The sequence below is a fragment of the Halichoerus grypus genome, chromosome 3, assembly GCF_964656455.1.
Source record: "Halichoerus grypus chromosome 3, mHalGry1.hap1.1, whole genome shotgun sequence".
NCBI classification, from domain to species: domain Eukaryota; kingdom Metazoa; phylum Chordata; class Mammalia; order Carnivora; family Phocidae; genus Halichoerus; species Halichoerus grypus.
In genome coordinates, this window is record NC_135714.1 from 269661 (window position 1) to 407035 (window position 137375).

General features: G+C 57.2%; 6 protein-coding genes across 24 annotated transcripts in view; 3 read left to right on the plus strand and 3 right to left on the minus strand.

Annotated features, from left to right (window-relative positions):
• Positions 1-1898: 1898 nt before the first annotated feature.
• Positions 1899-56325, minus strand: GAK (cyclin G associated kinase). 8 transcript variants are annotated; one of them, XM_078068275.1, is made up of 30 exons: positions 56039-56165; positions 55248-55324; positions 44932-44993; positions 44195-44254; positions 43503-43641; positions 43154-43302; positions 39655-39797; positions 37122-37247; positions 33694-33783; positions 32099-32234; positions 31661-31773; positions 29742-29832; positions 27915-28038; positions 20549-20598; positions 19816-19964; positions 19122-19244; positions 18133-18266; positions 15317-15511; positions 14570-14687; positions 14149-14228; positions 10931-11124; positions 10063-10209; positions 9466-9933; positions 8844-9017; positions 8238-8381; positions 7523-7639; positions 3794-4021; positions 3181-3329; positions 2511-2687; positions 1899-2413 (listed from the first exon to the last, which is right to left on the minus strand). In XM_078068275.1, exons 7-30 carry the CDS (start codon positions 39769-39771, stop codon positions 2312-2314), a joined length of 3546 nt encoding a protein of 1181 aa, XP_077924401.1. In that variant the 5' UTR covers positions 39772-39797; positions 43154-43302; positions 43503-43641; positions 44195-44254; positions 44932-44993; positions 55248-55324; positions 56039-56165; the 3' UTR covers positions 1899-2311. The 8 variants fall into 8 exon arrangements, with proteins under 8 accessions (XP_077924401.1, XP_035950218.2, XP_035950220.2 ...); XM_036094325.2 differs by lacking the exon at positions 43503-43641 and having other exon boundaries at positions 43154-43268; XM_036094327.2 differs by lacking the exon at positions 43503-43641.
• A 78-nt stretch (positions 56326-56403) lies between these two features.
• On the plus strand, positions 56404-82957 carry TMEM175 (transmembrane protein 175). Of its 5 annotated transcripts, none has more exons than XM_036094335.2 (11): positions 56404-56662; positions 69656-69862; positions 70341-70379; positions 72337-72431; positions 74399-74450; positions 74789-74824; positions 75422-75505; positions 75967-76131; positions 79706-79784; positions 79933-80068; positions 81546-82957. In XM_036094335.2, exons 4-11 carry the CDS (start codon positions 72388-72390, stop codon positions 82201-82203), a joined length of 1254 nt encoding a protein of 417 aa, XP_035950228.1. In that variant the 5' UTR covers positions 56404-56662; positions 69656-69862; positions 70341-70379; positions 72337-72387; the 3' UTR covers positions 82204-82957. The 5 variants fall into 5 exon arrangements, with proteins under 5 accessions (XP_035950228.1, XP_035950225.1, XP_035950227.1 ...); XM_036094332.2 differs by lacking the exon at positions 69656-69862 and adding an exon at positions 69912-70072; XM_036094334.2 differs by lacking the exon at positions 69656-69862.
• Positions 82443-95084, minus strand: DGKQ (diacylglycerol kinase theta). Its single transcript, XM_036094330.2, has 23 exons — positions 94676-95084; positions 91970-92049; positions 91234-91333; positions 90770-90855; positions 90552-90677; positions 90001-90154; positions 89844-89915; positions 89589-89689; positions 89244-89482; positions 89061-89151; positions 88914-88968; positions 88732-88793; positions 88210-88360; positions 87828-87866; positions 87143-87258; positions 85690-85841; positions 85371-85519; positions 85096-85274; positions 84669-84769; positions 84346-84492; positions 84135-84246; positions 83901-84053; positions 82443-83713 (listed from the first exon to the last, which is right to left on the minus strand). The coding sequence occupies exons 1-23, from the start codon at positions 94959-94961 to the stop codon at positions 83612-83614; spliced, it is 2853 nt and encodes a 950-aa protein (XP_035950223.2). The 5' UTR covers positions 94962-95084; the 3' UTR covers positions 82443-83611.
• Positions 95085-104239: 9155 nt separating this feature from the next.
• IDUA (alpha-L-iduronidase) lies at positions 104240-119340 on the plus strand. Of its 6 annotated transcripts, none has more exons than XR_004917926.2 (14): positions 104241-104495; positions 105307-105447; positions 115640-115725; positions 115914-116021; positions 116285-116380; positions 116475-116677; positions 116807-116986; positions 117096-117312; positions 117678-117890; positions 117971-118092; positions 118169-118294; positions 118368-118448; positions 118833-118933; positions 119080-119216. XR_004917926.2 is itself a non-coding variant. In XM_036094341.2 (14 exons), the coding sequence occupies exons 1-14, from the start codon at positions 104341-104343 to the stop codon at positions 119184-119186; spliced, it is 1932 nt and encodes a 643-aa protein (XP_035950234.1). In that variant the 5' UTR covers positions 104241-104340; the 3' UTR covers positions 119187-119340. The 6 variants fall into 6 exon arrangements, 5 of the variants coding, with proteins under 5 accessions (XP_035950232.1, XP_035950234.1, XP_077924405.1 ...); XM_036094341.2 differs by having other exon boundaries at positions 118368-118444; positions 119080-119340; XM_036094339.2 differs by having other exon boundaries at positions 104240-104495; positions 117971-118294; positions 119080-119340.
• SLC26A1 (solute carrier family 26 member 1) lies at positions 106284-109126 on the minus strand. Its single transcript, XM_036094345.2, has 2 exons — positions 108539-109126; positions 106284-107813 (listed from the first exon to the last, which is right to left on the minus strand). The coding sequence occupies exons 1-2, from the start codon at positions 109124-109126 to the stop codon at positions 106284-106286; spliced, it is 2118 nt and encodes a 705-aa protein (XP_035950238.2).
• A 15714-nt stretch (positions 119341-135054) lies between the features above and the next one.
• Positions 135055-137375, plus strand: part of FGFRL1 (fibroblast growth factor receptor like 1) — a 15513-nt gene continuing 13192 nt past the window's right edge. The window contains exons 1-2 of one of the 3 annotated variants that reach the window (XM_078068281.1): positions 135055-135110; positions 136462-136556. In XM_078068281.1, coding sequence (XP_077924407.1) covers positions 135070-135110; positions 136462-136556 — 136 coding nt within the window. In that variant the 5' untranslated portion in view covers positions 135055-135069. Of the gene's footprint in view, positions 135111-135541; positions 135905-136167; positions 136272-136461; positions 136557-137375 lie in introns of those variants that run through there. The other 2 variants (XM_078068282.1, XM_078068283.1) reach the window with 2 other exon arrangements.

Sequence of the window (137375 nt, forward strand, 5' to 3'; positions counted from 1 at the left end):
CTTCTCAGACCATCCTACACGGGAACCACAGAGACCACCCCCAAGTTGCCGCAAGAAACACACAGCAGTTGCTGGAAGGAACGAGGACGAGTCACTAGGGCACAAAGACAAATCCACTAACACCGCGGCCAGGACCCCAGGCTCGGGGAGCAGGCAACGCCCACAGTCTGGGAGCAGGAAGGGAGGGGGGCATGGGCCACACACCCAGCAGAGCGGTGTCCCTCCGTGGCCGAGGACGCCAGTCACCGGGGGTGGGGGCATCCTCTGCAGACCCGGGGTGGACACGGGGTCCTGGGTTTATAGAAGGGGGCAGCCTGGGGAGGCAGCTCCTCTGCTGGGTCCCTTATCTGAGTCCGTCGCCCCCCGCCCCCAGGACCCATGACGGGCTGGCTGTACTCATCACTGCAGCCCCACAGTCAGGGGACAGGCCAGGGCACCGCAACAGCCCCACACTGGGTCCATGGCCTGGAGGCTAAGAGCTCTGTGGGCTGGGCAGGTGGAAACCTCTGGAATGTCACTCTAAGACAGTAAATTAGGGCCGGTGCCAAAAGCAGAAACTAAGGGGGCGGGTGGGCTGCTGCAGCTCCCCTCTCCCAGGGCAGCACGGGCTGGGGAGGGGCTCCTGGAGGGTCTGGCCCTGGTGCTGGATCCAGAGCAGCTTTGATGTGAAATCTCTGAAGCTATTTAGGCCGCTCATTATCTGTTAAAAGAGCTGGAGACTAAAAATAGCAGCGAACGCATAACAAACACAGGGAGCCTGCCCGCACCGGCCTGAGTCACTCAGCACACCGTGGGGCCCCGGACCACCATGGGAACCCGTCACCTCTGCAAAGGGATGGCGCCGAGGCCCAGACCCACCTTCTCCCCCCCCCCCGCCCTCCGTCCAGACTCAGAGCTGCAGGGGTGCCAGGAGGGGAGCGGAGGGGGCCAAGCCCAAGGGCCAGAGGGCAGGCGGGGTCCCAGCCTCTGGTTTGGTCCTGCGGCCACGGGACCCCAGGGCAAAAAGCCAGAGCCTCTCCTTCCTCCGAGCCCCGGGCCTCGCGCGCTGCGCACCCACAGGGCTGGCGAGTCTCGGGCCAATGTGGTCACTGGCAGGGGAAGGTGGGATCTGAGCTTCTGGTCAGTGTCCAACTCTAGGTGAGGCCTCTACCTGGGGGCATTGGTGCTGGGCTCGCGGCGGCCCGGACACGAGCCGTCCACTTGGTGTTTACGGGCTGACACCCAGGCCTTACTGACCGATGGTTCAAGTCCACGTCAACTCCTACATCCCACCCATGCAACGGGACGCAGGGCAGAGGCTGCCCCTCTCCAGTCCACGGAATCCTCCTTCTCTCCGGTATCACACTGGACTCCGCAAAAAGGGACCACACACGAGCTCCCCGAGGCCTACAGCGCTGACCAGACTGTGTGGCAGCTTCGGCCCAGGCCAGCCCAGGACAGGAGCAGGATGACCCTGGGAGCTTGTAATGTCCCTTCTGACCAAAGCGTCGTGCTGACAGGTGCCCCCCCAAGCCCGCATACAGAGTGACCATGCAGGACCGGATACCCGGCACCTCCTCAACAGGCTTCTCGTCAAAGAAAGCTCTTGCTTTGAATTTCCTCAACAGCAGCATCCGAAGAGCCCGTGTCCGCCTCCCTCTGCGGAGGAGGGACCCAGTGGGACATGGACTTGGGCCAGCATCGTTCTGTTCTGGCCATGCGCAGTGACCGTGGGGCCTGTCCAGTGCTCACGGTGAGGGCCGACCCCTAGACTGAGAGCCACGCTGCCCGGAGGCCCACAGAGGCCCGAGTCCGCTGCTCGCCGGCGGGTTCCTGTGCTCATCTCCGTGGTCAGGGCTGAGACGAGCCTGATGATGGCACCACTGCCCAGAGAAGGTCACACGGCGCCAAGACAAGCGTCATCAGAAAATAGTTTAATTATGTACAGGCGGCCGCCAGGCTGATCACACACAAAAGGAGTGTTCGCGCACGGGGTTCAGGGCAGGACAGCTGAGCAGTGCACTCTACCGCGGGCAGAGCCCTTGGCCACTGGACAAAATGAAAGGAATCACAAACCGTGACAGTTATGGGGGGCGCGTAATCAACATTTCCTTTGGGACCAGAAAAAGAAAAGGAAAATCAGAGGCTTTGGAATGCTCTTTCTTCTCATGCCGGGGAGCGGCGTCTGTCGAGTCCACCGAGGACAGTGGGCACAGCGATCCGGGGTGGCCACACTAGCCCACGCCATGACGGCCACGGACGGGCCCCCGGTGGTTGAGCTCAGCAGCTTCGGGCTCCGTGAGCCACACACATGGCCTCGACCACAACAGGCTCAGAAGAGGGGCCGGGAGCCCTGGCTCTCGAACTCGGCCCACGCGTCATTCAGCTCCATGAAGATCATCTTGGCGTACTGCTCATAGGGCTGCCCTGCGGCCTGGGGGCCGGACCAGGGGGAGGAGCCCTTAGTCCTGCTCCCGGCACCCCGCCGCCGCCCCCGATCCTGCCCCGCCCCGCCCCCGCCCAGCACTCACCTTGTCCGGGTGCACCACCAGCACGGCGCGGCGGTAATGTTTCTTCACCTGCCCAGGGGTCACCAGGTCGGCCATGCCCACGGGCGTCCAGCGGCTCTCACCATCCCACAGCACAGTGTGCAGGGTGGACAGCAGTGCACGGATGTTCCTCTCCTTGCCCTCGGTCCACTCCAGGAGCTGCGGGACGCACAGGTGCTGCGGAGAGCAGATCGGGGCCTCTGCCCCCTCTGCCCCCTCTACCCGCCAAGCCGCTGGCCATCCTTCCGATGGCTCCACAAACCACCCACCACACGGAGCAAGGCTCTGACCGTGAGACGCTCGGCCTAGACCCAGACCCGATGCCCCGGTTTCTGTGCTGACCCCACCCAGGCATGGTCGACACCGCTCCCTGGGCCTAGCCACACACCGCACAGGACAAGGCGGCCCCGCAGAGCTGCATCGCGAAGCCGTGTCCAGAGCAGCGAGATGTAATCACCCCAAAACATGTCCAAAAACACACGTAAGCGTAAACACAAGTGCTGTCTGTCTCTGCAAACACGTTGGACCGAGACCCTTTCGTGTCCGGGAGTCGGGAGCCTCACGAGGCGGCTGCTGGCTGGCTCAGGGTGAAGGCCAATCACGTCCGCAGGAGACCCCCCCATGCAGACTCGGGGCGCCCAGCCCCCCTCACCTTCAGCTTGAGGGGGTCCGCGTCCCTCGCCTGCTCCTGCCTCCGCATCTCGGCCATGGTCCTCGGCCCCTTCCTGTCGGCCTTGGAGGAGAAGCCCTGGTCGGACAGCAGATCCTCAAAGTCGCTCTCCGACACTCTCGGCTTCTGACCTACGAGCGAACGGAGGCTTGGCCGACAGACAATGCGCCGGGGGCTGTGCCCATGGGTGCACACTGGGCGAGACCCACCGCTGCCCCAACGCTTCGGAAGAAAAGTTCGTCAGAAACGGGCGGCCTGCCAATCGGCGTACATCCCAGCCTGCAGCCTGCAGAACAGTGTCTAGCTCAACAACCCTTTGGGATCCAAGGAAAGCCTCGTCCGTCACCTCCTGGGGTCAACGCGGATGTGCCGTCCCCGTGACAGACATGGCTGTGGGCTCCCGGACAGCGTGGGCCTGGCCGCAGCATTCCCTGCCACCCCGCGGGAGCCCCCGCCGAGCGAACAGACGTGGGCCTCGCTGAGCACTCCTTCCCAGGTCGGGCCAGGAGTGGGAGCAACAGCAGGACGCCGCTTTACGAACCGCTTCACAGGAAAGTTGAAAAAGCCACACACAGGAGACCGAGGCAGGACTTACCGAAGCTGGGGGCGCGGACCCCCCTCTCCTCTCGGCTGCCGATCACACTCAGGTTGGCGGCATAGTTAGGCCTTGGCTGTGCGCAGGCCTTGGGGGGTGGCTTGGACTGGGGGGGCCGCGCGGTGCCCTGGGCCGGGGGCCGATTCGTCTGCTGCCAGGAACTGCCACCCGTGGGAGGAGGGGCTGTTTTGGGGCCGAAACCCCCAGGAGCAAATCCAGCAGGTGAGCCTGGGGAGACAGTTCACAGCGGGTTGAGTGTCCGAACGCGTGATGGCTGCCGCGCCCTGTGAAGCCGCTACGGACGGGGGCACTGCTGTCTCCAGGACTTCACGTCCACAGGGGCTGGGGGCAGCGGGTACGCGCGGGGACAAGCGCGGGCACCGCCTCCCCACTCACCCTCAGAATGCACGGCTGCTTCTTTGACGCACAGCAAGCCGTACAACCAGCTCCGGGCCCCCAGGTCCCGGCTGCACCAGCTGCCACGTGCACACCAGCGTGAGCGTGCACGGCGACCACACGCACACGCGCGTGTAAGCACCAGACCACGATATTCATGTTCCCCGTCCTAGGGGAAGAATGTTCTAGAGACGGAATCAGAGAGTAAGCTTTGCAGTTGGTGCTTCTCACGCAGGACCTGCTCCTTTTTATTGCTGAGCAGCATTTTGTGGTGAAGACAACGCGGTTTGTTCAATCCCTGACCCCTGGGAGGACCTCAGGGCTGGTTCCAGTTTTGGGCAGTTACAGACAAAGCCGCTATGAACACCGCGTAGGAAGTTTTGCCGTGAGTCTGGGATAAGTGGTTGCTGCACTTAGTTTTGTTGGAAACCGCCCAGCTCTGTGGTGGAGCGGCCGAGCCGTCTCGCACCCCCACCGGCACCCGGGGCCACACTCCTTCCACTGTGGCCACGCCACGCCCTGGGGGTGGCCCCCAGCCAGGTGGCCCCCACGCTGGGCACAGGCACTCGCCTCCCGTGTTCTGAGTGGATGGCTTTTTGCTCACTGCCGTGCTCATGTATCCCAGGTGTCAGCTCCAGGGCAAACACGGGGCTCAAAAACATGTTTTCTGCATCCACAGCTTGTCTTCCCACCCTTCAGTCTTTAGCGAAGCAAACCGTGATGACGACGTGCATCATTTTCTCCGTTGTGGTTCGTGTGACACGCAAACCACGCCCTGGGTTCCAGAGACCTGCTCCTCCATGCTCTCCTCCCCCAAGTGAAGTGTCTCATGTTTGCACCTCAATGTGGAGCCGATGCCGAGCCACCCGGTGTGAGGCCGAGCTTTAGGCTGCCTGTGCTGCCCGTCGCTCCCGCGCCATCGTGGTGGGTCTGCACCTCCGTCACAAGCCCGCTGGCGCGTGTGGGCCCACTCGGGGGTGCCCTGCTCTGCTCGACTCCCGACACCAGGCGGTGCTGGTTCAGCACCCACAGCCTAAGCCCAGAGCCGGGGGTGGGGGCGGGCGACGCTCCCACGTTCCTGTTCCGTTAGAAATGCTTCAGCCACTCGAGGTCCTCTCACTTCCCAAATAAACGTTACCACGAGCTTGTCCGTGTCGACCGAAACCCTCGCTGGGCTTCCCGGTAGGAACCCTGCTGAACCTACAGACCCGTGAGCACGGTCTGCCCCTCCATCTGCCGCGGCCTGGGCGGCCTCACCGGCTCCGTGCCGGCAGCCCCAGCACGCAAGTCCACGCTGCTGACCACCAACAGCCCCCCCTGCACTGCTGACGGGGTGCTGACCGCTCTGCTGGGCCCGTGGTGGGGCACCCCGTTACCCGGCTGTGGGACGGCGAACCAGCCTCGTTCCCGGTTGTGGTGCACGACTCTGTGTGCGGACAGTTCTCTAGGCTAGTGTTTTGTTCAGAGTCTGCGTCTGTATTTATGAGGGACGTTGCCCTGCAGTTTTTTTTGTTTTTTTTTTTTGTACAGATTCTGGTTTTGGTATCAGGGTCACGCTAGCTTCCTAAAATCAACTGGAAAACTTTCCCTCCTCTTCCCATATCTTGGAAGACCCTGGGGAATCAGTAGGAATTCTTGAAACATTTGGTAAAATTTTCCAATGAAATTCTCCATCTAGGACTGGAGGTTCCCTTTTTGGGAGACTTTCAAGTGTGAATTCGTTTTCCTCACAGTTACAAGGATATTCCCACAACAGCCTCTGCGCCAACTGGGTTTGCTGGGGACCAGCTCTGAGGACGCGACCGATGTCAGTGCCCACGGCCCGCGCACCCTCGCTGTCCCCGCAGGGACGTCCCCATGTCCTTGTGTGATCGTCCTTTTCAATCTGTCCCAGTAGAGCTTTGTCTGCGCTTTTACTGATTTTTGAGCTTTCCTGATCTTTTAAAAAAACCAGGTTCTGTTTCATCAGTTTTCTACTTCACGGATTTTGGTTATTATTTCCTTCCTTCCACTTGCTTTGGGTTTATTTTGCTATCTTTTCAGACACGCTGAGGGAAGGTTCCTGATGCTGACCAGAAGGCTCCGCTGCGGCTGCGAACCCCCGGCTGAGCCGCGTCCACGTTCACCCGGTTCAGGGCGCCGTTATCCTTCCTAAATAACCCACTCACTGCTCATCGTCAAAGCGCGTGAAGACTGACGGTTATCCTGCCGTTCCTGGTTTCCGGTCCATGTGGTCAGGGGACCATCAGAGTCTCGACGGAGGCCCAGAGGTGCCTGGGACGGGGCGTGTCTGTGCGGGTGCTGCCGGGGGCTGGGAACACCGCGGGGCGCGGGGCCCTGCCAGCGGGGCCGGGCGGGGGGCGCCCCCAGCAACTCCATCGCTGTGCCAACCTCAGGTCCAGCAGCTGGATCACTTGTCGAGAGGGATCTGACGTCTACAACCAGGGTCTGAGTTTGTTTCTCCTTTCCTTCTGTCAGCTTCTGTCAGGATCCCGTTTCCTGAGGGCGTGTGACAGAGGGCCTGGGGCCCCGGTGCAACCCTGAGGACCGGGCTCCAGCCCAATCATGGGTCACTTGGGACCTGAGAGGTCCTGCCCCCCCAACAGGAGGCTCTGGGCAGCCCATCCCGGTGTGAGTGGCCAGAGACAGGCCACGCAGGTGCAGAAGGCCAAGGGCAAACCCAAATTCCAAGGAATGCCCTCAGAGAGAGACGACGCAACCTGAAATGCCAGGAACTACTCAAAGAAGGAAAGCCTCAAGGCTCAATGGACAGACGCAGAGCAAGCCCCAATGTACCAGAGACGTGGGGCAGGGGAGGGGAGGCGGTCCTGCAGACCCAGGGCGCATCACAAGAGGGGAACGAGAAAGTACAGGTGCCAGGAGTTTCCCCAGCACCGAGGAACATGCATCTCCAAACCAGAGTGAAGGCTGGCTAGGCGCCGTGAGGGGCTGTGGAAGGAGAGCTCCACCCCCTGTGGCGCCGCAGGCCTGAGCAATGGGCCTTTCCAGCAGACACGGTCTCCAGCCTGGAGTTGCACCCGCCTGCTGACCGCCAAGGATGAGGAACCCACTCAGATACTCGTGGTACTCAACGCCCCACATGCGTCTGGAGGAGACCGAGGGACCCGGAGGACATGTTCCCCAGGAGATTTCAAGGCCAAGGGCAGCAGACATAGGCGCTGGGTGGGGCATCTTGTCCATCCCTCCAGGGCTCCAAGTCCCTACTCCCCAGACGGCCCGCACATGCCTGATGCCTCGTTCGCCAGCCCCTGCAAGGGGAGCACAGACTGCACCCTCCTGCCGTGGGCCAGCGCTCGGGGCCCCACACGTCACCTTGGAGGCCAGAACTGAGGTCACCGAGGTCTGCAAACGGGTCCAGGCTCTGAGACTTGGTCCAGCTGGCTGGGGGGCCGGGGGCGGCAGGCTGGCCTCCTGGAGAGAAGAAGGGACCTGGAGAAGGGCAGAGGGCATGAGAAGGTGCACCCCCGGGACGCTCCTGAGGCTGCACTCAGCTAGTGTGCGTGCCCACACCAGCCCCAGACAAGGCCGTCCACGTCCATGGCCTCCTTACAGAAGCTAGTCTACCAACTCACACGGCTCTGACCCTGGAGTCCCACCTCCCAGAACCCATGTCACGTGTGAACGTGCTTTACGATGTTCCTCACAAGGGCGTAGCTGGAGGGTATTCTAAATGTGAGACACTGAGGGTCAGAACGAGTCAGCACTGTGCACCCCGGGACGGAACACCATACAGTCGTTACAAGTGTGGCTGTTACTACATAAAGAATTCTTATAAATCAATTAAAAATACTTTGAATTCCAAAGGTGCCTGGGTGGCTTAGTTGGTTGAGCGTCTGACTCTTGGTTTTGGCTCAGGTCATGATCTCAGACCTCAGAACCGTGAGGCCCAGGGGCCTCCAGGAGGCAAAGGAGCCACGGGACACAGGACAACACGAAGGAGCACTCTCAGGGACCCCCTTCACGCCTCCCGCCGAGCCCTCCCGGCCCACACTCCTTCTCTGGGAATGGGGTCCCACCCGAGACGTACCTTCCGCAGTGGGCGCGGGGGCCGGCACCTCAGCCCAGGCCTCCCACCCTCCCAGCAGATCTGGGTGGCTGGTGGAGGCCGTCATCTTGCCGGGCTCTGCCGGTAGATCCCCTGGAAAGACAGCAGAGCTATCTGGGGTATCCCCTGGTGGGGGCAGGCAGCCATAAGTCCCCTCTGTGGGAGGCTGGGAGGGCACCCTCTGTCCCCCCTCATGTGAGCAGAGCTGAGCACACGCACCCCCAGGGTCCCCAGGGAGCTGCACTGGGCTCGGCCCACACCGACCGGCTTCCTTCTTCCTCAGGGGCCCAAGGACGCGTCCCGTGGTCACTGAACTAACCAACTGGACAAGGGGGTCAGCAAGCGGAGCCGCTATTCAAAGCAGCAATAAGGGTCTACACATCTTCAAAGACCTCCCACCCCATGGCCAGCCACATGGACTTGTGGCTGCATGCTGGTGCCCCCAGAAACTGCCTTCTGCCTCCTCCAAAACCCCGCAGAGTGCACGGGGTGGACAGCTGCAGGCTGCGTCACCTTGCCAGGGGAGGGGGGAGCCCACAGCTGCCCTCCGTCGGCCCAGGGTCCACAGCAGGTGACTGCAGTGCTTACCCAAGTGCAGGAAGTCGGTGCTGCAGGCTGGGGGTGGGGCGCTGTGGGTGGAGGGGAAGGGTGCGGGGGCGGCGGCAGGAGATTCTGAATTAAGAAATTCACCGAAGAGGTCAGGCTTGGAGCAGGGCTGGGTGTCTGGACCAGACGGCAGCAGGAGAGGGTCAAACGGGTCGGCTGCGGAAGGACACCCAGGAAGTGGGCGGAGGTGAGGCTCTGTGCAGGCGCCTTCGGCCCAAAGCATCAGCCGGGAAGCTGAGCAAGTCCCATCAGCACCACAGCCCCTCAGACCCAGGCTGAGGCCGCAGCATCGACTCCAAGAAGGTGCTGGACGCCAGGATGCCCTTGCCCGAGACTCCCCGGGGAGAGGGGAGGGTTAGCCCTTCCTGGGACGGGAGAGCCGGAGGGGCCTCAGGAGTCGCCCCGCACAGCAGCCTCGGTCTGCGGCTGGCCCGGGTCTGCGGTCTGACCAGCAGGCCCAGGGCTGCTCCCCAGTGGGTGGCTGAGGGGCCGGGCACTGACCCCACCCCGTCCGTTCCCAGAAGCCCCTCCCAGGTAATCTTGACAACAAGGCCAAGCTGCTAAAACCCTATCCTCTGTTCCCCCAGCGGATGGAGCAACGTACCAGCTGCAGCGGGCCCTTCACGGGGCGGGCTCTGTGAGCTCAAGGAAGGGGCCGGGCTTGCGAAGAGCAGGGGGGCCTCGCCACCCAGCAGATCTCCGCGGGGGACCTCTGGAGCCGTGTCAGGGGCTCCCAGGAGGCGGCTGAGCAGGTCGGCGGTACTGGGGGCTGCCCCGCAGGCCTGCATGGGGGGCGCCAGCCCTGCCTCGGAGTCCAGCCCCAGGAGGTCGACACTGTCCTGCAGCGTGGGCTCCTGCGGCGTGCCCAGCGTGGCCGCGTCAAAAATCAACTCTTGCTCTTGCGCCCTCGCTGCTGGGCCTGGCGTGTCCTCGTCAGCCGCGTCCCTGCTCTCGGCTGAGAGCGTCGCCGCGTCCTCGTCAGAAGGCTCACTCCCACCTGTGTCCTCGGCTGGGGCTGACGCGCTCTCCTTGGCAAAGTGAGCTTCGGGGCCCGTCTCTGTGTCTCTCTCCTCTGAAAAGAAAAGCATAGCAGCCGGACGGCAGGGTGAGGCCTCGCCGGAGGCCGGGAAACAGCGGCGGGCAGAAGATGCACAGGTGAGGGCCAGGGCGCATCCCGCCACGCCCACGGCCCCCCACGCACCGTGCCAATGCAGCGTGTGCAGGAAGCGGCTGGAGTCCGTGCAGCTGCTCTGTGGGGACTCAGACTCCGCGGGCGCGGCTTCCAGAGACCCCGCCTCAGCGTCGTACTGAGTGGTGGAGCCGGGCTGCCTGGGGAGCTCTGGCTTCCCTGCGGGGGGAAGGGCGCGTCAGGAACGGCCCGGAAGGCCTCCACCGCCTGCAGCGGCCAAGGCCCTGGGCTGCGGAGCGTCTCGTGGAGCGGCCAGGCCACACAGCCGGACGCCCGATTCCGAAGCACGGGAAACCTGCGCTGACCACCAAAGAGGGCCCGGTGTGGGAGCAGCTCCGTGTCGGCTCAGCTGCTGCCCCAAACCACACGTGCACACACACACGCTTCTCAGGGAAGGGGACGTAAGACGCAAACCAAGGACGCGAAAACGACCGTGTCGCAGCCAGCAAGCGGGACCTCAAGCCCTGCCCGCCGTGGGGCTGCATGTGCCCCTTTCTAACTGCTCACGAGATAACCAACTCGGAGAGGGACGGTCTGCCCCGCTGTGCCCTGCGGGTCCGGAACAAAGCCTTGACTTCTTCCAGGTACACTGGAAACAGCAAGCGACTCCAACCTGACCCCCGCAGCTGGCCCATGATGACCCCCAGGGCAGGGGCTACCCACGGTCCTGGGGCTCTGGGAGCAGCTGTGGAGGCCCGAACCCGGGAAATGCGAGCACGTTAGGCGTGAAAGCTGGTGTCGGGGAAGGTCCCAAGTGGGGGCTCCGGGCCTCCGTACGCCAGTGCACAGCTGGACACGGGGATGGGGACAAGCCCAGCCCCCAGGAGTTTCCCGTGGCGGCAACACCACCCGCTGTGTGTTTGGAAAACAAGGATCTCACCAAATTTAGACAGAATGTCTTGCTGCTCCTCCCGGCTGGAAAACAGGATTTTGGGGTTCAGCCCCCTCATGCTGGTGCTCTCCCAGGGTGGGGCCTCCCGGCTGGGCCTGTCTCTGGGCTCCACCTCCACCTCCAGGTTCACTTGGAATAAATCCGGGTATTTCTCCTGAATGTCACACGCATCCAGGTCATACCTGCCAGGGGAGACCAGACGCCAGTCAGGAAGGACTTTCACGGGTCAGCCGCCCCACATTAACCAAAAGTGAGCACAAAACGGCACGCGTGCTCACCGGGGCAGGTGTGCGGGCGGGGACCCTGGCCCTCACCCCTCAGGTCCCGCGATCCAGATCGGGGGGACCTTAAATGCGTGTTTCCATAAAACGACGCTGCCCACCCTGGCAAAAATCCCCAACTATTCACAAGTGGCCGTCAAACCCAGACCTCTGGAACGCCCTGTAGAAGGGGGGAGGGTGGCAGGGGACAGGCAGCAGGGCCCACGGCTGGCGGGAAGGAGAAAGACAAGGAATGCCAAGAGCGGGCGTGTGGGCGTCACCTGTGGGGCTGGCAGTGGGGGCTGTGGCTGCCAGGTCACTGACCTCGAATTCTGGGGCTCTGTACCTCTCTAGGGATTCCAGCATTTCCCCGTGTTCCCTAAGATCACCTCTCATAACATGTTCACAAACCACGTTGCTAAGCCCTGTTCTCCAGCTGGGCAGCAGGCTCCCAGCCTTCATCTTCTCTCACGCCACCTAACAGCTCTGGGCGGTTACTTACTGTTTCAAAAGGGGCAGCGGGTTCCTGAGTGACCCAAGCTGTGGGAGGAGGGGCCCACAGTCCTCTGTGACGTCCATGTGGCACCCATAACCCAAAACGAACCACAGCCACTGGGCAGTGGGGCCGCAGACGTGGGGGCAGACTGGGTGGTCAGTCTGGGTAGGAAAAGCCCGGCAGCCTTTTAAGTCTTACTTCCAAGGACCCAATGAAATAAAATCAGCGAGCATGTGTGACCCTAATGTGGAACGTCCGCTGGTTTCAGTCCTTCCCACTCCTCCAAAGACAAAACCACCTTTGCGCAAGGGGAGGAAACCCAACAGAGCAGCTGTATGGGCAACAGCCCGAAGCCGAGCTCTTCTTGCTGGGGCAACGTGGGCAGGAGGGGAGCTCCTCAGGCTCTCAGGCCACCCCACACTTTCCTCCTCTCTAGGTTGGGCACCCACAACGAGGAGATGATGCAGGTCACTGCGCCGCCAGGCAGGAGTGGCTCCCGTGGGAACCGTGGTGGTAAGCCCCGAGGCAGCAATGTCAGTCAAGGGGGAGTCCAGCAGCCAGCAAGGACCAGAGGAGGCCTAGACCCCCATCCACAAGGAAGGAGTGAGGCAGGGGTCCACACAAAGGAGCACATGACCTCTGCAGGCTCAGCTCCGGGGGCCACAGGGCCTTGGGGGTAGCTCTGGGCACCACGCTGGTGGCCACCCATCCCCACCTCCCCACCCTGGCTGGTTCCCAAAGATGGCCTCCGGGGCCGGGCCCGCCCAGCTCACCCAGCAGGTCAGTGAGGGAACAATGAGGGTCTGTGAGCAGGGCCACAACCCCCGCGACCCCACCCTGCACTTCAGGAGGGCGTAAGGCCCAGGCCTCACTGGGTGGCACCAGGGGCCAACATGCTTGGCTCAGAAACAGAAATGCTGCCTTGTGTCACAGATTGCAATTCTGCCCACTTAAACACACCGGGGACCCTCCCTCGTGACAGAAGGTCTCATCGAGGATGGACCCGCTAATACTGCTCCAAGTTCTTTTCTCAAGCTGTCCTGTTTCAGCCGCCTCTGCAAAATGGGTCCTGCCCACCGGAGACACACGCTCGTCTGCATCGATCAGGCAGCTCCACAGCTTTCTCCCCATTTAACCACGTGATCCGCTTCTGGAAGCACTGCACACACTGATGCATGGGCCCAAGAACGCAGCTCGGTCAGGTTCTGCGCTGGCACACTGGGACGTTCAGGCAAAAATGCCCTCTTTCCAGCCCCCATGAAAGTCCCTAAGTCAGAGGTAATGACTCCCTGGTCCTCCGGCATCCAGAGGGTCGGAAGTGAGTCCTCCCAGGACTGTGGGGGTGGGTCCCAATATTCCCTTGATTGTCTGGGTAGGATGGGGCACAGGGTCCTGGGCATGCACGCGGCGTCTCCAGAGCCCCTCCACGGCTCTCCTCTCACCCCTGGAACACTTCTGCTCGGGTGGCCGGTGTGCACGCATGGGAGACAAAGTGGAAAAGACACCACCTGGGGGGCGTAGTCAGTCAAGCGTCTGACTCTTGGTGTCGGCTCAGGTCGTGATCTCAGCGCGGTGAGATCGAGCCCCGCGTTGGGCTCGCGCTGGGCGGGGAGTCTGCTTGGGATTCTCTCTCTATCCCCAATGCCCGCTGTGCAGACTTGTCCCGTTACCTGGGCACCTCCGCCACAAACAGAAGGTCTGCACACACACCAGGGACTGGGGGCGAGGTGTGCTGTGCAAGGCCCTCATGCATTACCCTAACGAGGTGATGAATCTGGGAATGCAAGAACCTGAAGAGCCCTGGGTAAGTCAAGGGGGTTATCCCCGACTGTATGTATTTCTGCTTTTATCTCTAACCCCAGATGGTGAACTTCTCTTAATTACCTCCGACCTCAGTGCCTAGCAGAGTACTCTGCACATCCCAAGTACTCTACGTGTTAAAAAAGCAATAAACAGGGTGCCTGGGTGGCTCAGATGGTTAAGCGTCTGCCTTCAGCTTAGGTCATGATCCCGGGGTCCTGGGATCGAGTCCCGCATTGGGCTTTCTGCTCCTTGGGAGCCTGCTTCTCCCTCCGCCTCTCTCTCTCTCATGAATAAATAAAATCTTTAAAAAAAAAAAAAACCAAGAAACACCCGTTCAGCTGTTTATACCACAGTCCAGGGTGGAAATGACTAAATTCTAGTAAGAAACGCACCAGGCCCGTCCCCAGGTCACCTAGGTGCACAGTGGCGGCCACCGGGGCTCAACGGAAGCACCACATACTGGACTCTGGGCACGCTCCGAGGTGGGGAAGACCCAGGACTAGAGCTCAGTGTGGCGACCCAGCCATGTGCGAACCACATCGCCCCACCAGGGTCCAGCGCACGGCACTCATTTACACGGGGTGCACGGCAGGTGGGCACCGTGCACCTGACCCTCCTGACCTCTCCCACGCGTGACACCCACATACTTTGCAAATTTCACAGTAGTTGCATTCCGAGGCACGAAGCCCGTGTGGAACTGGACCTGGAACATCTTCATGGATGCCACCTGCAGACAGAGTGTAGACAGGAGACCCTCGAGCTGGGGAGGACTCCACCCGCTCACACTGCAGACACACACCTCACAGCTGACAGGCTCTGAGGGTCTCACGTACAGCACCCTCCCGACAAGCAGCTTCTCAGGGTCTGAGGTAGGGCAGCCCCAAAGCCGTAACTCAGCAGACGCCCCATGCAGACAGCCTCCTGCAGTATGGGGAACTCCGGGTGTTTCGGGCTAAAATCCCCTCTGCCTTGGGCTACACAAGGCAGTTCTCACTGAACACCGGGCCTCAGAACCCTCCACGAGAACTCACAGAATGACAGCCCAGGCTGGCGTGAGCGCCCACGTACCTTGGCCTGCAGTCTTCCTCCCAGGGTGGACCTGGCGTGGTAAATGATAATAAGCACGTCCCCTTGCACGGTTATGCCCAGGGGAATGACTGCTTTGCCATCCTCGATTTTGAAATCCCTAAAGAGCAGAATGATGAGGAAAGGTTCACTTAAGTCACACACAGCTTTCCGGAGAGCAGGGGTCCTGGAAGGCTGCGGCAGCCCGGCAAGAACTTCAAGCTCCCCTAAAGCACCAACGCTTAGATCCACACATCCTTATTTTGCTGGTCTTCCTGCCAGATTTTTCTGGGAGAGGTGTTGCTCTGGGAACTGACTTCTAAGAAGCTACTCCTCGCGGGGCCTGGGTGGCTCAGTCGTTAAGCATCTGCCTTCGGCTCAGGTCATGATCTCAGGGTCCTGGGATTGAGCCCCACGTCGGGCTCCCTGCTCAGCGGGAAGCCTGCTTCTCCCTCTCCCACTCCCCCTGCTTGTGTTCCCTCTCTCACTGTCTCTGTCAAATAAATAAAAAAAATCTTAAAAAAAAAAAAAAGCAGCTACTCCTCAGCACATTGGTCCTGGGAACCTCCCACACCTGGTGCCCACTGGGTGGGACCGGCTCACCGAGCGTGTTCCTGCTCACCACCTCCACCTCGGGTGGGGCCTTGGCACCTTTCTGCAGCTCTGACAGACTTTCTCCTTAAAAGTCTCCCAGAGGAGAGAAAGTGAATGAATCTGATGGCCATGGGGCCAGGGAGGCCCTGAGCTCACCTCATCTTGTCATACTCCTGAGATGTGGTGGTCACGCGCTCGTCCCCCACGTAGACCTCGCAGAAGGGCCTGCAGCCGTTCCTCTGCTTGCTGAACAGCGGCACGGGCGTCATGACCACGGCTTTCACCAGGATCGGCTTGCTGTGGGGCGTGATGGGCTCCTCTGCCACCATGTCACACATGTACTCGATGTACCTGCAAGGGCCAGAGGCATGCCACGTCACCCGCCTGTCATGTCCCCAAAGCTCCAGTCGGCTCACCGCACCTGGTTCCCACAGACGTGAATACTCAGGGTGACAGTTGGCTCACCGCATCCGGTTCCCAACGCGAGTACTCAGTACTCAGTCGGCTCATTGCACCTGGTTCCCACAGACGCGAGTACTCAGTGCGACAAACAGTCGGCTCACCGCACCTGGTTGCCGACTGACATCAGTACTCAGTGCGACAGTCGGCTCACTGCATCTGGTTTCCACAGACATGAGTACTCAGTGTGACTAATTTTCCTTGGAGCAGTGCGCTCTAGTTTCACCTCACAAATCTGATGTAATTTTCATTTGGTTTAAAATTTTTTTTTTTTAAAGATTGTATTTATTTATTTGACAGAGAGAGAGACACGATGAGAGCAGGAACACAAGCAGGGGGAGTGGGAGAGGGAGAAGCAGGCTCCCCACTGAGCAGGGAGCCCGATGCGGGGCTCCATCCCAGGACCCCGGGATCATGACCTGAGCCGAAGGCAGACGCTCAACGACTGAGCCACCCAGGTGCCCTGGTTTAAAATATTTTTAAACTTCCCTTGAGACTTTTTCTTTGACTCATGGGTAATACAGAAGTGTATTAATTTTGAAAAATTTAGGAAATTTTTCAGCTATGTTTGTTATTACTTTTTTTTTTTAATATTTTAAAGCAATCTCCACAGCCCACATGGGGCTCATACTCACGACCCCGAGCAAGAGCTGCATGCTCCCCTGACTGAGCTAGCCAGGCGCCCCTGTTTGTTACCAATTTCTGGTGTAACTCTATCACGAACACACTTTATGTGACTGCTATCCTTCTGTTACTGCAGCCTAATGGCCCAGAATATGATCTTTCTTACTGAATGGCCCGTGAACACTTGAGAGGAACAGGTCTATTTTGGTTGTGGGGTGGAAGGGTCTACAGATGTCATCCAGAGGGTTGCCCACGGCGTTCTGTCCCGAGTTGACCAAGTACTCGTTCCATCCACTGCCGAGGCAGGAATGTGGATGCCTACAACTGGGACTGCCCATTTCTCCTTCCAATTCTGTTTTCTGCTCTACAGACCTGGAATCTGCTCTCACGTGCCTCACTCCTCCAGCTCTCCTGGGTGGTTTTCTCGGCACCCGCGGGGTGCACACCCCAGGCATCTGTCCCTGCCCTCGTGTCGTGACCCCGGTCTCCTCCAGACGGGGAGGGAGTGGGGACTGGCTTCCAAGCAGCAGGAGGGAAGGGTGGCCACCTCTGAGCGTGGGTCACACTGCACTGCGCTAGCAGCCTTGCTCGGGGAGCTCTCCCCCACGAGAGGAGGCCTGCATGCACCTCATTCCCAGCACGAAGCCAGGATGCCCACACCCCATCCACACCCGAGTCCCGCCAACAGCCTGAGTGAGCGCCGAAGTGGACTGCAGAGGGAGCAGCGGACCTTCTCAGTGAAGTTCACACTACATAGCCTGGCCACCCGACCCACAGAGGTGGAGAAGCACGTGCGGGCTCTCTGAGCCGCTCAGTCTGTGGTGATTAGTCACCCGGCACCGGTGCCACGGCCCTCCTCCACGGCTGCCGCCGGCTTCCTCCATCTTGATGGCAGAAGCGGGGCTCCTCCAGACAGGGCATCCGCTGGGTCTTGCTCTTTTATCCAGTCTGACGATCCTCCTCCTAATGGGCACTTTCAGAGCTCGACCGCTGCTGTGGCCGGCTTCTACCGCATCGTCTTGCTAACTGCTTTCTGTTCCTCATTTCTTCTTCTTTGGTCTTTTCCTCAAGTGAGCACTTTTTATAACTCTGTCCATTTCCTCTGCTGACTTACTAACTCTCGTACTCAGAACCTTTACTGGTTGCCCTGGGGATTCCAACAACTCTGACGTGGCCTGTGCCTCTGCCCTCCGGTGACCTTTGAGCTCTGTGTGTGTGGGGTCTCCAGGAGACGAAGTACGGTGCATCTGAGTGGGTTTTCTGCATGTTTGTTTAGTGTTTCACCCTGTTTTGTGTCCTCTGAGCTTTGGACGCTTGGTGTCTCATTAATTTTGGGAATTCCCTGGCAACTGTGTCTGCCCATTGCCCTCCCCATTGTTCTGCCTCCCGCAATGGCCCGAGACGGCCTGCAGGCCTGGCTGCTCAGCCCCTTCCCGTGATCCCTCTCTGCGCTCTGGTCTGAGTCATGCCGCCGGCCCCGCCCTCAAGAGGCTGAGGCCCTTCCCTCAGCTGCCGGAGAGCCTGCGGGGGGGCAGCCTCCACTAACACTGCCTTTCTCGCGTCTGATGTTTGCGCATGAGACTTACAGTTCCCGTCTTTGCTGAAGTGACCACATGCTCCTAGGTCTTGCCTACCTTCTTCATTAGCACCTTCAACACACTAATCAGTTACTTTAAATCTCCTGTCAGATACCTTGGGGTCCTGTCCTGAAGCTGTGTGTCCCTCCAGTGGCCAGCCAGGATTCAGGAAGGCACAGACTCCCCCAACTTGTGTGGCCTCGCCCACTTCTGCACATGGGCCCTAAAGTCTTCCCACCTCCCAGCACCCTCGGCTACGACCCGGCCGAGGGTGATGCCGTGGACGACATCTCCAAAGTGGGACACACGTACCTTTTGTGGGACGGCCAGATGCCCGGCGGGCAGCGCTTCATACTGAACATGTACACGGCAGCCTCCGCGGTGCTGAAGAGCCGGCAGAAGCACAGGAAGGAGCAGACGGCTACCGCAGACGCGGCTCTCCCGTCCTAGGACAAACAGCACAGGCCAGGCTCACACAGCTGCGGCTGGAGGAAGGCGGCTTCCTAATCACACACCTCCCTAGACAACAGCCACAGGGCCTTCCCCTGTCTCAAAACCTACTTGGGAACTTAGGAAAACACACCTGACGGGGGTACAATTCAGAGTCCAGAAAGATTAGAGGTTCCTAACAAACCCTCACTGTGCAGGTGGGAAACTGGAAATAAGGCTTGTCCTCAGCCACAGTGAGGAGGAGCAGAGACAGGGGTCCCATGAGGCAGAGTGGCCTCAGGGCCAGGCTGTTGAGGCTCATGTGCATGCTGCCTTGCGGGGAAAGAATGACCCGTGGGGACCCCTTGTGTTCTGTAAAGAGGAGTAGGAGGACCACCTGTGCGGGCAGTCTTCCCCAAGAAGCGGTGGGGACCCACAGAAGGCGTGGGTCCCACCAGGCACAGGCAGCTGCTGCTCCCTCTGGGGTCTGCTACCTTGAAGTGACAGGGGCCACGCCAGGGCAGCTAGGCCTAGGGTCACCAGCTGCAGACACCAGGACAGAACCCGCTCCTCACAGGACTTGCCACAAGTCCAAGTGCTAGCCCAGCGTGTCCCAAACAGACCCCCGCTCTCCAGCACAGGTGGTCCCGTGCTGCCAGGGGCGTCACCCAGTATCAGACAAGGCCTGTGAGTGTGCAGGGGACCCCAGCTGCCCCGCCGGCCTCCCTCCTCGGCGCACTGGATCTCACTTCCATCCCCTCAGCAGATTGTGAGCTTCCCCAGCGCGTGGGTTACTCTCCCTGGTTTACGTTTTCTTCTCAGCTACCGCACCCCCAAGGTGGAGGGCAGGGATGGGGCAGGCTCACACTCACCACGCAGTGCACAACACAGACGTTCTTGTGGTCTTGCCGGAGCCATGAATGCATGTTCCTGCAAACGCTGTACAGGCTCTGAAGGTTTGGGGCCCGCCTGGCCGCCCAGCCACACTCGGAGACCTGCGGGCAGAGGGCTGGGCTCAGCCTGGGCTCCCTGCACCAGCTGGGGGTGCAGACACAGGGGGACGGGGGGGAGCCCCACCATGGGCACTGACTCTGGACAGATGCCACCAGGCCCCCTGCTCCTGAGCTTTGTGCTCTAGGATGTGTACCAGGCTATGCAGACTTGGCAAGAAGACTGGAGAATCTACCCTTCCCCGTGCTTGGGTCAGTCTAAATACCATGAAAGTGTCTGTGTCCCACGTGGTCATTTACTAAGAAAATCACGTGGCCTCTCACAGCCTCACTGGTGAGGAGCAACAAAGCACCCTAGATTTTAGCAATCTCCAGGGGACACATTGAAGCCCATCTGTCTCCTCACGGGTCACGTTACGGAGTCTTCCAGAGAAAGCCCCCGTCCCCGCTGTGTGCTGCACGGGGGCCCCGTGTTGCCGTACCCAAGCCCCCCCCCCCCCACCAGAGCCATGGGCTCCGCCTGCTACCACTGCTGCTGGGGAATGCCACACGTGGGTCTGAGGGCCGACTGGAAGAAAGCCGCATGCAGTGAGAGGCCAGCGTCCAGGCCACCCACCCGGTTATGAAACTTGGAGGACCGATACGTTCTCGGGGACAGGTTGTAGACCGCATAGTGTCCCGGGTGCTTGGAGTCCAGAAACAACCGTACGTCTTCTATGTTATTCTTGATAGCCGACTCCACGCCTTCCGCTGGGAATGACATCACTGAAAGAGAGCAGCCCACGTCAGCCGCCACAGGATGGTGGCACTTGGCCTCCGCAGCCTCACCAGCCACGGGCAGGACAGTCGGCCACCTGGGCCCCTGCTCCTCATCTCCCCACAGCTGCTGACTGATCAGTACAATGGCCGCCAGGAACGGACAGAACACAGACCTCGCCACCCCCACCAACCCTCTGGGATCTCCACACAGTGCTTTCTGGGACAGTGAGTTTAGCCAGAGAGCCTGATGCACAGCAGGGTCTCCAAGTGTCTGGATTCTGGTTTCGGTGTTTGGAGACCCAAGTTTTAAATGTGCTTTGCATCACTCCCCTCACGATCTCAGAGTTCCAGAAAGTTCCAGACCAGGGGGAGAAGGTGGGTCGACGGTGGTACTGTCCACGGCAGGGCCTGGAGATACGATGGGCAAAGGGACAGGTGCCCCAGGCCACATCTTGGGCAAGTGAGTGGCTGCCCAAGGGGCACCCTCTCCTTCCCCACCAGCCACATCCTCGTGCCCTGCATGCCATGAGCCATCCTCAGACAGGAAAGAATCAGGAGCACGTCCTTATGGTTAGCGGAGGCAAACGTACCAGCGATTCTGGATGTGATGTAAGATATGTCCAAATCTCCCTTGGCATAACTGGAATTAAAAAGAAGAGCCTTGGTTATTACAGGAAACTTCTACAGATAAGTCACGAGAGCTTAAATGGAGCGAGTCGTGCGAAGGCTCAGGCTGCGGCTCACGGGCATGTCGTGTATGCGAGTGAGCACCTTCAGTGCACGTCGCGAGTGGAGGTGGACGGGGAGTCATAAACTGCAAGTGACGGAGAGGCACAGACCCCAGCAAACTGCCTGCTACTCTAAAGACACGCGGCCGCGGGAGCTGGCAACCAAAACGGCAAACTGCCTGCTAGTCTACTCTAAAGACATGCGGCCGCGGGAGCTGGCAACCAGAACGGCAAACTGCCTGCTAGTCTACTCTAAAGACATGCGGCCACGGGAGCTGGCAACCAGAACGGCAAACTGCCTGCTAGTCTACTCTAAAGACACGCGGCCGCAGGAGCTGGCAACCAGAATGGCAAACTGCCTGCTAGTCTACTCTAAAGACATGCGGCCACGGGAGCTGGCAACCAGAACGGCAAAGTGCCTGCTAGTCTACTCTAAAGACATGCGGCCGCGGGAGCTGGCAACCAAAACGGGAGACAGCACATCACGTCTGGCAAAAACCGAGTTTCAAGAGACACAGAAAGCACCAGAAGCAGACATGGCAGGGGTGTTGGAACCACAGGACCAGGAACTTTAGCAGCTACGATTAACATGCTAAAGGCTCTGACAAAGCAGAGGGCAGACAAAAACAGATGGGCAGTGCAAACAGAGACAAAGGTTCCAAGAAAGGATCAAAAAGAAATGCTGGAGATAAAAACACTGTGGCAGAAATACAGGATGCCTCTGATGGGCTGATTACACGGAACACAGCTGAGGAAAGAATCTCTGAGCTGGAAGATCGAGCAACAGAACCCTTGAAAAATGAAAAGCAAAGAGAACAAAGACTGACAAAATCCAGAACAGAGTCTCCAAGGATGTGGGACAGCCGCAAAGGTGTACGGTACACGTAACGGGAACACGAGACGCAGAGAGGAAAACAGCAGAAGTACGTGAGCCGATAATGACTGAGAATTTCCCCAAACTAACGTCAGACACCAGGCCCCGGGCCCAGGACGCTCAGAGAACACCAGGCAGGAGCAGTCTCTTCAGAAACCACGCCAGCAGAAAGAGATAAAATATGTAGTGTGGACAGAAAAAACCCACCCAGGAAAAACCTAGAATTCTGCACCCTGTGAAATTATCCTCCACAAGTGAGGAGAAATAAAGACTTAGTCAGGCAAACATTGAGGGAATCTGTTGCCAGTAGAACTGCTTTGCAAGACGTGTTAAAAGAAGTTCTCCAGAGAGAAGAAAAATGCTTTGGTCAGAAACTCAGATCTACATAAAGAACAGAAGAACATCAAAGAGGAAGTGAAGGTTAAAAAAACAAAAACAAAACAAAACAAAAAAAACCAACTTTCATTTTTCTTATTCTTAGCTGATTTAATAGATGCCGGTTTGTTCTGAATAATGGCAACGAGACACCTGACAAGCACCCTTATGCACACATTCTGCGTTGACAATGTGAATGCCGGCCCCGAGTACCAGTGGCAGGGAGCAGGGTCCCCGTGGCGCCCAGAGGGTTAGGGCTAGTGGTACGGGGGCTATTTGAAAGGAGATGTGGATTAGCCAGAAATATATACTGCAAACTCTGGAGCAGCCAGTGAAAACGTTAAAAAAAAAAAAAAAAAAAGAAGAAGAAGAAGAATGTAACAGATAGGAAAGGAGAGACCAGGGGCTCCCGTGAAAGGCTCAATCACGACCACAGAAGGCCGGGCAGAGCGTAGGAAGCGGGGACAGACACGCTGGGCACCCACCCAGTGATGCATGTCCATGGTCTGCACGCAACCCATTTCAAGACAGAGACGGCGAGAGTAGATCAAGACTCAACTCTCCAATGTCTACAAAACACTACCAAAGCTGAGCGTTTTCTGATAGTTTATTCACCATCTGTCCTGTTAGCTGCCTCCATGCCTGCTTCTTGTCTCCAAAACCTATTTCATGTAATAGATACCGTCCCTCTGGGAGTTTTATGATTCAAACACACTTACTCCCAATCAGGGTCGTACTTTTTTGGAAACCTGAAAGAAATGTGCCTTGATAGATAGACGGTTTTTTAAATTACATTTACTAACCATTCGTTCCCATGGCTGGTGCAGTTTTATTACATTTAAGAAATCTACCTCACTTTGGTGTCACAAGAATGCCCCTATTTTAATTTTCTCTAAAAAATTGCTGTCGATGGCATGCCTGGTTGGGCATCTGCCTTTGGCTCAGGTCGTGATCCCGGGGTCCTGGGATCGAGTCCCGCGTTGGGCTCCCTGCTCCGCGGGGAACCTGCTTCTCCCTCTCCCTCTGCTGCTCCCCCTGCTTGTGCTCTCTCTGACAAATAAAATCTTTAAAAAAAAACTGCTGTTGACAATGAGATCTTTTAACTAATTGGATGAACGTTCTTGTCCGTTACTGGATAAAGACTCAACTTTATCTTCCCCATACAGATACCCATGGCCATAGCACCGTTCATTAACCAGAACCCTAAGGTTTCACTGGTTTTATACGAGTCCCACACAAGCAAACATTTCACCAAATGGGCACAGTGCTCACGTTTGAAGAAAAGTGACATACAATGGGTTCACCCCCAGTCTTATTTTTTTAATATGCTGCTGGCAATTCTGGGTAACTCGTACACGAACTTTAAGATCAAAATCGACCGAAGCATCGGTATTTTTATTTATAGTGCAATGAATTTACATACCGACTGATACCACCTTCAAAAATTAATTCTCCCGAACATAAACACGGTGTATTTCTCCACTCAAGTGGTCTAACGTGAGGGCTTTTGTCAGACGCAGCTCACAGTGGGGAGTGCCTTCTGCACAACGCAGCCGAAGCAGCAGAGTCCGTCCCGCTGGCTCCGGCCGCAGGAGGCCCAGAGGCACCGCGAGAGGCCAGCCCAGGCTCACCGCCCCGCCCGCACTCCCGCCCGCACGCCGCCCCACATGCCCGTCCTCTGACTGCAGCCAGCAGGCATCAGGAGGGCAGGAAAGGAGCCCTTGGACCTGGGGATGCCTCTCTGCTAGAAGCCAGAGCCAGCCCTGCGCAGACCAACTGCCCTGAAATGATCATAACGTGGATTAAGTGCAACAGCATCCTAAGTGACCATTCAGGCAACCTGACAAGTTGGTTCTAGAATTCATTCCAAGATGCTGATGTGTAAGAACAGCTGATGTTCTTGGGCAGGGTGGAAGGGGGCCCGGAGAAAGGACCAGAATGCTGCCTGGCTTGGCCATCAGCGGAGGGGCTGCTCTTCTTGGGGAAGACTGGGGCAAGAAAAATCCCCCAAAGTAAAAAATCCTCTAAATGGATTAAAGACACAAATGTAAAACAGTAAAACCATCAAAAAATATATTTACAACACATTTAAATAACTGTTTTAAAATATATTAAATGTGCTCAAACCTGGGCTATGAAGGACCCTGAGCACGGAGGCCGACAGACCTAAGGGAAGCACGGGCTCGCTGTCCTTTAACTTAGAGCCCCTGCAGCACGGGGGCGCCGGGGCTCAGTCAGGTGAGGGTCTGACCCCTGCTTTCGGCTCAGGCCACCATCTCAGGGTTGCGGGATCGAGCCCTATACTGGGCTCCGTGCTCAGTGGGGAGTCTGCTTGAGGTTCTCTCTCTCCCTCTGCTCCTCCCCGCCTCCCACGGTCTCGCACACACTTGCTAATAAAACAAAAAGAATCCACTGGAGGACAAAACAAACAAGATGAACAACAGATAAAGTGTTTGCCAATATTTGCTTTTTTCACAAAAAGAATTAATACACAGAACACATAATACAATATAATACTGGTAAAACAAAAACAGAAACTCAGAAAAAGAGCAAAGGATTAGAACAGGTAGGCCAGAGGAAGAGAAACACCCGTGGCCAGAGGTGCACGTCCGCAGGCCCTGGCCATTCTACCCCGCGTGGGGTGTGGTCAGAATGACGTGCGAAGTCAGGAACTCAGGGCACCTGGTCGTTCTGGCTCCAGGATGTGTGCGAGGGGGGTGCACACTGCACGAGGAAGCAATGAGACCACACGTGCAGGCCCAGGCTCAGGCCCCTGAGGCCCTGGCTTAGACACGGGCTCTCACACACAGGCTGCCCGGGCTGGGCCTCCTCCAAGAACAGGCCTCCCAGGACTCCTGGGTCCACAAACCCTACCGTGAGGGCTCTGCCTGCGCCACAGAGGGCTCTTCAGTGACCAAGCCATGCCCCACCAAGGCTTTCCCTGGGCCCTCCTGTGGCACGTAGAGCCTTGGGGTCGCCCCAGACCCTCAGAGGACCTGAAGCTCACCACACAGGACTGCATCTGGGGGACTCCTTCCGTGAGCAGAGCCAGCAGGCCCGACGAGGGGCAGAGGTGTGCCTGGCCCTCCACACCACGGCTGCCAGGCACTTGCAGTCATGAGCATGAACGTCACGGCTGAGACAAGGGCTAGGACCCATGCCTTCTGCCGTTCCCCGTCCCATGCTCCGCTTTTGTTTGTGGGCTGGCTAAACAAAGCACCAGCAAGGGTTCTGGGTAGGCTCACTGTGAACCTGAGTCTGTCACTACCTGAGACGTTTCCCCTCCAGCCTGGATGCTCCTGAGTCTCAGACACGCTCTCTGAATCACATTTTAAGCATGAACCTTGGACAAAAGACAGTTACACAGGCCTAACCGTGTATCCGCAGAGAAGCCTGCTTGCCGGGCTGGTCCTTGGCTATGGTACAGTGATTTCGGGAGGATCCTCACTGTTCCCAGAACTGGTAAGAGTGGTCCCCTGTGCCTGGACTACTTGTACCAAGATGTGGTTTATGCTCAGGCCTGCTTTCCCTTGAGAGTCTGCAGCCTGGTGCATGCCAGGCAGAGAGTGCCTGTGACCAGCCGAACACAAACCCTGGGTGCTGGGTCTCTGGGGGGCTTCCCTGGATGACAACACATCACACGTGCTGTAGTGGCTTGGGCTGGGAATCACACGCATCCCACGTGACTCCACGGAGTGGGGAGGACGTGGGAAGCCATGCCGGGTTCCCCCAGGCTCTGCACCACACGCCTTTTCCCAGGGCTCTGAGGCAAGAGCCAAGTCTTGGGTGTCCTCCAGCCAACTTCCAACCCGGGGGTGGTCTTGGGACCCTGACACATATCCTTTTTCTCTTGTTCTAGAAACTTCGATCCTGACGACACCGATGATATCTTGGTCTATCCTCATCTACGCTTTGATCTCGACGTCACACGAGGACGATGCTGAGTGTCATTCCCGCCCCAAGGCGCATCCGATGGTGTCTGCAGGCCCCCACGCCTGAGTCACCGGTGGAATTCTGCTTGTGCTGCCAGCCTGATGTGCGCTCTGAGGGTCATTTCTTCACATTAATATCCCGTTTGGGGTGTAAGATAGTCGCACAAATCCAGAGTCAGCCATGAAGTCAACTAAATCCCGGAGCACATCGGCACCATCTCTACCGTCACAAGAGAGAACCTCACATTCCTTTGTGCACTGAAACCGCGTTCAAGAGCTTGAACAGATGCACCAGCACCCAGTCCTCCCCTCCAGCCCCGTGGGGGCCCCAGCATCTCAGCCACGTGGGAGGCCACGAGCACCCATCCTCCACACCCACCCCAGGGCTGGCAGCTGAGGCCTCGGACAACGTCCGTGCAGCCGCGGCCTGGCGTCTGCTCTCCCCGAGTCTCGCTGAGAAGCCCTGAAACGCTGGGCCCACCTGAGAGACCCAGGGAGAAAGGGGGTCCGCACCCACTCTGTGTGTGTGTTCCCGAGGGCAGGGCTGAGTAGCTTCCTGCATGTCCCAGAACCCCTGGCTTGTCATCCCCGGGGAGCTGCGACTGCACAGCCCTCCGGTCCCAGGAGACCCCTGCAACATCCCTTGCTGGGAGGAGGCGCAGGACAGCGCTGCAGCTGGCTCAGTGCAGGGGACGGCGGCCTGTGGGGCGAAGCACGCGGAGAGGCCCACGACGCAGCAGCACCACGCGACGTCACCCGTCGTCAGAAGCACGCTGGGAGAGCACACTGGGAGGCAGTGGAGTCTCAGGGCCACCGGCAGCCCCACGTCCTGTCCAGGCCCGCAGCTCGACCCTTCTGCCTCCGCAAGCAGAACACGAGCCACAGCCGGCCCGACTCGGGGGACAGGACTCGGAGAGCCCGCCCCAGAGCGCGAAGACTGCCTTTGACGAGGTGCGGCCTGCGATGTCACGGAGCCTCACGGAGGCGCGAACGGGGGTCCCGTCTGCTGAGACGTCCAGCGGAAACCCGCTTTCCTCTCATTCCAGAGTCACATCGGGTAAGAGGACGCGGCGCTACACAGCCCAACACGGCACAGCACTCACACACGTGTGCACACGCCCACACCAGTGCGCGTGACCTAACCTGTGTCACCAGCGTACACACAACACAATGACCGTCGCACAGAAGAACAAGGAACACGGGGCCAAGCGGTCTCCACGCTATCAGAGACCCACGGTGACCACAGGGAAACAAACCTCCTGACCCCTGGACTGAGATCCACGGACCCAACGCCCACGGACCATCCCCCGAAACTGTCGAACAGCGAGGGAGTGCCCACGGACATGGACGTCCCTGACTGGCCCCAGGCCCTGGGTCCGTGCTGGGCTCCTGCTTGCTGCTCCCGGGGAGCTCCACAGTGAGAGCCGAGGGGCCTCCAGAGAACCCAGCAAATGCAGGTCGCACATTCTGGCCGCCGGAGCCACAGCCAGCGTCCAGCACGACAGCACTGTGCCCCCGGAACAACGCGCTCATAAAGTGACTTTACCACCCACGCGCTCAAACCCACCCAGCCCAAGTACTTCAGTGTTTTAACTCAGCGGGCTGCACTTGTGAGACGTCCCTGGGCCCCCCCACTGCCCCACTCACTCCACACCACAGAGGAGAAACCACACAAATGTGAGGTGTGTGGGCACAGCGCAAGGCAGACATTGAGGCTGGGGGTGGGGCTCACGGTCTCCATGGAAAAGGCCCCCCTGGGGGAGAGAGGGACGCAGTCCCGTGGCTTCAGGCGCTCCCATGTGGCCCAGTGCCAGCCACGGACGGGGTGGAAACGAGCGGCCACCTCCATCACAGAGCGCAGAACCCCCCCCCCACCGCCAGGGTCTGTGGGCCCAATGGCAGAGCCCGTGCAGACGGGGCATGCACGCTTACCAACAGCCTCGAGTGTGGGTCCTGCTAGGTCTGGAGGGGGGACAGCCCAAGGGTCGGGAAATCCCCACTACAAAGAACCCACGTGCTGTCACCTAGAAGCTGCGCCCTCACTCACTTGGCAACGGACTGGATGACCTTGGAGGAGGTGTCCTTGATGTTTGTGAAGAGGCGCTCGGTGCCCCCCCGCAGGATGTCCAGGAGTCCACCGTAGGGCTGGTCGTACTCGGCAAGTGCCAGGCCTGGAAGCAGAGACAAGTCTCAGACCAGGGCACGGCCTGGGGCAGCTCCCGTGGGGACATGAGCCAAGAAGCAGATCCAGCAAGGAGCCCCGCTTCCTGTCGGCCCCAACTGTCGGCACACCACGTCCAGGCACAGAGATGAAACCAGCAACTGCCGCGTGAGCCTGGCGGGCAGCACCACCCTGTACGACCCCCACTGAGCGCCCAGCCAGCGGTTCCCTCGAGGGCAGAACCTGGGCACCGTGAAGAGGAGCTGGACCCTCTGGGCACGCACGGCCCTCCGTTCCCGTCTCCAGGACGTCCCCCCACCCACTTCTGGCATGCGCGGACGCCAGCTGGGAGGCCGCCGTCACACCAACTCGTGCTGAGGGAACCAGCAAAGGGGAGGCCCCTCCAGCTCTGAGGCAGGGGCACACGGGTGGACAGGGAAGCCGTCGCCACCTGGAGGAGGAAAGGGTGGGGAAGGACATGCGGGGAGAACACAGCGGGCCATGCAGCGGGGAAGCCTGCTCAGCTCCAAGCCAGGCACAGAAAGGCCACATGGCTGGACCTCGGGCACGCCTGGGGCAGAAATCGGTCGTTCTCGGGGGCAGGGCTGCCGGAACGGAGCCAGACTCCAAACAGGCAGCTGCAGACACGCTGCCTGGATGTGAACAGAGCAGCAACAGATGCAGGGCCCCCAGAGTGCGGTCGTCAAGGGGGCTCTGGTGGGAGAAGCCGGCGTGAACAGAGATCAGCACGATCCATGGGCTGCATGGGGGTCGTCTGCCAGGACCCCCGCAGCCTCTGTGTAGCATGGTCTTATCTCAGTGCCTTGGGAACCTCCCCCCATGGCAGGTGAGGCGCCCCCCACGGGACGTTCAGTGGGGCGTCCAGGGCCCACAGTGCACAGACACGGGAGAGCTGAAGAAGCCAGGGCCTGGATTCACACCGCAAACACCGAGAGCTGGGGGATGAGCACCGGGGCACGTGGCAGACAGCCTTCCAGAACTTTCCCAGGCACGGCCACACACAGCTCAGGCCGAGGGCTCCCCTGGGGACACCGCTCCGCCATGCCAGTCCTGGACACCCGACCCATCCTGATACACACCGGCCGAGAGCACGGATCGCTCACCAAACGTGATGGGAGTTGTGAGGAAAACCACCGGCCCCACCACAGCAGTGTCTGGGCCTCCCGGTCGAAACCCCCACGTGGAGCCCTCCAGCCCCCCAGTTCCCATCAGGGCCACTCTGTGCCCCACACGCCCTCCTTCTAATGTGCTCGCCCTCCCGGTCACTGCCCTTTGAGGCGTGCCCTCATCCACCTAGGCCACGGGCCACGCCGACAAGTGACTGACGGAGGGCCCCCAGGTCTCCGCGGGGCTGGAGACCAGCCAGCCACAGGGGTGGCCGGCGATGCCTGTGTGGCCACCCCTGGTTGTCCCTCCATGCTGCAGAGGGCCAGTGCTGTCCTGACGATAGAGGGAGAGGACAGCTGATGCTCATGCTCTTCCCCAGCTCCCCGTGGCCCAGTGGGCCAGTCCCACTGAGTTCTGGCAGTCCGAGGCAATCCAAACCTGAGGGTGATTCTGGGGACCCCAAACGTGTAGCCTGCCTCTTGCTGTCAGGCCCAAAGCCCTGGGAGAGCAGGACCTGGGTGCCCTGTAGGTGCCCAGCAGGTAACCCCAGGGGACAAATGGTGGGCACGAGGCGGGGGTACTCACCTCCGCTGTAGCCACCACTGCTGGAGCCCCCAGAAGGGGGTGGCCCTCGGGACGGGACAGCGTTCCCATAGCCTCCATTCTGCTCTAGGAGCTGCATTGATTCAAAACGCAAACAGTCAACCTCTGGCGGGTGCAGAACACGGACAGCGGCACACGGTGAGCCCCAGGCACGCCCACCACAAGTCAACCCGCCTCTACCTGACTCACTATGAGGCCGAGGGAAGAACCTCCCAGACCCGGAACGGGCCACCTGAACCAAAAGACAGAGCACGCTGACGGGGGATCTGCACACGTGCTCTTCTGCACACAAGCCTCCTAACACGGAGGGAGCAGCTGTGAGTCTGCCCCTTGGTGCAAGTGCTCCCCGCACGCCCACCGTGTGCCAGGCTCTGCAGTGACCCAGGACAGCGGGGGCGTGGGAACAGCAGACCCTCGGGGTGACGCATCTGTGCCCTCAGTCAGCTGGAGCCCTCCGGCTGCCACAGAAGCAAGGCAGGGGGCTGTGTCTATCACGAGCCGAGCCCAAGGCCAGTGCCGGGTGGGGCCTTGACCCCTAAAAGCCTGCTAAGAGACGCTCGGAGCCCCTGGGCAAGGTGCACAGCCCAACTGTGTGACGTCAGGACAGGGCCGGAAGCCCCACCGGGGGCCGGGCTCAGCCCTGCTCAGCTTCCACGCTTACTCGTAAGTTACCTGGCAGCACACCTTAGGATTTCTGCTGGGGTTTTACAAGATAGTACCACTGAGCTAAAGTTTCACTACAGCAAACTCAGAAAAGAAAGTATACGTGCCATCGCTTCTCCTGAACGCGATGAAGCCTTGTCCTTTGTGACCATGCTAGTCAACGCTAATCTCCTACAAATCCCTATAAACAACGCCCACGCCCACTAAGCGTTAGGCGGCACGTGTCTGTTAAACGGGCCAGATCTTCTCTGTGCAGTTTCTCTATCTGCTTTACTGATTTCTGGAAGAAATAGAACGTCCCCCACCGGGACCCTACGCTTCCCACGACTCCCTGTAAACCCTAACGAATGGTGCTCAGTACCTCTGCGGCTGGGTCGTGAAGGACGTGGAGGGACCACTCGGCCTTTTTTTAAATTCTGTTTCCATAGCCTCCTCTTTAATGACACAATGCACCTATTCATACGGCCCTACTCTTGGGTCTCAGACTCCACTCCTGTTCTCTCTCTGGCGGCCTGGTCTGCGGCACTGCGGCAGGCTGCCTTCTGCACACTCAGCCCCGCATGGCCCAGAGAAGAACCCTACAGACGGGGTCTAACGTTTGCACACGCAGGTCCCAGGTCCCACAAGCACTGTGGTCAGAACACACACAGTAGCCCGCCCACCGGGGGCTGCGTCCGTCCGGCAGCATCTCTGCCGGGCCCGCTCCCAGTGAGCTCCCGGTGGTGCGCACGCGGGCCGGCCGGCCCACAGATCAGACAGCTCCCCACACCACCAGTCAGCCCTCTGCCAGCTCTCGGGGGAGCACACATCTTCCGCGCGGGACCACATGGGGGTTCTCTCTGAAGCGGACCCACTGTCTCACCCCCATGCCCTCCCACGGCTTCCTCTTCCTCAGCACAGTGTGACAAGCCTCCCTGACACGTCAGGTCCTTATTTCAACCTTCCTGCCTGGGCCCGCAGGCCTGGGAACAGGCCCGTGTGACACGTGCCGAGCATCATCCGCCAGAGCCGCACACCCAGTTTGCTGCCCCTGCCCCTGTGACCCCACAGGGCAGCAAGCCTCTCGTTAGCTGGGACGCTCCCTCAGGGAATTCGGATCGCCCCGGGCTGTGGACGCGCCAGGGCACTCGTGAGCCTCGTCAGGAGCCGTGTCTCCTGCCCCAGAGCAGGAGGAGCAGAATTAGAATTAGGACTGTCCTGACCACACCATCATGGGCAACACCTGGCAAGGCCCCTACCTCAGTGATGGGAGACTTGGGGTTCACATTCCTGGCGGCCGCGATCTCCTGGAGCTGGTTGACCAGTTCTGTGATGGACAGCCGCTCCTCGGGGTTGACCTTCAGCGTGGCGCCTAGGGCAGAGGCAGGAGAGCTCGGGCCAGGGTCTGGGGACAGCAGTGCCCACTCTCCCCGAGCTCACCGACCCCGAAAGCCCCTCGGTTCACTCACACCACTGATTTTACAAGTGAATGAGTGAAATATGACACAGCAAGCCCAAAAACAGCACAAAGTTACCATGAACGACGGGCCATTCAGAGCACCGAGAATTCACAAGGGGGCTGGGGGCTGGGAAAAGCCCCCACTGGGGGGTTGCCACACAGCCGCGAGAGACAGGACAGACGGGCCCGAGAAGTGACAGAAGGCGTGTCCTTCGAGGTCCCCACACGTGGGACTTACGGATGAGGTCGTGGAACACGGAGTACCGGGTGTCATTAGGGGGGATCGAGAACTTCCCGTTGACGATTCGAAGTTTTGCTCCGTCTTCAAAAGGATGCTGCCGGAAGCACAGCAGGTATAAGATGCAGCCCAGGGCCTGTGGGGAGGGCGGAGGTGAGGGGAGCGCAGGGGGGAGGCGGGGGCAGAGAGATCGGGGCGGGGTGGGGCGGAGGTGAGGGGTCTGGATCCACAGCCCAGGACAGTCAGGACCGAGTCAGCCTGTGTAAGCTGGAGCCACAGCCTGGTCTGAGTTACAGGCGGCCACAGAGTGGGGGCCGGCGCTCCCCGCACACCCAGCCCACCTGCCACCCTCCTTAGGCGCGAGCTCCTGAGGTCTGAGTCGTGGACAAACAACAATCTCTTATTTTCTCATCAAACCGGAAAGTTCTACACGCCAGCATCTGGGGCCTGGCGGGGCAGCTGCGGAAAGGACACGACGCGCAAGCGGACGAGCCGCTGCAGCAGAAACGCAGGAAGCAAATCTGGGGGTCCGCGGGCGACGTCCCTTCCCACCGCTGCTTCTCCCTGGAGCATCGGATGACGGGGATGCGGCGGACCAACCAGGCAGCAGGGCCCACACACATCTCACTCTCATCAGTGAGAGTGCCCAGGTGAGGCCAAGCCCTCAGCACCCAACGCCCGCTTCCCTGTCCAACTGTGTGTGCACACTTGCGTGTCCTCCGGCCCAGACGTGCTGAGGGCACCTATTTGGGGTCAACCAATGTTTGGAAAGAAGACACCACGGGCTGCCGCTATCATGAGAAAAGGCCCCAGCACGCACATCCTACCGACTCTCACACTTCAAACTGCTATCAGCACCACCCACGCTCGGGATAGATTCTCACATCCACAGCGGGGTCACTGGAGGCTGGCCCCAGAGGCCTGAGGTCTGGGCCCTCAAGGGCTGCCTGGGTCTGAGGCGTTGCTGTCCCTGGTCTTAGAGAGGCCAGGCAGGGGGGCAGGATGCCTCGGCGTAGGGGCAGCCCCGGGCCGCTCAGCGTGGCTCTCCTCAAGCTCTGCACCCTGACGCTGGACCCCAGGAGACACGTGGCCAGACATGGTGCCCACACCATGCAGGGACTGCCACAGGGTTTCAGAAAGGTGAAAGGAGCACGGTCACCTAGGCATCAGGGCCTGGCCCTCACTGGCCAGCACCAGACCGGCACAGAGCTGCAAGACTGCAGCGGCCAGTCCGGCTGCATGAGCGCCCCGGCCTCTCCGAAGGGGCTCTGACCAGGACAGCGGATGTCCGTGGGTCAGAGGGCTCAGGTCCGAGCCTGTAGGCAGCAGATCTGTCGCACGCACAGTGTCCCAGACAAGGCGTCCCCAATGGCCCTGTGGGACTCCGCCGCACGCTGACACCCCCCCAACTTTATTCAGTGCATCTCTGCTGACGGCACTCACAAGTGACTCTTGAAAACAATGGAAGGAGAAAACGAAGGAGGGAGGAACACCGGAGGGAAGGGAGCAGAGTGGGCAGGCAGGAAGCTGTGCCCGAGGGCCTCCCACGTGCTCACAGGCAGGACTGCCCAGGCACCCCAGCGGCACAGCCTCACCCAGATGTCCTGCTTCTCGCCGATCGGGAAGTTCGAGTACAAGTCCACGATTTCTGGCGTCCTGTACATGGGTGTGGTGTTCCTGGTGATCTGAAGAACAGACACACACGTTTCAGAGGAAAGGCCACACATGAGCACTGCTTCTTACTTTGCATCGACGCCGTGCCCCTTTCCAGAATACGCTGCGGGATGTGCACGAACGACGTTCATTGCATCCCGGTGTTCCACAACGATGGCCGGCCGCTCACCGCCCTCCTCACCCCTGCTGCTGCCTGCTCCCTGGCGCCCCGGTGCTCGCCGAAGCGGCCACGCCGAGCACTCACTGCGGGCATCCTAGCTGTCTGGGCCTGTGGGAAGTCTGGCCCAGAGCCGTGGGCTGGGTCACGCGCGTCTGCAAGAGGAAGTGCTGTTCTACAAAAAGCTTCCTGACAAGTTCTTGCAGAAGCACTTTCTCTAATGGGAGCGAGAACTAAACCAAATTCACTTGGTTGGTTCAGGTGTTTGCATCAAGAACGCTGACACGCGTGTATACAGGGTGGCACGTGTGACGGACGAGAGAGAGCCTGGTGGCACAGCACGGCACAGGGCCACACGCCCAGGGGAGAACGGAGTCTCCGTGCACAGTAAACACCAGCACCAACCACACGCCGCAGACTCCACAGCCAAGACCTCAGCGGGACACGTGGAAAGGATAACAAGCCGTTCTCCACCTGAAGGTCTGCTCCTCAAGAGCAAGCCTCTGCAGAGGCCGGCCACGGGGGGTGAGTGCACGTGAGCCCCGCAGCCGGTACGGGGCTCCCGTGCACGCCATCTAACTCCTGCAGCTCCTCGGGGATCAACGGGAACGTGATCAAAGTGCATGAAGGCCTCGAGCAGGCCATTCCCGAACACCACACTCCTGCACTCAGGCAGGACTCACCCAGAACACCAGGAGGGAGGTGAAGCTGGGGGCACCATACAGCCCAGATGTGGGGTGACGGGGGCATCCACACGGGAAAAGTCACCCAGCGGCCCACTTACGATTCTGTGCCGTTGTGCACGTCTGATAAGCTTCTGTTAAAACCTCCGATTTCACTAGCTGGACTTGCTCACAGACCCAGCCACCGCTCGTCCAGGCGCACCCCCGGAAGACACACGAGAACCCACATGCAGGCTGCTGTCTCTAACTCGGCCGACGCATGACACTAGACGCAGCCTGACCGCGAGCACAAGGCCCTGGCCAGAGGGCACAGGGTCGCACCATGGAGGGACCTGCACGCACGGACCCGGGAGAGAACCAGAAGAGCGTGTGCAGAGCGAGAGGGACGGGGACCTGGGAGTGCACACGCATGTGCTCATCCCTGCAGAAGAAACGCAGGAGGACAAAGAGGGAAGCAGGTGGCGACGGGGGAGCTCTCCGCTTTCAGCTCAATTCTTCTGGAAACCTGTAACTGCTCAGTAATCAAAAAATAAAATTAAAAAAAGACATACCCAAATATATTTCAAACAAGTACCAAAAGCACTCGGAAGGAGAGAGACCGAATCCAAGGAACCTGGTCTGGGCTGTGGGGGCGGGGGGTGGGGCACGCCGGAACCCCACATGAACCCTGAGTTCTTGCCAGGAGAGGTGTGTTCTCTAGGGTCGCTGCAAGTCTTGCACGTGCAGCAGAACGATGAGTGGACGCACAAGGGATGCTGCTGCTGGGCCATGCGCCGGGAAAGAGGGACACACAGATGTGGGGTGGGGGCAGGTGCCCACGGGACAGGCCGGCGTAGGTGCGTGACTTCTAACACAAGGACACGTGTGTAGCTACGCCCACACGCCCAGAGCTTGGCCCCAACTCAGGGGTGGCAGCTCTCCTCTGATGAACACAGATGCCAGGGCTGCAAGGACAGGCACCTGCTGAGCTCAGAACACCGACGCTCCAGAAAGTAGACGAACGCTCCAAAGTGAGGGGAGCATGGCAAAGAACACAGGACCAAGGGGGAAGCAAATCCAGGGCATTCTGACACCACAGTAACCGAGGACTCACTATGAACCAAACCAAAGTAATGGAGCGTGAGGGGAGGACAGACCCCTTCCCTCGAGCACAGTCCGTCTAGGAACAGCCAGCAAAAATGGCAGCCACGAGTCCCCCCAAACGGTCAGCACGTGCGGGGTGGGGGGCTCCTGCCACGGCGGTGTGGTGTGGCACCGTGGCCACAGTGGGGGTGGGAGGACATGCAGGGCATAGAAGCACAGCAAGCAGACCCCCCCCCCGCCCCACGGCTAGAAGGCGGAAGGGACCATCACCCAAAAGAGGCGTGCACGGGACACAGCGGGTGGTCGCACACCTCCGAGGATCTACTGAAGTCAGTGAACGGGGCAGGACTCAGAGCCCAGGAGGCAGTTACTACACCGACCACCCGGCACACTGGGACCAGGAACCCCTTCCCACGCCACTGCACCACTACACTCTGCAAAGCAACTCAAGGAGAACATTCACACGTTTCTGCTTTGCTGGGAACGACTGTCTTATAAACGCTCTCACACACAAGTGGGACTGCGCTGGTTTGGGGTGACTGGACACGTCTCCGATTTAGTAATGGAGCGTGAGGGGAGGACAGACCCCTTCCCTCGAGCACAGTCCGTCTAGGAACAGCCAGCAGATCAGGAGCACCTGTGTTCTGACCCGACACCCTGGTCTGAGGCCTGGAGTAGACGGTGACAGACTGCAGGAGAAGCATACAGGTGCCCTGTGCAGATGTGACGCCAGACGAGCTTCTGCAGGGACGGGTCCTGAGGGGCCGAGCGGGAGGCCCGCTGGCTCAAGTCCTGTCCCTCAGGCTCCTTCCCAGCAGGCCTGCCTTGACGCCCCCGCAGAGCACGGCCTCAGCACCTTCCCTACCCCGTCATTCCTTGTGGTTCCCCGTATCCTATGTTCTGTCCGCGTGTGCAGTTCCCATAAGCTGCTCATCAAAGTATAAGCCGCTGGGAGTGTGCCCGCAGGGGTGTCCAGATGAGGGCCCGCCATGGAGCCCTGCCGGCGCCTCCCCACGGCCACACCTGCTCAGGGCACACTCACCGATCTCCTCTGGGGTCTCCTGCGGGAGCCCGTGAGGTGTAACTTTAACTGATACACATTTTTTTAAATAGCCTTATTTGGGATGGTGACAAAATTCTGTGGATGGATGATGGGACAGCCGAACGATGATGAATGTACTTAATACTGCTGGAACATGCACTTAACAATGGCTAAGGCAGCAAGTTTTACAATACACGTCTTCTACAATACGAAAAAAATGCAGTGAAAGAAAAAGCTGTAAGAGGCAGTTTTGGGATGAGATGAGTGATGGAGACGCAATATAACCCTCAAATTCAGTGTTTCCTGGCCCAAAGACGGGCCTGGGAGGCGAACGCCAGGGTCCGACTCGCCGGTCCTCACAGGGCCCACGCCCACCCCGCTCACCTCATCTTCTACCAGGGCCCGCCGCTGGGCGCTCCAGCTGTAGTCAGGATAATGCGAAATGGTCGTGGCGCTGCCAAAGTCACAGAGCTTGATGGTCCCCTGGTGACTGAGCAACAAGTTTTCCACCTGCAGAATTCCAGAAGACAGTCCCTGTGAACTTGGGGTGCAGAGACCCAGGCCCAGGACGTGCTGAAGAGACGGGACAGGATTCCCCAGAGCGCAGTGAGGAGCCTTCCACAAACGGGAAAACACAGCATCTTAACTTCTTGCTGATCCGAGTCAGTACGTGTACCTTTAAAAACAGGTAACTCGGAAAAATAAAAGGAAAAAATTTAAAATCAACCACAAATCAAAAATAACTCCACTCAATAATATAAAACATACAAAGAACCTTTAAAAAAGTCAGTTAAAAAATGAAAAACATTAACATGCCATTTCAAAATCATCAAGTGTATCAAGAACCTGGGAAGAAATCGAACAAAAGATACACAAAACACCTCTGTTCAGGAAACTAAAATTGACATAACTCTTAAAATCCAAAAGAGACAAGGAACTGGACCATGTTCTTAACACGACAGGCACAGATCTGCCCGGATCACCCCAGGGCAGGTCCCTAGACTCCGGGCTGAAGCACGGACAAGAGTAACTCAGGAAGCAGGCGTCAACCAAGCGCACAAGCTCTCACAACACACACTCTACTGGGTGTGGGCCACACGTGGCCAGACCTTAGAGCCGTAAGGCTGAGCAAACAGCGGGACAGGAGCACGACGCTCCATGGCCTGCAGTGTTGGACGGAGCCATGCACAGGAGCAAAACAAGGAGAAGGATACGTGTCCCCATGGCCTCTGTCATCCCCCGTGTCGCACCTGCCCCTCCACAGAGCGCCACTCGACAACTCCCTCAGACAAGCCCTGGAGACTGTGGTCCCCTGGCGAACACGGGGCACTGAGAAGACAAGGGATGTCCAAACCAGGCAAACTTCACCAATACTGATTCTTTACTGATTTCACCCTCGTAGAGTTCCCGCCCCTTAAAAAAACTACGGACACACCAGCACAAGCATTAACATGCAAACCAGGAGTCTTGATGCCACAAGAAAATCCACCAGCCACCTGGTCGACTAAGAAAGGCCTGTCCAGACAGCAGGGAAGGGATGGCTGGCATGCAGGGCTGCCACTGCCCAGGTGCCCTCAGGACAATGGCTCCTTTTTTTTTTTTTTTTTTAAGATTTTATTTATTTGAGAGAGAGAGACTGAGAGAGAGAGAGCACATGAAAGGGGGGAGGGTCGGGAGGGTCAGAGGGAGAAGCAGACCCCCCCACTGAGCAGGGAGCCTGATGTGGGACTCGATCCGGGGACTCCAGGATCATGACCTGAGCCAAAGGCAGTTGCTTAACTAACTGAGCCACCCAGGCGCCCAGGACAGTGGTTCCTGACCCCACAGACTTCTGCAACGAGGGGGGGCTGGGGGGGACAACAGATCTGCCAACCTCTCGGGTTCAAGGGACAAAAGGAAAAGGCGAGGCTTGTCCATGGTTCAAGTCTAAACAACAGGGTGCCAGGGTCTCCCCAGGCACACGGGAGAACCCCGCCCCACCCCACCGGCTCTAAGGAGGGGAGGGCGCTGTTCCAGGCCCACCAGGTGGAGGCACATCACACCTGAAGGAAAATCTGGGGAAGCTGGCCACAGACTGGACCAGAGATGGTATTAAGGGATCATAAGGTTCTTCAGCAAACACAACCTGCTCCCTCAAGACATGGTCAGAAGCAGGATGTGAGCTGCGTGGATGCCCGGCAAGTTTCACCAAGTCTTGACTTTTCCAAAGACACGACAGGGGAAATAAAAAGGGGGCCATAAACCAGGAAAAGGCGCCTGCAGCACATACAACGCGGAAAGGCCACTAGAAGAACCGAGGGGCTCCTGCTAATCAAACACAACCTGACGGACAGAAAACAGGAAAAAAAGGGCAAAAACAAGTGTACTGAAGAAGGTACTGACTACAAACACAGCAAAAACCATTCCATTTCATTGAGAGTCCAGAAAAGGGAAAATCAAGACCAGGCTGCCACTCCCCCAGCGGGCAGCTCCAAGTACGGCGGCCAGTGGGCACCTCGCCGCGGCACTGAGGGAAAGCCGCCTGAGGCCAGCACAGGAGCCCTGCAGAGCCTCTGCCCGCAGACGGATCGTTGAGGGGCGAGGGCACGGACGACCCAGAGGAGGAGCAGTCCCCCTCCTGGGCCAGCGGGTGGAGGGAAGGGAGCCGAGAGCATCCCAGGGCCAGCAGAAGGGCAGGCGGGTGGGCTGACGGGCACACAGGCGGCATGAAGCCCCAGGCCCAGGAGACCGCAAAGCTGAATGATACGGAAAGAGTGCTCGGCACTGCTTCGATGGAGAAGCTTCCGGAAACCTGCTCTGATGTTAAGAAGCAACTGCATCCCTCTTTTGGGAAAGCCATCGCAGACTTCAGTGCCAGCCAGCGGGACACCCTGGCTGGGGGCGGGGTGCAGCCCACAGGACGGGCAGGAGGCGGTACCTTGAGGTCTCTGTGGATGATGGGCGGCTTCTGTCTGTGCATGTGCTGCACCGCCCTGCACGTCTGATAGAATATCTTCAGGACGGTGTCGCACGAGAGCGGGCCTCTAGGTTCCATTTTCTTTAAAAATTCCACCAGCTGCCCTAAAAGAGACCATTAGATTCACATCACCGCGCAGCTGTAAATGCCGCACCCCGCCGCCCACCGCAGCCATGGCGCCCTGAGGCAGAAGCTGCGTGATCAGGAAACCCCGCGGAGGGACCACCACCAAGACACAGCAAAGTTACAGAGCCTACAGCGCAGCCACGTGAACGACGGCCGGCAGCACGCACGGTATCCACCACAGACCCCGTACCTCACGTGGACAGGCGCATCGACCCCAAACACACACACCCTCTCAAACCGCCCCATTTCCTCAGGCAACAGTCACCTGCCTGCGAGCCTTAAACCTCAGTCAACACACATTCCTACGGAAGGCGCAGACTGTCCGCGGACAGAGCATGGCGCGGCGTGTGGCGAGGGCACACACCTGTCCGAGGCCCTGGGGGAACAGAGCCCGCCCTCCCTCGGGGCTGTCACCTGCGGCCTGCCCCCTCGCAGCCGCTCTTCCTGGTCTCTGTAGCCCAGGGATGTGCCGTCCTTGGACCCTGAGCTGGGAAGCCAGGAGACTCCGGTGTGGGGCCCACTACCCCCGCCGCAGGCAGGGCTGAGGGCTTCCTCCGTGACCACGTGCCACCTCCCCACTGGGAACGCCACGCTCGTGCCCCTAGCGCCTGCCTCTGCAGACTGCCTACACAACATGCCTCAGCACCCTAATCCTACGGCCCTGCTCCTACCTCTGGCCCCCTGCCCACAGCCCCTGCCCACAGCCCACCCTCTCCTGGGTTCTGCACTGCTCCCTCCTGGCTCCAGGCCCCAGGCCGCCTCAGCCCTCCAGCTCCTTCTGTCTTCTGGGCACAATGCGCCACAGGGACTCATCCCCTCAGCGCAGAACCACAGTTTACCACCCCTACAGGCCTCATCTCCTGCCACACACCCCCCAAAGACGCCCCTCCAGCCACAGGCCCCAGGACCTTTGCACATGCCCCATTCTCAGCTGGGATGGTTTTCCTCCCGCCTCCTTCAGCTCCTGGCTCACACATCACCTTCAAGGGAGCCGTCTCTGCTCAGCCCATAAATGGGCACACCCTTTCCCAGACTCTTTTCTCTGTGACACATGGGACTACCCGACCCTCACTGTGGACTTTGCTTCGGGTCTATTTGCTTTGTCTGGGTGAGGCACCGAACCCCCGTGCCTGCACACAGCAGTGCCGACAGACACGGCTTCTAAACGTGAGGTGGCTCCTAACTGCTCTGCACACGGCACAGCCTGAGCAGACGGCACGGACTTCTGCACTCCAGAGGGGGCTGGACTTCTCCGAGAACGGCATCACCTTCGAAGCTTGCAGAACAGGGGATTATGGCTCACCGCCTGCACACTCCTGCCCACTGACCCATCTGCCACGGAGTCTCCACTCTGGTGCTCCACCCAACTCTCCAGGCCTGCACACCAGCCCGCCTGGCCCTCACTCCACCGGACCAACCCACTGTCGCCCTCTCCCAGCCACACCTACGTCCCAGCCTTGCACCCCACGCTCAGGAGGGATGGGGTGCCCTCCCTGTGACGCAGGCAAAGCACAGCCCCCAGAGGAGTCCAGAGCAGCGGTGACACACGGACTGCCATGCTGCCGGGGGTAAGAGGAATGAGCCAGGCCATGGCAGGGGCATCACAATGCCAGTGCTTCAGTGGCCTCTGGTGTCCCCTGAGAATTAAGGGGGAATCTTTTTTAAAATTAACAAACCTAACGGTGACAGTGCTCCTGGAGAGAGCACGGTGGAGGGCAAGACTGGGGGGCTGTGGGCACACATCCAGGCCCTCCCTCAGTGGGACTGGTACCCACATCCCTAAGATCCCCTCCACCCTCCACCCCCATGCCCTGCAGCCCTCAGCACCCGCCCTGCAAGCACCCCGAGCTTCTCACGCTGCTCTCAGACAGGCGGTCCCAGGCCAGTGCCCCACCAAGGGGTGTGCTCTGCGGGTCTGCTCCATCACGAAGCACCACGCTGCCCCACAGGGGCAAGTGCTGTGAGCTGCCGCTGCCAGGCCCCACCCCTGGGGCCCCTGGTGAGATGGATCTCATTGGTCCTAGTGGACCTAAAGCCTTCTAAAACCCAGAAAGAAAGTGACCCAGAAGCACGCCGAGTGCCCCGAAGAGGAACAGAGGCATGAGCGTGAGCTGTGGGAAGCCGGACAAGGCGCACACAGCACCAGCAGCAGAGCCCACAGGGCAGACGGGAAGCCGCGGGCAGCCTCACACACGCTGCCCAATGCGTGCCGCTCCAGGCCCCCACGTGGCACCCCACCCCAACAGGCGCCCAGCAACCCTGTCCACAGGATCGCCAGGCTCACATGCCAGACACGCGGCAGTTCCGTGCACCGACATTTGTGGTCAAGGAAAAGTATGCATCACAAAGGGGGTGCTGGTTGAGGATCTCGTGGTATGGGCCTAAGGGACCCTGCAGAGCCCTGAAAAGAGAACAAGTGAGCGTTTGGGCACGGGAAGATGCCTGATGTGGCAGGCTTTTCTCAGAAAGGAAAGTGCATTTAGCAAAATCCTATTTTGAGGAGCATCTCACTCCCCTGGGTGGTTCCCTCGCCCTGGCCCCTGGCTCTGCCTGCTGTCCGCATCGTGCTCTGCGCCCCCGCCCCCGGCCTGCGCCCCCACGGCTCCTCCCGGTGCCCACAGCCGCACCCTTCCCTCCCGTGAGTGCACGCCCCCGGCCTGCGCCCCCACCCAAGGCTCCTCCCGGTGCCCACAGCCGCACCCTTCCCTCCCGTGAGTGCGCCTCCGCCCCCCCCACCCAAGGCTCCTCCCGGTGCCCACGCCCACGGCCGCACTCCCCCCTCCACCGCAGTGCGCCTGTCGCTGGCACAGCACGTGCCCCTGTGGTTGTGGCGCGGGCTTCCTCTCTCTCAGCACACACTCCCAGCGCCCGAGGGCCCAGCGGCTCCTGCCTCAGGTTCCAGGTCTTCCCTGCCAAGCCTCTGCACCTGCCCCAACTCTCCTCTGAGGACCTGCACTCTGTAGTCACCCACTGAGATGGTGAGCTCCCACAGGGCAGACGCTCCACGTGTGGGTGGGCCCTGACTGATCGCGGAGCAGACGACGGACTGAGCCCCCACCGCGGGAACCAAGCACGCCCCATGCCTCTGGTCCCTTGGCACCACCCACAGATATTCACATGACCACTCTGCCCCTGGAACTCTCTGGAAGGCCCCTGGGTCCCTCCCACTCCGGCAAACAAACTAAGGAGTCTTCCTTCCTAAGAACACAGGGAGTGCCTGACGCCATTTGGTCGTGTGCCCTCAAGGGCCACGGCAGCAACCCCACCCTCGGTATTACAGCTGAGCACTCGAACCCGTGACACCGCTGTGGTTCAGACCCTAACAAAATGTTACCTTTGCAGAGCTCGGTGAGCAGCAGGAACTCAGCCTGCCCAGTGTCTGACTCCTCTTTCCCTATGGACGCTGCAGAACAAAACTGGACAATATTGGGGTGGCCAGAAAGTTTTTTCTGCAGGTGTCTTGTTAAAGGAGAATGCGTAAGTCTGCACATTTAAAAACAAATATATATGACATTAAGACACTACAGTCAAAATGCTGAATGAAATTACCTTACAATCCCAGCACATCGGAGCAGAAAAATGGAGAGCAGGTGGGGGTGACTAGAAAGGCAGGTTGTAGGTAGAAGAGGGAAAGGAGAGGGAAGGTAGGGGATGAAGACCACCACCATGCTGGCCACACACACCTGACCACAGGCCAGGCAGGACAGCAGGCAGAGGGCACATGCAGCGTGTGGGAGGCCACGAGGAGTGAACGAATCCAGCGAACCTCTGCAAGGCGAGGACCCGCAGGCTCAGGCAGCCGGCGGGCTCAAGTAGACAGAGCTTCGAGAGAGAAAAAACACATTCTAACAGCAGAGGGCAGGACCCCGGCACAGGGAGAACATGCGCCAGAGTGGAGAGCCAGCAAGAAAAGCCCCACACATCCACCATCTGTGCAACAGAAACCCAACCACCCGGTTGCTCGGGGCGGGGCAGCTGACCAGAAGGGACGCTGAGGCCCACGGGAACCAGGCCGAGCAAGGGGCCCTGGCGATCACTGGAGCACAGCTCATGGCAGGGCGCCGTGGGCCACGTCAGGCTCATTAAGGGGCAGAGGGCGGGGAATCGGCCCACCCTGTGGACACAGAGACCTCTTGGGTCGGAACACCTCTATTCCCAAAGCTACCGAACCTCTTGCTATTACCCTGGGAGTGAAGAGCAAGGAAGAAAACTCCTTTCTACTAAAAATATTCCACAGATAGGTCCAGTAAAAGCAGAAGGCCCATTTTAGCACATCCAAAAGAGCTTCAGAGCAGCTCACGGCAGCAAGCAGCCATAGCGTGATGCAGGCCTCCCTACGTGACCGCACGTGCTCGCAGGCCCGGGAAAAGGATACCATGAAACAAACTTCCTGAATGATGGCTCTGTTCTTTTCCTCTTCGTTAGACAATAATCTCTGTACCAGGAAATAACAAACAAGGAAAGATTAAGGGCGCTCGTCTGTCTACTCTACACCCAACAGAATAAATGCGATGCCACCAAAGAGCGTAACCCGCTTACCTGTATTTTAACATCTGGCCTGTGTGAAAACTTGACACAAGGTTAGAGACCCTTGAACATGGTCCTTTATGATCCAAGGACACAAGAAAAACTAAAAATAGGAGGCTTTTCTCCAAACAGGCTACAGCAAAGTTAGACAATCAAGGAAAATGGGAGAAGACACTAGCAGAGATGTGGGCCTGCGTTCCCGATCTCCAAGGTCAGTCAGCGCCTCAGCAGCAGCCAACAAAACCCGCCCGGCCCCCACGAGGCCTGCTGCGCTCCCCAGGTGCCCCCCACCGCGACCCCTGTCTACAGACAAGCTACGCAGACACATTTCACACCAGTGGCTTTCAACACCCCACCATCTGCGGACCCCTCATTCTGGCACCGAGGTCACCCTGTGCCCCGAACTTGGAAGCCACAACTTTAAAGTCCCCTAAAATGGCTGATGGCTCCCCTCAGAAGGAACAAACGGGACAGGCTGTAAAAAAGAAACGTATTCCTCATAATAGGAATAAATCTCTGGAAAGTGTCACTTAGAGATTTCCTTAAAATGATCCAAAAACCCACATAAATGTCATCCTTTATTACCTTTAAGGCATACTCTCTGCCACTTCCCAGATCTTGAGCTTCATATACAAATGCAAACCCTCCTGAAAATTAGAAAAATAGACATAATCAGTTCAGTGCTATGACTTTGACAGTAAGCTTTAAAAATATCTTCACTAGGTAAAATACAAACTGGACTTGTGACTAGCAATTTGTTTTTCACAAACATAATGGCCCTAATTGATATGATCCTTTTAAATATCCTGCTTCGGAGACAGGAAGGAAATCAACACAGGCACAGAGATCAATGAGGAAAAGAATGGAGAAAATCAACAACACCAAAACCTCTGAAAGCCAAAATTCTCTGAAAACAAGAAAATGAAGCATAAATTCTAGATAGATTGATCAGAGAAAAAGCAAGAGCAAGGAAGAGAAATTAAGAGAGGACAAATTACCAGCATCTAGAATAGCAGAGGCCAGCAGTGCCCAATGCCCAAAAAAGACTTTGAAGTACATCCAGTATCCTACATAAACACATGAATTCTTCACAAATTCTTTTTTTTAAAGATTTATTTGTCAGAGAGAGAAAGAGAGCGTGCACAAGCAGGGGGAGGGACGGGGGGAGGGAGAAGCAGGCTCCTCACTGAGCAGGGAGTCCAATGCGGGGCTCGATCCCAGGGCTCTGGGATCATGACCTGAGCCGAAGGCAGCTGCCTAACGACTGAGCCCCCCAGGCACCCTTCTTCAAAAATTCTTAATTCTGGGGCGCCTGGGTGGCTCAGATGGTTAAGCGTCTGCCTTTGGCTCAGGTCATGATCCCAGGGTCCTGGGATCGAGTCCTGCATCAGGCTCCCTCCTCGGCAGAGAGCCTGCTTTTTCCTCTCCCACTCCCCCTGCTCATGCTCTCTCTCTCTGTCAAATAAATAAATAAAATCTTTTAAAAAAACAAACAAAAAAACCCCACAAAAATTCTTAATTCTGAGTAAAATAAAATGTCAGCATAACAAACCCAACAATATATACAAAAACATAATACATCATGACTGAGTAGAGCTGGTTAAACATTTGAAAATAATTTAATTCTCTTGTTTTCAGGATTAACTTGCTTAGCTTTTTCTAGTTTCCTACGGTGGAAAATTACATCATGAAAAGAAGAACTCTCAGCAGACTAGGAACACGAGGACGCTCACTAGCCTGGTAACAGGTGTCTACAAGAGACTAACCGTCAGCCTTGTGCTGGGGGGTAGAGGACCCAGTGCTTCTCCCCAGCACCAGGAACAAGGTGAGGACAGCTGTTGGCACCACTGCCGTTCAATATTGCACTGGAAGCCCGGCCAACGCAATCAGACGAGAAAAAGAAATAAAAGGCATCCAGATTGAAAAGGAAGAAGTAAAAATGTTTTTCTTTGCACACAATGTGACTGTGCAGATAATATTGTGAAATCTACCCCCAAAAGCTACTATAACTAATAAAAAAGTTTAGGGCCATCATGGGTTATATACACAACATTCAAAAATCAACTGTATTTCAGGGGCGCCTGGGTGGCTCTGTCAGTTCAGTGTCTGACTCTTGATTTCAGCTCAGGTCATGATCTGAGGATTGTGAGATGGAGCCCCATGTTGGGCTCTGCGCTGGGCATGGAGCCTGCTTAGAACTCCCTCTCCCCCTCTCCCCCTGCACCACCCTCCCCCCCATGCCACACCCAGGATCATGCTCTCGCTCTCAAAAAAAAAAAAAAAATCAACTATATTTCTACACACCCTAGAGATTTCTTAGACATAAGAACAAAAGTATGATCCACAAATGAAAACAATGACAAGTGGACTTCATCAAAGTAAAGAACTTCTGGTTTTTTAGCCACACCACTGAGAGGGTGAGAACACAGGGCACTAGCTGGACTTTCAATCACTTGCCCAATAAAGGACTGTATCTAGAAAATATAAAGAAAATCCAAAATTTAGTAACAAAATTTTTAATGGGTGAAATACCCAAAAAGACACTTCACCAAAGATACACGAGTAGTGAGTTAGCACATGAAAAGATGTTCAACATCATCATACATTAGGGAAACACACACTTAAACTCAAGAATCCTGCTGTCCATCTAATTAGAAGGCCTCAGTTTTTTGAACGGACCATATCAAGTGTTGATTAGGATGTGGGTCCACTGAGTGCTTACACACTGCTTGTGGGAATAGTCTGGCAGTTTCTTCAAAGGGTAAAGGTAAGCTGGCTCAACGGCCCTGGCTGTCATCACACTGCTGGGCATTTACCTAGGAAAAATGGAGGCCACATCCATACAAAGACTTGTACACACATGATCCCAGCGACTTCATGTGTAATTGCCCAAACTGGAAATAGCCCCCACGTCCATCAGCAGTGAATGGACAAACCAATCATCCCTACGTGAAACACGACTCGGCAATAACCAGGATGGACTACTGTCACCAGCAGCAACATGGAAGCCGAAGAGACATACGATCTCCCTTACAGAGAAGCCTAAAAAACACTAACTCATCTACAGTAACAGAAAGCACATCGGTGACTGCCTGGGGGTGGAGGCCACGAGAAGGAAAGGGTTGTAATGGGGAAGGATGAACATTCTGGAGGGGCGGGATGTGTTCACTGCCTTGCCACGGTGACAGGCACACAGTGTACACGTACCGGACACGTTTAATGTGCCTTACATCTACATGTGCACTTTGTGTCTCATTTTTATCTCAACAGATCTGCTTAAAAAATAAAATAAGTCAGTCCATATAAGAAAAGAGATGGGGTGCCTGGGTGGCTCAGTTGGTTAAGCAACTGCCTTCGGCTCAGGTCATGATCCTGGAGTCCCAGGATCGAGTCCCGCATTGGGCTCCTTGCTCAGCGAGGAGTCTGCTTCTCCCTCTGACCCTCCCCCCCCATGCTCTCTCTCTCTCTCATTCTCTCTCTCTCAAATAAAAAAAAAAAAAAAACAGATGAAAGGAAATAAGTGAAAATCCATGTAACAAAAATAGAAAACAGATGGCTTCACTGGTGAATTCTATGAAACATTTAAGAAAGAATGAGCACAGCAATCTTGCACAAAGTCCTTCCTAAGTGACAGGAGAATATAGTTGCCAACCCATTGCGTGAGGCCAAAGACACAATCACAGATCGAAAGCACTCGTTAACACAGATATAAAAACCATCAGGAAGATACCAGCAGAGCGAGTCTGGCAACACCTAACTCGGATGATAAACTATGACCAAGTGGGATCCACTCTAGGAATGCAAGGGTGGTTCGACACCAAAAACCAATCCCTGTGGCGAAGGACACAAACAGGACAGGGAGAGCAGAGTGCCTCTACAGACACACAGAAAGCATTTGTCAACATGCAAAACCACTCATGACTTTTTTTTTTTTAAAGATTTTATTTATTTATTTGGGGGAGAGAGAGAGAGAGTGAGTGAGAGAGAACACGAGCAGGGGGAGAGGCAGAGGGAGAAGCAAGCTCCCCAATGAGCAGGGAGCCCAATGAGAGACTTGAACCCAGGACCCTGAGGTCATGACCTGAGCTGAAGGCAGATGCTTAACCAACTAAACCTTTTTTAAAAGCTAATGTTTATTAATTCTGGATAGTAGGAACATAGATATTTGTTCTGTTACTCTTTCTACTTTTGTTTTTGAAATTTTTCCTAAAAGAGAATTCCCAATTTCAGGACTTGTTCTGTAGCTACATTAACCAAGACTGTGTGGTGCTGGTGGAGGAACAGATTCAAAGATCCCAATGCAACAAAATAGCAAAGTCCCAAAAACAGTCACACAAATGTGCCAAGTGATATTTAGCAATGGTGCAAAATCAACTCAATGGAGACATGTGCAATGACCAGTGCAAAAAACAAAACAAAACAAAATCCAACTTTGATCTAAACTTTACGCTTTATATGACAACTCAAAGAGTACGAATGTAAAAGTAGGAAACTCCTAGACAAAACGTAGGAGAAAAACCCCCATGATCTAGAGAACAACCCTCAGGATCTCGAGCTGGGCACAGGGGCTCCCAGATGTGACAGTAAGAGCAGACGCCACACGAGGAAAAGCTGATAATGTGACCTCATCATATTAAAACAGTGGGTCTGCAGAAGACCCTGTTTAAGATAAAAAGACAAGCTGCTGACAGAAAATTCTTGCAAACCACATGTCTGATGGAGAACTTCTCTCCAGAATACATAAAGGACTCTCAAAACTCAGGGACAAGAAAACAGTTCTAAAATAGGCAAACAACACGACATGCAGAGACATTCTGCCCATGAAGGTGCACGGTCAGCCTCTAGAGAAGTGAAGACTGAAGCCACAATAAGGACTCACTACACACCTGCTAGAACGATCAAATAAAAACGCTGCACGGAATGCTGGCAAGGACCAGGGACACTGGGTCACTCTTGGTTAAGAACTCAGCCGTGCGGCCGCAGACCCCACGGGTTAACAGAGAAGGCGCCACCTGCCGGCCAAGGGGAGAGGCCGCTCCAGAAACCAGCACTGCCGGCACCTGGATCTGGGACTAGGAGCCTCCAGAGCTGAGAAAATAAATTCCTGTTGTTCATGGCCCAGTCTGTGGCATTCTGTTACGGTAGCCCGAGCGGACTAAGACACTCATCCACTGCTGGTGAGAAATGGGAGGTTGGCGGTTTCCTAAAACAAAACACACAACTCAGCACCTGACTCCCAGGCACTTATCCCAGGAAAGTAAGAAATGAATTCACACAAAAACCCGCACACAAGTGTTTACAGCAACTTTATTTCTAATAGCCAAAAACAGCTGGTAACAACCCACATGTCCGTCACTTGGTGAATGATTACATAAACTGGGGTCCATCCACACCACAGAATACTCGTCACCAATAAACATGAACACATTATGGACACAACCACCTGGATAGATCTCCAGAGGGAAAAAAGCCAATTCCAAAAGGATACACAAATGTCAAGACTGTAGAGAGAGAGACCAAATCAGTGGTTTCCAGGGTTAAGAACATAGGCGTAGCTGTGAAGGCGCAGGAGGGGTCCTTGTGGGGATGACACTTCTGCATCTCGACGACGTAACTGTCAAGACACTGACTCTAGTTTTTCAAGATGTTACCGCTGAGGGAAATGGGCAAAGTGTGCCAGTGTCATTTCTTAAAACTACAAGTAAATATCTACAATTATCTCAAAACTGAAAGTTTTTAAATAAAAACAGTAATACTGCTGGGGCGCCTGGCTGGCTCAGTTGGTGAAGCATCTGCCTTCGGCTCAGGTCGTGATCTCAGGGTCCTGGGACTGAGTCCCAGGTTCCCGGGATCGAGTTCCCTGTTGAGCCTGCTTCTCCCTCTGCAGCTCCCCCTGCTCGCTCTCGCTCTCTCTGCCAAATAAATAAATCTTCAACAAAAATAGTAATACTGCTGTATGAAACATAAAGAAAGGACAGGGAAGGCATTAAGACATTTTACTGTACACATTCTGGAATTCGGAGACAGGCACAGATACCTCAGCTGCCCAGGCCGGCCCCCCGCTCCCCAAGGCAGCCTGGCCAGGGACAGCAGTGACCTCATCTATGGCTTATTTCCTCCTCCTCCTCACACACCTCCATCTGTATTATATAAAAATACACGACTTAGGGCGCCTGGGTGGCTCAGTCATTAAGCGTCTGCCTTCGGCTCAGGTCATGATCCCAGGGTCCTGGGATCGAGCCCCGCATCGGGCTCCCTGCTCCGCGGGAAGCCTGTTTCTCCCTCTCCCACTCCCCCTGCTTGTGTTCCCTCTCTCGCTGTGTCTCTCTCTGTCAAATAAACAAAATCTTTAAAAAAATAAAAATAAATAAAAATAAAAATACACGACTTATATGTGCAATAAAAAACTCCTGCCCAATTCAAAATGGAAAAGACTTGAATGGGCACTTCACACACAAAACAAGACATATAACTGGCTAATAAGCAGGAGAAAAAGCGTCCCTCAGGCATGTGGAACTCCCACGCCAGACAGAGAGCCCCGCACACACGAGAGCAGACAGCATCAGAACGACAGACCACGCTGACACGCAGACAGCATGAGAACGGCAGACCACGCTGACACCGGTGCCGCCCGAGGACAGGAGCCCTGGTGCGGCCGCTGGGAACGCACACCAGCGCAGCCGGCTCCACGCAGAGACCTACATTCAGCCTAGACCCAAAAATATCACTCCTGGGTATTTCACCTGAGAGAAGACACGCGGCCACAAAGAGTCTTGTGAAAGAACGTTCTTGGCAGCTTTATTCATCACAGCCCAAAGCGGACACACCCAAGTGTCCACCAGCAGGCGAGCGGATGAACAAGCTACTACAATGGAGGGAACACACTTCGGAACCGGGGAGAGCACTTGGGGTGGGATGCCACGTGCACGATACTCTGGGAGAGGGAGACTCAGAGCCGGGGCGGGCTGGTGGTGGGGAAGGGTTGGGGGCCACAAGAGGCTGTGTGGGGTCACTCAACTGTTCTCTATCTCAACAGCTGGTTGGCTACATGGGCATAAGCCCTTATCAGAGCATCTAAATTCTGTACATTTTACTGTATGTCAATAACTCAATTTAAATTGTTTTTAATTAGGGGCGCCTGGATGGCTCAGTTGTTAAGCATCTGCCTTCGGCTCAGGTCATGCCTGGGATCGAGCCCCACGTCCGGCTCCCTGCTCAGCGGGAAGCCTGCTTCTCCCTCTCCCACTCCCCCTGCTTGTGTTCCCTCTCTCGCTGTCTCTCTCTCTGTGTCAAAAAATAAATAAAATCTTTAAAAATAAATAAATAAAAATAAATTGTTTTTAATTAAAAAGAAAAATAGGCATAGGACATCCATGCGTGATTCTTTTCTTTTCTTTTTTTTTTTTTAATTTTATTTGTTTATTCATGAGAGACAGAGAGAGAGAGAGAGGCAGAGGGAGAAGCAGGCTCCCAAGGAGCAGGGAGCCCAATGCGGGACTCGATCCCAGGACTCTGGGATCATGACCTGAGCCGAAGGCAGATGCTTAACCATCTGAGCCACCTAGGCGCCCTCCATGCGCGATTCTAGAACAGGAGTCTGAATAAGCTAATAAGCACTGAAAAATGCTCAAACTCATGAGTCAGAGAAACACAAATCAACACAAGCCCACGGTTTTTGCCCATTGCAATGAGGATAGTGTGGGGACAGTGGGGTCTGGCAGGCCTCTACGTAGGGTCATGGGCTCAGGGGTGGGGTGGGGTGGGGGGGTTGGGGGGGGGACAGTGAGCACCAGGAAACGTGGTACACCAGCACAAGGAGCAACCTGGGAGATCTTATGATGTGTTATCAATCAACACTGTTTCTAAGGAACAGACACCCCATCACCTCCATCTCGTAGCCTCACATGACCACCACAGATCTTTCAGGGATACGTGCCCATGAGGACGGCAGGAGTCCACAGAGACAAACAGGCCGGGCCAATGGAAAGACAGAGGGCAGCCTTTCCCACGTCCCACAACAGTGACCTGCGCCAACACCACCCCCCAGGACTTCCTCCCACAATAATCTCCCCTCCACGGTGACCCCCCATGATGTCCCACTCCAGGCACCTGCATACCACCTGCACCTGCAGTCAACTGAGGCACAGACCAAGAAGGAGCGGGAGCCTTGGCACACAGCTCCCACCCTGGCCCCCAAGCAGCGCCCACGTCCAGCGGCTCCACAAGCAGGTGCACTGCTGCTTGCTGCTTTCACCGCGACATCCTCCGGACATTTCTCCCTGCAGGACACATGCTACAGAGGGACCTGCGCCACCATGTGGGTGACCAAAGATACGCCCCACCAGTCCCAGCTCCACCACTCACTGGCTGGCAGCGCTGGCAGCCTACTGATGGCTGTCAGCCACCGTCAGGAGGACAGACCATAGGAAACACCAGGGACTGTGCCCGCCGAACAGTCTAAACTCCATAAAGGCTGTTGCGCTGGTTATCATTACTACTTCACACTAGGCGTCAGTCACGACGGGTAAGGGGCTGATGTTAAAGTCGCCAAGGTGCAAGTTCAGAGGGTGGGGTTAGGAGAACTAAGAGAGGGCAATTCAGAACAAGATTGAACCACGCCATTCTGGATACTAGAACCAGCTGCCCAAGGCGCAAGCCCTTCCTGCAAAGACCTCGGTTATCCGTGCTGGAGAAAAGATCCACTCAGCACCGCTCCCTGGGTGACAGCAGCCACGGAAGTCGAGAGGAAAGATACTCGGAACAAGACCACCAAGCCACAGGGCTCAGGCACACTTCCCGTGTGAAAGAGCCATATGCTAGAATGTCAGTGAGCAACGACCGCCCAATCATCTTTTCAAATCAACTTAAAATGTGCTACACTGTGTATCCCTGTAGAGGATGTCCTGATTCAACCTACGATCCTCTCCTTCCGTCACACCAACCCCATTTCTGAACCCTCCAGCCGAGAGTCCTATCACACAACCCTGTGACTGCCAGCCGATCAAACGGCCCCTGTGCCCTCACCAATCCTGACACTGGACACAGGGGAGAAGCCCTCTAAAAGCAGGGACCAGGAGGCAGAGGGGTGGAGGGCTAGAACAACAGCCAGGGTGTGGCGTGTGCCCTCGCAGCTTCTTGGGCCAGCACTGACCCCAAACAGAACACAAGGGACCCACGTTCATCAAAGGCCCCTGATCCCACACATGGCACACGGTGTTCAGCAAACACACACGACTAGTTACACATACGCTACGGGACAGTTCTGCGGACTTGTTTCTTTTTCTGAAGAGCTGCCCACACACCACCCCATCCACATCACTGGCAGTGCAGCCAAAGTCAAACAGTCACTGGAGAGGTGGACTCACCTTCGGGGCAAAACCCGTCTTGGCAGAGCGATCACCCTGTTACCTCTCTGGACAGTAGGAAGCAAGCAAGAACGTGCAAAATCCAAAACAAGAGACCATAAAGAATGTATTCTAGAATCTGCTTGGGCCCAGCATCTCTGACACTGGGGTTTTTTTTTTTTAATGAAAACCTAAAACCAATTGTCAAAAGATTAGGAAGCCATCTGGCTCCACAGTTCTGCCCCACAACCCATTTCATGCTCCAGATGCAAATTCCAAAAAGCTATGAAAATAATGTCTTTTTCCCTAAACCATCTGACAGCAAAATCTGATCTATCCTAAATTCATCTGGGGCAACACCTGACATGAACTGAGGTGGGGCTATTTAAAGACTTCATTACCCCACAGTGAGGATACTCACTCATCTAATTATGGATATATGATTTATCTGATTATTAAAGACTTTTCCCCACTCTTGTAGGAATATCGTAGGATATACAGGATGTCTGCTATCTTTCCGAAGCCTGTAGAATTGTGAAGTTGTCAACATCTCTACCCAACGGTTTAGGGTCTGGAACCTTCCCCACGTTTACAACAAGACAGCATGAACTCCCACAGCCGAGGTTCCAGGGTTGCTGTTTTCCCTGAAAGACTTCATATGGCTTTCTTATCATTTAAGTTCAGGAAGAGGCTTCTCAAGCTTTAAAGGCTACAAGGCTCTGTTACTTTTCTAAAGACCAAGACTGTGCGGGGTATTTTTACATCCTGACTTGTCTAGATAGCAAAGGGAGTGGATTCTTTTGCACAACCATATTGGCTCCTTCCCATTTCCTTGTTCTTTATCCTGTGTGTTAAGTGACTAGTAAGCTTCCTGCTCCAGAGGACCCACCTCCCATCTCTGATTACCCCTCCTCCTGCCTGGTCCCGCCCCTGCCCTGGTAGGGGCGCACTCTCAACCCCCTCACCTCAGTTTGGCCTGTTGGAACCCTCGCCACTGCCTGCCCTGCCCCAAGGCTCCCCCAATACTGCGCTGTCTTTCCCTCATTGGAGTGTGTGTCTAATTTTAAACTCCAGAAGGCAAAAACCACCTACTGTCCACTATGAATCTCTTAAAAAACCAAGATAATTGCCTGGTATTTTTGGAATAAAGGAACTGATCTGAGGGAACTCTCATTCTAACAGATACCACACTTTCAATGTTAATAGAGGTTCTGGCCCCCACCTCTGTAAGAAAGTCACACCCAAAATCTGTTTTTTACCTAAGTGCAGAAAAAGCGTGTGATAATGCTACAGCCAGACCATCCCCTCAGGCCTTTAGGAACACGGACTTCAGAGGGTCCGCTAGTTTCCCGACTCAGACTGAGCACACATGGCAGTAGGTCGGGCCGCGTGACAGGCTGAGCCTGCAGTCCTGCGAGCGACCCCAGACAGGTCTGTGGTTCCACCGTGCATCACTCCCTCGCCCCACGCTAACTCAGGGGAATACCGTTCTGCTCCAGCACCAGCCCCAGAGCCAACTACGCTCAGCCAGTACCCAGCTAGCAAAGTGTGACATACCCCTGTGGGCGCCACCGACAAAACGTAAGGAAAATCCAGAGGAGAGAATGGGATCACGCCGACGTTGGCAAGAGACTCTGTGTGAGGAAGAGAAAGGACATCAGGAAGCTGGAGATAGCGTGCAGAAACAAAGATGACTAAAGAATGACCCGGAAATTCCTCCGCGACTGACGAGTCCAACCTGCAAGGCTCCGGACAGGTCACGACTGTTGGCATGCCCTAACTTAGGTGGACTCACAAACAGAGATCAGGGCAAGGCAAATAGGTGGCGAGAGGAGGAAGCTGGGCTATGGGTCACAGTACCGTCTATCCCAACATCCAGGGAGAACAACCACCTTCACCAAGGGGCACAAGCACCCAAAAAGTCGGCCCGATGTCCAGAGATCCAGTGCTGTCCCATCACCCCCACAACGGCCCTAGATGCGAGGCAAGGGCCCTGACTCATACCCACCCAGCGCACTGCCCAGCCTCACGGGTCCCCTTCCTTCCGGCCCCACCGTGGCCCCTCACCTGCCCACCACCTTCTCCCCCACTGCCACGGCCTCTCCTCCGGCCGCAGGTCGGCCCCACACCTGCCACACCTGCCACGCCTCCGGCAAGGAAGTGCCCAGCCCCCGACCCCGCCTCACTCACCCTCTGCAGTCACGCCGGGTCGGCCTCACCCGCTCCACGTCGCGGCGACCCTCCCCCATCCCCCACCGCGGCGGGGCCGCCCCGCACCTGGCCCGGTCCGCCCCGCCCCCTCCCGGCCGGCCCCGCGCCCGGCCCCGCGCCCCCGGCCTGGGCCTCACCCTCGGCCAGGACTCGCCGCACCCGCAGCCGCAGCTCGCCCAGCTCCACCGTCTGCCCCACGAAGTCAGTCTGGTCGCGGCCGGCAGCGCCGCCCAAAGAGCCCGGGCCTGCCAGGAAGTCCAACGCAGACTGCAGCAGCGACATGGCTGCGACCCCGCAGCGGGCGCCGGAGCGGGGAGCTCGGGTCCAGCTGCGTCCGGGTCCGCTCAGCAACCGCCAGCCCCGAGCCGCACCATCTTCCGCCCCGACGCCCTGACGTAGGCCCGCGGGGGCGCGTCGCAGCCCCGAAAAACGCCGTGCCGGGCAGGTGCGCGTGCGCGTGCGTAGATTCCTGGTCGCGCATCGCGCCTGCGCGGCGCCGCCCGCCTCGTGACGAGCTTCCGGCCGCCGCGCTCCGGGCGCCTGGCGGACCCGGACGCGGACGCGCGGGCGGTTGGTGTGGCTCCGGGCCCGGCGTGTAACCGTTCCCCAGGCGGCCGTGTCTGCGGAGGCTACTTTTCAGGGTGCTCGGGCCTACGGTGGCGTCAGCCCGCGGCCGGGAGCGGCTCGCTGGACCGCAGCTCTTGAGAAACGCGCAGTTTGGCCGCCCAGCCAGCGACATTCCCCGCGACTTGTTGAGTAAGGTCGGTAGCCCCGGGCACGCTCCTAGCTGGTTCGGTTTGGTGGGGGGCCCACTTTAAGGGTTTGTTCTGAAAAAATGAGTTGGTTGCTACCAAAAGCCTGAAAAACTTTAAAAAACCCGGGTTTCCAGCTTCTGTAGAAAAGTCAGAGCTGGCAACATTGGACCCAGCGTCGCGTGTCACCGATCACCTGCGGCTGCCCCTTCGGGTGAGACACATTTACCTGCCCGCTCGGCGCGTTGCTGTCATCTGCCCGGGTCGTGTAGGCAGCCCCCTCTGTATTCTTTCTCAGACTGAAAAACGGATCTGAAAGTCCCAGCCAGCGTCTTAGTCCTCCTAGAATTTCAGGTTATTAAAAACCTCTTTCAGGACAAACGTGTGTTACTATCCTTACAACAAGAGCAGCTTCGTTTGTACCGTGCTTGTTTGTAACGGACTTTTTATGAGTACCTCGGAGAAGAAGGCACGGTATCCTTACCCCGCCCGCTGCCTCTTTCGGGGATAAGAAAACATGCTCAGCAGTATCATTACTTGGCCATCGTCAACGAGCGTTTCCGCTAGAATTCCCCCCAAGTCATGGCGTTTCCCAGCAGCGCATTCGTCCGGTGCCCCTAAGGGTAGGGGCTCAGGAAAGAGGCCGAGCCATAGACCGGTATTTGATGTCCTCAGCATGTCGATGGCGGTTGACTGTCTTAAGAGCTGAAGAGAGCGGAACACAGAGTTAGGCAGAAAGATGCTAGAACATTGAGAGAGTAGACCAGCGAATGGAGAAGGAGCAGCCAGGGACACGGAGGAAACCGAGGGAGCATTGTGTCCCAGAGCCGAGGAAAGATGTTCCCAGCGGCAGAAAGCTGTTTAAGAGTGACGTAGAAAAAATAAAAGATGTACCTTAGGTTTAGCAACAATGAGATTATCCTGTGATCTTTCAAGAATAGTTCCATCGGAGTGGTGGGGTGGAAGAAGCATAAAGAAGTGGAGAGTTGGAGGGACTGGAGGTTTGGCTGTGGAGAAGGAAGTGTGGGAGCTGGAAGACGCTGTGGGGTGGAGGTGCTTTAGGATGGGAATTTTTGAGCAGCTTGAAGCTGATGGGAGGGAGCTAGTGGGGCGAGAAGGTTTGCCGGTACAGAAGAGGGGGGAGTAACGGATGAAGTCCTCTGGAAGAGAGGGGACTGACATCCAGAGCATAAGGAGAGTGATACTCACTTTGGGCATAAGACACACACTTTTCATAGCAGAGGGAGGGAGGGAAGAGGGCTTGCAGCTGCAGGTAATCTTACGTGTTTATTGGAATGAAAGCGAAGGAATTCTCTGATGGCTTCTGTTTTCACCATGAATGAGGGAAACAAAACATCTACTGAAAACAAGAAGGGAGGTAAGAAAGCTAAGGTTTAAGCAATGTGGAAAAGATATAAAATAGCTGTTGTGGAAAACCTAGTGCATAACTCACTAGAAAGCATGGTAGAGTTTCAGGATTCCTTTGAATTTGGAATTTATCCTCATATGACCTAGGATCAGGTAGAGTTTTAAGTAGTGTAATTACTTTGGAGACCAGAGTTTACTCGGACTTTTTATTTCGTGAGTATCTCTGGAGCACCTTTATATCCTGGCGCCGCACGGACCATGTTCACTCATCTGTATCGCACACTTCTCTCCTGAGCTCTTAGGCCTTTGCCGTTAGATGTCTCATGCTGTGTATACGTGTTTAAAACTGAATTTATGGTCTTCACCTGCAAGCCTCTGTAGACTTCACAGCAAAGAATACAGCCAGAAATTAAGAGAGTCATTTCGTAAGGATGAAGCAGTACATTCATCAAAAAGTTGTAACAGTTCTAAACAGTTTTGCACCTAATAATAAAGCTTTAAAATACGTGAAGCAAAACCAAAGTTTTTTTTAATCAAAACCCAATTGTAAGTTGGTGCTGTAGATTGTAGTTGGAGACTTCAGTACCCCTTTCACAATATACAATAGAACAAGTACTGAGAAAATCACCAAGAATATAGTTGAATGATACCATCAACCAGCTTGACCCAATGGACATTTATGGAACACTTTACACAATACCAGCAAAATACACATTTTCAAGTGCGTAAAGAACATTTACCAAGATGGATCATATTCTGGGCTATGAAACAAATATGTTCTCTGACCTCAATGCAATTAAGTTAGAAAATCAGTAACAGATATCTGGAAAATCTAAATATTTGGAAACTGAATGACTCACTTCTAAATTACCCATGGGTCAAAGGAGAAATCAGAAGGAAAATTAGAATTTTGAGGTGAGAAAATAAACGTGACATTTTAAAATTTGTGGAATGTAGCCAAAACTATACTAGAAGATCTCAAACCAATAATTTCAGCCATTCATCTTAAGAAACAAAAACAAGAGCAAATGAAACCCAAAGTGAGTACAGAAAGGGAAATAGTAAGTGTCAGAGTGGGAACCAGTGAAATAGAAAACAAAAACAGAGAAAATCAGTGACAACAAAAGCTGATTCTTTGAGAAAATCAATAAAATAGAGAAATCCCTGGCTGTATTGAACCAGAAAAAAAAAAAAAAAAAAGACAAATTAACAATATCATGAATAAGAGTAATGATGTCAGTGCTAAAGGGATAATCAGAGAACATGAACACCTTTATGCCAACAAATTCAGCAGCTTAGACTAAAGGAACAAATTCCTTGGAAGACACTACCATGGCTCACTCACTCAAGAAAAAAGTAGATAACTTGAATAGCCTTATATCTATTAAAGCATTGAATTTACAGTTAAAAACTAGAAATATTACTAATTCTGCATAAACTTAAAATTGAAGGAAGGACGTATTAACCAGCACAGCCCATTCTATAAAGATAGCATTATTCTGACACTGAAATTTGACAAAGACATTACAAGAAAAGAAAAAGATTAATATCTCTTGTGGACATAGATACAAAAATTCCTTTAAAACATTTTTTAGCAAGTTGAATCCAATACTGCAAAGCATAGTATAACACGACCAAGTGAGGTTTGTCCCAGGAATGCAAAGTTAGCTTAGCATTTGAAGATTGATCAATGTAATTTACATTATTAACAGAGTGAAAAAGAAAACCAAATGGATCATCTTACTAGACATAGAAAAAAACATGATAAAACCCAACATCTATTCCTAATTTAAAAAAAAAAAAACCTGCCAGCAAACTAGGAATGAAATGAAACTTGGCCAGCATATTAAGGGCATTTATGGTGCTCCTGGGTGGCTCAGTTGGTTGAGCATCTGACTCTTGATTTCAGTTCAGGTCATGATCTCAGGGTCATGAGGTCGGGCCACATCTGGCTCTGCACTGAGCATGGAGCCTGCTTGAGATTCTCTCCCTCTCCCTTTGCCCCTCCGCTCCATGTGCACGTGCATTTTCTCTCTCTCTCCCTCTGAAATAAAATAATAAGGGCGTTTATGAAAAGCCTATAGCTGACATAGAGAATAATAAAAGACGGGATCAGGGGCGCCTGGGTGGCTCAGTCGTTAAGCGTCTGCCTTCGGCTCAGGTCATGATCCCAGGGTCCTGGGATCGAGCCCCATGTCGGTCTCCCTGCTCTGCGGGAAGCCTGCTTCTCCCTCTCCCACTCCCCCTGCTTGTGTTCCCTCTCTCGCTGTGTCTCTCTCTGTCAAATAAATAAAATCTTTAAAAAAAAAAAGTTTAAAAAAAAAAAAAAAAGACGGGATCAGTAACAAGCCAAAGTTGTCAGGTCTTACCAGTTGTGTTCATCATTGTATAAGAAATTCTCGCCAGTGTAATGAGGCAAGAAAAAAAAAAGCTTCCAGGTTGAAAATAACAGGTAAAATTGTTTATGAAGATGACATAATTGTTTATATTACTTTCCCAGTCTTGGTACCGTTGACATTTGGGGCCAGATAATTCCTTGTTGAAGTGAAGGGGTGGCATTGTCTAGTACGTTGTTGGACATTTAGCAGCACCCTTACCTCTATCCCCTAGATACCATTAACACATGTCACTTGCCACAACCAGAATTGTCTCCAGACCTTGCCAAATGTCCCTCGAGGGACATTAGCACCCTCGGTTGACACTCACGGCTCTATGTATAAAAAACAAATGGGATCTACAGAAAGAGCTACTAGGACTAGTAAGTGAATTTAGCAAAATTGCAGGGTACAAGATCAATATGCAAAAAATAAGTGCCATTATTTCTAGATAACCAGCAAGATAGTGGAAGTTGAAATGAGGGGAAAATGCCATTTACAACAGCATCAAAAAATATTAAATGCTTGGGATAAATTTGAAAAAAGATGTGCAAGATTTATATACTGGAAACTAAAAAACATGGCTGGGAGAAATTAAAGACCTTAATAAATGGAAAGAATACACCATATTCATAAATTGGGAGATTTGGTCAGAGTGATTCTTCTCAAATTGATCTATAGATTCAGTGCAATTCCTGGCAAAACCCCAGCAGACTTTTTGTAAAAATTGACACACTGATTCTAAAATTAATCTGGAACTGCAGAGGAGGTAGAATACTCCCAAGTTTGAACAAGGACAAGTTATATGGCTTACATTGCCTAACTTCAGGGCTCATTATAAAGCCACAGTAATCAAAGTAGTGCTGATTTAAGGTACATAAGTAAATCAGTGCATCAGAATAGTCAGAAATTGGCTTGCAAGTACATATAAGGTCAGTTGATTTTTGACAAAGGAATAAAAGTAATTGAAAAGATAGTCTTTTCAAAAAATGTTGCTGGAAAAATTGGATATCCATATGTTTAAAATCCGTATCTTGCATTATATATAAAAATTAAAGCATGAATCTAAATGTGAGACCTGAAACCATAAAACTTATTTTAAAAAAGTGAGATATTTTGGTATGACACTAAAGCACATCAATAAAAGAAACAGTTGGGGCGCCTGGGTGGCTCAGTCATTAAGCGTCTGCCTTCGGCTCAGGTCATGATCCCAGGGTCCTGGGATCGAGCCCCACATTGGGCTCCCTGCTCCGCGGGAAGCCTGCTTCTCCCTCTCCCACTCCCCCTGTGTTCCCTCTCTCGCTATGTCTCTCTGTGTCAAATAAATAAATAAAATATTAATAAAAATAATAGATAAAAGCAACAGTTAACCTGGATTTAATCAAAATCAAAAACTTCAAAATACATTGTTGAAGATACTCAATAGGTGAACAGATAAACTGTGGTATATCTATAAAATGGATTATTATTCAGCAGTAAAAAGAAATGAGCTGTCAAGCCATGGAAAGACATGGAAGAGCCTTAAATGCATATTGCTAAGTGAAAGATGTCAGTCAGAAAAGGCCACATACTGAATGATTCCAATTACATGACATTCTGGAAAAGGAGAAAATGTGGAGACAGTCAAAAGATGAATGGTTGCCAGGGGTTTCTGGGGGAGGGAGGGATAAAAAGGGGGAGCATAGGATTTTTAAGGCAGTTAAACTTCTGGATGATAGTGTAATGGTGGATACAAGTCATATATTTGTCAAAACCTATAGAACCCTAATGTGAACTATGGACTTTTAGTTAGTGATGTATCAGTACGGCTCATCAGTTGCACCAGCTCTATCACATTATTGTGATGTTAACGGGAAACTGGAGGGGCGCCTGGGGGGCTCAGTCGGTTGAGCGTCTGCCTTCGGCTCAGGTTGTGATCCCAGGGTCCTGGGATCGAGCCCCACATCGGGCTCCCTGCTCCGTGGGAAGCTTGCTTCTCCCTCTCCCACTCCCCCTGCTTGTGTTCCCTCTCTTGCTGTGTCTCTCAAATAAAATCTTTAAAAAAAAAAAAAAGGGAAACTGGAGGGGGAGTGGTGAAAAGATATATATGGTAAGTCTACTTTCTGCTCAATTTCTCTGCAAACCTAAAACTGCTCAAAAAAATAACCCATGGGGCGCCTGGGTGGCTCAGTTGGTTAAGCGACTGCCTTCGGCTCAGGTCATGATCCTGGAGTCCCGGGATCGAGTCCCACATCGGGCTCCCTGCTCAGCAAGGGAGTCTGCTTCTCCCTCTGACCCTCCTCCCTCTCATGCTCTCTCTCTCTTTCTCTCTCTCAAATAAATAAATAAAATCTTTAAAAAAAAAAAAAAAAACCCATGAGGGGTGCCTGGGTGGCTGTCGGTAGAGCCTGCAATTCTTGATCTCAGGGTTGTGAGTTCAAGCCCCACATTGGGTGTGGGGGGCTACTAAAAATACATAAATTTATTTTAAAATAGCTTATGAATTTAAAATACATATATATAAATATATACAAATATGTATGTGTGAATATACTGTCGAGAGAATGAAAAGACAGCCCAGAATAGAGAAAGTATTTACAAATCACATAATGGACTTGTATCCAAAATATATGTTTTACTTAATGTGTGTGTGTGTGTGTGTATCTACACAGAACACACATATATAGAGGATATATAAAGAAAAGTGCATCATCTCTGCATAATCTTCACGATAATTTACAAACTCCTGAACAGGCAGGCACACAACCTTCTTTGATTTAGTCCCCGCTTACTTTAGGTGCATCTCCTAGTTTGAGCCTTGTGCTCTAAGCCTTACCAAAGCCCTTGCACTCTGCTGCACGCCAAGCTGTCCGTGTTACAGGCACACACACAGCCGATTCCTTTTTGTCTGTTTCTCACAGCGTTGTTTGAGGATTAGAAGAGATACTACAGATGAAGTACTTGGAACAGTGCTTGGCACATAGTTATTGCTTGACAGATGTCACTTACTCTTGTCATCTTGTCATAAATATTTCCAGACTCAGCTCTGGCATACCCCATTCTTAGAGCTTTCCCAGACTCAGTTCGCCCACAGCGCCCTAATGTGTGTCAGGTAAGCTTACCCTGTTCGTGTTTACCTCTAATGCCCAGCACAGTGCATAATGCCCTACGGGGTCATCGGCTCTCAGTTACCTCCCCTCTTTTATGTGAAATTCCAGCTTTTCCTTATTCCCATCGGGATTTTGAAATTCTTTAGTCTCTTTAAACAAAAAAAATGATCCCTCAACTCCATGTTCCTCTACTTCGTCTTGTATTCTTTATTTCGTTACTCAGTCTTGTATTTTTTTATTACCATGAGTCTTAAAAGCATATATGATGAAAGTAACATGTAACTAACATGTTTTGAACGTGTATGCTGAGCACTGGTTTTTGGTTTTTTAACCCTGGTAAAATACACTTAATAAAATTCACCATCTTAACCATTTTTAAATGTGCAGTTCAGTGACGTTAAGTACATTCACACTTCTGTGCAGCCATCACCACCGTCCATTCATAGAGCTCTTCATCTTGCCAAACGGAAGCTCTATTCCTGTTAAACACTCTTCCTCCTGCCCCTCCCAGCCCCTGGCAATCACCGTTCTGCTTTGTGAATCTGACTACTCTAGAGACCTTGCATAAGTGGGATCATACAGTATTCATGCTTTTGTGACTGGCTTATTTCACTTAGCTAGCATAATGTCCTCAAGACTCGTCCATATTGTAACACGTGAGAATTTCATTTTTAAGGCTGAACAATATTATGTTGTATGTATGTATATACCACATTTTGTTTAGGTATTCATCCATAGCTAGACACTTGGGTTGCTTCCGCCTTTTGGTCATTGCAAATAATATTGCTATGAACACTGGTGTACATACAAATGTATCTTCAAGTCTCTGCTTTTAATTCTTTTGAATATATACTTAGAAGTGGAATTACTGGATCCTTTGGTAATTCTATGTTAATTTTTGGAGGAACCATACTGTTTTCCATAGCAGCTGCACCATTTTATATTCCTACCAAAAGTGTGCAAGGGTTCCAGTTTCTCCACATCCTCCCCCAACACTTGTTATTTTTCATTATTTTTATTATAGCCATCCTGGAGGATGATTATCTCTTGACTTTGATTTACTTTTCTCTAATGTAACCTAATGATGATGTCCATCTTTTTATGTGCTTGTTGGCTGATAATGTATCTTCTTTGAAGAAATGTATATTCACATCCTTTGCCTATTTTTTGAATTGTGTTGTTTTTTTACTGTTGAACTGTAAGGGTTCTTTATATATTTTGGATACTAAATTTTTCTCAGATATATGATATGCAAGTATTTTCTCCCATTCTGTGATCATCTTTTCAATTTCTTAATAGTGTCCTTTGAGGCAGAAAATTCAAATTTTGATGAACTCCAATTTCTATTTTTGTTGTTGTTTGTGCTTTTGATGTCATATTTAAGAGTCCTTTGCCAAATGCAAGGCCATGAAGATTTTCTCCCAGTGTTTTAGCTCTTACATTTAGGTCTTTGATCCATTTTTAATTAATTTTTGTATATGGTATGAGGTAGGATCCAAATTCATTCTTTCACATGTGGATATCCAGTTGTCTCAGCACCATTTGTGGAAAAGACTGTTCTTTCCCCATCGAGTGGTTTTGGCAGCCTTATCAAAAGCTAGTTGACCATAAAAGTAGTGGTTTATTTCTGAACTCTCAGTTCTCCTCTATTGATCTATATATCCTATGCTGCACTGTCTTGATTACCATAGCTTTGTAGTAAGTTTTAAAATGGAGAAGTGAGAGTCGTCCAACTTTATTCTTCTTTTTCAAGATTGTTTTGGGTATTCCATAAATAGTCAAAGGTTCCTTAAATTTCCATATGAATTTTAGGGTCAGCTTGTTAATTCTGATTAGAAGGCAATTGGAATTTTGATAGGGATTGCATTCAGTCTGTACATCAATTTGGGAAGTATCGCCATTTTAACAATATTAAGTCTTCCAGTCCATGGATATCTTTCCATTTACTTAAGTCTTTAATCTCTTTCAACAATGTTTTGCACTTCCTTTGCTAATTTGTTACTATTTTTGATGCTATTGTAAATGTAATTGTTTTCATAAGTTTTTTCTCAGATTGGTTTTTGCTAGTGTATACAAATGCAGTTGATTTTTATATATTGATCTTGTTTCCTGCAACCTTACTGAACTCATTTATTAGATGTAATAGTTTTCTTGTGTGGATTCCTTAGGATTGTCTTTGTGTAAAATCACATCCCCTGCAAATAGAGATAGTTTTACTTCTTCCTTTCCAGTATATATGCCTTATATTTCATTTTCTTGCCTAAGTGCCTTGGCTAGAACCTTGACAGTATAGTGTTGAATAGTGTTGTCCCTGATCTGGGGCAGGCGTGGGGTCAACATTGAGTATGATGTTAGCTGTGAGGTTTTTGTAGATGCCATCTATCCGATTGACAGAGTTGACTTCCATTCCTAATTTGTTGACTGTTTTTATCATGAAGAGGTATTGGATTTTGTCAGATGCTTTTTCTGCATCTGTTGAGAGGATTGTGTCGTTTTTGTCTTTTGTTCCTTTGATGTGGTGTATTACAGTCACTGATTTGTTATTTTAAACCAACCTTGCATTCTTGGAATAAATCCCACTTGGTCATGGTATATAGTCCTTTTTATACATTGCTGGATTCCATTTGTTAACATTTTGTTGAGGATTTTTGTGTCTATATTCAGTATTTACTGATTATTTAAAAATAATATTTGAGAAAATTTAAACATAAAAAAATCTAAAAAACAATATAACAGGTATATGTTTCCTAATTTAGTCAGTGCCTAAAAATCACATGTAACTTTTTGTCTTATTTTTGTGGCATGAATTTTTTCACCCTCCTTGCTCACCCCCCCTTCTACTCTCTCCTGTCTCTCCCCCTCTCTTTTGAGAAGTAAAGTGTTAGAGTTCAGTGCTGGCCATGATGGAGTAAGCCGCCTACAGGCTTTTTCTCCTGATGACAGGTAAAAACGGGATAAAATATTAAAAACAATACAAAGCCGATAGATTGGGAAGGGTATTCGAAACTTGGAGCAGTGACCATGTACGTGTGAGTTTTCCACTTTTTAACATCTTTTTCCCATTTGACCTTTGACCATGGGCCAGCTATCCACTATGGGGCTGTGCTGTGAGAATTGCTGCACATACAGCAAAAACTCTAAGAGAAACCCCTGTCTTTCTGCCTAGAGAAACTGTGGAAAGGGGCCCCTATAAGCAGAAGCATGTGAGGGAAAGGCAAAAGAACTAGAATACTCAGAACAATTTTGAAAAAGAAGAACAAAGTTGGAGGACTCGCTCTATCAGATATCAAGACATACTATGAAGCTGTAGTCAAGACTGATATTGGCAAAGGGATAGGTACATAATAATCAACTGGACAGAATAGACGCTCCCAAGATAGGCCTACACAGATACGGCCTTTAACTTTTGACCAAAGTGCAAAGGCTGTTCAGTGGAGAAAGGATAGTCTTTTCAACAAGTGGTATTGGAATAATCAGACATCCATCTGCAAAAAAGGGAAGCTCAAATATACCTTGCACATTATATTAAAAATTATATAATACTAAATTATTTATAAAAATTATAAAATACATAAAAATCTATCATACACTGAAAGTAAAACCTAAAACTTTAGAACTTCTAGAAAAAAACAGGAAATCTTTGTCATCTTGAGTTAAGCAAAGCATTGTTAGATATGACACCGAAAGAACGATCCATGAAAGAAAAGTCAGGGGCGCCTGGGGGGCTCAGTCAGTGAAGCGTCTGCCTTCAGCTCAGGTCATGATGTCAGGGCCCTGGGACCGAGTGCCGTTGTCAGGCTTCTTGCTCAGCGGGGAGTCTGCTTCTCCCTCTGCTGCTCCCCCTGCTTGTGCTCTTTCTCTCTCTGACAAATAAATAAGTAAGATCTTTAAAAGAAAGAAGAGTTGAGCTAGACTGCATCAGAATGTAAAACTTCTGTGCTCCTACAACGGTAAGAGAATGAACGACAGTTCACAGATTGCGAGCAAATATGTGCAAATTACATACCTAACAAAGGACTTTTAACCAGAATGTATAAAGAACTCTCAAAACTCAACAACACAAATAACTCCCCCCAAAATAAACAAAAGATTCTAACAGACACTTTGCCACAAAAGGTACACAGATAAAAGGCACATGAAAATACCCGATTATTCAGTAGGGAAATGCCACACAAGATACACTACACATCTATTAGCATAGCTAAAATTAAAAGCTAACTTTTTAAAAAATCCTAGCAAACTAAGTGCTGGGGAGGATGAGGAGCAATTGCAATTTTCACGCGCTGCCAGTAGGAGTACACAATGGCACAGCTCCTTGGATGAGTGCTTGGGCAGTTTCTTATAAAGTGAAGCATGCATTTACCGGCAGACGCATTCTGAGGTACTTACCCAAGAGAAATAAAAACATGTTTACACAAATACTTGTGTGCAAATAGTTACAGTGGCTTTATTTATAATCACCCAAAACTAGAAACAACCCACGTTTTCCACCTAGTGAATGGATGAACAAAGGGGTCCATCCATACAGTAGAATTAACTACATAGCAGTAAAAAATATATTATTGATATTCCCAAAACATGGGTGAATCTCAGGCGCACCATGCTGAGTGAAAGAAGCCAGACTCAGAAGGTTCCATGGGGTATGAGCCCATTTATGGGACAGTCTGGAAAGGGCAGACTGATGGTAACAGAAAACATGAATGGTGGCCAGGATTTGGGGTGGAGGAAGGCTTGACCACAGAGGGCGTGCTCGGGGACAGAACTGCATTGTGACTGTGGTCATGGTTACACACCTGTGTGCATTTGTCAAATATTTATAGACCTGTGCACCAGAAGGGGTGATCTTTGTGTAAGCTTTAGAAAGTGAACAAAGTGAGAAATAAATTCTAGATACATCAGAAAGCTAAAGCCCCATTCCCACCCCAGCTCCCACCCCTCCTTGCCAAGGTCATGGCAGTGCTGTCGTGAAATTGGTGAGTGCCTTGCTCCCCTGTTCTTACTGTGCATGTTTGTATAATCACGCTGTGTTCCAAACATTTATATAAATGGTACAATAGTACATGTATTGTTTTTGCAACATGATTTATTTCTCTCAACATTGTGTTTCTGAGTTTGATACATGCCTAGATCTATTTCATTTATCTTCACTTCCTGTCTCCGTCGCTCGGCCGCCGTCGCAAAACCCCGCGGACCGGGCCTTCAACGACAGACCATTGTTTCTCACGGTTCTGGAGGCTGAAGTCTGAGATCGAGGTGGCGGCCTGCAAACGGCCACCTTCTCGCGGTGTCCTCACCAGGAGGCCAGCGACCTCTCCCCTCTCCTCCTCTTCTGTGAGGACACGGATCCCATCTGGGGGCTGCACCCTCATGACCTCCCTCACCTCACCCCCGCCTGAGGGCCCCCCTCCTGATGCCATCCCGCGGGGGGTTAGGGCTTCCACGGAGGAGTCTGGGGGACACGTTCAGTTCTTAGCACTTTTTAACAACTCATTTAGTGTTTAATAATAGAGCGTTTTTGACATTTATTAAAATAAACTGCACCAGTGCATACCCTGTGCGTCTATCCCCTTGTCCACACGCCTGAGGCTGCACCCAGAAATGGAGTTCCCACCTTGTACAAGGGGCGTGCACACCACACTTTATTATTTTTGTCTTCATATGAGTGTAGCGTCCTTTACATTCCCGCGACCTCATCACTCTTGACAGGCTTTTGTAGACCTTAGTGGTACCTCATTGTTTTCACTTGCATTTCCCTAGTTGCTGATGAAGCTGAATATCTTACATGTTTGTTCTCAATTTGCTTTTCTTGTCCAGAAATGGCCAGTAAGCCTCCTTTATCTGTTTCTGGAGGTGGGGCTCGTTTTCGTTTTGTCTTGTCCTTGCGGGGGGCTGGCACTGTTTTAGTCCAAGCCTCTGGGACTTGGTCCTATAGAACATCCCACATTAGGCCACAGCCATACCACCCTGAACACGCCCAGTCTCGTCTGATCTCGGAAGCCAAGCACGGTCGGGCCCAGCTAGTACTTGGAAGCAAGAACATCCCACATTTAGGATGAAAGTGTCTAACAGTGCAGTGGTCTCGTGTTGGGCTCAACGGTTTCAGGCTGGTGACACAGCGTGGAGGGTGCCTACCATGCGTCTGTGCTTTCTCTCGTTTCTCCTGTTTCTAGAGGGGAGGCAGGCACTGAGCGTGGCTCCTAGATGACAGTGCTCAGCAGTGAAGCGGTGCTCCTCCTGCAGGCTGGAAATAACAGGGGCCTCCTGGGAGAGGACCGGTGGCAGAGTGGGTCCTTCCAACCACCACTAAGCCCCCGTCGGGAAGGGCATCCTGCTCTCAGGCACCAACCCACCCTGTGTCGCAGCAGAAGGCAGCAGGGGTAGGCCCCAGTAGCACTCTGGCCTGCTCAGACCTGTGCTTCTTCCCAGGCCCCACCATGTCCGAGCCCCAGAGCCCAGAACCGGCCCTCAGTATACAGGGAGACTCCCCCACGGGCATGAAGGATGAGGACACTGCTGACGGGATCCAGCACTCACACCGCATGCTCAGCTTCAGTGATGCACTCCTGTCCATCATTGCCACTGTGATGGTCCGTGTGGGGCCCCACCCAGAGCCCCTCTCACATCAGGACCCCTGGCCACCCCCTCTCAAGACAGTCTTCTGGTAGAGCTTGGCCCAGTATAGACCCTGCCCTGTCTCAGCAGTGTCCTGGGGTCTCCCGGCCACTCAGGCGGCTGGATGGGTGGGGGGAGCAGTCCAGCACTGGCCCAAGTCCCTGGCACCATGGCATCCAAGGAGTGGTCTGTGCACAGCCCAAGAAATGTCCCTTGGTTCTTTTTGTGTCTTTGCTCTCACAGATCCTGCCTGTGACCCACACGGAGATCTCCCCAGAACAGGTACTTGGGGACCACAGTCTGCAGCATCCAGGGTGAGGGTGAGGGTGCAGGAGACTCAGTCCATAAGCCCAATTCTAGGCTCCACCCAAGATGTGCCTGGCTGGGAGGGCTGGGGCAAGGTCGTCTTCTGCTCCCTTGGCCACCCTGGTCGGCCCCAATCCTGGCCTGCAAATAGGGTCAGTGCCCTCAAAGTGAGCCTTAAGGGTGGGTTGAGAATAGAAAGTGCAGTAGCCCATCTGGTTGTGGGCCTGGAAACCTGTTCCTGGCTCCCCCAGAGTGTCCGTCACGGTAGATGGTTACTACTGGGCTGGGGGCCTCCTCAGTGCACAGGGGCACATGGGTTTTATCATAGAAGTGAGTGTGAAACAGTTTCTAAAGCAGAGTTTCCATTTGTATTAAGAGAATATTTCTGTTTTATAAGTTAAGTAGCGACACACAGCACCTCAAAAGCTGGACACGATTTCAGAAGACTCTTGAAAGTCCCCGGGCATGCCTGTGTGAGCGTGCCTCGCTCAGCCCCTCAGTGTGAACGGGGGTGCGGTTGGGGCACGGAGGAGTGAGGGTGGGAGGTGCTGGGGCTGCTGGGCCTGCCAGCTGCCGTCTGGGCGCCAGGCCCAACTAGCACACTTAGCCTGGATGCAGTTGGGAATCACAGGAGCTGCTTAGACTTCGTCTTTTTCATCTCTGGAAGAGTGACTGGTACCTCTGGTAGGGTTTTGAAGAGAATTAAGTAGAAATGCAGGTCTAGCCCGGTAGCAGCAGCGGCCGGGTGGAGGGCCTGGTGCCACTCTGCTCCCTAGCTGCCCTCTTCAAAGGCAGCCTGCTACCCACTGGGGCCCTGGTGCTCACCTAGCTGTGCCTGCTCCAGAACCTTCTCTGGGGAGGGCCTGGGCCTGGGCCAGGTCAGAGACCTCAATGCTACCAATTTCAGCATGGGGTGTGGATGAGGAGCTCCTGGGGGCTTCGTCGGTTGCACGTCTGACTCTTGGTTTCGGCTCAGGTCCTGACTCACGGATGGTGAGATCAAGCCCCACATCGGGCTCTGCGCCCAGTGGGGGAGTCTACTAGAGATTCTCTCCCTCTGCCCTTCCCGTCCCGCACATGCTCGCTCTCTACAAAAATAATAAAATCTTTAAAAAAAAAGAGATTGGGGTGCGGATGTGGACAGGAGATGCCAGGAGGCACGGGACGGTGCATGCGGTAAACCCCACTTCTCTGCAGGGGGGTCATCTTTTTGGAGAGCGGTACTTGTCGTTGTGAAATCTCTGTGTGTGTTAGCTGGTTCATGGAGAAGCTCTGAGCCAGAAAGCTGTGCAGCGGTCTGGGGACGCCCACAGAGAGGACAGTGCTGGAAGCTGTCAGCTAGCAGGCACTCCTCCCAACTTGAAGGGAAGGACTAGTCAAGGTCCAGAAAACCTAGCAATTCAGACACTCTGAGTCCTCAGTGAAGTACTGGGATATTGGGTGAGACACCCAGTTGCGGGTAAAGAACCAGAGAAAAGGGCAAAGCGATCAGTTTTCCACTTTGAGTTTTTGCTGATAAAGTCCAAGCTTTGTGTCCAGCTCATTTCCATTTTCCCCATCATGCCTGCAAGTCACTTCCCGCCTGGGGGGGGGGGGTGCTCCACGACCTCCCCAGGCTTTATAGCTACGTCAGATTGGGACACCTGGCAGCTCGGTTGGCTCTCTGCTCTGGACAAAGAGTCTCTGCCTCAAGAGCTGCCATTTCAGCGGGAAGCTCCCCACGAGATCCCCAAAGAGGCACCTGTGGGATGTGGGGCATGGGTGGTGTGGAGCAAGGGGTAGGGGGCTGGGGGCTACCCCGAAGAGGAGCCTCTTCTCAGCAGGGAGGGGCTGGGTAGAGGCCGATCCAAGGACCCTTCACGGGCCCTGCATGGGGCCGCCCTCTGGCTGCCGCAGAGTAAAGTCTGATGCTGACGCCCTTCTGTTCTGCCAGTTTGACAAAAGTATACAGAAGCTTCTAGCAACCAGGATTGCCGTTTATCTGATGACCTTTCTCATCGTGACTGTGGCCTGGGCAGCGCACACAAGGTACGGAGCCAGGCCGGGGGCTTTTTCCAGACTGAGATCCACGTCTTTGTGGCTCCCTTGGTGTGTGTGCCCCGTGGCCGCAGGCCTCCGCTCGCTCGCCTCCACGTGACACAGCGTCTCCCGCTCCCACAGGCACACGCGCGGGGCCTCGACCCGGCACGGGGCAGGGCAAGGGCAGGGCTGCGAGCGGGCTGCCCTGTGCGTCCCCGTGGCGCTGCGCCGTGCACGCACGCTCCCTCTGCCCGGTCCCGGGACTCTGGCGAGGAGGATGAGGCTGCACGATGCACACTCCCAAGCCAGAGCCTTCTTTTCGGGAGGGGCTGCAGGGGACCCCTGACCCCCAGCCGGGGCAGGAGGGCTCTCAGGAAGAGCGTTGGGGTGGGATGTGGGCACGGATGCCCTCCGTTATTGGTCTGCCCTTGCAGAGGAAACACTTCTGGCTGGGGGGTGCCAGGCGAACAGGGAGACTTGGAGCCCTTCAGACGCAGGTGCTCGCGTTGACAGTATCTTAACATTTTACGTTACAAACTTGTTTTCAGCAAGATGACCGTTTCTGGCGGGGACAGGCGGCCCTTCATAAGGGCTTAGGGAGGGGCTTTTCCCTTCCACCTCGATTGTCCACGGAGAGTGAGAAGCTACAGCCACCCTCTGTCTGGTCCTGCTGGCGGCCGTGCAGGCAGCCGATGTGGCTGAGCTCCTGTCGCTCCGGTAGCATGCACAGGGCCACACAGAGCCTCGCGTGTGTGCTGGGTCATCGATGGCCACCCTTGGGGGCCACGGTGCCCAGAGCAGCACAGATCTGCCCGGGGCCCTCACGGCTGTGCGCGTCCCCCCAGGCTCCGTGGGTCGCCAGTGGGGCTGCCATCCCGAGGGGATGCAGCCCTGAGTATTGGCCCCTCGGGCCCCTTTTGGCCCCTGGCTGGATGCAGACCCCCCACGTAGGGGGGACTGAGGCCCACTGAGCCCTGCCCAGGGAAGGTCTTGTCCTCAGAGGGTCAGAGCCCTGCAGGGTCTCCAAGGAGGAGCTGGGCGAGTTCCTCAGTTGCGCGTGGTCCCTGGCCCTGTGTTTAGTTTTCTGTCACTCCTTCCTGCCTCCATATCAAACCATCTCTCTGTTCTGTGGGGTGTTTCAGCAGGTTTAGTGAATGGCATCCCTGGAAGGACTTGTTTCTTTTTTTTTTTTTTTTTAAGATTTTATTTATTTATTTGTCAGAGAAGAGGGTACAAGTAGAGGGCATGGCAGGCAGAGGGAAAAGCACACTCCCCGCAGAGCAGGGAGCCCAACGTGGGACTTGATCCCAGCACCCTGGGACTGTGCCCTGAGCCGAAGGCAGATGCTTAACGACTGAGCCACCCAGGTGTCCAGGACTTCCTTTTTTAAAAGTGGTCTTTGGACGCAAGACCTGAAGAACAAGTTCCCTGGAGGTTTGAACTCCTCCTTCTCAGGTTTCCAGTCTCCCAGAGAACTTGAGGCGCCTCCCGAGGGCACGTCCTCCCTCCTCAGCTCCCTCCGTGGCTTCTGCATACCCACCCCGGCTCTGTTGGAAACCATGCACTCCAAGTTACAAGAGTCCGTGAAAATGTGAGCAATGCAGTTTCTAGGGACTTAGGGTATCCTGTTTGTATTTTCAATGACCTCCAAAGTTTGTACACTAGGTAGAATTTTAAATTTGGTTAAAAATGACATATTTGAGGTACGTGGGTGGCTCAGTCCGTTAAGCATCAGGCTCTTGATTTTGGCTCAGGTCATGATCTCAGGGTCGTGAGATCGAGCCCCGTGTCGGGCTCCACACTGGGCCTGTAGCCTGCTTAAGATTCTCTCTCTCCCTCTGGCCCTGCCCCTCCCCCTTCCGCCAAAATGACATCTTTTATTGACATTTTCATCAGCAAATGCTGGAGCATGTGTGTAATGCTGTTGGAGCCTCTTTATTGACAGCACATCTTCCTGATTGTCTTACATGGTTTAGACTGTTCCAGGTTGTTGGGAAAATAGACGACACGCTTGCCTTGCTCAACCTGGTAAGTCGTCCTTCCGTTTCTTGAGAAACGAGTATGTTTGTAGGCCCATCCTCTGAAGAGGGCAAGCAGGGGCTCGGCCTTTCTGGCGCCTCTGGTGTACGGAGCCTGGAACCCACCACCCGCTCCAGGGCTCCTCCCACGTCCTCCCCCGGGGGCGCCCCTGACAAGATGAGCCCCCTCCCCTCTGTGTTGGGCGGCAAGGGTCTGAGCTTCCTTGGGGTCTAGGAGGTAGACAGTGACATGCCTCTGGGGTGGGGCACTGCCAGAGGTCACCCTGGGCAGCAGGGCCTGGAGCCACCTGCCTGCCTTCCCGTCCTTCCCTTCCTCCTCCTTTCTAGGCCTGCATGATGACCATCACCTTCCTACCATTCACCGTAAGTACCTGCAGTTTCCTCCCCGGGGCCAGCCTGCCCTCCCCTGGGCAAGAGGACTCGAGACCCCGGATGCTTCCTCAGAAACTCTCAGACCAGCTGGGTGGTCCAGGGCCCAAGCACAGAGTTACATTCATGGCTGCTTTGAGGGTGGGGCATACCTAGGGTTCCCAGGCTGGTTGAAGGAAGGGAAAGCCTCCCCAAAAGGGGCCTGCAATGGGAGAGACACCAGCTTGGCCTCTTACGGGCCCAATGAGGGGCATCCCGTCCATGCTCACCAACACTCGCGCCTCCTGCCTGGCCCCCATCCCACTGCTGCCGTCCCAGGCTCCTCCCCAGCAATGCCTTCATGCCTGCCCCACTCTCAGTTCGGACAGAACTGTGCTCTGGGTGGGCAGGGCTGTGTGTCACAGAATTCTTCATGAATCTGATGACATTTCGGCTTTAAAGGCTTAAAGCATTCCGTGGAATTGCTCTGGTAGGGAGGGACACCCTCTGGGTCTACTGCCGGATGCGTGTGCCTGGCTGAGAGCAGGAGGCTCGTGAGCTCCGGGGCCCTGCAGAACCTGGTTTTGTCTTGTCTTGTGTTCTTGGCTGCAGTTTTCCTTAATGGTGACCTTCCCCGAGGTGCCTCTGGGCATCTTCTTGTTCTGTATGTGCGTGATCGCCATCGGGGCCGTGCAGGTAGGACACCCAGCCTGCCTCCCCTCCCCCACACGCTTGTCCTCCTGAGCACACATTGTCCACACGTGCAGCGAGAGTCGTGCTCGCGGGGCATGCTGCAGAGTGACCGCCCAGGCCCCCTGCCACGGCTGCGGCAGAAGATGCAGAGGTTCTTAGAGCCTGGGCTTCCTGTGCTGGCCTGGAGAGAGGGTCAGTGCCCTGTGGTGCCTGGTGGGGCAAGCCTCTCGGAGATCCCCCCCACGCGGCCCAGGGAGACAAGCAGAGGCTCCTATCCCCTGTCCACCCCCCAGGGCACGGCGTGGCGAGCCTCACGCCCGTGCGGCTTCTGTCCGTGGACGTGGGGTCCACCCCCCAGGGCACGGCGTGGCGAGCCTCGCCCGTGCAGCTTCTGTCCGTGGACGTGGGGGCAGGGGTCCCTGGCCAGAGGCCCCTGCCTCTGCCTGCAGCCTCCTCTCCCACAGGCGCTGGTCGTCGTGTATGCCTTCCACTTCCCCCACCTCCTGCACCCCCAGATAGAGCACTCCGCCCACAGGGCCCTCTACCGGCAGCATATCCTGGGCATCGTCCTCAGGGGCCCAGCGCTGTGCTTCGTGGCCGCTGGCTTCTCCCTGTTCTTCTACCCTTTGGTGAGTGGGGGGGAGCAGGGAGGCGGGGAGGGGGGACTGTCTCACTGATGCCCCCGGGAGGGTGGGGCTGGGGGGAGAGAGCTGTGCAGAGGTCTCGGGGGACCACCGGCACGTGGCCTGGTGCCCAGGGTGCCAGGGAGCGCAGCCGGAGGGAGAGCCTCCCCACCACCAGCAGGACCTGTTGTGCAGGTGAACGGGCACCCCAGTCAGCCAGGCCCGCATGAAGGGACACAGGGTCCAATGGGAGCAGCCAGCGGGCCATGACCACCCACGTTTTCCCCAAGCGGGCGAAGCTTTAAGATGAGACGGGAGAGACTCGGATGCCCGGAGTCTGGGCTGTGCTTGTTCCCTGGGCGAGTGAGGGGTCTACATGAGGCCACGGGGGCAGCCGGCACTGGATGGCTTCCGGGTGGGGGGTCCAGCAGCATTGCCGCGACGGCAGGCGAGAGGCGCCTTAGGAAGCACAGTGATAAACCGTGTGAGCAGGTGGGGAAGTGTCCTAAAGACCCACGCGGAGGGTACGAGCGGCCCAGAGAGAGCGCAGAAAGAAGATCCCACTGAGAAGTGAAGGGGGACCCAGCTGGGGTCAGAGGTCAGGATGCTTCGCACGGACAGCTCCGTGCACACCACCACCCATGCGGGGATGCCGGAACTTGGAGCTGTGCCAGCCAGATCACAGAACTCAGGGTCGGCTAGTGCCCTCTTAGCCCTTAGCTAATTTAATAGGCATGTGTTCTAGAACACTTCCATCGTCCAGGAATGCAGAGAAATACAAACAAGCAACTGTCTCAGAGTCGATTGTGGAAGCTTTATGCATGGCTCCTGCCTGGACCTGAGCTCTCGTGAAGCGCAGTGAAGTTTCAGGCCCAAAGCATCGTAACTGTGAAAAAATGGTTGATGTTGTTTTAAATGTCTAGTAAACATTTCAGGAGATTCCAAGTTTGAAACAGATAGGCTAGCAAGGGCCACTGCTGAGCATCGTTTCCTCGAAGACAGAGCTGCCTGGTGGGGGCTGAGCGGCCAAGGCGTCCAGAGGTCAGGCCCGGGCAGGTAGAGCGGGGGAAGGTGCACACTGGCGTGTCAGGTGAGGGGCAGGCCTCAGGACGCTGCTTGGTCTCCTCAGTCTTGAGCATGTTTGAGGTGCAGGGGTGCTGGTGGGAAGGATGCTGCAGGAGTGCTTGGGGTCGGGCAGGGCATCCTTGGCTGTGGCCTCTAGCAGGGTCGCTCCCAGTGGACAGGGCAGGGCCAGAAGGGGTATGCATTGGACAGGAGTCAGCAGTAAGGGGCATATGGTCTGAGGACATGTACACGTCCTGGTTTCGAGTGGGACCGTCTCTCCTGGCTGCGCGTTCAGGGTGGTCAACAGCACGTACTGGTTGGACAGTCAGGGCTTGAGCAATGACGAGGGTCATTGCATGGAGGATCGGAGGGACGGCTGGGGTGTGTGGTATGGGTGGCCTGGGTGAGCCGAGCGGAGGACCAAGGTAGTCTGTGCCCACTGCCAGGGCCTGGGCCAGGAGCCTGAGCTGCCTGGGCCGGTGTCCAGTGTGTCCTGGGGGATAACAGGTGCCACAGTGTTGGGTCCTTGTGCAGCTGGGCAGTGACCATGCCCTGGTGGGATGAAGGCAGTGGGGGAGGGGACACCTGAGCCACCAGACTGGGAGAGTCCAAGTGGTCAGTAGGTCAGGGGCCTCAGAGGATGGGGTCACTCAGGCCGTGGCGCTCTGTGATGGATCAGTCAGCTCTCCATCCACCCCGCACTCATCTGTCCATGAGCCTTCCTCCCTCTGACCCCTTGCGTCCGCCCCCTCACCTCCTCACCTGGAGCCCCATGCCCACCACTGCCTGTGAAACAACACGTCTGAGCTTCCTGACCCCCAAGGCCTGCCCATTGCAGCCTCCTCAGCAAGCCCATGGCCTCCATCCTTCCAGACATTCCCTCAGCCAGATGCTGTGTAGGGTCCACCTTCCAGATCCAGCCCCTTCTCACCAGTCTGGTCCAGGCCATCCTGTCCTCCCTGTGGACTGCCTTCTTCTGAGGGTGATGCCCACAGGGCCCAGGGCCTCACCTGCCGGCATCCGTTTAGATGCCCCTTGTGTCGTGTTCCCAGCCCCTCACCAGACTCAGATCCCGCGTCTCCTGGGGCGGCCCTCCTGCCGATCCCGATCCTGCAGTGGCCGGCCGCCTCCTGCCTGTGTCCCTGCGTCACAGCTGGGCGGCACCTCCCTCAGGGTGTCTGTTGAATGGTGCTTGCGACGCGGCCTCTTGAAGCATGGACACTTGCTTAGAGAGAGGTCGTGACGCATCTGAAGTGTCCCGCTGTCTCCCTGACTGTGCCCCCACATCCGCTGACCTTGAAGTACTGGCTCTGCAGGACAGAGGGCCTGGCATGGGACAGGGCAGGGGTGCCGGCTGGGTGGTGTGGGGCCTTGAGGGCTCGTGCTGCCAGGGCCCAGGACGGGGGATCTGCTGAGCCGCCCCAGGACCCGGCCCTGCACCCTTTCTCAAGTAACGTGGTGGACGCACAACATAAACTTTATATCACCGGGTCCGCTGCCACCTGTCCAGTCCAGAGGCATTGGCTCTGCAGCCACCACTCTACTTCTGGAATGTTCCCATCACCGCAACAAAAACCACACCCCCATTAGCAGTCTCCACCCCCCACCACACCCTGCTCCCTGGAAAACCCCTGATCTACTTCCTGTCTCTCTGGGTAATTCGTGTAAATGGAATCATAAAACATGAGGTTTTTATGTCTGGCTTCTTTCATTCAGCATAATGTTTTCGAGTTTGTTCATGTGGTAGCAGGAGTCAGGAATCCACCCTCCCGTTGGACGGTCATGGGAAGGACCGCAGTTTGCTTACCCACTGGTCCATCCACGGACACTGGGGTGCTTCCCTGTCCCAGCTGCTGGGCATGATGCTGCCGTGAACACAGGGGTGCCGGCATCTCATCGAGACCCTGCTCTCCGTTCTCCGGGGAACACACCCAGACGTGGAATGGCTGGGCCGTGGGCTCATTCTGTGCTTAGTGTCTTGAGGACCCTCCACGGTGTTTTCCATGGCGGCTGCACCCCACGGTGCACGGGGTTCCAGTTGCCCCACGTCCTCGCCAAGGCTTGTCGGTCTCCGCTCCTTTGAGAGCAGCCGTCCTGCGGGGTGTGGGGTGGGGTCTGCCCGTGGTTTTGACCTGCATTTCCCTGGTGCTTGGTGATGCTCAGCACCTTGCCCCGTGCGGGTCGGCCGCTGTGTATCTTCTTCAGAGAAATGTCTGCTCAGGGCCTCTGCCCGCTTTGGTTGGGTGTTGTGTCTTTGCTGTGGAGGGGTTTTCCGCCTGCCCCGGGTACCAGACCCTCATCAGCTGTGCGGCCTGCTGGTATTTTCCCACATTCTGTGAGCTGCCTTTTCATTCCTCTGGAAATACTCTGATGCACAAAAGTTTTTCAGCTCGATGAGGTAGAAGTCACCTGTGTTTCTTCTGTTGCTGGCGCTGCTATCCCTTTGGAGCGGATGGCTTCTGGGTGGGATTCCGGGCACCGCATTGCCGCCTGACATGTCCTGTGTCTCACGCAGTCGTACCTGCTGATGGCGACGGTCATCTTCCTCCCCTACGTCAGCAAGGCCTCCAGCTGGTGCAAGAGCAGGCTCGTGGGTAGGTGCTCGGGCAGGCTGGTGTGGGGGGCCTCGGCACTGCTCCCTAAGGCCTGTGGAGCATGGGAAGGGCCCAGGCACCCATGACAGCCAGGTGTCCCTGCAGAGTCCCCTCCCCTGGCCAGCTTCTCCCTCCTGCACGTCCACAGGCCCCCAAGAGCCCCCAGCTCACAGCGTGGAATTCTTCACTTTTGACCTGCATGAACCTCTCAGCAAGGAGCGGGTGGAGGCCTTCAGCGACGGGGTCTACGCCATTGTTGCCACACTCCTCATCCTGGACATCTGGTAAGGACCCAGGCATGAGGGAGGGGGTCCACGGCCTGCCTCTCATCATCCCGCCCTACAGAGCAGGTGCCGAGGTCTCCTGATGCCAACCTGGACAGAGCTCCCCAGAGCTCAGGTCTCCTGTGCTGAAGGGGGGGGGCATCAGCGGTCACTTCGCCCTTCCCCAAGCTGGGTAGATGGGTGTGCACGGGCCTCGCCCCAGGCCCACCCTCCCCTCCTCCCCCCAACCCCTCACCCCGCCTCCCCCCTCCCCCCCATTTACCCTCCCATCCCCCCGCCCCCCCAGCCTCTTCCCCTTCTCCCTCAGGCCTCCCCCTCCCTCCCGCCCCCACCCCCCCAGCCCCTTCCCCCGCCAGGCCTCCCTGCCCCCCTTCCCCTGCATCCTCCCTTTTGCTCAGTTTTCCCTTCACTCTGCGCTCTTCTGCTTCACCTGATCTACCTCCTCTCTGTCAAAGTTCTCATTTTAGTTACTGCATTTTTATTTTTAGGTGTTTCATCTGCTTTTTTTTTCTTCATATTTTCCATTCTTTTTTAGAGCCTCTTGTTTCTTTGATCCTATTTCAGTACGCTCTTATTTTGTCGGACAGGTTACACCATTTTGATTTTACATTTTTGTATCTGATGGTCTCCTAATTAGTTAGTTCTCCTAATTCTCTCTTGATAGCTTTTTTCTACTGTAATTTGTAAATTTTTAAAATTTGGGAGCAAACGTTCATTGGTGCCGATCTCGGAGGCCTAAACCTAAGGTTCCAGAATGGTGCGGCTTTGCTTCTGCCACCAGGGCCCAGCTGCAAGGAGCAGTGGAGGCTGGGGGCCTCTGCCTGAAGCCACAGCCCCAGCACCTAGGGGCACTTGGCCCTACCTTCAGACTCTTGCAGCCTCCCCTACGCCCCCCCAGACACATGGGTAGCCCACCATTGTGAGCTGGGAGGTGTCCCAGGTGCTTCCCCCCAGCCTGGGATCAGGGGTGGGCTCCCTGGGCCGTGCAGTCGGGGGCATCCACCCGGGGGACCCCCAGCCTGGGATCAGGGGTGGGCTCCCTGGGCCGTGCAGTCAGGGGCATCCACCCGGGGAGAACCCCAAGATGTGTCTTAGAGTTGCTCCTTCCAGCAACGTTCGGCCCAGCAACCTGAGAACCACAGAGGCTGACCGACCCCCCGTCTGCAGAACCACCGCCCAAGTGGATGGGCAGCTGCGGGGGGAGTGGACAGACCTCACGCGCGCCCAGCTGTGGAGGCCGGGGGGGCTGAGGGGACAGTGCTGCCCACCCGGCCTGCACAGAGACAGGACGCCGGGACATCTGCGCTTCAGAGGCACAACACGGACTTGCTTGGTGTCTGTGTGCTGACCACAGCTTTCCATGTCGTTCTCTGAAACGCACGTGTGCTCGTCCAGGCTGGGATGGGGTGGGGGTGCAGCCCTGACCCGACGCCCCGCGTCGAGGCTGTGACAGATGCTGTGTGTTGACCGTCCTCAGCGAGGACAACGTCCCGGACTCCAAGGACGTCAAGGAGAAGTTCCACGGCAGCCTGGTGGCAGCGCTGAGCGAGTACGGGCCGCACTTCCTGGCCTACTTCGGCTCCTTCGCCACCGTGGGCCTGCTTTGGTTTGCCCACCACTCGCTCTTCCTGCACATCCGCAAGACCACGCAGTCCATGGGGCTGCTCAACACGCTCTCACTGGCCTTCGTGGGCGGCCTCCCTCTGGCCTACCAGCAGACCTCGGCCTTCGCCCAGCAGCCCCACCAGGAGCTCGAGAGCGTGCGCGTCAGCTGCGCCATCATCTTCTTTGCCAGCATCTTCCAGTTTGCCATCTGGACCACGGCCCTGCTGCACGAGGGGGAGACGCTGCAGCCCTCGGCACGCTTCGGGGGCCGCGAGCACGCGTTCATGTTTGCCAAGCTCGCGCTGTACCCCTGCGTCAGCCTGCTGGCCTTCGCCTCCACCTGCTTCCTGAGCCGGTTCAGCGCGGCCATCTTCCACCTCACCCAGATCGCTGTGCCCTTCGCCTTCCTGCTGCTTCGCCTCCTCGTACGCCTGGCCCTGGCCCCCCTGCGCGCCCTGCGGGGCCTCAGCCTGCCAGCGCACCGGAGCGAGGACGACGCACGCGCCCCGCTCCTGCCCTCTGCCCACTAGCTCCGGGGGCCCGCCCGCCCCGGCCCGTTTGGTTCTTATTTCCATCGTTCTGCTCTAGAGCCCTCGCAAGGGTTTCTGCTTCTGCAGACAGCGCGACAGGAGCTTGGCGTCTGCGTGTCCGTCTCTGTCCTGGGCCCACATTCTCTATCTTCGTGAAGCCGAGCCGCGCGGGTGCTCGAGCTCCCTGAGTGTCAGTCCTGAGCGGGGTGTGGGTCCCCAGGCACAGAGGCGACGGCAGGCCAGCAATGCCCACACTGTATTTGTCCTGGACATAAATGAGGCTTACATTCAGGTAGTGAGGGGTACACAGGGCCTGGGTGCCAAGCCCACGCTGCCCCCTCTGGGCACACAGACTCACTTAAATACAGCACAGACACCTACGGGCCAGAACAGCGCCAAGGCCGGCAAAGCAAACACTAACTGCACCACCGGGGACATCACGGTGGACACACACTTGTGTGCGGGAGGCACAGCATAGGAATGTCCCGTCACAAATGGCCACAACAGTGCATTTGTGCAGTTTGGGCAGAAGCTTGGGGGACACGGGGCTGGCAGGGCGAAAGAGCCAGGACAAGTGGAGAGACGTGGTTCCTGGGCCTCGCTGAGGGGCTCTGGAGACTCCCCAGACTGACCCGGGGCCTGTCTGAGCTCAGCGTGGTGGGGGCCTGGGCATCTGGTCAGCCCGACAGGCGCTGGGAACGGGCATGCTGATTGTTCACAAACAGGTGATTAAAGCTGGCTCCTCCCCACGTCACACCTTGTAAACTTCCTCTGGGCCTCCCAGCCCAGGCTTCCATGGGTTTGCTTCTGGTCCCTTCCGGGCACGCTCTGCCCCACCCCTGTGAGGGCCCAGTTCCCCTCCTGCTCCATCGTCAGGATGCTGGCCAAGCCCACCTGGCCTCGGGCCCCTCCGACCCCCAGGTGCAGCCTAAGCAGCTCCTCCACAGTGGTGAGCCCAGCAGAGAAGGCACCTTTCCCCCAGGACAGGTGGCAGGTGCCCCCACCCAGCCCTCAGTGGGACAGTCGGTCGGAAGACCTGCTGGCTGGGGCATTCGGGGTCTGTACTGGGCACATTCTGTTAGGAGCATCTGGGGGGTTGGCCCAGGATTCAGTGCTGCCCAGCTCAACGGGCTCAGAGATGGTGCAGGACGCAAAGGGAGAAGTGCCTGCCACGCAAGATGGTGGCCTGGACCCCAGGGGGCAGGACGATTGGCCAGCCAAAGCCCCGCGCCCACCCTGTTGCTGGATCGGAGGCCAGGGGGGAAACACCTGCCACCCACCCAACAGCTTCCGTGTGGCACAGGGGTGAGGGGGAGACGCCCCCAGTCAAAGCTGCAGGCAAGTCCATCCATCACTGGTTGGCGGCGGCTGCTGCTGCTGGACAGGCACACTGCTCCAGGGCCCTCCTCTACTTAGGATCCCCTTCAGGGACAGGCACCCCATCTGCTCGGGCATCCTTGGGGGTCCCTGCCTTCCTGGGCTTCTGCTTGGTCTTCCTGAGCATGTGGACCTGTCCCAGGACAGGTCAGGTCAAAGGGCTGGGTGATATTGCAGGCACGGTCTCAGCCCACTTGACAGAAGGGGTGCGGGGGCGGTTCAGCCTGTGGGCCCCTCCCGTCCGTGTACCCAGGGGGCTGTTGGGGAAGAACGGGCTGCAGCAGGCTCTCAGGCCCCACCCCGCTCGCCCCATGTGGTACCTTGGGGCCCGCAGCCGAGATGATCATGTGCCCAGGAGCCTGGATCCAGGGCTCGCCATCCACCTGCACGGGTGTGGCCTTGAGGAGAGTGACGCGGAAGTAGGAGCCCTGGGCGATGCGGATGCCAGAGCGCAGCCCACCCTGGACTTGGCCCTGATAGAGGGGGGAGGGCCGGCTGGGTTCAGCGGGCTGCGGTCCCACGCCGGGGGCCCATCCCCACCTGCCCACACTCACCATGTGCATGACGCCTGTCACCCCCACCACCTCTAGCAGCCCGTCATCCATGCGTGGCTTCTCGAACCTTGAGTCACTGTCGGAGCCCCACAGATCGGCCCCCGAGCCCCAGCTGCACCGAGGGAAGGGCGCACAGGTAAGCGGGCAGGCTGGACCAGGGCTTCGAGCCCCACCTGAGGCCAGAGCCCCCTGGAGCCCCACCCACTGGCACCTGGGGATGTTGATGAAGATGAGACCCTCGATGCTTGGCAACTCTACTTCCTGCTGCTCCACCTGCAGCCGGATCTCTTTGTGCAAGCCGCGGGAGTGGCTGATCTTCTGCAGCCCGACTCGCACATACACACCCTTGTTGTGGAACCTGCAGGAGAGGTGTGCGCCTACTGTCGAGGTGGAGCCCTTGCCCTAAGACAATCCCCCAAGTTCCAGTCCCATCCACCAATTCCTGCTGGTGAGTCCCCAGGAAGTACGCTGTCACCAGGGGGCAGCCCTGCTGTCCAGAGCGGTCCCAAGCCCCCGTCCTTGATCTTCCGGCACCTGCTCGTGAACTTGCCAGGCTCCTCCTCCCGTGCCTGGTGGAAGTCCAGGCTTAGCTCTGCATCGATGCCAATCCCACAGTAGTTACTCATCTGCACAATCTAGAGACAAGACACGTTCTCCCATGACCCTGGTCAGCCCCCCACCAGGTCCTTCCCGCGTCCCCCAAGCTGGGTCCAGCCTCCTCATCTCCAACCCAACTCTGCCGCCGTTGTCAGAGCTGCTTCTGTTCTGTAATTGCCCTCCACCCAGGAGGCGGCAAGCATCTGAGCCAGCCAGCCTGGGATGTCCCCAGCAAGCCACGGCTGGCGGTGCCTCGGCTTCCCCGTAAAGGGGGTGGCCCTGGTACCTACACCAGGTGGTGGCCGGGACGCACACAAATCCCCGGACAGAAGTGTGGAGTTGCCTGTGGGGGGCTCCCTGGTACCTTGGGGGGCTCCACGTCTGCCACGCTGTTCTCTGCACCGCCAGTGTCGTGAGCATCCAGCAGAATGGTCCAGCGGTCCATGAGCACAGCGTCAGCCTCATCCACCGACACCAGCACGGAGAACGGGTCCTCGCCACTGTAGCCCGCCCCCCAGCGGAGGACCCGGCCAAGGTCATTCCCTGGGACAGCGACAAGCGAAAACAGACTCTCCACACCCACCTACCCGCCCGCCCCGCCCCCCCAGGCCTGTCCCCCGACCTGCTGGCTGACCCCACCTGTGCCCAGCGGCAAGATGGCCACGGAAGGCTCCGGGCAGGCCAGACGGTGCCGCATCTCCTCCAGGGCGGCGAGCACCCAGCCGACGGTGCCGTCCCCCCCGCACACCAGCACCCGGAAGCAGGGCACCTGAGAGAACACGTGGAACCTGGCGAGAGGCGGACGGGGGGCTCTGTACGCGTGCATGCCAGGGCAGCACCCGAACCCCACGCAGAACGGCCTGGACGGGTCTGTTCCCTCCGGCCTCTCGACAGCCGCGTGCAAGCACCCCCCGAGGCTCGTCAGGCTGAGCGGCACAGCGGGCACCCCCACACTCACCCGGGAAGAGGCCCCCCGTTGGTCAGTTCAAAGACCTGGTGAGGGTTCAGCAGCTTCCGAAAACTACAGAGCAGGTCACGGCCCTTGAGGCCTCCACTCTTGGGGTTCACAAACACGAGGAGGGGGCAGGAGTCTGGGGGCAGCTTCGTGTGCTGACAGATGGGGGGCTGGGTTAGTGCAGGTTCTCAAGGCCACCCCACGGGGGCAGTGACAAGTCCTCCAACCCTGAGCCCACACAGCCCGAGCCCACCTGGGGCCAGCCCTCCGCCCGAGGAAGGCACACATGGGGCCCAGGGGGGCTACCTGGCCACCCCCACCTTGCCACTGACCACTCAAGGCATCCCCCGCCCCCAGCAGAGGACGCACTCACAGCCGCTAGCCAACGGGGCAGAGATGAGGCCGGCCGGCCTGGAGCTCTGAGCAAACGGGCCACGCCACCATCCACTGCGACCCTCGTGGCCAGACCGTGCCCACTACCTGACCCATGCAGCCCAGATGCCGAGGCTGGACACCCACGCGGGATTCCAGCTGCCCTTCCTGCACTCCTCAGGGCCCCTGCCCACCCACACCGCAGCGAGCAGGAGCAACTGGGCTCAGAGTGGCCCCGCGCCTCCCCTGGCAGAAGTCGTCCATCTCCCAACAGCCCTCAAAACGAGGTGCCCAGAGACAGTGGGCAGGTGGCTCAGGCCCCCACAATGGTGAGGATGCTGGGGGGCCCTGGGGTCCCATGGTGGGAGGTGCTCGGTAACAGGCACAAGCTCAGCAGTGGCTCAAGACCAAGGACACCCTTGGGGTGACACGTGACCCACGGGGCAGAGCTCCTGCAGTCATCCCTCACCTGCTCACCCCAAAGCAGGTAGCTGCCAGGAGAGAAAAAGGGCACATCGGCACCGCCCACCCAGCTCTGCCAACAGGGCCAGCTGCCAGGGGCCCTGACCTGCCCGCGGCTGCATCCTCATCAGGACAGCAGGAGGGCACCCGGCTCAGGATGGGAGGGGGCGGCCAGGCCCAGGCATCGCCCACCCGCTCACAGACAGTGAACTCATCTACTCTAATTCTGCTTCACCTGGACAGGGGCCCGGGGTCAGGGACAGAGTAGTCACAGACAGCTCTGGTGAAACCTTGGGGGCCAGCATGGCTGAGGACCAGAGACTGCTGGCAAAGGCATGGAGTGTAGGGCAGGACCTGGGGCTCTGGCCCCTCTCCCTGCCCTGACCTGCCTGGTGTCCACCTGGCCCTGCGCTCGCCCCCAGCTCAGACTTCCAGACGCTGTCCAAAGTCAGGGAGCCCCACCTCCTGGCCAGAGGTGGCCCAGGCCTCTCAAGCAGGGGGAGTGGGGCCAGGTCCCAGTGGCCCTTGGCCCTCCACCCGTCAGCCGTGGTGCAGGCCTGTCACCCCCGGACCTCGGGCTCCTCCCCTGCCGTGAGCTGTGTCCCTGACGGCACCCACTCACCAACACGTCTGGCAGCACCAGGGCGGTCAGCGGCCGGCCGTGCACAGCTGTGTCCCTGACCAGCATGTACAGTCGCTCAGCCTCTGTGAAGGAGGCCACGTCCAGCACCACTGCGCCTGCAGCACGGGGGCCGTAAGCTCAGACCGCAGCCTCCCCTCGTCCCACTGCCAGAAGGGACCCTGGGTCTGGCTGTCCGACGGCATCCACGTGACGCAGGCCCACCGTCCCCGTGTCAGAGACAGGATGTGGAGGCGGATGGAAGAGCGCGGTGTGGCTGGGCACACCCTCATCCCTGGGGCCCCCTGGGGGGCGAGGAACGCACCCACAGGAACGGAGGACACTGATGACTGCTGGGGACCCACAGAAGGGACTGGGGCTCATGGGAATGTCCTCCCACTTCTGGGTAGATCTGAAGTCTCCCATGAAAAAAAGATGCAAACCCAAGGGCAGAACAGGTTTTGCAGAAAAGTGCTCTGCAACTCAGTCACATTTTAGTAAAAGCACGACAGCCGTAAGCCAGGAAAAAAAACAGAAATGGGTCCCTCACACGGGGTTCCCCATAAAAAGGTCAGGTCCTCAACAAAATGGAACACTGAATACGAAGGCAAGAAGGGCAGGCCTTTCCACCTAACTCCAGGGAACGACCTTTGGCCAAATCTGATCGCGGCCCAGGGCGGCGGCTCACCTTGGGAGGAGTAGACATGGCTCACGGACACCAGGCCAGCTGCAAAGACAGGCTGCCGTCAGGGGAGGCAAGCGGTCTGGGCACGGCCTCCCCCCTCTCCAGCTGCCACTGTTTGTAGCTGGGCCCACGACCCAGCAGGGGCAGCTCCCCCAGCCCGTCCCTCCCCAGCCCAGAGCCAAGGGCAGAAAAGGCAAAGGCTAGACCTCAGGAGTCTCAGAAGCCCCTCAGAGGAGGTGAGGACACAGACCCACTGAGTGGCAGCTGGCAAAGGCTCAGACACGAGTGGCGGGGGAGGAGGGGAGCCGGAGAACCAGCCCCCGCGGCCTGCTCTCAGAAGCCCTCCCTTCCTCTCCCTGCTCCCAGGTCAGCCAGGCCATCACACCTTTGGTGGCCGCAGCCTCCTCCAGCAGGCTGCCATACTCCTGGGCAGACAGGCCGGGAGGCAGGCCAGCAACATACAGGGAGACGTGCGGGACCACGACTCTGCTCTCAGCCACGTAGAACCGCACCTGGGTCATCTGCCGCAGGGACGTCTGTGGGGAGGCAGAACACTGAGCGGAGCACTCAGGGAGGGCCCCGCAGCGCCCGGCCCCTCCACCCTCATCCAGAAAAGCTCCCCAGGCTGAACCACAGCAAGATGGAAAGGGAAACACAGGCTTCCTCCCTTGGGACAAACTCCTCAACTGCCCTCGGGGAGCTCCGGGGAGTGGGGTCTGTGGCTCACGACCCCACCTTCTGGGGAAAAGGTGGCGTTAGCAAGCAGACAGACCCGCCAGGCCCAGGAGCACTGGCACTGCCAGCCAGGAGGGACGTGGTGTCCTGGGGACAGGCTCCCTCACTAGGAGGCAGCGGCCACGGCCAAAGGCTGGTGGCTCCGCAGGGACGAGCATTCACACCCAATGACCTGCCGGATGTCACGAAGCCGGGCGAGCAAGGGCTCTTCGTCCTCCAGCACCGTCCGCTGGACTGCAAGAACGAAAGGCGAGGCCCGTGGGCACCAGGTGCCACGCCCACCTCTGCTGCCCGAAGACCTCAGGGCGCCCGGGGGGGCAGATCAGGGGACATCGACCGCGGGCTACCACTCACCTTGCCTGCTACCCATGAGCACCTCCACCAGCTGGAAGCTCTCAGGACCCTCGGCCTGTGGGGGGCAGAGTTTGAGGCATCGGGCCTGGACCCCTGACTCGCCCAGGACTCCCCTCAGGCTGGCCGGGACCACAGCAGCATACACACCTGACGTCCGAGCAGCGGGAGAACCTCCAGCACCACAGTCCGGGCAGTGCTCTGTGGGGTCACACGGATGGACACGTAGGCCACACCCACCCTGCAGGGAACAATCTCAGGAGCTCGGGTCACATGGCCCCCACCCCTCCCAACTCCCGCTGGCAGACCCTGGGCCTTGCGCCTGGGTCTCACTTGAGCCAGGCAGGGTAGATCCTCAGGACTTCCTGGGTGTGGGGCAGAGCGCGGATGATCCAGGCCTCGGGTGCAGCCTCTCGGGTTCCAGGGCCTCTGCTGTCCTCCCCCTCTGCACTCCCACCGGCCCGGGTCTTGCCCCGTGCCCCAGGGTCCGCAGCGTGGACAGGTAGGGGGAGTGCCTGCAGCTCAAAGTCTCGAGGGTCCTCTGTGACATAGTAAGCCCGGAGAGCCGCCTCCTGCGGGGGGGGGCCACATGTGGACAGGAGCCAGGGCCAGGCTGGATGCCACAAAGCGCCCCCAGGAATGGGCCCTGCCTCAGCCCCTGTGGGCGCTCTCTCCTACCAGCACCTCCTCGCTCCTGGCCAGGCGGGGGACAGTGATGACTCGAAAGTGGTTTCTCTGCAGAGCATCGTTGCCGTCAAAGATCTTCAGGGTCTGTTTGCCTGGGCCAGAGAAGTGGGTATGGATCCATGGAGTGGGGTACAGGCTGGGGACAGGACAGGGCATGGGGTGAGGGATGGGAATGGGGACAGGGGGCACAAGGGACAGGATGGGTGGACAGAGCGGCGGGCCAGGCAACAGCTAAGAGGCACTTACTGGACTCCGGGGCCAGCACCTCTCTGCCCAGGCCAGCGGGGCTACTTCCATCCGCACCATCGTCCCCCTCACCTGCGGGAGGGGCACAGCTGACCTCGTACTCGGGGCCTACCCCCCCCAGCCCCCACACCTGGCCCCAGCACAGCCCTTCACGCACCTGGCTCTGGGGCCGCGCTCTCAGAGATGCGGAAACAGTGCATTTTACTGAAGTTTCGGGACAGCAGGCGCACGCACGCAGGGGGCAGGACCATGGTGCGTAAGCGCCCAAACGTGCACTCCGGGGCGAGCGCCGCCGAGCAGACTGAGTGGGCCTGGAGATGGGGGCATGGACTGGCCCTCAGCCACTCCGCAGGGGCCCACGCTGGACTGATGGTCCCTAACCAGGCCCCGACAGGGCGCACTGGCGGGTGGCACCACCCTCAGACCAGGATCCCCGACTCTGTACAACGCGGACCATCCCCCGCCCCGACAGAGTGCGATGCAGACGGGTGAGAGTGGAAGGACGCACCACACCTGCTCCCGGGACCTCCATCCTGCTCTCCAAAGGGTTAGTACATCCACGCCGCCCCACCCCCAAGGACCGTGACACCCCGCCCCCCAGGAACCCCACCGCCCCATTCCGCCCCCTCAGGACACGCCCCCCCAAAGCCCCTCCTGCACGCCGCACCGCCCCCGCCCCCAGGGCCCCCGCCCCCCGCAAAGCCCCACCTGCACGCCGCACCACTCGCAGCGCACGCCCGCCAGGACGTCGGAGGAGCCGCACGTCTTCCTGCAGACCTCGCAGCGCGCACCGGAGGGCAGGTTCCCCTCCCGCCAGTGGTGGTGGTGCGTGTCCTGCGGGGGGGCCGTCGCCGGTGGCTCAGCCAGCCCCCCAGCACGCCCCTCCCCCGCCTTCCCCCCCAAGGCGTCTGGCCCTGTGCACTCACGTGGTCCCGGTGCCCGTCGCCGTGGCACTGGCGGCAGTCGCTGCAGGCGAAGGGCACACAGTCGGGGTGAACGTGCAGCTCACACACTGGGGGGCGGGCAGGGTTAAGGGCCTCTCGCCGCTCCCCACAGCCCTGCCCCTTCTCTCGGGCATCTCTGCCAAGGCCAGCCAGTCCTGGCCACACTTCCTTGATCCTTCCTGGGGTGGGCAGCTCTCAGGAGGGGAGCCCCCCTCTCGGAGGACAGGAGCCGGCTTCTCCTGCTGTCTCCCTGCGTGGCCCCCTGCACCTGCTTCCCTGTGAGGGCAGCTCGGGATCCACAAACGCCCCCCCATCAGTGCCCAGGGCACCACCCCACCTCCTGCCCAGCTGCCTGGCCACAGCGAGGTGTGGGCCACCCTGGGCAGCACAGATCAGGCCCCTGCTGAGTGGTGCAGAATGGGGGGGGCGGGGGGACTCAGCAGTACCTTCACAGCGGAGTGCAGGGGCCTCCAGAGTCTTGCGGCACACCGCGCAGAACTTGCGCTTGTAGAGACCCCGCGGGCCAAAGCAGTGGGCCACGGGGACCTGCAGGGAGCAGAGCTCCCCCTCAGCCTGGGGCCTACCTGCCAGCGCCCATCCAGGGCCAGGAGGCCTCGTCCTCTACACCTCAACAGCTCCCACTGCCACCCACACCCCCTGCCTGACCCCTGCGGTCCCCCTAAATCCTCGCCCACCCCTCTGTGCTTCCTAGGGGTCCTGCCGGAACTGCCCAGTCTCCTGAGTCCTTGCAGGACCAAGGCCAGCTGTGATCTCAGGCAGCCCTTTCTGCAGGGAACACCCCGGCTGGTTCTGCCCATGCCTGATTCAGCTGTGCGGTCCAGGAAGCTTGGGCACCAGCAGCTTCCTCCAGGCCTGTTCCCCTGCCCTCATGACACATCTGGGGCAAGCTGGACAAAGCACACATGGACAGAGGCCCACCAACAGGCAGGATGAGCAGTGCTGGGTGCCAGGGACCCCCGAGGAGGCGTGGTCAGAACCAGTGGGAAGTGAGGCCCGCTGCTGTCCTGGGAGGGGCTCACAAGCAGGGATGCAGTCAGCATCCTGGGGACCCAAAGCAGCACAATGGAACACTCCCACCCCATCCAAGCAGCCAGCCTCTCAGCCCAGGACCTGCCGCAAGAGCCAGCTTCCCCAAGCCCTCTGCCCACACTGCATACGCACTCGGACCAGGCTGGGGGCCACACCCGTACAGGGAGTCTTCACGTGCTTCAGGCACTTCTCGTGGGACATGAAGTTGCAGACTGTGGAATGAGAGTTGCATGAGTTGGCCCCTGTCCAACCCCAGGCTTTGGCCAACAGAACCACCAGGGGCCATGGCCGGGTGCCAGCATTCTGACAGGGCAGTGCACCTCTCACAGTGGGCCCGCTCTGCCAGAGCTGGAGGGGAGTCAGCATGGGGTGAGTCGCTGCAGCCCACCACCCCCCCCCCAGCTCCGACCCAGCGTGCGCAATGGAGAAAGTGACTCCCACCGTCTCCACTGTCGTGGGGGCAGAAGGAGGGCATGGTCACAGCCTCCCTCCACAGAAGCGCCAGGGACACCCTGATCCTCTGCCCCACGCCACCTCTCATCCCGAGAGCCCAGAGTGGGGATGATGCTGTGTCCTGGAGTCTTGAGAGTGGCCCCTGCCCCTTGCACACAGGGACACACTCCAATCTGTTGGCCCTGAGGTGCAGGCAGGTAAGTGGGCATCTCCCCCGAGACCAGCTTCACCAAGAACATCCTTCCCTCACTCCCACACAACTCGAAAGACCCCTAATTAGCCCTCCCGTGTGGTGTGCCTGCTGAGACCAGGGCCAGTCTGTAATGGGCCAGGGCCCCCCGAGGCAGGCAGGGTGGCCAGCCCAGGGATGGTTGCACCTGCCCCCGCCCAGAGGGGTAGACAGCCCAGAGGCTCTTTAGGCAGTGAGCACTCAGACGTACGCTGTGCCCACGAGGCCACTAAGAAGGGGGCCCAGAGACGAACAGGATGGGAGGAGGAGCACAAGAGGAAGCGGCCTCTGGCAGCACAGACAGCAGTGAGTGGGCCTGGGGAGGGGGCGGGGGGCCTGGGGTGGGGTGGGTTAGACAAGGCAGCAAGAAGCTGGGAAGTGGGCAGGGGGCAGAAGAACTCACTCTCCAACATAGCCCTTGGTGAAAAGTGTGACCGGGGGGCCTTGAGGCAGCCCCTTCCCACCCACTGCAGCCCTACCCACGCGTCCCTAGGAGAAGGCAGGCCGGTCCTCCACAGGCTAGCAAGAACAGCCTGAGACCTTGCTTCAGAAAAACTACAGTAGGCCGGGGTCACATGGAAGCAGCAGGGAGGCAGAGAGGAAGGGTGAGCACTCCAGCTAGCTTCCCCTTCAGGGTACCCAGACTAGCTCTGTCCCGGAAGGCAGCGGCGGTGGGCAGGTGGCACCCAGCTCCTCTGGCCCACGGAGATAGGGCCCGATCACCCCGCATCCCACATCCTGGGTACTCCCGGGCAGGGGAGGAGGCTCTTCCTCCCACACCCTTGTCAGGCCCCTCTGCTTGCCAAGATTACCACCCCTTCTCCATGGAGGTGGGGAGAAGGTCCATACAGCTGCCCAGGGATGGCCTCCATGTCATCCCCCAAGCCCAGCCTCTTTACATGAGCTGCTTCGCCCTTTAGACCTAGAGCCCCACCTGCAGGAGGTCACCGCAGTGAGGAGGACCTGGAGTCCAGCCTCAGACCTGGAGCTCTGCCTTCACCACCCCTCACCTGTGCGGGGATCCTGGGTCCAGCCTCAGACCTGGAGCCCTGCCTTCACCACCCCTCACTTGTGCGGGGATCCTGGGTCCAGCCTCAGACCTGGAGCCTTGCCTTTACCACCTCTCACCTGTGCGGGGATCCTGGGTCTAGCCTCAGGCCTAAAGCTGACTCAGCCTGCACAAACACTTCTCCCTGCTCAGGTGAGCCTCTTGGCATGGGAGACGGTAAGAAAGGGCAGTGTTTCTGATACGAGAGAATCTAGGGGTGACTCCCCCCAGGCCACCTGGTGCAGCACTAGGGAGTCAGATCAAGCATGCCATTTTTTTTTTTGGCAGAAGGCATCCTGCATGAAGGGCCCAGCCTCCTCCACCCAGACCTGGTCAAGCCTTCTCTGTAAACTTTGGCGTTAAGTGGTCCGTCTGTCCCTAGAGACAAAAGCCTGTCTCCCCAAGTGGAAAAAAGGCTCCCCACATGCCACCTTCCACATCCCTGGGCAGCTCTGGTCCCCCGGGCCCACCCACCTGTCCTGCCAGAGGGAGCAGGACTACAAGAGAGCAGACCTTGGAAGCCTGCACCCTCGATGTCCAATGAGCCAGAGGAGGCAAGGCCTCCTCGCCCGGCCAGCCAGCTTGGCAGCTAGGTGGGAGCCCTGTTGGGGCACGCCGCACTTGGCCCTGTGGGCAGCAGTGTGCATGCAGGGCAAAAAAGGCCCAGCACTAGCATACAGGAACCAGTGGCCCAGACCAGCCCTGCCTGACCACACTGCTGCCCCTTGCTGCCCCAGCTGCTGGACTGAGGAGCCCAGACAAGTACCACCTGCTCAGGGTGGGCTGGACTCATCCCCCAGTCACTGCACCTGCCCCACGCCGCCCACAGTGCTCTTCCCCCATTGAATCCCAACCCCAGTGAGGGAGCACAGGGAGCAGTTTTTTCCTGAGGCCCACAGTCCTGGGGGAAGCCACCTGGTGCCCCCAAGCCCCTGGAAGAGCCAGTCCTTATCACCTCCCTGGAGAGGGTCTGAGGCCAGCACACTCCTGCCCGGTGGGGCAGGCGGTTCTGTCCTGAGGAGGCCATTGCTGGGAGTGCAGAGGTCAGAGGTGAGGAGCCCATTCTGGGCCAGGGGCTGGGGTCTGTGATGGGGTCGCGGGCGCTCACCGTCGCACAGGAAGCCGGCCAACCCCCAGATGAAGTCGGAGCAGAGGTGGCAGAAGGTGGGCTTGGTGAGCGTCACCTTCCGGAAGCTGTGGCCAGACGCGGCGGGGCCTGGGGGCCTGGCGCCCGCCCGCTCCGGACCAGACCCCGGGCCCGACCCCGGCCCCGGCCCCGGCCCCGGCCGCGCGCGGCCTCTGCCGCCTAGCTCGGGGCTGGAGGCCGGGCTGCCCGGGCGCGGCGAGCTACCGCCGAGCCAGGCACGGGCCCGGGGCTCGGCCGCCGCCGCCATCCCTGCCCGGGCGGCCCGAGCCCCGGCGGCGGGTGAGAGCCGGGTCCGCGCTGCGGGTGAGAGGGACCTCCGCCTCCCCGGCGACCCCGCGGTCCGCGCCGGGCTTCCGACTGCGCCCGCCGCCACTGCGCAGGCGCGCGCTCGGGGGCGGGGGCCGAGGAGCCGGGGGGCGGGACCTGGGCTGGGGGCGGGCCGGGGCGGTGGGCCTTCTGGGCGGGGCTTGGAGAGGCGGGGCCTGGGCTGGGGCGGGGCGGAGGTGGGAGGCCGGTGGGCAGGCCTGCGGGGCCGGGGTCCGAGCCCGGGCCGAGTGGGGTGCCGCTTGGGGAGGTCTGGAGGGCAGGGGGTGGGTCTGGCCTCCGGCCGACAGCCTGCGCCGGGAATCGGGACCGGGCTCCCCGCACGCAGCTTCCCGACGACGCCGGCGCAAGGCGTTTGCACCTGCGGCGCCCAGACCCGCGCCTGCGCAGACGGACACCTCCCACGCGACACGCCGATCCCGCGGGTGGTTCGTGGTTGCGCGGGGAGGCCCTGCGAGCACGCGGCACATCCCAAGGGCCCGGGGCGGGGCCGGGAGCCAAGGCCCGCCTCCCCTTCAGGCCCCCGGCCGTGCGTAGAAGGCCGGGTGCGCTGTCTTGGCGCGCGTGGGCCCTGCCCTACTCCGAATACCCGCAAAGCCGGCCCCTGGCCTCACCACGGATGAGGAAGTCGTGGGGGTCCGGGTCAGCCATAGCAGGGAGGTCCCCCCCCCACGCCGGCGTTGCTGCCCCGCGTGTTCGCAGATGGTGCCCTCTTCCATCAGCTCTCTGTGGGAAGCCCGAGGGGCCAGCGTCCCTCCCTCCGGGTCGTGGCCTTGTGTTCCCGTCGGGGGCTGGCCTGTCGCGACGCTCCCCAGGTCCTCCTCGACCCCTCCCTGCTAGGAAAGACCGGCCCGCACCGCACCCCCAGGGAAGGCAGTGAGTTCCGCCCGCCAGCCAGCCCTGCTGAGATGTCTGGCTCCACAAAGGGCCGACGCCAGCACGCACAGCTTTGTTTTGTCCAGGCGGCACTGGGGGGGTAGGGGACGTGTCCACGAAGGTCACCCTGACCCCACAGCCTGCCAGAAATCACTCCAGGGTCCCTACTTCTGTGGGCCTCAGCGCAGGCTGCAATCAATGCCAGTGGCCGAAATGGGCATCGTGGGCCAAGGGACTTCTTGGGGGACCCAGAAGGGAAAAGCGGGGGCTGCAGGAAGGGGTCGGCTCCCGTGGGTGTGGTGGAGGGTAGAGCCCCAGGGTCCCAGAGGAGGAGAAAAACAGGGTGGAGGATGCAGCCGGGGGAATAATGTCCGGGGTGGGGTGCGTAATGACCACGAAGGTGACAAGGCAAAGCCTGGAAGTGTGCTGGACCTGCTGGGAGGGCCTGTGGAGGGAGAGACAGGGAGGGTTACAGTGCCTTATTTTGCTGAGGGGGGATTCCAGGTGTGGACAGCAGAGGGAGGGAGAGAGGGGGCAGTGCCAGAGACAGGGTCCTGAGAAGGCAGGAGGACTCTCGCCCTCACTCCCAGGAGGGTTCTTCATTGTCCAGAAACTGTTCACTGGGCACCCAGAGCACTGGGCTGGCATGTCTGCACTCCTGGAGCTGAGTTCTGGGGCTGACAGACAACAAACTGAAAAATAAACAAGCCTGGAAATGCCACTTAATGTCTTGGTGCCGCTGTGGATGGAGAGTCAGGCCTGAGTGCCCAGGAGGAGCTGAGCCGTGGGCAGCAGGAAAACAGCCAAGCAAGGGGAAACAGAGGGTGCAAAGGCCCTGGGGCCACTCCTCTCCCCTTGTTTCCTCAGCACCCCCATTCTGGCTTCAACCCACCCAGCTCCCCAAACCTGCCCTCAGCCAGGTCACAGGTCACAGGTGAGGGCCAGGCCCCAGGTCCGACCTGCCTCCTGGCCCTGGGAGGGTTATCATCTAGCCATGGTGCCTGAGAAGGCACAGGTTTCTATGGAAGACCACTCCGCACCATGCAAACTATAGCTGACTTCTTAGGAAACAGGACCTAAGGACATATCTCTCTGTGCGTGAGAAAGTGGGGGGCAGGGGAAACACCTGGAGAAGGGGTATCCTGTGTGCATTTCTGCAGAAACGTAACTGTGCTCTCTGATGCGGCATGCCAACAGAAATGGCAGACACACTGCCATCAAACCTTCCCGAGAACTTCTTGGGACACCTTCCAAAATAGTTAGCAGCTTCTAGCTGACGCCAAACACATCTCCTGGAGCACGGCTGTCCTCGAGGATCTGGGTGGCCCGCTCTGCGCCCATGCTCCTGCAGAGAGCTTTGGGTCTACAAGCTGTCCCTCTCCCCTTTTCTCTCAGGGTCTCAGTAAGCTCAGGCGCCCTAACACAACACCACAGGCTGGGGGGCTTGACCAACATTTACTTCTCACAGTTCCGGAGGCTGGAAGTCTGAGATCGGGGTGGCGCATGGTCATGTTCTGGGGGGGGCCTCGTCCTGATTTGCAGACAGGGGCCTTCTCGCTTGGCTCCTCACACAGCAAGAGAGAGACAGGACAAGCTATCTGGTGTCTCTTTTTATAAGGGCACTAACCCCGTCCCATGCTCTTGACCCTCAAATGCCCCACCTCCAAATACTATCCATGCGGTTAGAGTTTCAACATATGAATCAGTGAGAGAATCAACGTCTGTTGTTCAAGCCCCTCAGTTTGTGGTCCTTTGTTACGGGCACCCCCGTCTGTCAGACTCGCACAGAAACAGGCCAGCTGTGCATCATTTGGCGAGTGGCTTCCGACGCCCCATGTCTTGTTCTGAGCACCACGGATGGGTCTCTTTCCCGCTGGTGCACATTCAGTGCACGTCAGCGTCTGCCCCAACGTGGACGCACCACGGTTTATTCTTTCTCCTGTGAACGGACTCGTGCATCGGTGCCCGACTTGGGCTGTTAGGAAAGATGCCTCCGGGAGCTCTGGTCCATGTAGACACACGTCCACTGGAGGACCCTTGCTGGCCACAGGACAGGCGTGTGCACCTCTAGAAGAGAATCCTGAAGAAAAATAAACCCACACCAAAATACTAGTGTGTACGTCCACTAGCAACGTAGGAGATTTTCCTCTGCTGCACGTTTGTGACAACGACGGTCTCACAATTTCAGCTTTTCTGGTAGGTTTTGGTGTGGTATTCACTTCTGTCCTTTGGTGGTGAGGAAGTCGCCAGATCCTTATCACGGATCCACCTGCCCTCTGCAGCTCTTTTGTAAGGCCCTGTTTGTTAAGTGTCTTGATCATTTTTCTATTGAGCATCTTTTCCTTATTGATTTGTACTTATTTACATACTCTGGAGATGATTATTTTGTGAACTACAGTCCATTCTCGCCGTCCGCGGCTGCCATGCTCTGGAACCGTGAACGCGGGACTGCGGGGTCCGCGAACACACAACCAGGGCTCCTGGGGAAATGCAGGGTCAGCTTCCTGGGAGGCTCTGGGCACGTTTTCATCAACAGATCAACACAGAACCGTGTGTTGTGTGGCTTCTGTTTAAAGGCACCTCATCGACTGTACGGTTGAGTCATCAAGGACCCATCCGGCCGGCATCACCGAACCTCACGCCTCAACAACACCCACCCCGCACGCGGTTTTCTCTGTGGGCCCATCACGGCCTCTGGCGCTTGGAGCCCTGGGTGGGACCTCAGGACTATGCTGGGGGGTCGTTATAAACAACGGAGTCACCAGTCAAAAGCACAAAAATGTGGGACATGTGGCACTAGATCGACAACGGAAAGGACACTTGTTTCCAGGGCGAGCTGAACCGAGAAGGCAGGGCGTCGCCTTCTCTGTCTCCGCCGGGGACTTCGGGCCACGCTCCGTCTTCGCTGCTCTGGGCACATCCCCGAACGACCACGGACGTGCCGGGAGTGTTGACTGTGGGCTCACAGACAAGTTTCAGTGAGCAGGTGAATTCACAATTCCGGGATCCATGAATATTGAAGTTTCCTGTGTCAGCACGGCCTCCTCCACACCAGGATGGTCCTGTTGCTCTCAGTGTGGCTCTGGGTGAACAGGCCTTCCTAAGTTTTCACCTCATCCAACTGATCAGCCTTTCCTTTCTGGGGAGGGCCTTTGTGTCCTGTTCAGGCACCTGCCTGCCCTGAGGTCATGGAAATGCTCCTGGTTTCGCATTTCCATCTCCCAAGGCCGCCAGGCCTGCCTTGGTGGTATGGGTGAGGCAGGGTCCCATCACAGGGACCCACAGCCTCTCTCTTCAAGAAAGAATGTAAGTCATCATAGAATTAGAAACACATGTATTCAGAATGAGACAAGAAATCATCATCTTTTCAAAAATTGACTAATAGCACAAACATCACAAAATCAAGAAAATACCACAATTCTTATTCATAACTGCATGGTACTCCACTAAGATACATTTTTCATCTACATTTTTTATTGTCTCTTCTTATAACAATTTTTCAACATTACTTCCAGGGGGAAAAGAGAAGGAGAACTTAGTGTCTCTAACAAGGTTGATTGAAAACAACATCGTGGGGCGCCTGGGTGGCTCAGTCGTTAAGCGTCTGCCTTCGGCTCAGGTCATGATCCCAGGGTCCTGGGATCGAGCCCCGCATCGGGCTCCCTGCTCGGCGGGAAGCCTGCTTCTCCCTCTCCCACTCCCCCTGCTTGTGTTCCCTCTCTCGCTGTGTCTCTCTCTGTCAAATAAATAAATAAATAAATAATCTTTAAAAAAAAAAAGAAAACAACATCGTGACTACTATTTCACCAAAGTCCTCGCTTGACCACTCATTACTCACAACTCCTATCCTGTCAAGACTGCTGTCAGGTTTGGAGAGAACTTTGACGAGTTGTTTCGTTTATAAGCTGGGAAGTCTGGGATACTGCATTTTCTCGTGCCGTGACTCATCTCAAATGCCCTTACGGATCTCATGAGCCTCTTCCGTCACGTCCTTGTCACACTGGCTCTCCATTATCTTGTTGATGTCAGCATTTCTTGTTAAATCAGCAGAATGTTTAATCCCATTCCAAAAGTCCGTGTGATTCACTCCTTCTGGCCAATTGCCATGGCAGTTCCTGGAAGCTGTTTTCTGTGCCAGGCTGTCTGGCATGAACTTTGCGAGGAAGTGACTGGGGACAACATGAATATAGTCCATTAAATCCCAGCTGGTGTTTCTACCACTCAGCTTCCCCTTGGCCCGATCCTGAAAAGGCCCCCCCACCTCCCCAGAACCACCCCAGCAAGAGGGGAAATGTGACAGAAGGAGTTTGAGGCAGTGTGGGAATTGCTGTGGTCCTAGTATCTTCCTTTAGCAAAGTTTACAAAACCGTCTGATCATATGACCAAGGCCCCGTGTGAGCCTGTGCCACTGAGTGGACCTGCTGTGTCTGTCTTTGGCCAGGCCACAGGCTCTCTGCTCCTCGGGCCCCACAGTCCTGATCTAAGATAGCAGAGCCCCGCAGGAGCTCAAGGTGTGGGCAGGACATGCTCCCTCCAGAGGCCTGCCGCTGGCCTTCTCTGTCTCCTGGAGCTGTGTTCTTTGCAGTCCTGTGCTCATGATCCCTTCCTCCATCATCAGAGCATAGCATCTTTACTCTAAAATGCATACCCAGGATTTTTTTTTAAAGATTTTATTTATTTATTTGAGAGGGCGAGCACAAGCAGGGGGAGAGGCAGAGGGAGAGGGAGAAGCAGGCTTCCCGCTGAGCAGGGAGCCTGACTTGGGGCTCGATCCCAGGACCCCGGGATCATGACCTGAGCTGAAGGCAGACGCTTCACCGACAGAGCCACCCAGGCGTCCCTGCGCCCAGGATTTGTTTTACTCAGATATGGTAAGGTGACAGAAATGGAAACACCCACCTTTGGAAGGATCATTTATTACTTACATTTCCCAGGAGAAGGGGCGACCCCACACCATGCGGGGCCGTGGGGGAAGCACCAGTCGGAGTCAGAAAGGAGAAGCAGGAGCAAAGGGAATGTGGCCCAGAGACTTTACTGGGGTTTCCACGGGAAGGAACGGGTGAGCAGCCAGCAGGGGGAGTAAGTTTAGGATCGGGTAGTTCGAAAACTTTGGGCAGCCTAGGCTATAGTGGCAGTCCTAGTTGTCCCGTATCTGGCCTTGGGGTGATGTGCAGCAAGGGGGGTGTTGGTTTGCCGCCTGAGAGCGTTGAAAGGCGGGTTGGGGGTATGGGCTCTCTCCAGGAACTGTGTAGTCCTAGGAGGGGCCCTCTCTCCAGGACCAAGGCCCCAAATGCCAGAGCATCAAGAATGAAGAAAATAAGCAAATACAGGCAGGGGAGAAAAAGTTGTTACCTGCCTAGAGATATAAGCCAGATTTTGTTTAAGAGGGAAAAAATAAGGTCCTGCCCTAAGAGAAGAAACAGGGTGAAGGGATGCTGCTGTGATTGGAGCTGTCCCAGGGGAGGCTCCTGCTGGCCCTTCCCTCCCAGTTTCCTCCTATCAGATAGAGGCAGGAGGGAAAAGCCTAAAACCAGAAAGAAAGAAAAAAAGAAAAGGGGAGAAAATACAGGCCTGATTTTGCCTGTTCTTTCGCCTGGAAAAATTAGGAGCAACTAGTGGTAGCTTACCACAACCCCATGATGTGGTCCCACCCATTAGGGGCCCCACACCTAGAACCCAATATCATTAAAATTGTATCTAACCAACTTGTAAATATTTTGTTCTTACTGGTGGGCTGAAACGTCCAGCTGTGTGCCTATTCCAGCAGTCTATCCGCCACAGCACCATCCCCCAGACGAGATCCTGACCCAGCCTCCTCTCTCCAAGGTGGCGCCCCCCCTCCAAGGGGATTCCTGGGACACACTCGTTAGGGCACAGGGGTCCACCAGCTTTTAGTCCTGCTGGGCCCCACTGGCAACACATTCCTCCCCAGGCCCCTGGCTGCCTGGGAGCCCCTTGGGACTTGGAGCCTCGGAGCGGGCAGGTCATGTGAACAGCACCACCAGCCACCACGTGTGACCGAGCCCAGTGGAGTCCTACTGCCAGGACGTCCCCGAACATGGACAGGACCCAAGGCTAGCACTTTAGCCAAACTTCATGCGGGTGTCTGAGCGGTGGATGCTCTTGGCAATAATGGCTCATCTTCACACTGATGATGCACTGTCAGGCCATTGCCTAAAAACTGTCCCCTTCAGAGTAAAGAATGCTGGGAATCTCTTGCCTCACAGATGCCAGAAATATAACTTAAAATCACACATGTCTCTGGATATACTAAGGCCACAATATGAGTCTTGACTAAGACATCCTCACCCTTTGGAGTTACAAACGTTACTAACACAGTAGCCAAGACACATGTCACTTGAGACCACCATGTCCCCAACACGTTCCACGCCCGTTTCACTGAGGGACATAATGGTCTTCTTAAACAATTCCTCTTCATATCCCAGTCCAATAAATGGACCCCTAGCTGAGTCTCTATCTTGCCCCAGGCATTAAGCTCCCTTAATTAAGGACCCTTTGCCCAACTCTCACCTCACACCAACCTGAAAAGCTTTCCCACTGTCCTTCCCTGAACTGAAGGGGAGATGTGTTCAGCCTCGGTGTAATGGAGACTTGTCATGAGGCCCTTTGCTGATCTCTCCCTACCCCTTGTGTCCCTGTGTGGCCCTGGACCGAGTGCCCGGCCTCCTGTTTCCTGGGATCCGTGAGTATGAACTTCTTCCTGCACGGCGATCATCTCCCTGTGTGTGTGTCTCACCATACCTGGTTAAAACAAATCCTGAGTACACGTTTTAGAACAGTCTCCGGATCTCTCTCTCTTCTGAGGTCTTTACGTGGCCACTCCCATGTCAAGTCTCCCTCTGCCTCCCCCTCACGAGGATGCTGTGATGACATATAGGGCCCATTCGGATCATCCGGGATTATCTCCCCATCTCAAGAGCCTTCACTTAATCACATCTGCAAGTCTCTTCAGCACGGAAGGTCACACTCAGAGGTCCTGGGATTAGGACCAGGGACACCGCTGTGGCCAGCCAATCAGTGTGCATTTATTCCACTCACAACTTGTGTTAACTGTCACACATTTTGATTCTCTGGTGTATTTAAGCCCCCAGAAGACATTACATTATTTTTGTATAAATCACTCTTCATTAGATTCATGTACAACATACTCTTCCTGTACCTCTGGGCTGTGCTGGATCATTCTGCTTGGAGGTACCAGTTATCATCTCCTTGGTGAGGGCCAATGGTGACCAATGTCCTCAGAGTCCATTTCTCCACAAAGTCTTTATCTGACCTTCTCTTTGGAAGTAAAATTCTTGCTGGATTTAGAATTCTATCTTACCAGTTGTGTATTTCCAAGACTTTGAAGTTTTCATTTCACTGTGTATTGGTTTCAATTGCTTCTGTTGAAAAGTCAGTGAGCTTTGAAGATACTTCATGGGTCTTTGGTTTCAACCCTTCACGATGATGTGCTTGGGTTCAGCTTTCTTTACGCCTTTCTTCGTGGGCTTCGTGGCACTGCTTGATTCTGTGGCGGGGTATCTTCCAACACTTCTAGAAAATCGCCCGCTCTTATCTCTGCAAATCCTGTTTCTGTCACCAACCTGGGGGACCGGTCCGTTGGCGGCCTCCAGCGACGGGGTTCTGCTGTTTCAGGCAGGAGGGTGCAGGGTGGTGAAACGTCTGATTGTGGAAGACAGGGTGCTGTACGGCTTGCCCGGTGCGTGTGTACGTGAAGTGTAAACCCAGGCCAGGCCACCCGGCTGTCTGTCAGCAAGGTCCGCTCGCCCTCTCCAAGCCAGCTTGTGCCCCGACCACACCTGCTCCTTGTCACTTCGCTGTGCCAAGCCGACACCCCAGGGGCTCACCTATGACTCTGCTCCTTCCCTCCCACCCCTGCATCCAAACCACCGGCGGTCCTAGCGCTCATCTTCCAAATGTGCCCCACGTCCGACCACCTGTGCCCACTGTCCAGCCATCGCAGGTCGGAGCCATCAGGTAGCCGCCTGACCCGTACATTAGGCGACTCCCCGGCCTCCGGGGCGATCCGAGGCATGAAGCCGACAACGACTCACTCTCGGCCCGGGGACAGCGGAGCGCTCTTACAGGAAGCGTCCGAGCCCAGCCGGAGAGCGGGGCGGGCGGGCACCGCCGTCCAGCGCGGGAGGACCGAGCCAGGGAGGGGCAGCGGCCCAGGACTCCCCAGGCTGGAGCCCGGCCGGGGTGGGGGGACCCCCAATCCCCGCCCGGGTCCGAGAACGCGCCCAGACCCGGCCCACCGCCCGGCCCCGCCCCGCAGCGGCGGTCACATGGCGTGCGACCCGGAGGCGGAACCGGCGGCGCGGACCTGGGCTCCCGGAACGCCGAGGAGCCGCCGGGCCTGCGGGGACCGTGCGCCCGCGCCCCCCGCGCCCCCGCGCTGCGCCATGCGGCCCCCGGGCTCCCGCACCCCGCTGCTCGCGCTGCTGGCCGCGCTGCTGGCCGCGCCCCGGGCCCTGGCAGAGGCCCCGCACCTGGTGCTCGTGGACGCGGCCCGCGCGCTGCGGCCCCTGCGGCCCTTCTGGAGGAGCACCGGCTTCTGGTGAGCGCTCCGCGCGGGAAGCGGGGGCCCGAGAGGCCCATCTCGCCTCCCTCCCGCCGCGCGCTCCTCCGAACCCGGGCCGCGCTCCTGGACCCCCCGGTTGCATTGGAGAGACCCCTGGGCTCCCGCGCCCACCGCTCATAGGCGCTCTGCTGTGAGGAAGGCTGCCCAAGCCCTAACCCTTCCCTGGCTGGTTTACTCCTTCCTCTCGGGTCCGCCTTCAGTCGGACTGGGGCTTTTCTTTGTCGGCCGGCTGCAGGCGGTGTTTTGGGTGCCGTGAGGGGCTTTCTGAGTGGGTGCCCGGTGTGGTGGAGACCTGCGGACAGGCCCTGAGTTTGCGCGGTGGCCACCTGGGGCCGTCCAGGCCCAGGAGGGGCAGCGGCCCAGGGCACTGCTCTTTGCTGCAGACCAGGACCCTCCCAAGGGGGCGGCCACGGTGATGTCAGACATCCCTGTCCTGGGACCTGTCTCCCAACCCCCCTGTGTCTTTGACCCCCCCCCCCCCCCCCCCCCCCCCCCCCCCCCGCTCCGACCCCCTCTCGTGTCTCCAACCCCCTCTGTGGCCTGCTTCTGGCTGAAGGGGGAAGGAGCAGGGTATTGGGATGGGGTCCTCTCTTTTCAGGGTGCCCCTGATTTCCATAAACGTGAGACTTAATAACATTCCTGGTGTTAGGGGTCATTTTATTACATCAGGGACAGTAACATTCATTGGCAGGTACTCCCCAGTCCAGCTGCTGGAGATGGGTGTCCCGGGCAATCCCAGGCCCTGTCCATGGGGACTCATGTCCCATCCCCCTTGTTCTTTCCCCAGCCCCCCACTGCCTCACAGCCAGGCTGACCAGTATGACCTCAGCTGGGACCAGCAGCTCAACTTGGCCTACGTGGGCGCTGTCCCTCATGGTGGCATTGAGCAGGTCCGGACCCACTGGCTGCTGGAGCTCGTCACAGCCAGGTGAGTGATGGGGGCAGCCGGTAGAGCCCCCTTTATGGAGAGGAGGACCGAGGCTAAGAGGAGGACTATGTCGGGGTGTGCAGGACCGGGCAGCGTGAGGGCCATGGTGGGGGCAGAAGAGAGGGGAATCCTGCTCTGAGGAGCTGCTGCCCTCACACTTCCCGGCAGAATGTCACGTGTGGGGCTCTGGTGGGTGCTGAGCGGCCCCTGGATTGGGCACAGCTGACATCCCGCTGGACCTCACTTAGAGGCTCAGGGGCAGCTTGGTGTCCCACTGCACCAGCAAGCGTGCACCCACATGCCTCCTGCGGTGTGCTCGGGGCTCAGGCTTTGCAGGAACACTGCCCAAGGGCTGGGCTGAAGTTGTGCTGGTCCCACCCCCCTTCGGCCCTGCAAGGCTCAGCCCAGCCAAGGCGTGAGACAAAGGAACACTTGGGTGTGTGTTTGGAAGACTTCAGAGACACAGAGACCCTCAGGCCCCTGGCCAGAGCTGCCACCTCTCACCAGTGGGCCCGGGACTGGGCAGGCCAAGGGACCAGTATCCTATGCGCACCTTGGAGGCATCCTGATTGCCTCGGGCCCTTGTTCAAATAAGAGGTGACACCCGCTGTCAAATCGACCCTACAGGACCACGGACGCACAGCACGTGGGCCCAGGGGGCTCTGTGACAGTTCGTTTCAAAGGTGCTGCTCTTGGATGTTCAAGCGTCTGGGGCCTCTGTGTGCTCCCCGGTTCCTCCAGGGTGGAGGGGCACAGTGTCACTCTTGGAGGGGTGTGGTGAGTGCTGTCGGTGACCGACTGCGGGAGCGTGTCTGCTGAGGGCTCCTGGGACGCTGCTAGAGGGCGGAGTCCGTGGCCGCCAGCGCCCTGCGGCGGGCTCGGGCCCCCTGCACGGCGCCGTGCACGCTGTGGAAGAGCTGCCCCTCCTCGGCCGTGTCCTCCTGGTCCTCCCCAAGGAAGCCACCTCTCCTCAGGGTGTCCCTCACCAAGGGGCTGCAGCAGGCCAGGAGCAGGGTGATGCCCAGGGCCCCGTAATCTCGGCGCAGGTCCTGCAGCGTGGCCACACCGGCTGCGTCCAGGAACAGCAGCGGGGCACAGTCGATGATCACGGCATGGAAGCTGGCCGCCGTGGGCACCAGTGCAGCCGTGCTGGTCACTGGGCCCAGGTCCACGCCCTCGACAGGGTCTCCCTCACCGGCCCTCGCCTCCAGGCCCCGCTCCTTCTTCCTGGTGGCCGCGCGCCCTGCATCCAGCCCTGTGAGGCTGTAGAGTGACCGCAGGAAGAAATCCTTGTTGGCGTAGTAGAGCGGCCCCGCAAAGCGGAATATCCGCACTCCAGGCTCAGGGACCAGGCCCTCAAACTCCGCAGCGTCCTCGTAGAAGCCAGAGTCCCCGATCTGAGCGAGCAGGGCAGCCCGCGGGCGCTGGGTGCGGCCGACCAGGCTGAGCAGAGACAGGAGGATGCCGGCCAGCAGCCCCGCCTCGACGCTGACCAGCGCACAGGTGGCCGCCGTGGCCACCCAGACCAGCGCGTCCACGGGGCTGAGCCTCCACAGCTGCGGGACGTCCCTCACCTTGCGCAGGGCGCCCCGCAGGTTGACCACAATGACGCAGGCCAGCACGCACCGCTGCAGGTCCCGGAACAGCGGTGCCAGGGCCAGCAGCACGAGCAGCACCACGGCGGCGCTGACCACGCTGGACAGCTGCGTGCGGCAGCCGGTGGCTGTCTTCACGAGGCTCTTGGACAGGGCAGCGCTGGTGACGTAACAGTGGAAAAAGGCAGGCAGCACGTTGCAGCAGCCCACGGCCAGCAGCTCCTGGTTGGCCCTCACGGAGTAGCCGTGGCTCCGGGCAAACATCTCGGCCAGAGAGATGGAGAAGGCAGAGCCCACGAGGGCCAGGGGCACAGCGTCCAGCACCACACGCCACATCAGCCCAGGGTCTGGCACCCGGGGGGCCACGAAACCAGTGGGGATGTCACCGGCCACGCTGGAGCCAAAGCGTTCGTGGAGCTGGCCGAAGTGGGACACCAGCGTGGCCGCCACGATGACCAGTAGCTCCGTGGGCAGCGGCACCTTTAGGCGGTGCCGGCAGCGGTCTGAGAGCTCCTTCGAGGCCAGCAGCACGGCCAGGCACGTGGCACTGGTGACCACGTCGCAGAGGTTGGCCTGCCCAGCGCTGCGCAGCAGGCTCAGCCACGTGCTGACCACCATGCCCGGCCCTTGGTGCCGTGGGATCTGCACGCCCAGCAGGTGCCTCAGCTGGGAGGTCAGGATGGTCACCGAGGCCCCCATGGCAAAGCCATCGAGCAGTGGCTGGGAGAGGTAGGTGGACACAAAGCCCAGCCGGAGGATGCCCATGAGGACCTGTGGACAGAGTGTGGTCAGGGCAGCGGGCCGCCTAGTGCAGCAGAGGGGGCGCCCGCGGCACAGAGCCCAGCACCCCTTCACTGCTGCCGCTTATTTCCCGAACGGACTCTGCCCGGAGTCCCCCGCACACCCGTGTGCGCACACAGGCACGGCGGACGCTGGAGGTGCGCACGTGGCCTCGTATGCTCATTTCCGGTCCTCTCGCGCGTGCGGGCTCCAGGCATCAGAAAGCAGCTCCTTTCTCCTGTCCTGCGAGGGGCACTGCCCCCCACCCGGGAGACCTGGGGCCCCTGGGAGGGTGTGACATTGGGGTGGACGGGACAGGCCTGGTCCAGGAGACCCCTGGGTGTGGGGAGGCTGCAGGAAGGGAGGCAGCCTCTCAGGGTCCCACCTGGGACGGGAGACGCAGGGGAGCTGTGTGGGCCAGCCAGGCACGTCTGGAGCTGAGGCCCCACTCCAGCCAACTACTGCTGTCCGGGCCACAGCTGGCTGGGCGGGGCCCCTGTTCCCGGGCACCCTCAGGCCCCCGGTGCCCCTGTCCTGGGGTGCCGTCCCGTGCCCACCTCTGCCTCAGCCTGCTCTGTCCTGTCCTTGCTGGTTAAACCCACCGTCCTCTGAGGCCCTGAGCCCGCACTGCCCTGGGCCTGGCCCTTCTGAGCGGCAGTGAGCGCCCGAGGGGCCTGCGCCTCGCTCGGCAGAACCCCAGCCGGGCGGCCCCTCACCTGGTAAATGCCGGCTACCAGTGTGAGGGCAGCGGCGACGCGGATGGCGTAGCAGTCCTGCCTGCAGTCCTGCGGCCCGGGCCCCGCGGCGGCTGAGGCGTTGACCCTGCTGCTGTTGTCCCCGGGCCCGGCGCCGCCCTGGGCGGGGCCAAAGCCGGCCAGCAGGAGCTCGCGGTCCACCACCTGGCCCACCATGAGGCAGAGCAGGCTGAAGATCCCCACGGACACGTGGTGAGAGGTGCCCATGAGGAAGTAGATGAGGTTCGCGAAGAAGGACGAGTACAGGCTGTAGATGGGCTGCAGTCCCGCCAGCAGAGAGTAGGCGATGGCCTGTGGCACCAGGATGATGCCGATGACCAGCCCGGACATGACGTCGCCCGCCAGGGCCTCCCGGGGGCGGTACTGGCACAGCCAGCGCGTGGCGGGCAGCAGGTCCTGCACCAGCGTCCAGGCCCTCTGCGGGCTGCACGCGCACCTCCACCTCAGCCTGGCTTTGAGCATCTCACACGGGCCCCGGGGCGCTGGGGACCGCCGGCGGACCAGCACCGGCCCCCCGCCCCGCTGCACGCACTCAGGGGACACCTCCATCCGGGAAAACCTGCAATGGAGGCGGGCGTCAGCGCCGGGGTCGGAGGGCCCCGCAGAGACCCAGACCTACGCATGGCCGAGCCCCGCTCCGCTGCTCCCTGTCCACCTCCCCATGCGGGCACAGGCCCCTCCACCACCCATCCCAAGCACCGTGGTGCCCTCTGGCAGCCCTTGGGTCAGCTCTGTGCCATGGGCTTGGAGGACGAGGGCCTCCCAATGCCCCCTGTTGAACCTTGGAGATACTGGGACCCCACATCTGCGCTGGGGGAGGGCTGCTCAGATGGCAGCACTGGCCACCCCCTGCTCCTTGGGCAGAATTCCTGGGACGTGCTTTGGGAGGGTGATCTCAGTGGGGGCCAGCTGGGAGGGAAGTTGGGGCGACCGGCATCTGTCCTCTTCCCAGTCTGCCAGGATTGTGGGGTACCCTTTCCCAGGTGTGTGTTCACACTGCTGAGGCGGGTCGGGGTCTCAGACCACACAGGTGCACCGTGGAACACAAGTGTGGGACTGCACTTGTGTCCCGAGGGCAGCTGGCCTTCTCTTGCCTTGTCACCCCAGGTCCAGGACACAGGGCCTGGGGTCTCCCCGGGCTGTGGAGGACGGCATGTAGGGGGGCAGGCAGGCACAGCCCCCGTGAGCTCCAGGGGGATGTTGAGCTGCACTTCCTTCCTGGGACGACCTCAGCACACAGGGGTCCCCCCGAGCCCCCAGAGTCCAGGTGTGTAGAGTGAGGACTGTTTAAGTGGCATCTGCCTTGTGCCAGAGGGTCCACAAAGGAGACCCTAGAACCGCCCTGCCCTCCCCTTCATCCAGGGAGCTGGCCTCTCCTGTCACCTCGGGGATTTCACGGTCCTGCCGCAATGCCCCGGGATGATCTTACCTGAGGGAGCCCCTCACAGGCTTGGAGGACCGGAGGGTAGCGAGGGAGCTGGCCTGTCAGCCTGTCGGGGCCAGAGTCCGCCGGCCGGCCGGACCTCCAGAGCCCTTTGGCTTTTGTTGGCGGGTGGGGGAGTGTGGGTGGCAGGGTTCTGGCTCAGAGCTGGAGCCAGGAGCCAGGCCACGGCAGAACTGGCGCCCACCGCGGGCAGTGCTCCGTGGTGACCATCTGACTGCTTGGCCAGCTGGGCTTGCAGTTAAATAATTTACCCCAAAGATTGCTGAGTCATGGGTTTCCCCCAGACCAGTGTTACCTGAGCAGCTAATCCAGGGAGTTGTACTGTAATCAGAGGCTCACAAACAATTGTGTGGGCCTCTTGATAAGCTCCCAGCCTCCCAGCGGGGCCCCAGGTGTGGGACAGGGTGGGCGAGGGCACCCAGTGGCTGGAGCAGGATGCTTGGATTCTGGGGTCCTTGGGGGAGGCAGAAGGCCCAGGAGCCCAGCCAGTCCTGGGACAGGGTACAGGCAGAGGGGACCCTTCAGCTCTGGGGCCTATTGCTGTGGTCCCCACAACTAACTAAGGGTAGGCACTGGGGGAGGGGCCGGTCTCTTCATCCCATCCCTGGTCATCCTCCCCGTTGTGCCGTGAGACAGGTCTGGTCCACGCTGAAGCGCCGGCCCGAGTGGCACTGGGCAGCTGTATGCTCGGCCTCTGTTGTGTGTCCTCGTGTGGAAAGCGGGTGTGAGGCCGCTGCTAAGTGTGTGTGCGTGCAGGCGTGTGGATTGCTGAAGGCAGGAGGGCCAGCGGGCATCAAGATATGCTACCAGCCAGGTACACCCTTCTTGCTGTGCGGGGTGCGGGTCCGACCACCTGCGTGACTGTCAGGTGCCGGGCATGGGCAAGGACTGGCGTGAAGGCACATGATGGCTTTAGATGATTACCCACGTGACCCACAAATGATACAATGACTATTCTGAGCCCCCACCTTTACACTGAGTAACAGGTGAACTTCCACCACTGGGATCTTGAAGGGTTATGTGTGGAAAGGTGCCCATCCCGCGGGCTGCCGTAGCCCCGTAGCCCCTACTGCTCTCCTATCCCCCCAGGACACAGCCTAGGGTTTTCCCTCCACTGACCGCCCCCCCCCCCCGAGTCCATCCCAGGACCCACTTGGCCCCTGGTGGGAGCTGTTTGCCCAGATCAGGAGCTTCAGGCCCCTCCCTGGGGCAGATCAGGTGCACCTCGGGGTGCAGAGGGGAGGGTAGCTATTGAGGGGGGCATATACATTTATCTCCTACCCCAGCTACTGGCAAAGGGGCCGAGAGAACTCCCTGAGTGACCTCAGCGCCCTTGGGGGTTTTGTGACACAGAGGACTCCTTGGTGCCCAGAGCAGCGGTGGCCAGGGGCAGATACACATGTGTGCTCGTGCTGGGCCAGGGGGCCTGGGTGCTGGTGTAGGAGAGGGGGTTACTTGGGGTGGGGACCTAGTGTGGGAAGGGGCCCTTCCTCTGAGTTAGGAAGGGGAGGGGCAGGGGTTTCTGGAGGCTCTGGGCGAGAAAGCACCTGGGTGGGGTGAGATTCAAGGCAGGTGGAGGTGTTTCAGGGAGGGGCTAATTGGGTCCACCAGGAGCCCCTATCCTGTCAGATGCAGCCTGGGGGCCGGCTTTGGCTCCCTTGCCAGCAGGCATTGGGCCTCATACTCTGCCCAGGCTGGGTGTGTAAACCAGGTGAAGGAGTAACAGTTGAGGTCACGTCTGACCTTTGGGAGAATTGCAGGACACCCCTGCCCCTGCCATGTCCGTCCACGGCTTCTCTGCATTGAGGCTGGTGATCGGCACGTGCGGTCTGGCCCCCGCACACGGGTATCTAGTCCTGGGCGTTTGCCTGCCAGAGGGGCTGCTGAGGCCCACACCCCCTCACTGCGGTGGGCCCACAGAGCTGCAGACTTCACCCGGGCAGGGGCCTTGGGGTTCACCCTGCTGCAACCTCCCTCTGGGGGCTTCTGCCCAGCCTTAGGCCACATGGTTATTTCCTTAATATTTGTCTTTAAATCCCCGTTTTAAATTGTCAAATACGCTTATTTGGAAAGGAAATATTGTATCCCGACCCCAAGTGCAAAGGGGCTGCCGGGTCGACGGCCCGTATTGCTTCCAGGGCCCCGACATGCCGCCGTGGTGCACGGGCCCCGGGTGCTGGATGGGAAGATGGAGAGCACCGGGCCTCTCCCGCCGGCTGGCCCTGAGCCTGACACCCTCCTACCTCCATCCTCACACTGAGGCTGCGGGTTCCCTTGGGGGGCGGGTCTGTGAGCCCGCCGTGCGCGCCCCCACACATGTCCCTGGCTGGCCGCGCACTGCGCTCCCCGCGCCATCCTCCTGCTCCGGGACGCGCGCCCCGCGTCTGCGCCCCGCGCACCCTCCATGCGCGCCCCCCACTCGGCACCCCCACCGCCGAGCGGCCGCGGCCTGGTCCTCACTCCCCCGCGCCCCCGAGCACCCCCAGGCCCGGCCGCAGCCCTGTCCTCCCGCGCACGCGCTCAGGCCCTGCAGTGGGGGTCTTGGCGCAGCCCGCCGGCAGCCAGCGCGCGTGAAGGAGCACTTTGTGCAGCCGCCGCAACCCCCGCCCATGTGCCAGAGCCGGAGGCCGCGCACCCAGGTTCGGACCCTTTCAGGGCCGCGGAATGGAAGCTGGTCGGTGGAGACCCAAGGCTCTCTGCGCTTCACCTCAACACTCAGCCCCCTCCCTAAATGAGGTCTCTCAGATCCTCACTCTGACCGCGCCAGGCAGAGGAAGACTAAGGCACCTACAGTGGGACCTAAGGACCTCTGGGGTGGGTTTTTTGGCCCCTGGGACCGGTGTATTGGCCCCCAGGGTATCCTTAGCTGTGGAGGCTGGCTGGGCCAGGGGACGCTCCTATCCATCCAGGGGGACGGGCTGGGGATGCCTCTGCGTTAGGGCTCCCCCGCGGTACCCCACTGGCCCAGGACACCACCCACAGGAGCAGCATGGATCTGAGGCTTGCTGTGCACCCAATGTGTGCAGGCTGGGATTATCGCCGCCAGGGGCTGCGGGGAAAGTGTGGAGCCCCTGCACATGCCTTCACTTCCCACTTGGTCACCCCATCACCCCTGCCCACCCCCCTCCCCCACAGTAGTGGGACTTTGGAACCGTCTGCTGTGCACATTTAATTTTTACCCAAGTGCTTGTTAGTTTTCTTTGCTACCAGTTGTGACCTTTGGATGGGAGGGGAAGGGTGAGGGAGGTGATCCCCACTGCCCACAAGCTTGTCCTGCTGGGCCCCAGAGATGGAAGGACGCAGCCCCTGCACAGGGGGGCCAGCAAGGGAAAGCAGAGTGCAGGGCCCGGGAGGAGCAGAGGAACTTGGGTGTGGTGGCTTGACCTGGTCCCTGGGTTGGACTCTGAAGGCCAGGCCCAGGCTCATCCTTGACCCTGTCCAAAGCGAGGCATGGGGGAGAGAAGGACGTAGAGGGGAGGTGTTGACTTATCCATGTCCTCACTGTGTCCAGGGAGACAGTGGGCCAGCCAAGCTGTGGCGTGGGATGGGGAGGTTGACAGATGAAAAGCTGTTCAGGGCCAGGTTCCGTGGTGACCCCACCCGGCTCCTCCCCAGCTGCCACAAGAGGGCGCACTGCAGGCCCTCCTGCCTTTGGCCACCTTCCTCCCTGGGATGGACGGATGGGCAGGCATGTCCTCAGGGGAAGCCCTGAGAGGCCTGCCAGCCCACCGGCCTGTGCTCCTCAAGAGGCAACACCCCCAGCCCGGGCCACCCCTGGGCTCCGTGCACACCCCTGCACGACTCCTCCTGCCCCGGCCCCTTGCCTGTGCCTGACTGGAAGGCCACCAGCTTCCTCACCCAGCCCCCAACGCCAGGTCCACCCTCGGATGCCACCTGTACCCCTACCCACCTCGCTGCTCAAGTGAAGCCTGAGGGGTTGTGCAAGACCTGCCCCCTCCATCCGCAGATGTTGCCCACCCTACCTCGTAAGTCCATCTGCTCTGGCTCCTTCCTGCTGCCTTTGTAGCCACCGCCCAGTCCTCGCGTTACACCTGTCCCGGGGGGACCTTTCCAACCATCATGGCCAAAGGGAAAACTATGGAGACAGCACCAGGATCGGCGGTTGTCAGGGGTTGGGGGAGGAGGGTGAGCAGGTGGAGCACGGGGGATGTGGGGGCCGGGGAGCAACTCTGGGTGGTGCTGCGGTGGTGGGCACCTGTCCTGATGCCCGTGTCCAAACCCACAGAATGTGCACCACCGGGGGGGCCCTGCGGCCATCTGTGGACTCTGGGTGAGGATGACGTGTCCGTGGAGGCCCGTCCGCCGTCACATGTCCCATCCCGGTGCGGATGTGGGTAGTGGGGAAGGCTGTGCCTATGTGCAGGCAGGGGGGAGACGGGAAATCTCTGTACCTCCCTCTCAATTTTGCTATAAACCTAAAACCGTTAAAAAAAAAAAAAGTCTTGGGGCGCCTGGGTGGCTCAGTCCTTAAGCGTCTGCCTTCGGCTCAGGTCATGATCACAGCATCCTGGGATCGAGCTCAGCATTGGGCTCCCTGCTCAGCAGGAAGCCTGCTTCTCCCTCTCCCACTCCCCCTGCTTGTGTTCCCTCTCTCTCTGTCTCTCTCTATGTCAAATAAATAAAATTTTTTTAAAAATCTCTTAAAAAAAAAAAGTCTTAAAAACAAAGTCATGGCACTTTTCTCCTTGGATCTCTGACAAGGGCTCCCCATTTCACTTTGAGTCAGGGTCGCATCCTCACTTCGGGCACAAGGCCTCCTGTGATGTAGTCTGTCACAGCCAGCACCCTATTCTGCCCCAGGTCCACACTGTGTTTTCTACTGCTTGATCACTGCAAGTTTACTCCTACCTCAGGGCCATTGCACATGCTGTCCTGTCTGTTCTCCCTGGCATTCTCATTGCTGGCTTTGTCTCACTACGTGGTAGGTCTTAGATGTTACCTCAGAGAGGCCCTCCCTGCCTGATCCTTTGCTCCCTTCCCCTTGCATGGTACATCTGATGTACCCACATTCAAGATTCACATAGTTGCCTGATGATTTCTCTCTCCTCCCAGAATGTGAACCTGGAGGAAATTGGGCCCCAGTGTAGCAGGGTGGGGAGGCTGCCCTTCTCCATTTTCTGAGTGTGGGAGGGGGAGAGGAGTACTGTTGAGACAAATCTGGAGCCCTGGCCTCCAGGAGGTGTGAAGAAGCAGGTTGTGGCACCGCCCCCCCCCCCCCGGGTCCTGCCAGGCTTCTGTTCCATGGCTCCCCACTCCACAGTCAGCTGTCTTCAGGTGCCTTGTTCTCCCCTACTCCATTCTATTGTACCCTTCCCAAAAGATCTACCTGCCCCGTGCCACCCCTGAGCCCAAAGCTGTTCTGAGCTCCTGAAGGCGGGGGGGGGGGGGGGGGGGTTCCAGTACAGGCACACTGGTTTATACTAGGCTGTGAATGACTGATAGGCTTCTGTCATTGGTGTTTTCAAGGGGAGGGACCCACTGAGGAGTCTGGATCTGAGACCTGCGTGGCACCTTTCAGGCTCCCTACCTGCTTGAATGTGGCCACAGTTCCAGCCCGGGACCCACTTTCCTCTGCCCTGACATTCACTGTCCTACAGGGAGTCAGCTGGGCAAGGCCTGAGCTACAACTTCACCCATCTGGATCGGTACCTGGATCTTCTCAGGGAGAACCAGCTCCTCCCAGGTAAGCAGCAGCCCTGCCCTCTGCCCTCTAGTCCTGTCCCCTCCCCGTGACCTGACCCCTCTGGGTCCTCACTGGTTATATGCCGAGGACTGGCCTCTGTGCGGGCAGGTGGGGCCCAGGGCAGGCAGAGCGTGGGTGCCGTGTGGGTAGGTGGGGCCCTGGCGGATAGCCACCTTCATGTGTTGCAGGCTTTGAGCTGATGGGCAGCCCCTCCAAACGCTTCACCAACTTCGAGGACAAGCAGCAGGTGTTTGAGTGGAAGAAGCTGGTCTCCCTCGTGGCCAGGAGATACATTGGTGGGCAGGGCACAGGCGCTGGAGGGACAGGGTGGACGCTCCTGGGCAGGCTCTCCTCCCACACAGGCCACCTCCTTGGTCTTCTCTGTCATGAACCCTGAGCCAGGGTCTCCTAATGGGGGAAGGAGGCCGGGCAGGGGGCAGTGGGCTCATATGGAGACGGATATCCTTGTCACGGTCCAACCGTAGGCCTCCCTGTGAGTGGTGATGGGCCTGGCATTCCCCATGGGGGGCATGTGTGACAGTGGGGGGACATTCTGCAGGTAGGTATGGACTCTCACACGTTTCCAAGTGGAACTTCGAGACATGGAACGAGCCAGACCACCACGACTTTGACAACGTGTCCATGACCATGCAAGGTGGGTGGCGCCTCAGGGGTCCTGTGAGTGGAGAAGGGGCGGGAGCGGCCCCTCAGGCGCCGGCGTGTGGACTCCCGAGTTCCCTCCCGCCCAGGCTTCCTGAACTACTACGACGCCTGCTCCGAGGGTCTGCGGGCTGCCAGCCCGGCGCTGCGCCTGGGCGGCCCCGCGGACTCCTTCCGCCCCTGGCCGCGCTCGCCGCTGTGCTGGGGCCTCCTGGGTCACTGCCACAACGGCACCAACTTCTTCACGGGGGAGCTGGGCGTGCGGCTGGACTACATCTCCCTCCACAAGAAGGTACAGCCGCCCCCCCGCGCCCCGCCCCTCCGCCTGCCAGGGGACCCCCGCCGCAGCCCCACCCGCTCTTCAGCCAGAGTCCGGGTGGGGACTCTGTTGTCCCAGTTGTCCTGAGGCCAACCCCCGCAGGGCGCGGGCAGCTCCATCTCCATCCTGGAGCAGGAGAAGACCACCGTGCTGCAGATACAACGGCTCTTCCCCGAGTTTGCGGACACCCCCATTTACAACGATGAAGCGGACCCGCTGGTGGGCTGGTCCCTGCCGCAGCCTTGGAGAGCCGACGTGACCTACGCGGCCATGGTGGTGAAGGTAGGCCCGCCCCCAGGACCCGGCCCAGCTCCTACCGCAGGAGCGGCGGCCCTTCGGGGGGGAGGGTCCGGCCCCGGCCTGGAAGCTCCTACCACCTGGACGCCTGCAGGTCATTGCTCAGCACCAGAACCTGCTGGTGGCCAACTCGAGCTCCGCTGTGCGCTACGCGCTCCTGAGCAACGACAACGCCTTCCTGAGTTACCAGCCGCACTACTTCACACAGCGCACGCTCACCGCGCGCTTCCAGGTCAACAACACGCGTCCGGCCCACGTGCAGCTGCTGCGCAAGCCCGTGCTCACCGCCATGGCCCTGCTGGCCCTGCTGGGTATCCCCGCCCCTTCTCTGCGCCAGCCCCGACTGGAGCCGGACGAGGCCGCCCGTGCGCCCTGGGCGGGGCCCGGACCGGGGCCTCGGTCGGGCAGGGGTGTCGTTCCAGGCCCTAGTGGCTTGTGCGAAGGCCCCAGGGCAGGGGAGGCGCGGATGTATGCGCCCTGCTGGGGATGGGGGGCTTCCTTCCCCTCCCGGCGCCGCTTCCCCAGCCCAGTGGGTCACAGAAGTTGTGGTGTGGCGGGGCCCTCCTGGTGCGGGACCCTTCGTGGAGGGGAGTGAATGGTGGGAAGCCAGGCCTCGGGAGGGCAGCCCTGGGAGGCTGCAGTTTCCGCCTGGCGACAACCCAGCCCTGCCCTGCAGACAGCGAGCAGCTCTGGGCCGAGGTGTCGCAAGCCGGGACGGTGCTGGACAGCAACCACACGGTGGGCGTCCTAGCCAGCGCCCACAGCCCGGCTGGCCCCCTGGACGCCTGGCGCGCCACCGTGCTGGTCTACGCGAGCGACGACACGCGCGACCACGCCAATCGCAGCGTCGCCTTGACCCTGCGCCTGCACGGGGTGCCCCCAGGCCCGGGTGAGCTGGGTTCCCGGGGAGGGGGTGGCTCTGGAGGGGGCGGGCCCGGCGAGGCGTGGCTCCAACGTCCGCCTCCGCAGGGCTCGTCTATGTCACCCTGTACCTGGACAACCGGCTCTGCAGCCCCCATGGCGAGTGGCAGCGCCTCGGCCGGCCTGTCTTCCCCTCGGCAGAGGAGTTCCGGCGCATGCGCGCTGCCGAGGTCCGAGGCAGGGTGGGGGATGGGGCAGGGCGGCTGTCGAGATCCCAAGGCCCTGAGTACCAGTCCCTGTCCCCAGGACCCGGTGGCCGTGGCGCCACGCCCCTTCCCTGCCAGTGGCCGCCTGACACTAAGCCCAGAGCTCCGGCTGCCCTCGCTCCTGCTGGTGCACGTGTGCGCACGCCCCGAGAAGCCGCCAGGCCAGGCAAGTGGCAGCCCCCTACCCCGCCGCCCAGGCCCCTCCAACCCCCCCAGTCACGGAGCCTCTCTCCCGTCAGGTGACCTGGCTCCGTGCTCTGCCCTTGACCAGTGGGCAGGTGCTTTTGGTCTGGTCGGACGAGCGCGTGGGCTCCAAGTGCGTGAGTGCACTCACTCCCACTCCCCTAATCCCCATCCTGTAGGAGCTGTTGGTCCCCACCTATGCCCAGTCCCTCGAGGCTGCAGTGCCCAAGTGGTCACTCCGCTCTGGTCCTCCAACCCCTCCCCACCTCTGCCTCTCACACCCCCACTCTTGCAGCCACACAAACAGCCCGAGGCATCCCACCCTGCTTGATCGGGGGTGGGGGTACCTGCAGGGAACATTGACAGGTGGCCCTGGGCTCTAGTCCCCTCGTCCCCTCTCTTCATCGAGCATGAAGGAAGAGGGCCAGGGACCCGGGGAGGGCTCAGAGAAGGGGCTGTGAGTCTACCCTGCCCCCCAGCCCACTTGGACGCCAGCCCTCAACCCGACTGACCCTCTCCAGGTGCCTGTGGACGTATGAGGTCCAGTTCTCCGCAGATGGTGAGGCGTACACTCCTGTCAGCAGGAGGCCATCGACGTTTAACCTCTTTGTGTTCAGCCCAGGTATGCCTGCCACTGTCTGCCCTGGCCTCAGCTGCCCCATTTCTGGGCCTCAGCACATGTCCCATGGGGTGGGGTCCAGGGAGCTCTAGGAGTTTGGGGTGGGCTCAAGGGGGCACTCAAGAACACGTGTATGTTTGCATCCTCAGACTCCGCTGTCACGTCCGGCTCCTACCGGGTTCGAGCAGTGGACTACTGGGCCCGGCCAGGCCCCTTCTCGAACCCTGTGCGATACCTGGAGGTCCCTGCATCATGAGGGCCCCCACTGCCCAGTGACCATGAGCCTGTGCTGACCCGTGAGCCTGGGTGGCCAGGAGCTGCGATGGGCTGGACCACCAACGGCCCATCAGTCGGCTCTGTTCGTCCTCTCCTGTCCTCTTGCTCATCCCCTTAAAGTGCCTTTCCACTCATCAGTCTTGGGGCTGGCCTTTGTGGATGGGCCCAGGGCAGACTCGGGACCTGGCTAGAGCAGGGCCTTCCCCTCCTCCCTCCTCTTCAGAGTGCTTTCTCCCACCATGGGAGCAGGCTGGGCACAGGGAGACTGAGGTCCAGCTGCCAAATGGATGGCTGCCCTGCCTCCCTGGGGTGTCTGGCCTCATTGCTGGGTGCAATGGGCCCCATTCCTATCCCCTGCCCATTCTGCAGAGCAGGAGGGGGCCGCCTGGGTCAGCTTGGAGCCCAGGTGGGGGCCCACTTCCTGAGGCCCAGGCAGGCTGAGCCTTGCACTCCACCAGGTGGGAGGTAGGGTGGGACTTCCAGGCTGTCTGGCCCCCACTGTGGCCAGCAGCGAAAAAGGCCAGCAGTATCAGCTGTGAGCCGTGTCTGCCCCCATGGCCATCCTGGCTCCTTATCTGAGCCCAAGGGAGACAGATGGCATGCTGAGAGGAGGGTGACTGGGGACTGTTCACAGAGATGTGACGGTGGGCAGGGACACTGCACGGGGAAGTGCAGGACCCAGGATCCTCCCCACACCCACCCCCCACCCCAGGGCCGACAGGGCAGGTGAGGGAGCACTCACCCGTCCAGACAGAAAGGTGTGGAGAGGCCACCTGGCGAGGAGCAGAGACCTTCAGTCCAGGGGTGCAGCCAGTCTGGGGGGCCCTGTGAGCAGGAGTGGGATGGGGGTTTGGAGGCCCTGATCCCACTCTCCTCCTCTACTGCCCTCCAGGGCTACCTTGGGCTTAGGGCTGGGGGAGGCGATGTGGGTCTGAAAGGGCAGATGGAAGACAAGGCCCAGTGAACCCCTCTGGCTTCCCCAAACCTGCCAGCCCCCGTCTCCGTGAGAAACTCAAGGACCACCAGGTCTCACCAACTGCCTTACCATGGGTGGGAGAAGTCACCTTGATCACACTTCCCTCTGGACCCCACAGTCAGCCCCATTGCTTTTCCTCTTTCCCAGTGTGGGTACCATAGTTGCTGCCGGGGGGTCCAGCCCTTGTGTCTCTGTGGGGCACCGTTCCCTGCTGACTGCCGTCAGTATCCAGGGGGCAGAGGGGGTGCTGGGTGGGTCCCTGGGTCCCACACGTGGTCCTCCTGCTCTATCACGAAGCCCTGTCTCAGCCAGCCCAGGCTGTCATGACGTAGTAGAACGAACCACCGACCCCAAGGCCCCAACTACAGAAGCGTGTTCTCTCCCAGTCCCGGAGGTGAAGTCTGAGATCAAGGTGCGGGCACGGTTGGATCCTTCCGAGGCCTCTCTCCCGGGCTTGCAGCCGGAGGCCTTCTCCCTGCCTTCTGTGTCCTACTGCCCTCTCCTAAGGACGCCAGGAGCGCCCATGCTCAGGACCTCATTTTTCATTTTCATCACCTCCTTAAAGGCCCTGTCTCCAAATACAGTTCTGTTCGGAGACACTGGGGGTTAGAACTTCAACATAAGAATTGGGGGGGATACAGTTCGCTCCTGTAAGCACGGACTCCATCTCTCCATGGTGGTTGGGATCCGTCACCCCAATAGTAAAGCAGCCTTTCCTCTACCTGCTGGTTCAGCGGCTGTAGGACCCCGATGGTTGAAGGGCCATCTCAGCTTCCAGCCTACGGGAGGGGGACTGGGTTCCCTGGTGGACGAGGTCCTTCCTTGGATGCCAAGACCTTCAAGCCCGCGGAGCAGAGATCCCTCGGGCGGTGAGGCTGCCTCCCTCTCTCCACCCAGCCCTGTGTGTTCTGGCTTTTGGCAAAGCAGCCCCACGTGCGGTCTGCCCCTGCGCTGAGTTCCTGGCACAAGCCTGCTGCCATTGGCCTGGTGGTAGGATGGGTCCCCCTCGGGAGGTGGTTGTGGCTCAGTGGGGCGTTAGCCCTGGCATCTCCGCAGGACAGCAGAGACGCGTCTGTGCTGTGCCCCTCGGCCCCCGGGGGCTCAGTCACCGTCTCCGCCGTGCCTGTGACGTCCATGTAATCAGCCTGTCACCACTTCGCTGATGCATGCCCGTTCTCTGACCACGCTGACAGGTTAGCTTTGGTCTTTGCTGATTTGGGGTTGGGCTTTTTGAGAGTTGGGGTGTCCACATGATTGGCCCCCACACAGCCTCTGCCCCCTCTGCAGGCCTCTGTATCTGGGCTCGTGGAGTTGTCACGGGATGGCAGAGAGAGCCGTGTACCAGTCTCAGATGTAGAGGGCACCCCATAGATCCATGGAGGTGTTTCTGTGGGACAGCACTCTCATTCTGTGCTTCTCCCCAGACCTTGTCCTCAGTCTTCCCATCTTGGTCTTTATGAGTCTGGCCAACTGGTCACCCTCTTGGATGTAGAGCCAGGCTTGGGCTAGCTGTCCCCTTGGCTTGGCCTACTGAGGGACTCTGGTACATGTACACATTTGCCCATGAACCGTGTCTGCAGGCTTCTCTTGTTTCCCAGCAGCCAGCATCCTTGTAGAGCCCCAGGTTGGTTGAGGGAGAGGGGAGCTGGACCCTCTTGTTCATACAGCTCACTTCCAGGTGCGCTTGGGCCCCGTCTCCAGTATTCACACTTGAGGACAGAAGAGGACATACTCGGTTCTCACTGGGCACTTGGGTCAGTCAGGTTAGACCAAGACCTCAGCAGCAAGCCCAGAGCTGTTGTCAAGTGGATAATGGATTTTGGTCGAGGAGGAAATGGCCCTGCTCTGGGATATTGGGAGCCTGGACCAGAGATGTTTCTCTTGTTGGCACTTGCCAGAGACCCCTCTGCCACAGATGCGTCAGGCACCATGGGCCTGACGGGCCGTCCTCCCAAGTGGCATGATGTTACTTTATAGGACATCCCCGCATTTCCCATCAGATCGCTAGAACTCCCCTGGAAGCTCTGGCCTTCGACAGGGCTTATCTTCCACCCTGTGGTCAACAGGGGTTTGACTAAGTCATCCGGGGTGCTTGTCAACTCCCACACCCAGTCCAATCAGCATAATGTCCTCAAGAAAACCAAGAGCCCCAGGATCCTACTAAGCCTGGGAGAGGGGGTGCCATTGGGACCAACCGTGAAAGTATGTTGACGTCCCCATCAAGCAAGCTGCTTCTGATTCTCTCCTTCTGTGAGGGTAGAAAAGGAAGCATTTGCCAGGTTAGCTGCATATCAAGAGACACACTGTGTGGTTTTCTGCGGGAAACATAGTCTCAGCTATGACTGGCGTGGCCACAGGATACATTGTGATCACCTGTCCTAACAGCATCTGGCAAAGTCCTATGGGAACACAGAAGGATCTCCCCCCCCCTCCCCGCCCCCCGCCTGCAGCTTCCAAGTGTCTGATCTTGGAGCAGATCTCTGCAGTTTCCCTGGAAATGTGGTTTTGGCTTGCAGGGAGGTCCCTGCACAGGTCAGGGAACCGATGTGGTATGCTGCCAACCCTCTCCCTACATCCGGGGGACTACAGAAACTCCAGCAGGAAGGGTCTGCAAAGCCCTTGGCTCGCAGGCTCCAGCCAGGGCCCCGTACTCTCAGACCGCCAAGCCCCCGTCAAGCTCCCGTTGGCGACTGTGATGGTTTTCAGGGCCATTATCAGTTCAGGGCCGTTATCCAGTAACCCCCAGGAGGTCTGAAAATGGCCACAGGACCCCTTACATACTTGGGGACACTAACAGTAACTGGATTCTGAGTTCTTTTTTTCAGGGGACCTGACCTCCCCGCTCCATCAAGGGCTCTGGGCCTGAACGTGAGGCCCCGAAGCCTCGCAGTGACAGGTTGTGTCTGAGAACTGCCCACTTGGCCACCATCACCTCTTGTTTGCAGAAGACCCCTGAGGGTCCCCACTTCAGAAACACCCATGTGTGCGTCACCTGGGTCTTCTTGAAACTTCACTCTGACTCACTAGCCTGTCTGGGCGGGGGGCCAGGACAGCGCTTCCAGGACCCTCAGGCGCTGCTGGCCCCAGGAGCGTGCACGAGAGCAGCAGGTCAGAGTCAGGCCCCTTCCAGGGGCTCAGGCCGGCCCAGCCCAGTGGCTGCATGTCCCACACTTGTGCGGGGACTGAGACGTGCTCCGTGAGGCTTTCCAGGCTCCCTCTCCCTGGAGGCCGTGTTAGGATCTAGCCTCCGTTTGTTTCTGGAGGCAGAGGGATGATCCAGACACAGATGTGGTCACACGGGGGCATGACGGCTCTGGCTAGAGGACCCAGCAGCCTTGGTCTCCTGCCCATCTGTCCCGAGCCCTTCCCAGGTCTCAGGGTGTCCCTCTTCTTGAAAATTGCTATTCCTCAGCAAATAAAGGCTTCAGTGGGTCCAGCCTTGAGTCGGACTGCGGCACGTAGAATGAGGCCTATACTCCCGCCCTGTGGCCAGAGAGGCCTCGGCCCCGTGTGCCCTCAGCTCACCTTCATTTCTTCCCTTTCAAGGGAGAGGGAGAAGTGCCCAGTCTTCACAAGCACCGCTGTTGCTATAGCCCCTTGCTGCCACCTGCACTCCGCCCAGTGCCGCCACCCGGGGAACTTGAGTGCCCGTGACGCCACTTCCCATCCACAGGGTCAGCCCCGAGCTCCTCAGATCTGAGTCGCCCAATGCCAGGAGCCCATGCGGAAGGTCTGTGTCCTGGGGCCACTGCGAGTGCTGTTGGCCTCATCAGTCAGGGCCCTGGCAGGGAGGACTCACACACTCCAGCTCAGCTTTAATGCAGGACCAGCTGCAGAGGTGGGTCAGGGAGCAGAGAGCCCAAGGGAGGTTCCTGCAGGGGCCAGGGCAGCAGGCATGGGCGTTACCCTTCCCAGGTGTGAGGGAGGAAGAGAGGCATGTCCCACAGACCTCTGACCTTGCCCTTGGACTCCTTCCAGATGGTGCATAGACCAAACCCAAGTGGAAGTCAAAGGCAGAGAAGCCAGGTGCCACCAAACACCTGGGCGTGACCTGGACTCCAGCCCAGGGAGGGGATGGCAGTGGGCCTGGCGGGGGAGGGAAAGTGGGGGGTAGAGAAGGAGGGAAAGGAGTCGGGCCCTTTTCAGGGCCCCAGGAGGGTTGGAGGGGCTGCAAAAGAGGGCCATCTTGAGCCTGGTGTCCTTGCCCACAGCCCAGAGGGCGCACCACGTCCGCTTGGGCAGGGGGGATATGGATGGAGTTCAGCCGCTGGCATGATGGAACGTCATGAATGCAGACCCTTCCCAGACTGAGAGAGGCCCCGGGTGCCGCTGCCCGGGATCATGCATGCTCCTCCCACCCAATACCTCAACATCAGCATGCAGGGCAACACCACCTGCCCTGCCCATGGGGTGCAGCCCAACGGCCCTGATACCAGGCCAGAAATCTTCCCTGCATCCTCCTGGTCAAGGGTCTCCACCTGGGTTGGCAGAGCAGAGGGGGGCTGCCCATAGGATGCTCCAAGTGGCCCCTCCCTGCCCAAGCCAAGCTGGGCTGCAGACACCCCTACTCAGCAGCAAGAGGTGGCCAAAGCCCCATTGTCTGCCCTCCACACCTGGCAGAACCCCTCCTCCTGGGGCCCTGGGGCCAGCTTGTAGAATGGCCATCCCTCCAGGTGAGGTCAGGTGTACCAAACACCATGCGGGAGGGGGCTGTGAATGCCAGCACCGTCCCCAACTCCTGACCCCGGCTCCAGACCACTGCCTTTGGGGAGAGCTACAGAGAAACCTGACGGAACACCCAGGGCCAATGACAGTGGTGAGCCAGACTTCTCCATCAGGGAGGCTTGTCCACCCATCAGCCCTGCTCAGGATAGCCTGGCCTGCTCCGGTCTTGGGCAGGGATCCCCTCCGGGATTCAGGGGTGCACATATGCAGGGGCCCGAGGCTCAGCCTTAGAGTGCTGGTCAGCCCCATGAGTTCGTGCCCCACCCTGTGAGGGCCAGCCATGCAGCAGGACAGCGGGTGAGCTCCAGTGGGGACAGCTGACCCTACGAAGGGGCCAAGGCTTACACCAGGGGCTGCTCTTCTGAGCTCACCTCTCAGAGGGGTGCACGTGGGGCTGCCCACCCTACCGTGTCTGTGGCTGAGAGTCACAGCACCCCAAGTGTCCCTCAAAGAAGGAGTAAGTGGGTCCAGTTCCTTCCAAACCGTGGTTCCAGAGCAGATCCAGGGATGAGGCCAGCCCTGTGCTCTGTTAAGGGAAAGCTTCAGTGAGGATCTCAAGTTGAAATAGGTCACAGGAAGGAAGGTGAAACCAAAAAGGTTGTGCATGAAAACGTCCAAATCGATTTACATCCCCAACTCAGGTGTTCATGTACTCACTCAACAAACACGGATGGAGGGTCTGTGTGCTGGGGCACCTATTGCCTCAGCAGCCTCCCGAGCCCTCCATGAAGGCCCCTCCTCTGTCTTTCTAGCACATCAACCTGCTTTGTCTTTTTAAAAATAATACCTTTATTGAGTGCAATAACCTGCACTATTTAAAGTGTACAATTTGATGAGGTTTGACACATTTACATCCGTGACCCCCAGAAGTCGCCACAGCACCCCTGTCCCAGGACCCTGCCCTGCCCCAGGCAGCCCCAGATCTGCTTTCTGTCACTAAGCTCCCCTGGCTTTTCTAGAATATTACGTAGATGCCATGATACAATGTACACTCTCTTCACTCTTCATGGTTCTTTCACTTAGTGTAACTATTCTGAGATTCATCGTGTTGTTGCCACTGTCTATTTTTTGCTAACCCATCGTATGGATGCGGATCCGTCAGGTGGCCCACTCGCTTGTCAGACGTTTGGGTAGTTTCCAGTTTGGGGCTATTACAAATAAAGCTGCCGTGAACATTTGTGCACAAATATCTGTGTGGACACGTGCCTTCTTTTCTGTTGGATAAACACCTAGGAGTGGAATGACCAGATCGTAGGACTAGATTCGATGTGCGCTTAACTCTGAAAACACTTGCTAAACTATTGTCCAAGACAGTCGCACACACCAGCAGTGGACGAGAGCCCTGTTCATGTACGCACTCCCGTGACCGACTTCTCCACACTGATCTCGCATCTCGCTGAGCTCGCGAGGATGATTAGTTCTAGTGGCTTTGTTTTTCTAGATTACATAGATTTTCTACCTAGGTGATCATGTCATTTACAAATCAAGACCATTTTACTTATTTCTTTCCAATCTGTACCGCTTGAACCTCCAGTACAATGTTGAATAGCAGTGAAAAGAGCAAACCCAATGCCTGGTTCTGATTTTAGGGGAAGATTTAGCATTAGTCTTTAACCATTAAGTATGGTGTCACCCATAATGTTTCGTCACGTTGGAGAAGCCTTTTTTATGCCTAGTTTGCTGAGAGTTTTTTTTTTTAGATCAGGAATGGGTGTTGGGTTCTGTCCAGTGCTATTTCTGCCTCTGCTGAGATAATCTTTATGATTTTTCTTTCTGTTAATATGGTTAAGTTACAGGGGCACCTGGCTGGCTCCATTGGTTAAGCATCTGACTCTTGGTTTCAGCTCAGGTTGTGATCTCGGGGTTGTGAGACTGAGCCCCGCATCAGGCTCTGCACTTGGGATTCTCTCTCTCTCCCTCCCCCACCCCCCCTCAAATAAATAAGTAAATAAAATCTTTAAAAAATATATGGCAAGTTACATTAATTGATTTTCAAATGTTAAATCAAATTTGCATCCCTGGGATTAACCCCAGTTGATCATGATGTATTTTTATATTGTTTTTATATCATTTATATTGTTGCTGGCTTCATGGAATGAGTTGGGAGGCTTTCCCTTCTCTTCCCTTTTCGGGTAGTATTTGTGGAGAATGGGTTTTTTTTCCTCCCTAAATGTTTTCTTAGTCATCTCTACACCCAGTGTGGGGCTCGAACTCACCACCCTGGGATCAAGAATCTCATGCTCCACCGACTGAGCCGGCCAGGAGCCCCCTCACTAGATGTTTTGTAGAATTTCGCAGTGAAGTCCTCTGGGCATGATGTTCTCTTTGTGGGAAGGTTTTTAACAAAAGGTTCACATCATTCAATAGGCATATTCAGGCTCTCTATCTCTCCCAGAGTGAGCTCTGGCAGTTTGTAATTTCCAGTGAATTTGTCCATTTCATCTAATGTGTCAGATTTTTTGGCATAAAGTTATTCGTAACATTTCCTATCATTATTTTCATGTGTGTAAAATTTGTATTGGTGCGGCCTCACTCCTTCCATTTATCAAGAGTGTGTCTTCCCTCTTTGATTCCAGATCGATCTTCTTCAAGAAACAGCTCTTGGGTCATTATTTTTCTCTGTTTTCTATTTCATTGATTCCTAATATACCCTTTGTTATTTCTCTTCTTCTGTCTACTTTGGGTTTCATCTGTTCTCATCTTTTCTAGCTACTTTAGGTGGAAGCTAAGGTCGTTGGTTTGAGACATGTCTTTTCTTAAATAGGTGTTTAGTGCTAGAAGTTTCTTTAAGGACTGCTTTAACTGCACTCCAAATAAAGGTGTTTTTGGTTTTTGTTTTCATGCTGTATTTTCATTTCCATTTAGTTCAAAATAATTTTTAATTTTCTTTTTGGGTTTTTTCTTCAATACATGGAAAATTAAGAAGTGGATTATTTGGTTTGCAAATATTTGAGAATTTTCCAGATAGTTTTCTGTTCGCAATCTCTAATATAATTGTAATGTGGTCAGAGAACATTCTTTTTTTTTTTTTAATTTTTTTATTGTTATGTTAATCCCCATACATTACATCATTAGTTTTAGATATAGTGTTCCATGATTCATTGTTTGTGCATAACACCCAGTGCTCCATGCAGAACGTGCCCTCCTCAATACCCATCACCAGGCTAACCCATCCTCCCACCCCCCTCCCCTCTAGAACCCTCAGTTTGTTTCTCAGAGTCCATTGTCTCTCATGGTTCTTCTCCCCCTCCGATTTCCCCCCCTTCATTCTTCCCCTCCTGCTACATTCTTCTTCTTCTTTTTTTCTTTCTTAACATATATTGCATTATTTGTTTCAGAGGTACAGATCTGAGATTCAACAGTCTTGCACAATTCACAGCGCTTACCAGAACACATACCCTCCCCAGTGTCCATCACCCAGTCACCCCATCCCTCCCACCCCACCCTCCACTCCAGCAACCCTCACTTTGTTTCCTGAGATTAAGAATTCCTCATATCAGTGAGGTCATATGATACATGTCTTTCTCTGTTTGACTTATTTCGCTCAGCATAATACCCTCCAGTTCCATCCACGTCGTTGCAAATGGCAAGATCTCATTCCTTTTGATGGCTGCATAATATTCCATTGTATATATATACCACATCTTCTTTATCCATTCATCTGTTGATGGACATCTTGGCTCTTTCCACAGTTTGGCTATTGTGGACATTGCTGCTATAAACATCGGGGTGCACGTAGCCTTTCGGGTCCCTACTTTTGTATCTTTGGGGTAAATACCCAGGAGTGCAATTGCTGGATCATATGGTAGCTCTATTTTCAACTTTTTGAGGAACCTCCATACTGTTTTCCAGAGTGGCTGCACCAGCTTGCATTCCCACCAACAGTGTAGGAGGGTTCCCCTTTCTCTGCATCCCCGCCAACATCTGTCATTTCCTGACTTGTTAATTTTAGCCATTCTGACTGGTGTGAGGTGGTATCTCATTGAGGTTTTGATTTGGATTTCCCTGATGCCGAGCGATATTGAACACTTTTTCATGTGTCTGTTGGCCGTTTGGATGTCTTCTTTGGAAAAATGTCTGTTCATGTCTTCTGCCCATTTCTTGATTGGATTCTTTGTTCTTTTGGTGTTGAGTTTGATGAGTTCTTTATAGATTTTGGATACTAGCCCTTTATCTGATATGTCATTTGCAAATATCTTCTCCCATTCTGTCAGTTGTCTTTTGGTTTTGTTGACTGTTTCCTTTGCTTTGCAAAAGCTTTTTATCTTGATGAAGTCCCAATAGTTCATTTTTGCCCTTGCTTCCCTTGCCTTTGGCGGTGTTTCTAGGAAGAAGTTGCTGCAGCTGAGGTCGAAGAGGTTGCTGCCTGTGTTCTCCTTTAGGATTTTGATGGACTCCTGTCTCACATTGAGGTCTTTCAACCATTTGGAGTCTATTTTTGTGTGTGGTGTAAGGAAATGGTCCAGTTTCATTCTTCTGCATGTGGCTGTCCAACAGAGAACATTCTTTTGATGACTTGAATTATTTTGCATATGTTGAGACTTGGGCCCAGAAGATGTAAAATTCTTCTAATTATCAGTTAGCCCAAGTTAGCTGGCAGTCTTCTATGTCCCTAATTATTTTCTGCCCACTTGTTGAATCTAATATTGGGAGAGGAAAGTGGAACTCTACATATAATTGTGGATTTGCCCATTTCCCCCAATCAGTTTTTGACTTTTATTATCTGTCATTAGGTTCATGCGCATGTCCTTTATCAGTTTGCTTTTATGAAATGATCTTATTTATCCCTGGTGATATTCTCACTGTGAAATCAACTTTGTCTGATATCAGTACAGCCCCTCTAGCTTTCTTCTGATGAGTGTCAGCATGGGATACCTTTTCCCATCCTTTTACTTTCACCTATTTGTGTCTATATGTGAAGTGTGTTTATGTGGGTAGCATAGAGTTGAATCTTGCTATTTTACCCTATCTGGCAACCTCTGCCTTTTGTTTGTTTATTTTTAGATTTTTAAGAATTTATTCATCTGAGAGAGAGAGAGAGTGAGAGAGAGAGAGAGAGCATGAGCAAGAAGGAGGGTCAGAGGGAGAAGGAGAAATAGACCCACTGCTGAGCAGGGAGCCCGACGTGGGGCTCGATCCCAGGACACTGAGATCATGACCTGAGCCGAAGGCAGACGCTTAACCAACCAAGCCACCCAGGCATCCAGCAACCTCGGCCTTTTAATTGGGATATTTAGACTGTTTACATTTAGTGTGGTTATTGATGTGGTTGGGCTTACTCTACCATCATTCTATTTATCTTTTATTTGCCTTGTCTGTTATTTCCCCTTTTTCTGTTTTCTTTTTTTAATAAATTATTCCATCTGTCTCCTTTGTTGCCTTATTAGGTGTAATGCTTTCTTAGGTTATTTTAGTGATTGCTTTGGGGTTTTTAACTGGCAATGATATGACACCATCTCTATGTAGTAGAAGAGCCCTACAACCTGTATTTTCACTTTCCCCTCCCCGCCTTTGTGCTCTTGTGGTCATATATCTTACTATGATATGATTCATATGATACGAGCCCCACAATACACTGTTGTTATTTTTTTGTTTTAAATCGTTGTTGATTGTCAGGGCTCCTGGTTGGCTCAGTGGGCAGGGCCTCTGACTCTTGTTCTCAGGGTTGTGAGTTCAAGCCCCACATTGGGTGTGAACCCTAAAAAATTGTTAAAAATAAATGGTTGATTATCTTTTAAAGAGATTTAAATAATAAGAAAAACATCTCTTACTGCTACTCATGCAGCTACTATCTCTGGAGCTCTTTAGTCTCCTTCTCCTTCTTATTTTATTATTATTATCATCATCATCATCATTATTTGTGTGTGTGTGTGTGTGTGTGTGTGAGTGAGTATGGCTTCAGGTTTCCATCTGCTGCCCACAGGATGTCCTTTAACATTTCTTGTAGTATGGATTTGCTCATGATTAATTATTCCAGCTCCTTATGTCTGAAAAAGTTCTAATTTCATCTTTGTTTCTAAATGACATTTTTACTAATAAAGAATGCAGGTTGGCAGGTTTTCTTTTTTCAGTATTGTAAAGAGATTGCTCCACTGTCTTGCGTGCATTGTTTTCATCCAACAAGACATCAACAGAACATCCTTCTCTTTGTTCCTTTGTTCCTGTATACAAAATTTTTCCCCTGGATACATTTTGTTTTATTTTTTTTTAAGATTTTATTTATTTATCTGACAGAGAGATAGAGAGATAGAGAGAACACAAGTAGGCAGAGCAGCAGATAGAGGCAGAGGGAGAAGCAGACTCCCCACTGAGCAGGGAGCGCAATGCGAGACTCGATCCCGGGACCAGACGCTTAACTGACTGAGCCACCCAGGCGCCCTACATTTTGTTTTAAAAAAGATTTATGTATTTGAGAGAGAAAGAGAGAGAGCATGGGTGGGGGCAGAGGAAGAGAGAATCCCAAGCAGACTCCCCACTGAGCGCAGAACCCGACATGGGGCTCGATTCCACAACCCTGAGATCATGACCCAAGCTGAAACTAAGAGTTGGACGCTTAACCTACTGAGCCACCCAGATGCCCCATCCCCTGGATACTTTTAAGCTATTCTCTTTATAACTATTCTTCAGCATTTTGAGAATGATGTACATGCTTCAGTGTAGTTTTCTTCATGCTTCTTGTGCTTAAGTTTTGTTGAGCTTTTGGGAACTGTGGGTTTATGTTTTTCATTACATTTGTAAAATTTCTGGCCATTTTCTTAAGATACTTTTTCTTTCTCACCTCCACTTCCTATCCTCTGGTGACTCCAACTCCACCTGTAATTCACCATGTGGAGTTGCCCAATGGCTCACTGACACTGTTCATTTCTCTTTTCAGTCATTTTTTTGTCTCTGTGTTTCATTTGGATAGTCTTTATCGCAATTTTTTCTTGAGCAATATTCTATCAATCCCATTCAACGTATTATTTATCTCAGATGTTTCATTTTCAAAGTTCAGTTTGAGGCTTTAAAAAATCTTCCATGTCTCTATTTAGCATATGCAGTCTTTCCTCTAGCATCTTGAACATATGGAGTATAGTCACAGTAAGTGTGCCTACTAATTCTCACCTTTGTCACATCTGAGTTAATTTTGATTGATTTCCCCCCTCATAATGGGTTTTAATTTCTTGCCTCTTTTTCATGCCTAATGATTTTTGGTTGTATGTCAAACATCATGTATTCTACATTTTGGGTGCTGGATAGTTTTATATTTCTGTAAATATCCTTATATTTCTTTCTGGGATGTAGTTAAGTTACTTGGAACTTGTGTGATCCTTTTGGGTCTTGTTTTTAAGCTTTGTTGGACTGGACCAGAACTACATGTAGCCTAAGGTTGATTTTCCTTGCTACTGAGGCAAAACTCTTCTTTCTACTCTAACTGATGCCCCTCAACTTAGGAGGTTCTCAATGCTGGCTGTCAGAAACGGGCGCTATTCCCACTGTCTGTGGGCTCACCCTTCTGCGTGGCTCTTCCCCTAAGTTGGGTGTGGCAGCCTGCAGTCAGCTGAAACCTCTGTAGATCCCTGGGATTCCTCTCTGCACAGCTATTTCCTCTCCAGGATTCTGCCCTGTGGACTCTGGCCACTTGCCCTCCTGGGACTCCCCGCTCCATCCCCTCAGCTGAGGGAGACCTCTGGGCACTGCCCGGGTCCCAACTGCCTACACTAACCCTGGAAACTCTCTCTAGGCAGGGAGCAGGGACGGTCGTAGTCTCCCTCATTTGTTCCCCATCTCAAGGATCACTGCCCTTGCTCTGTAATGTTCTGTGTTTTGGGTGCTGTTTTTCACATATATTTATCTCTGCCTTTTTTTCTTCCCTGTTTCAGGCGAGAGCATGTGAATCTGGCCCCTGTTACTCCATCTGGAGCAGAGGCAGAGGCCTGTACATCGGCAGGTTTAAATTCCCTGCCACGCACTTTCCACCACCTGAAGCATTTCTCAGTCATTACACCTGCTATGAAGATGCCGTCTCTTAGTAGGGATGGGGGCCTTGTCCTCCTGGCAAAACCCCACATCTCTAGCCCCGCTGACAGAACCTGGCACAGAGCCAGGGAGCAGCCTGTCATGGTTGAAGGATAATATGAAGAGCAACATATTCTGGGGGGCTCACCTGTGCCAGGCAGGTGGGAGACAGAGACTCTTGTAATCTCCATGACAATTCTGTGGGTCGGATTGTGGATGGGGGAGACCGAGACAGAGAGGTTAGCCAATTGTGTTAAGTCTCAGTGTTAAAGGGGCAGGATTTGAACCAGTTTGGTATTTCAGGTCAGTTGTCATGAAGGAGCAGTGGGGGCTTGCCAGTGGGAGGGCTTCCTGGAGGAAGTGGCCTGGGCTGGACATTCAGGCAGGCCTGGCTCCCGCCTGGGGAACCCCAAAAAGGTGGGCCTGGGGGCTGGGAAGTGGCGAGGCCAGGGAGGGGAGCTGGGTGCCCTTTGGTGGGGGCCACCTCACTGGGTGCCTCCGTCAGGGGGCAGCGTGTCCCGGAACAGGGAAGTGGGCCAGCAGCACTGGACGCCCCAGAGTAGCTCTCTGGGACCCTCCCTACCCAGTACCCACTGGGTGGGCCACGCCTCCTCGCCCCCCCTGCCTGGGGCCGCTCATGGGCCCATGCCTCCTCCCCACTATCCATCTTATCCCCCACACTGCACTGGATTGCCTCTCATTCAGCCCACTTCCTTGTTTCTGACCTCCCCCCACTTCAGAGCCACCTTTTCACACACCTGCCTTTGGCGGCCTACACACCTGTTGGAGGTTTTCACGCTCCAGTTGTGTCTCCTCACAAACCTGTTCCTGAAGTCCGTGGCAGCCTTCGAGCCAGCTGAGACCCCCTCCGCCCACCTGCCCATTTTGTCCGAGAGCACCTGCCCGTGACCACCAGTGCCCCCCCTCACCGTCTCAGGTGGGCCCTAAACCAGCTCTCCTTGCTTCCTCCCCATCTGCAGGGGCTGAATCAAGTGCGAGAGGGCCACTCAGGTCTGCCCTTTGGGCCTCACTCAGGGTGCACAGGACAAGGTTGGCTGGGCTCACCTCTACCCATCCACGAGGTGCCTACACTGGTCTGGAGACAGGATCTGCCTTCTCACTTGCTTGGGAAGGTGGGCAGTCTGGGCCTTGATAGGCCCCAAACGCTGACTGTTGGCACTCCCTCACCCAGCTCTCCTCTGCCTTGGGAATGTTGGTCTGCAAGGCCTCTGTAGTTTCAGTCTTCCCTGGAAGGCTTCCTGGAAGAGGGGACTCCTAAACGGAGTTCCTGATGGAGCAGCAAGGATAACAGTCCAGAGGGGATTGAGAGGCTCCTGCATGGGGGGGGGGGCGGTATTATTTGGCCAGAGTTTGTGGGGGGAGGGAACGTGGTTGGGACCCAGGCATCCAGGGCCTCAAGGGTCATGGGGTTTATGTTGAGGGCACTCTGGAGCCACAGGAAGATCATAGTTGTATTTTAAAATGATGATTGTCCGTTCCGGTGAAGTGACAGTGGAGGGGAAGCCGAGGAGAGCCTGGCCCCGTCTTCAGATCAGAGAGGATGGGGAGGAGGCCCTGGTGGGGGAGGGTGGGGGAGGCGGGGCAGAGTGCAGGTGCTGAGCAGGGCAAGGGCAGCTGGGGCAGTGTGGAGAAACAACCAGGAAAGCTGGACTCCAAAACACGTGGTTTCAGTCCTGGACATGCTGACTGCCCACTGGGAAATCTTGGGCGAATTACCTGCCTTCTCTGTGCCTTTGTTCCTTCATCTGCATCAGGTGACAGCAAGGCACCTGCCTGCTTGTGAGGATCAAAGAAGGCGCGATGTGTGTTGGTCTCTCTTACTATTGTTAGTGTCCTTGGGGTTACCATCGCAGTGACAGGCGGGCGCTAGAAACATACTGCCTTCCGTCCAGGCTGCGGGGTGAGCCGGGGCGCCGGGGCAGAACCTCTGTGCCCCACTTCACCGGAGACCTGTTCCCTTCTCCCGGAGCCGCTTGGGACCCGAGCTGGCTCTTAGATCTCTCCACTGCTCCCAGCGGCTCCCCGAGGACGTGGATCTCGAGGCCCGGAGAGCTCCGCGGCCATCCTGTCCGCCCCTCCTGGGCAACCAGGAGATGGCCTAGCTGCGGTCAGGGCTGGCCAGAGGTCGGCGGCCGTGGGTTCGATGGGCGCCAGCTCTGAGGGTACCAGGAGTGCTCAGGCACGGTGGGTGCAGGTATGGGGTGGGCGCCGCCGCACCTGGGGGCGCGCGGGGCAGGGTGGGGAGCTGCGGGGCGGGGTGGGGTTGGGGACCGGGGTGGCGGGGGGCCGGGCTGGGGTGGCGGGGACAAACGGGGCGGGGGCCGGGGAGGCGTGGCGTGGCGGGGGTGGGGTGGGGGCGGGACGGGGGCGGGGAGGGGATGGCTGGGCTGGGTGGGGCGGACAGGGGCCGGGGGCCGGGCCCGGCCCGGGGCGGGCGGAGGCCGGGGGCTGGGGGCGGGGCCGCGCCCCAGGGAGCCGCCCCGCCCGCAGGCCGCCCGCACCGCGAGGGTTAAGGCCCAGAGCCCGGCGGGCGGGGCGGGCACGCGCGGATTGGGGGAAAGTTTGGGCGCGGGGCGGGCACGGGGCGGGCGCGGGGCGAGCCGGGGCGAGCCGATTGGAGGGAAGTTGTGTCGGGGCGGGGCGCGCGGCGGGCTCGGCGCTCGCTCCGGGAGAGTTGACAAAGCCCCGCAGGGAAGGACGCCTCGCGGCGCGGCGCCCCGGGCCCCTCGCCCCGCCGCCCCGGGACCCCGGCCCCGGCCTCCAGCCCCTGGACTCGACCCCTCCGCCCGCGCTGCCTCCGGACCCCGGCCTCGGCGCCGGTCCTGGCCCGAGCCGCCCGCGCCCAGGTAGCGCCGCCCCGTCCCGAGGCCGGGCCCGGGGGCGCGGGGCGCCGGGGTGAGGCGCCCCGGGCGGCGATGACCGCGCAGCGCGTCCCGCGGGCCCGGCCCTGAGCCCCGCTGCCTGCCTGCCCCGCCGAGGTGAGCCCCTCCGCGCGCCCGAGACCCCCGGGGGACCGACTGGGAGGGCCGACTGGGGACGACCAGGGTCCGGGGTCCGGGATCTGGCCGGGGGCTGGGAGGGTCCGGGTCCCGGATGGCCGGGTGCGAGCCCGCCGGGCACCGGCACGCGCCGCCGCCGCCCCTGCCGAGCCAGTGGTCCTGTCCGCGCCCCGCCCCCGCCCCTGCACCCCACGTGGGCCCCCCCCCCAAGCGCAAATTTGTCCGCTAATGGCGCAGGCGATTATCTGCGCGGCCGCCGGTGTTGTGTGTCCCGCGGGCAGGGCCCGAGTTACAAGCGCCAGGAATCCAGACGGTGTTTAGAGACTGGGGGCGGCGGGGGAGGCCGGTAATTAGTGTAAACCCTTTGTCTGCCTTTGATACCCACGGCGCTCCCCGCCGCTGCTTCCTCCGCCCGGAGCGCTGGCAGGGAAGGGGGGCGGCCCGCACCCCGATCCCCGCCGCCGGCTCCGGCGCCCTGGGCTAGAGGGGGGCGACCCCTATCCCGTACGCCGGTGACCGACCCTCAATACCTCCAGGTCCGGACAGGCCAAGATGACGCCCAGCCCCACGTTGTTGCTGCTGCTGCCCCCGCTGCTGCTGGGGGCCCTCCCGCCGGCCGCCGCCGCCCGAGGTGAGTCCTGGCGCCCAGCCCGGCGCCCCGGCCTGCGCCAGCGCCGCCCCTTTCCCTCCCGGCCCTGAACCCTGCCACAGTGCCCGGCTGGCGCGCGTGCTTGCGCCCCGCCCCTACTGGCCCCGAGCTTGGCGGTCTACTCACCGCTGGGCCCCCGGGCTCACCCCCAGGGTACACCCCCCTTTGCCCATGGGGTGCGCCAGCTCGCCCGTAGGGCATCCCTAGCTCACCATGCCCCTCCCCAGCTCATCTGTAGGGTCCCCCAGCTCATCCCCAGATCACCACCAGCTCACCCTTGGGACTCCATGCTCACTGAGGGGGCACACCTCACCCACAGGGCCCCTCTCACCGAAATACCACCCCGGCTCGCCTGTGCTGGCAGAGTGGGCTCCGGCCCCAGTCCCCCTCAGGACGCACGCGTGTCCATATGTATCTGAAGTTGAGGGCAGCTGGTTATCCTGGGGATTTTGGTGGGGTAGGCTGTTTGTCACAGTGGACCCATTTAGGCCCCTGGGAACCTGCAGAGACCCCCATGGTGGCCAGGGTGGGGTTTGAGGACAGTGGGGACATTGTTAGTGTCTGGGATTCATGACCCAGCCCTGTGTCCTGAGCTTGCCCATCCCTAGAAAGTTAGAGGGTAGGGGCTGGGGGGATGGAGTGTCGGGAACGTGGAGTTGCTGCATGGTGTAGGGGGTGGGGGCTTGTCTCAAGGCCCACCCAGAGGACCACCTGCTTCAGGCTGCGTGTCGGCGTGTGCCATGCCAGGACTTAGATGCATACTCACACACCTGATGTCCAAGTAGGCAGGCCCGGAATGTC

Excerpts from the sequence above, each read along its gene's own strand:
- IDUA (XM_036094339.2), top strand. The coding sequence starts at position 104,341 with ATGCGGCCCCCGGGCTCCCGCACCCCGCTGCTCGCGCTGCTGGCCGCG. Across the intron at positions 116,678-116,806 it reads ACATCTCCCTCCACAAGAAG|GGCGCGGGCAGCTCCATCTC; the intron begins GTACAGCCGCCC and ends CAACCCCCGCAG. Across the intron at positions 118,934-119,079 it reads CCTCTTTGTGTTCAGCCCAG|ACTCCGCTGTCACGTCCGGC; the intron begins GTATGCCTGCCA and ends TTGCATCCTCAG.
- SLC26A1 (XM_036094345.2), bottom strand. The coding sequence starts at position 109,126 with ATGGAGGTGTCCCCTGAGTGCGTGCAGCGGGGCGGGGGGCCGGTGCTG. Across the intron at positions 107,814-108,538 it reads TGGTAGCCGGCATTTACCAG|GTCCTCATGGGCATCCTCCG; the intron begins GTGAGGGGCCGC and ends CTCTGTCCACAG.
- GAK (XM_036094320.2), bottom strand. The coding sequence starts at position 56,183 with ATGTCGCTGCTGCAGTCTGCGTTGGACTTCCTGGCAGGCCCGGGCTCT. Across the intron at positions 9,018-9,465 it reads TGAAGGGCCCGCTGCAGCTG|CCGACCCGTTTGACCCTCTC; the intron begins GTACGTTGCTCC and ends GTCCTTCCGCAG. Across the intron at positions 3,330-3,793 it reads GGTCCGCGCCCCCAGCTTCG|GTCAGAAGCCGAGAGTGTCG; the intron begins GTAAGTCCTGCC and ends GTTCGCTCGTAG.
- TMEM175 (XM_036094332.2), top strand. The coding sequence starts at position 69,920 with ATGTCCGAGCCCCAGAGCCCAGAACCGGCCCTCAGTATACAGGGAGAC. Across the intron at positions 70,073-70,340 it reads CCATCATTGCCACTGTGATG|ATCCTGCCTGTGACCCACAC; the intron begins GTCCGTGTGGGG and ends TTGCTCTCACAG. Across the intron at positions 80,069-81,545 it reads CTCCTCATCCTGGACATCTG|CGAGGACAACGTCCCGGACT; the intron begins GTAAGGACCCAG and ends GACCGTCCTCAG.
- DGKQ (XM_036094330.2), bottom strand. The coding sequence starts at position 94,961 with ATGGCGGCGGCGGCCGAGCCCCGGGCCCGTGCCTGGCTCGGCGGTAGC. Across the intron at positions 90,155-90,551 it reads GCGAGTGGTGCGGCGTGCAG|GCCCACTCAGTCTGCTCGGC; the intron begins GTGGGGCTTTGC and ends CCCCATCTCCAG. Across the intron at positions 87,867-88,209 it reads GGAGGCTGCGGCCACCAAAG|CTGGCCTGGTGTCCGTGAGC; the intron begins GTGTGATGGCCT and ends CTGTCTTTGCAG.